Source organism: Meles meles, chromosome X, assembly GCF_922984935.1.
Source record: "Meles meles chromosome X, mMelMel3.1 paternal haplotype, whole genome shotgun sequence".
NCBI lineage: Eukaryota > Metazoa > Chordata > Mammalia > Carnivora > Mustelidae > Meles > Meles meles.
Window position 1 is genome coordinate 89104761 of NC_060087.1, and position 112234 is coordinate 89216994.

At 38.2% G+C, this 112234-nt stretch overlaps 1 protein-coding gene across 5 annotated transcripts; it reads left to right on the forward strand.

Annotated features, from left to right (window-relative positions):
• The first annotated feature begins 7516 nt into the window (after window positions 1-7516).
• Window positions 7517-108800, forward strand: RNF128 (ring finger protein 128). 5 transcript variants are annotated; one of them, XM_045996035.1, is made up of 8 exons: window positions 7517-8101; window positions 73033-73280; window positions 94121-94192; window positions 97149-97231; window positions 98125-98221; window positions 99294-99462; window positions 106531-106602; window positions 107394-108800. In XM_045996035.1, exons 1-8 carry the CDS (start codon window positions 7696-7698, stop codon window positions 107525-107527), a joined length of 1281 nt encoding a protein of 426 aa, XP_045851991.1. In that variant the 5' UTR covers window positions 7517-7695; the 3' UTR covers window positions 107528-108800. The 5 variants fall into 5 exon arrangements, with proteins under 5 accessions (XP_045851991.1, XP_045851992.1, XP_045851989.1 ...); XM_045996033.1 differs by lacking the exon at window positions 7517-8101 and adding an exon at window positions 44923-45635; XM_045996036.1 differs by lacking the exon at window positions 106531-106602 and having other exon boundaries at window positions 7521-8101.
• Window positions 108801-112234: the final 3434 nt, after the last annotated feature.

Genomic DNA, 112234 nt, shown 5'->3' on the forward strand with positions numbered 1-112234 from the left:
ATAATTTCCTGGAGAACCACGGTCTCTCCCTTTAGATGGTATATGAGCTATATACATTGAAATCCTTTGGTAACCTATTAAAGAAAGAATCTGAGCACCTGTTCTCCCTGATATTTTTATTTCCTTTTTTTTTAAGATTTTATTTATTTATTTGACAGAGATCACAAGTAGGGAGAGAGGCAGGCAGAGAGAGATAGAGAGGAGGAAGCAGGCTCCCTGCCAAGCAGAGAGCCTGATGCGGGGCTCGATCCCAGGACCCTGGGATCATGACCTGAGCGAAAGGCAGAGGCCTTAACCCACTGAGCCACCCAGGCGCCCGATATTTTTATTTCTTTATGGAATTATCCTGCCTTCATTTTATTCATATTAAGAAAAGGACTTCTGTGTACCTGGGTGGCTCAGTGGGTTAAAGCCTCTGCCTTCGGCTCAGGTCATGATCCCAAGGTCTTGGGATGGAGCCCCACATCGCATTGGGCTCTCTGCTCGGCAGGGAGCCTGCTTCCCTTCCTCTCTCTTGGCCTGCCTCTCTGCCTACTTGTGACCTCTGTCAAATAAATAAAATATTTTTAAAAAGAAAAAGAAAAGGACTTCTAAGAAATTAGTGTCACCTTTATTTGATGACAGTAATAACATTTGATATTTTGAGTTATATAACTTCTGCCAATATGGACCTAGATTATAACCGATTCTGTTACTCTAAAATCATTTCTGTGGTTTGTACTGGTTGCTTTTTCACTGGTTTGCTTTTTAGGTACATTTCTTTTTTTTTCTTTTTTCCTTTCTTTAACATTGCTACCCAAGAATTTGCAGGTACACTGATGGGAAGTAAAATATGTATTATTGAGTCCTGATTTCTTTTTAATTTTATTTTTTCAGTGTTCCAAAATTCATTGTTTATGTACCACACCCAGTGCTCCATGCAACATGTGCCCTCCTTAATACCCACCACCAGGATTACCCATACCCCCACCCTCCTCCCTTCCAAAACCCTCAGTTTGTTTCTATTTTTTTAAAGATTTCATTTATTTATTTATTTGAGAGAGAGGGGAGAGCACAAGTGCACAGGGGAGGGGCAGAGGGAGAGGGAGAAGCAGACTCCCCCACCCAGGGGGATGCCCAAGGAGGACTCCATCCCAGGACACCGGGATCATGACATGAGCAGAAGGCAGATGCTCAACCGACTGAACCACCCAGGCTCCCCAAGTCCTGAATATTTCAGTAATCAACTGCTTTTAGTAAAGAAATTTTAGGGGGAAAGCTTAAAAAATTAAAAAACAAAACCAGATTTGGGTATTGTCCTGAAGATTCCAGTTCTTCAAGATTATCTTCGAGTCAAGTAATATTATATTTGTCTACTGTCCAAAATAGAAACATTACATATAAACTCATCTCTTGGTCCAGGTGATACCATTCATTATGTTATCTTCACCCTTACATTACTATATTGACACCACTTCTAGCCTTCAGTTTCTGTTTTCCTTTGCACTAAAGAAATGAAAAGTAGATTTTGAAAAAACAGATTTAAAGCTAACCACAGCTCTGTCTCTAAATGCCTAAGAAATTTTATGGAAAGCCATTTAAACTGCTAGGCCTTAGTTTCCTTACTTGTAAAATTTGCAAAATAATGGTCCCAACAATTTCTATGATTCTTTGGGTCTATTAATACAGTTACTAGAACACTGAAAGTATATTTGCATTATTTTTATGTGTTTCATGAAGATGTGGTTTTCTATGAAGAACATTTTAATATGATTAGACCATTTATCAATTGTAGCAGCTCAGTGTAATAAAAAACAATTGAAATTTTTTTCATCCCAGGGTTTGTTTGCTTTTGCTTTTGTTTTTGTTTTTTTTACTGCTAGTATTCTCCCTAACTTCTTGCCTTTTCACTGATAGATATTTTTTTCTAAGACAGAAATCTGAAATATTTTAGCTTTTTGTAATGATATGCACATCTTCATTGAAAATCAAGCAATACTTTTTAAAGAATTTGAGTACCTCTGATGCTATTCTGAGATGATTACATCTGACTCCTAGTAGCTTAGGATCTAGAAGTTACCCCCAATAAGGTTCTAATATCTACTTCATAATGGGTAACAAAACAGAAAAAGACTAAATGGTTTAATGTAAAATTGTCCAAGCAATTAAATTAGAAGTTTAGGCTTATAACTCCGAAGTCTGTTTCTTTAAGCTCTAATTTGCACACAAAGTAAAATGTTTGAGTAAGAGTTTAATTTCACATAATATATCCGATCACTGTGAGATAAACTTCTCCAAATCCTGAGGCTCATAAAATAATAAGCTGAACTATTGCAACATATATCCAAGTGTTTGAATGCTCACTCTGTGACAAGTACTGGGTGAGCACTAGGAACACAACACAATACAAGCAAAAATACATGGCTCCCACTCTCATAGAGCTTACAGTGTTGTGGAGGAGAGAGACATTCAAGTAATTATACAAATAAGTGAGCTAAGTGCCACAAAGGAAAGATATGTGCTTTATATTAGAGCTTTACGACAAAGGAAGCCAGGCTGGGGTGGAGGGCACTTGTGGAAGTTTTTCTTGGGAAAGTGAATGTGTGTTTGGGGACTTGAATGAGTACTGATGAGGCTGGAGTGCAGAAAGTGGGGTACAAGAGGAGACAAGCAAAGAGACCAAGCCTCTTGCAGGCTATGCAGAGCCATGTAGGCCATGTTTGGATCTTCAGAGCACTGGGAAGCCATTATATAGTTTGTGGCCAATATGTGCCATGATTCAATTTGTTTTAGAATGGTCACAGTCTCCTGGAAGGAGAATGGTTATAAAGAGGATGCCAGAGACTGTTACTTGACCCTAATAACTATTCTCTTCTATAGTAGTAGATCTGTCAATTTTTAGCTCGGAACATAGCTACCTACAATAAATATTTTCCTCCGGTTCCTTTGTTGTTAGATATGGCCTTGTGACTAAGCTCAGAAGTAAGCATAAGTGATCTGTACAATTACTAACTAATTTCCCAAAGGCTGTAAGAGAATGCTCTCTTTCCCTTTACCCCCCTTCCCCACTGACTAAAATGTGAGCATGGTGGTGAGACATCTTTGTCTTGCAGAGGAAGAACAACATTATAGGGATGTCAACCCAACCAGCTAGTAGGAGCCTATGTCCCTGATGTTGAGCTGCCATACCAGCTTTGTACTTCTTAACTGTTCAGGCAATTACATGAGGGAAAGATAAACTATCTTGTTTATGTCACCACTATTTTGGGTCTCTGGTCAGCAGTCCAACCTGTATACTACTAATGCAGTGGGCAGAAGTAAAAACAAGAGGATTAGCTAGATATATAGTCCATATAAACTTCAGAGATAACATTAAAATATAGATTCAGGCATCTTGCCCAGTTTTAATGGTCCAGTTCTTAACAAATTCTCACTGAAAAAATTTTAACCCACAAAATTCTTCTCCTCCCCCGTCAAAATCACAAAGGCAATTTATTTCCCACGTAAGATGTAGCTTTGCTGTCATATGTTCCTAGGCATATTTGACTTTGGACATCAAGTGATTTTGTAATATCAGATCTCAGTTATTTCTTTTATTTGGCTTGAGCTAATATTAAAATTAATTTTTATTCCTTTTGAACATACACCAAGTTAGAGTTACCCAGCCCAGAACTAGAAGTTTGCTATGAATAATCAAGGGTTACCTGCATTCTATTAGAAATGCAGCTCTGTGCTTCCTCATCTTCCAATTATGGGTTTGCCATTGTGTTGTTCAATCATATGGAGAAATTTGAAATGTTCTTTGCCTAAGAGATGAATAATTCCCTTCTCTATGCCTTTATTAATATTAATTATGTACTTTTGAGAAGATATTTAATACTTATTAAGGTACTTAATATTAAGACACAAGTAATCAAAAAAGTCCAGGAATATTAAATGTTTGAAAAATACTGTATAGCAGTGGTTCTCAAACTTGGCTTCATGTTGGTATTACCTGGCAATTTGAAAAATTCCTATGCCTAAGTTTCTGGTTGGGCTGTAGCCTGGGCATCAAGGTAGTTAACAGCTGCCCAGGTGATTCTAATATGAAGACAAGTTTGAAAATCACTGCTATACAGCACTGTTTAGAGCACTTTTCAATTTTATTAAAGCTCAAGCTTTAACCAACACTTTGAATTTACCTTGGTTTTAGGTACTACGATTTCAGCTACTCTCAATGCAGTTTCATCATAAATTGTGCTGAAAGGAAGGAAAAATTAAGAATTGTTAGATTTTAAGGGCACCTCGGTGGCTCAGTTGGTTAACCATCCAATTCTTGATTTTGGCTCAGATCTTTTTTTTTTTAATATTTTATTTATTTGACAGAGAGAAATCACAACTAGGCAGAGAGGCAGGCAGAGAGAGAGGAGGAAGCAGGCTCCCTGCGGAGCAGAGACCCCGATGCGGGGCTCGATCCCAGGACCCTGGGATCATGACCCGAGCTGAAGGCAGAGGCTTTAACCCACTGAGCCACCCAGGTGCCCCTTGGCTCAGGTCTTGATCTCAGGGTCATGAGATCAAGCCCTGTGTTGGACTCCACACTCAGCGCAGAGTCTGAGATTCTCTTCTTCCTCTGCCCCTCCCACTCAGCTCCCACCTCAAATAAATTTAAAAAATCTTTTAAAAAATTGATAGTTTCTAAACAACTTTTATTTTCAGAGTTCTAGCATATCAGATCTGGAAAAGAAGTTATGGATAAATAAACTGTAATTAACCTCTTTTATGGTGTAAATGAAGAAAAAGTCCGAGAGAGGTTTTTATTTTCCTGAGGCTATAATAGGAGCAGTTGCAGAATCAGCACTTGTGCCAGCTTTGGGTTTGCAATATACTTAGAAAATGTTCAGATTACCACCTGAAGTACAAAGAAACACAAAAATATAGATCATACAATATATAGATGTACACTGTATAGATACAAATATAGATTGGAAGCTGGAGCACAATGAGGTTGAAATAAAATGACAGCACCAGATCTGTCAAAACTATGATCCTGTACTATTTTCTTCATGTACAAGTTTATGCATTCAAGTTCTTAAATTGTAAAGTGCATAAGAATTACCTGGAGAGCTCATTTAAAACGTGAATTCCTAGATATTTTCCTCAGATTCTGATTCAGGATGATTGGAGGTGGAACCCAGAAATCTTCACTTAAATAAAATTCCAAGTGAGTATAATGTAGGTGTTCCACAAACAAAACTTCAGGGGTACCTAAGTGGCTCATTCGGGTAGGCATCTGCCTTCACCTCAGGTCATGATCTCAGTGTCCTGGGATCAAGCCCTGAAACAGACTCCCTGCTCTACAGAATCTGCTTCTCCTTCTCCCTCTCCCTCTGCCCTTCCCTCCCAATTGTGCTCTCTCTCTCTCAAATATATAAAATCTTAAAAAAAAATAATAAAAACCCTGAAGAAGGACTAGACCACTCACACCCCAGCAAATTACCTTAGGAGTTAACAGAAAAATTGCATTGGCAGGTGTTTATTTTTCTGGGACTAATTTTACTTAGCTACAAATTTTCAAAAACAATCTAAGATTGTTTGTAAGGTACAACTCTCTCTGAATGTCATGAAAGGAAACATAAATGCACCTTGTACAAGATATATGATGCTGGTTACCAAAGAAATTCATGCATTTCAACCTTCAGAACAATTTTTAATAGTTTAGTAAAATCATCTTTAATATACCAGTACTGCCACAAAGTGTTACAGGGAAGTTGTCATTTTTAAGGCCTGTAATGACTTAACTTCTGCAAAAAAAAATAATCTGAAGATTTGAAACCATTAAGTTACAATGAACAAAACTTAACTTCTAATGAATTTAGCTAATTTCTCACTAATCTGTTTTTAAACTATTTCATGAGACGTTTTTCCTTGAGAAGCAATTTAATACATGGTAGGAAAAGCAAAAATTAAATTTCTAGGACTTGACTAATTATTTGCATATTGCATGCTGATGTTGCATTTATCAGAGATGTCTATCAGCAATCAGCAAACTAATGGTTTTGGCCATAGTAACACTTCCCTTTTCAATATGACAGCTTTCTTTGTCCAGTGAGGACAGGCTTTCTTATGAGTTTGAATATCGAAATCATAGTCCTAATAGCAAAATGTTCAACTTTTTGTGTTTACTCTTAAGTAGACCACAAGCTAATACACCTAGACCTTTAAACTTTCCAGTTCAATTCCATGAATAATTATTAACTGATTACTATGTGTAAGGTGCTTATAATAACAGGGGATGGGATATACAGGTGAGTAATCGACTGCTATAATAGGATAGAAAGGTTAAATCTGTAGCGTGCATCTGTTGGGATTTATTCATTAGTTTCTATTGCACATCTCCTGTACTCCTCCCTTCTGCTGAATAGTGTTACTGTTCATTCCTACCGCAGGGTCCACTCCAATGCTGTTATCTCAGATGCCTATGGACAGACAAGAAGTAGGGGAAGAAATATCTTCATTGATTATCTCACTCAACAATGTCTTCCATTTTCCTATTTTCTGTTGTCCTGTTCCCCTGGCTCTAGGAGTCTTTCTGGTTCCAGACTACTTCCCTTGGACTTCAGACTACCATTGTGCCTGCCTTCCTTTTGACCTGGTGTCCTCAGCTTCTCTGACAGCCTGATGCCTGTTTGTCTCATTTGTTGACTTTTGGCCCAGACTCCTGCTATCTCTGTCTTGTGTCCATTTATCAACTTCTTCACCAGCCCTTGGCACATATTGCAATCTCCCTAGCCCAGCCACTTGGCCAGACCAGTTGACCCTTCAGCAATACATATCAGTTGCACTCCTGATTAAAAGCAGAACTTACAATAAAGGAAGTGACGAAATAAATAAGTCTGTCTAGACATCTGAAAGCACCAGAATTAAAAATACTAAATATTCAAAATTAAACCCTGACCAATCTTTTGTTACAGTATAACACATGGGACATAAAAATTAATGGAATGCTGCAACTCAGGTATCAGGCAATCAACAAATATTTGAACTCCTACCACGGGCAAGGCACTGTACTTAAAAGGATCCCTAGCCACTGAAATATGTTGACTTTTCAACGAATAAACAAGGTGGCAGAAGTTATTCCTTGGGGAGCCTGTTAAGAAAAATTCCACAAAGAAGTAAGAGGGGGAAGGGCTATAAAATCAATTCTACTCCTACCGTAGCAGTTAAACTTCTGGGTCTTAACTCCTGGCTGGACTGGTTGATAGCATATTTCAGCAGGGCTTGGAAAACCAGTTTGTTTTAGATAGTCTGAGAGAGGTGACTTTCAGCCTTGTCACGTGGGATTCCCAAGAGTCCAGTTCCTCATTCCGATCCACTCCATGTTTATGAACGTGCATTAGCTGGCACATTAAGAAAAAAATCTCAGTGCAGGAAGTCATCCAATCCTGATAAGTTGACATGTAGAATAAAGTTTATGGTGTTATTTATTGCTAACGTAGTTCTGGTTAAAGGTTACGTGTGTACAGTTGGAGGAGGGGCAGGCAAGGGAGAATGTAGATAACTAAAGTGAAATAGAGCTGATGTATTCAGAGCTTATGTTGCTAGAGGTGAGATCAGTTACCTACTTGCAACTGAAATTTCAAACTTCTGCCTAGCGGGGACCTGAGTGGACAAATGGTGACTGATAGTTGGAAATACCAGCAGACATTTTAAGTTTTATGCTCAGATGAACAAGCAATGAACCAGGAGAATAAGTCCAGTTGTTTTCGGCTGCTTGTAATTTTTACCCTTTTATTTAAAATCACAGAGTCTTTTTCAATGAATGCCTATGTGACTGTGACTTATTACAATGAAACCAGCAACTATACTACGATAGAGAGGTGTGAATGTGGTGTTTATGGATTAGCCTCACCAGTGGCTAATGCTATGGGGGTGGTGGGCATCCCTAAGAACAATAACTACCAAGCTTGTGACTACAACACTGAGTTTACTAATACTAACAGTCCCTGGATTGCGCTGATAGAAAGAGGTAATTGTACATTTTCGGAAAAAATTCAAGCAGCAGGCAGAAGAAACGCAGATGCTGTTGTGATTTACAATGTTCCTGACACTGGCAACCAGACGATACAGATGGCAAATTTCGGTAAGTAATGACCGAGTCCCAAAGAGGGTTTGTGTCTTTGTTTATCTTAAAATGGTATTTCCATCTAGAATTACTCTAGGATCTGGCAATGACATTGTAAAAATGATTTAATTTTTTTTCTTTTTTGCCCAGCACAATTATCCCTTAATTAATATTTGTAATTAATTTGTTCCAAGGACAAAAGCAATTCATGAAGTTATCTCTATATCCCTTTCACAATTTTCTTAGTTGTATTAGCTTGCTCACTGTTTATTATATAACTGCTTTTGAAGAAAATGCACCTTACCTCTGAACATTAAAGAAAACTTAAATATTTTAATTCCATTTTCAATTTGTGCTTTTCAGTTTGATTCATTTTCTTAGGCTCTCTCTCTGCCTGTGATCTCTCTGTCAAATAAATAAATATAATCTTTTAAAAAAATAAAAATAAAAATCAATCATACATCAAGTAAAAAAAGAGAAAGAATTGTATGTTTTCAAGTATGCAGTAACTACAAAACTGATTATTATAAGTAAATAATAGCATATTTAAAGTATGCAAAGTGTTTACAGAAATGGGAATCTGACTATCTGCTGTGTGCGTATGAGATTTGAATATGTTTGTGGGACTAATACGTATAAAACTACTCTCGAAAAAGAGTATACATTGGAAAAGGCATGGTAGAAATAGGATCACACCAAAATTTACATCAAAAGTAAAAGTTTCCCTGGAAGTATTTCCTTAGGACTTCATAAGTAAGTATAACCACCTAATTTATTAACTTGCTACTGGAATTTACTTCCAAGAATTATTGTTTTTATTTTATTTGTTTTGTAAAACAATGCCACTTTCCAAATAAATGATACTTAAACTAGTAAAGAAGTAGATTTCTTACCCAAGTTTTCTATACTGTGGGTATAAATGGGTATTTTTAGCCCCAAATAAGTAAAGGGGGGGGAAGGCAATAATTTCAAACAGGGTAAGAATTGGAAGAACACAATATCAGGGTAATTGGTTATCACCACCAAACTTGATCCCTGAGGAAATTAATGTAAATTCAACACATTTCAGAATTGTAGAAGACAGAAAATCAAATTTGTGTTAAGAATAGTAGCGATTGGAACATGCAGGTTATACACATGCAATATGGCAATTTAGTACTAATGTAGGATAAACAAGCTGTTTGTTTCCCTGGGTATTAAAACACCAGGTAAAGACGATCTTTCAGCAGTACCAAGTTATCATAAATGTACAAAACTCCACTTGCTACCTTTTGTAATATATTCTGGACACTCCCAGAACTTAGGCATTCACACTTTTTTTCTTTTGAAGTTCAGAGGACTCCAGAAGCCTTTCATGCGTGTTCATACATTTTTACAGGTGACTTTTACTTTTGTAGAAATAAGGAAAGACAGCTTTCTCATGAAAATCAGAAACTAAACCTGTTCTAAGGAACCTACTTCCCTAATGTTCCAACTTAGATTCTGAGTGCTCTAGGTTTCCTTTTGCATGAACAATCGCCTTGTTTTCACCCCCTGCTATTTTTTAAGTATAAATAGTACCAAACTAAATTGTAATCCGGTTGCAAAACTTGCTTTGCAACATGCAGTAGGGGCCAACATCGAGTGGAATGTGGGTACCCAGCCCCTGATTTTAAAAGATTTACCAAAGGTCACTTACAGTAAATTTCACGAAAAGGCATGTACACAGTCATCTGAACGTTTGACTCCGAGCAGAGTATTAAAAACAAGGCAGTTACATTTAACATTCAATATGTACTTCCAGCATACTCAAGGGTATGTGATCAAAAACATTCTTTAAAACTACTGCATTGTCCCTCTTTTCAAATAAGCACATTGAAAAAGAGAGCATAATGATAGTAGTTGTAATAGTTTATATTTGTTGCCATTTACTATATGTCAGACACTGTTGTAGGGCCTTTATTTTATTTTTTCATTTTTCCTATTACCACTTTATTTTTTTATTTAAATTCAATTAGCCAAAATATAGTTTCAGAGGTAGAGTTCAGTAATTCATCAGTTGCGTATAACACCCAGTTGTCATCACATCACATGCCCTCCATAATACCCATCAGCCAGTTACCACGTCCCCCAACCCACCTTCCCTCCAGCAACCCTCAGTTTGTTCCCTAGACTTAAGAGTCTCTCATGGTTTGTCTTCCTGTCTAATTACTGGTCTTTAACATTGAATGTCCTCAACCCCAAAGAATTAAAATTGTAAGTTTAGTATTTTGCAGTTATAAGACCTGTCAACTGGTGTGTTATTGGAGTTCTCCCTTCCCTGAAATTTACCTTACATAGAAATTATTAGATGATGCAGTCAACGGTAAAGCAAGTGTGGATACAAAAACTCTATGATCAACTTCTAGGCCATTACAGATTGACTCATTATTTTGTAACATAAGCCAAAAGGGTGTGAGGTTTTGCTATCTTTTCACTAGTGTTCTTTTTTTAAACCTTTATGTTATTCTTTTTTAAAATTTTTTAACTGTTACGTTCAATTAGCCAACATATAGTACATAATTAGTTTGTTTTTTTTATATTTTATTTATTTATTTGCCAGAGAGAGAGATCACAAGTAGGCAGAGAGGCAGGCAGAGAGAGAGAGAGAGAGGGAGAAACAGGCTCCCCGCTGAGCAGATAGCCCGATGCGGGGCTCGATCCCAGGACCCCGAGATCATGACCCGAGCCGAAGGCAGCGGCCCAATCCACTGAGCCACCCAGGTGCCCCCATAATTAGTTTTTTTTGAGATTTTATTTATTTATTTGAGAGACAGAGATCACAAGTAGGCAGAGAGGCAGGCAGAGAGAGAGCAGGAAGCAGACTCCTCACCGAGCAGAGAGCCCGATGCGGGGCTTGATCCCAGGACTCTGGGATCATGACCTGGGCTGAAGGCAGAGGCTTTAACCCACTGAGCCACCCAGGCACCCCCATCATTAGTTTTTGATGTAATGTTCAATGATTATTTAAGCACGGGGGTGGGGGGGTAACAACTCCTCTTCCTCCTCCAAAAGCTCATGGCTTCATCTCCATCACCTCATCTTTTATCACCCCTAAAAACCACCTTTTCAGAAAACCACTTTGGTCCCATCAGGCCTGTAGCACCCTTGCCTTCTGGCCCTGCTCCACCTACTTCTCCATTCCTTCGATCCCATTTTTCCATGCTAGGCCTTGGGAGAATTTCCACATTGTTGTGCTTCTTTGCTTACTGATGTCGATGCCCTCCAACCACAGATCACTAGGAACAGACCTGTAGTTTAAAAAGTTGGGTTTATTATTTGCTGCAGCAAAGGGAGAATGCACACCATGGGAAACCAAGGGACATCTCAATGACAGGGTGGTAGAAGGGACTTAGAGGATTTGGACTTGCTTTAGATGATCTGCACGAGGGTTTAGGGAAGCAGGCCATTTACCAACCACCTCAGTTTGCCTGAGACTGAAGGATTTCCTGGAACGTGAGACTTTCAGTGCTTAAACCAGGAAATTCCTGAAGAAACCAGGCTGAGTTAACTACACTAGCTGGTTTTGTTCTACGTTTAAAGGTTATCAGAAAGTGGGGGGAAATTCCGTGATTGGATTCCTAAATCAATCTTACCTCTAAGTGGGGAAGACTGACCTGAAGCTAGAGCAGTAGTTGGTAAAAAAGCAACAGTCACTCATACTAGCCAGGATGGGAGATGTTTGGTCATTTTTGCTGGGTGGGACACTGTTCATATTTTGACAATGTTTGGACATGATTGTGGAGTGGTCTTATTTTTGTCCTGATCCATCATGGTCGCAGAGCAACCTTCCCTAATGTTGATGTTCTCTGAGACTATTTATGTTCAACAAGAAAACACCAAGACCCAATTAATAGTGTCAGGCTGGATTCCAGATGTCAGGGGCTGCTTGTCTCTTTGTCACTAACAACACACTATGCCCATGCCTTACTGTAGTGCAAATATATTCTCTTCCCACCGCCCACCACCACCACCATTTTATATTTCTGGGCCTCCTCATCCCCTCTAGGCTGGCTTTGAAGTCCCCAATAAACATAAAGAGAGCCTCTGCACTCCTTGCTTCTCCTAGTTTCATGATGTGGGTACAGAGTATCCTTAGTCCTGGACCCAGTCTATTTATAGCCTCCCTAGTAGCAGTCTTCTTTTTTCTGAAGCGGGTAACTTCCGTCTGAGAAGAGTTTCCACTGAGGAGGAATAATGGGTAGCCTAATGCTTGGAGGTGAATCTTTAATTGAACATTGTCCAATTTGCAGTCTGTTTTGACTTCGTCCTTTGACGGTGTTGGAAACAGGAGGACATGCTTATGGTATCCTTAAGTAATGACATAACATCTTAACAACCCTTTCCATATGTTCCAGATGTCCATCCCGTTCTGTCCCAGACATGCAAGAAAAATCAAGAGGCCCATTATTAAAGTGTAAAATTTGGAGCCTGTTAAGTAACCACTGGATAAGCAAACAGGTCCTGAAAGCGAACTATGCTGTTAATAGATAAATTGCCTTAAGAAATGCTTAAGCTTAAAAAAAGAAAGAAAGAAAGAAATGCTTAAGCTTGAGTGCAGTTTATCTCAGCCAAGTCAATAATCTGGATGGGATAAAATGGTTCTTACATTTTTATCATTTCCACTACGTTGAATGAAGGGGATTTCAGGGTAAGGTTTGAAGCATTTCAGAATCCCCCAAACTCATCAACTCCAGAGCAAGTAAGTGCAAGGAAAGAAAGGGCTTAATCAGAGCAGCAAAGGCAAATGCTAAATGTTTTGGGGAACTGTCTTCCAGAAATGAAAGATGAAATAAAAACATAGTATATAAATGGAGAAAATAATTAAAAACTTCATGAAGGTTAGACTCAGATATACACACCAAGAACTTAATTCAAGAAAAGTAATCAGTTCCACTTCAAAGGAATCTCAAATCTCTCTACCTGTATCCATATCCAAGACTTTATCCTCGGACCATAGGCAATAATTTCCTAACTGATCTTGCTTCTCTCGTCCACTTCCAAGCCTATCCCCACACAGAAGCCAAAATAAAATGCCTTTTGAGAAAAGATAAATCACACCCTGTCTAAAGTCTTTTAGTTCCCATAGCACTTAGAGTAAATTCAAACTCCTTCCCATATCCTTACCTAGTCATGAATCACCTGGTTTCTGCCTATCTCCTCTAACCTCCCTGCCTCCCCACCTCCACAGCCCCTCCCACCCTTACCACTCACTCAACTCTAGCTACACTGGCTTCCTTTCAGTCCCTCCACTCCACTAAACTCTTCCCTGCTCTTGAGCCTGAAAGTACTTGATACTTTCCTCTTCTTCACCCTTACATCTTATTAAACATAAAGCCCTGTTGCTTTGACCTCCAAGCACTACTTTTTTTAACTTTTTATTTAAATTCCATTTGGTTAACATACAGTGGAATATTAGTTTCAGGTGTACAGTAGAGTGATTCAGCAATTCTGTACATGGCCCAGTGCTCATCGCAAGTGCACTCCTTTACCCCCATCACCTATTTCACCCATTCCCCACAACCCCACCTCCGGTAATCACCAGTTTGTTCTCTATAGTTAAGAGTCTGTTTCTTGGTTTCTCTCTCACTCTCTCTCTCTTTTTCTTGGCTCGTTTGTTTTGTTTCTTAAATTCCGCATATGAGTGAAATCATATGGTATTTGTCTTTGTCTGACTTATTTTGCTTACCATTATACTCTAGCTCCATTCATGTCATTGCAAATGGCAAGATTTCATTCTGTTCATGGCCAAATAATATTCCATTGTTTATATGTGTATGTATATATATCACAACTTCTTTGTCCATTCTTCTATCAAAGCACACTTGGGATTTTTCTCTAATTTGGCTATTGTAAATATCACTGCTATAAACATCAGGATGCTTGTATCCCTCTGAATTAGTATTCTTGTATTCTTTGGGGGAAATACCCGGTACTGCAGTTGCTGGATCATACGTTAGCTCTATTTTTAACTTCTGAGAAATCTCCATACTCTTTTCCACAGTGGCTATACCAGTTTGCTTTCCCACCAAGAGTGCCTGAAGGTTCTTCTTCTCCGCATCCTCGCCAACATTTGTTGTTTCTTGGGTTGTTCATTTTAGCCAGTCTGACATGTGTGAGGTGATATCTCATTTAGTTTTGATTTGCATTTCCCTGATGATAAGTGGTGATCAGCCTCTTTTCATGCACCTGTTGGCTATCTGATGTCTTCTTGGAGAAATGTCTGTTCATGTCCTCCACCCATTTCTTAACTGGATTATTTGGTTTTGGGGTGTTGAGTTGTATAAGTGATTTATAAATTTTGGTAATAACCCTTTAATCACGTTAGTCATTTGTAAATATCTTCTCCCATTCAGTAGGTTGCCTTTTAGTTTAGTTGATTGTTTCCCTCATTGTGCAGTTTTTTACTTTGAAGCAGTCCCAGTAGCTTATTTTTGCTTTTGCTCTCCTTGCCTCAAGAGACATATCTAGTAAAAAAAAAAAAAATTGCTAGCAGTTGTCAGAGAAGTTACTGCCTGTGTTCTCATCTGGAATTTTTATAATTTTAGGTCTCACATTTAGGTCTTTAATATATTATGAATTTATTTTTCTGTATGGTGTAAGAAAGTGGTACAGTTTCATTGTTCTGCATGTGGCTGTCCAGTTTTCCCAACACCATTTGTTGAAGAGACTTTTTTTCCCATTGGATATTCTTTCCTACTTTTGTCAAATATCAGTTGAGCATATAGTTGTTGGTTCATTTCTGGGTTTTCTATTCTGTTCAATTGATCTCTATGTCTATTTTTATGCCAGTATCATTCTGTTTTGATTACTACAGCTCTTAACAGAACTTAAAGTCCAGAGTTGTGATGCCTCCAGATTTCCTTTTCTTTTTTCAAGCTTGCTTTGGCTATTCAGTGTTTTTCATGGTTTCATACAAATTTTAGGATTATTTGTTCTAGTTCTGTGAAAAATGCTGTTGGTATTTTGATAAGGATTGCATAAAATCTGTAGATTGCTTTGGGTAGTACAGACATTTTAGCAATATTTGTTCTTCCAATCCATTTCTTTGTGTTCTTCCCATTTCTTTGTGTCGTCTTCAATTTCTTGCATCAGTGTTTTAAAGTTTTCAGAGTACAGATCTTTTACCTCTTTGGGTAGGTTTATTCCTAGGAATCTTATTATTTTGCATATAATTTTAAATGAGACTGAGTCCTTGACTTTTCTTTCTGCTGCTTCATTATCGGTGTAAGAAATGGAACAGATTTCTGCATGTTGATTTTGCAACTTTACTGAATTTTTGTATCAGTTCTAGCAATTTTTTGGTGGAGTCTTCCAGGTATTCTACATATAGTATTATGTCATCTGCAAATAGTGAAAGTTTGACTTCTTCCTTACTGACCTGGATGCCTTTTATTTGTTTTTGTCGTCTGATTGCCGTGGCTGGGACTTCCAGTACATGTTGAATACAATTAGTGAGAGTGGACATCCTGACCTTAGGGGAAAAGTTCTGTTTTTTACCCCACTAAGGATGAGGTTAGCTGTGGGTTTTTCATATGGTCTTTATTATGTTGGGGTATGCTTCCTCTAAAGCTACTTTTCTGGGGTGCCTGGATAGCTCAGTTGGTTGAATGTCTGACTCTTGGTTTGGCTCAGATGGTTAGTTCATGGTCATGGGAATCGAGCCCCTCATGAGGCTCTCTGCTGAGCAGGGAATCTGCTTAAGGATTCTCTCCCTCTGCCCTTCCCCCAACTCGTGTTCTCGTATGTGCACACAAGCACTCTCTCCCTCCCTGAAACACATAAATATTTAATAGAAAATAATAAAAAATAAATCTACTGTGTTGAGGTTTTTTTTATCATATATGAATATTATATCTTATAAAATGCTATTTCTGTGTCTATTGAAATGATCAGCTCGTTCTTATCCTTTTTCTTATTGATGTGATATATCACATCAATTGATTTGCAAATATTGAACCACCCTTGCATTGCAGGAATAAATCCCACTTGATCATAGCGAATGATTTTTTTTTGTATATATGGACCATATCTTCTTTGTTTGTTTTTTATTTTATTTTAGTTTTTAAGTGTTCCAAGATTGTTTATGCACCACACCCAGGGCTCCATGCAATACATGCTCTCCTTAATACCCACTACCAGGCTCACCCATCCCCCCATCCTCCTCACTTACAAAACCCTCAGTTTGTTTCTCAGAGTCCACAGTCTCTCATGGTTCGTCTCATGGTTCGTCTCCCCCACCAATTTCCCCCAATTCACTTTTCCTTTCCTTCTCCTGATGTCCTCCATGTTCTTTGTTATGCTCCACAAGTAAGTGAAACCATATGATAATTGACTCTCTCTGCTTGACTTACTCCACTCAGCATAATCTCCTCCAGTCCTGTCCATGTTGATACAAAAGTTGGGTACTCATCCTTTCTGATGGAGGTGTACTGTGAATGATATATTTTTTTTAAAGATTTTATTTCCTTGAGAGAGAGAGAGAGAAAGGAGAAGCAGATTCTCCATGGAGCTGGGAGCCAGATGCAGGACTTGATCCTGTGACTCCAGGATCACGACCTGTGCCAAAGGCAGTCGCTTAACCAACTGAGTCACCCAGGCTCCCGTGAATAATATCTTTAATGTTATTGCTGAATTCAGTTTGCTATCATTTGGTTGAGAATTTTTGCATCTATGCTCATCAGGGATATTGGCCTGCAGTTCTCTTGTTCAGTCCTGTCTTTATCTGGCTTTGTGATCAGGGAAATGCTGGCTTCATAGAATGAATTTGGAACTTTTCTTTCCTTTTCTTTTTTTTGGAATAGTTTAAGAAGACTGGGAATTAGTTTTTCTTTAAATGTTTGATAGAATTTGCCTGTGAAACCATCTGGTCCTGGACTTTTGTTTGTTGGGAGGTTGTTTTTTTTTTTTTTATTACTGATTCAATTTCTTTGTCAGTTATCAATCTGTTCAAGTTTTCTATTTCTTCCTGTTTCAGTTTTGGTAGTATATGTTCCTAGGAATTGTCCAATTTGTTAACATATAGTTTTTCATAATACTCTCTTATTATTGTTTATGTTTCTGTGGTGTTGGTTGTTATTTCTCCTCTCTTATTTGTAATTTTATTAATTTGAGTCTTTTCTCTTTTTTCTTGGTAAGTCTGACTAGAGGTTTATCAATTTTATTGATTTTTTTCCCAAGAACCAGCTCCTGGTTTCATTGGTTTCTTTCTTTCCTTCTTTCTTCTTTTTTTTTTTAGTTTCTATATCATTTATTTCTGCTCTAATCTTTGTTATTTCTATTCTTCTGATGTTTTTAAGTTTTGTTTATTGTTCCACTTCTAGCTCCTTTAGGTGCAAGGTTAGGTTGCTTATTTGACATATTTCTTGCTTCTTAAGGTAGGCCTCTATTGCTATAAACTTCCCTCTTAGAATGGCTTTTGCTTTATCCCAGAAGTTTTGGACAGTTGTGTTTTGATCTTCATTTGTTTCCATGTATTTTTTTTTAATATTTTATTTATTTGACAGAGAGAAATCACAACTAGGCAGAGAGGCAGGCAGAGAGAGAGGAAAGGAAGCAGGCTCCCTGTGGAGCAGAGAACCCGATGTGGGGCTCGATCCCAGGACCCTGAGATCATGACCTGAGACGAAGGCAGAGGCTTTAACCCACTGAGCCACCCAGGCGCCCCTCCATGTATTTTTTTTTTTTACTTCTTCGTTGAGTTCCTGGTTGACCCATTCACTATTTAGTAGCATTTATTTAACTTCCATGTATTCGTGGTCTTTCCAGATTTTTTCTTGTCGTTAACGTCTAGTTTCATAGCATTGTGCCCATAAAAGATGCACGGCATGACTTCGATCTTCTTGAATTTGTTGAGGCTTGTTTTGTGGCCTAATATGTGATCAAAATGTTTCTTATTCTGGGCAGTCTCCCTCAACACAGTATTTTCCATCAAACCATGCTGCTCATTTCTGTTTAAATGTCTAATGATGTGTAATTATTTTGGTATTTGTTTGTTATCTGCTTCTCCCACTTGATTGTAAGTTCCAGGAGGGCAGAAATCATGTTTGTCATGCTTGCCATTGTATCCATTGTACTGAGCATAACTTGTGGTCTTCACTAGTCATTAAATGAATCGAAGTTTAAGAAACTAGAAAGCAATTTCCTTTTATATATGAAAATATGGGCAAATTTAAGTGAATTGATTAGGTGAATTCAACAAACCATTGCATTTTATAATTATTTTTATTTTTACCTACCTAAGTAGTACTTTCTCTTTAAAAGAAAAACACTAGAGATTAAAGTCTCCCTTGATTTTCACCCCCAATATCAGTCCTCTACCAAGAAATAACCATTGCTATTCATCTAGTAGGTAAGCTTTCAGACTTTTTCCATCAATTTTCATGCATATATATATTTATTCATATATATGAAATATGTATTTCATATATATATTTCAGAAAATACAGTCAACTTGTCTTTTAATTTTAAGATTGATGAAATTATTCTGCAGCTTGCTTTTATTACGCAATTGTAGGACTTGAGGCTATTTTCATGTTAATACATTTACATTTAGATCTAGTTAATTCAATTAACTAACTGCAAAATAGTCCACAGTGTGTACATGAACATAATTTTCTTAACCACTCTCCCATTAATGAATATTTGAGTTGTTTTCAACTCTGCTCTTTTACTTCAATGAGCATAATTATTGCTGATACATAAGGAAGCTATTAACATTGAACTTGCATCATTACTGAGGTACATCTTGCCTCTGACCACCTTGTTGAGCTCCCATTAATTTTAATAGACCATTGATTCTCTTGAATTTTCAAGATAAATGAAAATTTTCTCCACAAAGTTTTGCCCTGTATTTTATATTAATTATGTCTCTTAATTCTTTCCAGTGGTCTTATTCCATTGTCTAGCACTCTAGTAGTGATAATAGTGCACATCCTTGACTTGATCCTGATTTTACTAAAAAAATGGTCCTGCTGTTCCACTATTAAGTGTGTTATTTGGTAGAAGTTTCCGGGAGATGCCTCTTACCAAGTTTCAGGACTTCAGTAATGCTTCTGAATCTTGTTATTCTTATTGTCAAGCTAGGATATAAACACATATGTATATTGATACATATATGCATAGATCAATGTAGATATAGATCAGATATATTCACTATTTTAGAATATGACCCAAAGGGAAATCCAATAGTTTACAGTCAGTTTAGGGGAATTAATAAAGTGATACATTGAAATAATAGGTAAAAGAAATAGTTTTGTTTTTCCCTTTTTCTAGATTTAATTTTGTTGGTACCCTCAATAAAAGTATTGAAAACATTCTTGTTGTTTACACATATAGCTCCAAGTTGAGTGCCCAGTTGTAAAACACAAACAAAATGACAAATTAGAAAAATTGTTTATTAAAACAAGATAAAGTGAACAGTAATGAATAATAAATGTAGAAACAGGTGTAAAATAGAAAACATGGGCAAAAAAAGACAGGCTTATTAACAATATATTTCACAATCACATATACCACGAGTTAAATAAAGAATGACACAGTTAGGGGCACCTGAGTGGTGTAGTCAGTGACTGACTCTTGGTTTCAACTTAGGTCATGACCTCAGGGTTATGAGATCAAGATCCGCGTCAGGCTCACACCCAGAGGGGAGTTCTCTTGGGATTCTCTCTCCTCTCTCCCTCTGTCTCTTTCCCTCTCCCTCTCTCAAGTAAATAAATATTTTTTAAAATGTTCTTTTAAAAAAAGAATGACTCAGTTATTTTAAAAACTGTTATGATCATGAGAGGTACTAACAAATATACAATATGTTAGGTCTGGCAAATACCTCAACTATGCTTGCAATTCATGAAACTGGAAACATCGCAAGCTTATTATAACCTAGCTTACAATAGCAGGATTTTGGTACCTCTCTTTCATATATTCCCAAGAGCCTCTATCTCTCTTTCTCTCTCTCACCTCCACAGAAGTACATACATACATAACCACATAAGAGTTTATCTTTTTATGGGGAAGTCAAGGGTACAGTACCTCTGGATGCTAGTTTCAGAAAAAAAAAATCAGTCAATTCACTATGAGCTCTTTAAAGTACATTTTATCTCCCTTTTCTCCACTTTAAAATCAAGAAATATTTTGTCAGAGTCTAAACATGTGCTTTTTGTTCATTAGCATATTCTTTGCTTAACTCTTGGCCTCTTCCTCTGAAGCTTTTAATGTTTATTTATATCATGATTTGCTGCCAGGACATTGATTTTCCCCCACATCACTGATAATTATTACATGTGCGTGTGTGTGTAAATACACACAAACAAATGCCTGAGTGGGATTGTACAAATAAGCTAGTTCCTCTCTTCTCAGCAATCCATGGTTCCTAAGTCCTCTTACCCCAGCTGCCCCTCTTCCATCACTCAAGCCTACCTTCTCTAGGCACAAGGACTTCACGTAAATCAGTCCTACCCATTTCCATCTAAACTCGCAAGTCCTATGTCCTACTCATTTAGGGAATGGTTAGATATGCAGGAACTACTTTGATCAAGTATCCAAGAGGGAACTTCACTTGTTGCCCCTGGAAACAACATGACTTACGTGAACAAACCCAATTTCCAACTGGTGATAATAACAGGACCTTTAACAGAACCATGCAACAATAAAGTTGAGGAAATTGGATGTTAGAACATTCCTCATCACATCATGTCAGCAACAACCTATTCCACCTACACTCAGAAACTGCCACCATCACATAAGTGTTTAACATTATAATAATATTAGTTATGACCTTTTGGATTTTTTGAAGTATATCGTATTTTTACCCAAATTTTTAGTAACATATATTCTCAGCATGACCTTCTAATGACTTCGCCATGCAATGATAGTGACACCATGTGGTCAAATAAACTAGTCTCTGGCAAAAATCAATAAATACCATTGGCATCTCCATGGAAAGTGCAAAGAGAGAGAGATGTACATTTGCTTAATAATTAACTTGCTTTTCATTTCTATTTTAAACTGTCTCTCAGTATCATTAATCCTAATAAGTGGATTCTTTTTTCTTTCAACATTGCACTAATTCCTATTAAGAATTTTTTCCCTTGTCCTTTATGGAGGCAATTGTTAATAGTATTTTAATAACGATGTGCTAAGCATTCTTCTAAGTATAATCATCTCGACAACTCCATGAGACACATAGTGTTAGTATCTCCATTTTATATATAAGGAAACTGAAGCATAGAGAGGTGAGTTAACTTCCCCAAGGTCATACAGTCCGTAGGTCTCAAAATGAGGGTCTGGACCCTAATATCCTCACTCTAGATTCAGTGCTATCATTTAGTACATGATACTTCCTCTCTAGTGAGCATATACTATGCAAGCCCTGTACAAAAATGGCACAAAAACATAATCATTACCCTCAAGGAGGAAAATGTAGTAGGAAGAACTGACATGTACAATTCATAGAAGGCAGCATAGGACACTACAATCAAAGAATTAAGGTCACTGGAGCTGAAGTGATTAAGAAATTATGAGGTCAGGGTTTTTTTTTTTCTCATCAGCATGGATGTTAATGTTAGAAAAAATGTTAGCAGGGAAATCAAAGATCAGTAGTGGGCATATTAAAAGGGAGAATGTTCTCTCTCAAAGAAATTAAATAAGTAAGTAAATAAGTAAATAAATAAAATCTTGTTTTAATAAAGGGAGAGCAACAGGTAGGCCATCAGAAAGTGGGGCATTTCCGTTAGAGTTTCAGAAGTTGAGCAGATCAGGATGATGATAATGTCCAGAGTATGGCCATGGCAGTAGGGTGACAGAAGTGGAATGGAGGCCAATTTTCCTGAAGTTGGATCATAATGAGTCCAGGATATTGGATGGCGGAAGGACTTAGTGTGGAGAGGATGACTGTGATTCTGATGACAGTCTTCATATATGTGGGCAAATGCCTGGGATGTTGGTCCTTGATTAAACAGGACAAGAAGACACAGAGGGTGGTCAAACCAAGTGCTATGAGTCTATTGACTATCCACAAGTCTCCAAGAAACTGGGGATTTATTCATGAGGGTGAGAGGAGAGTGGTTTGAAAACCACGTGGGAATGAGAAAACCCTTTATAGGCCTGAAATATGTGGCGTACAGAAGGATGAGCTGCCTCTACTGAAAGTAACTGAAGGAGAAGTGGTATCTTCAGGGGTAGTAAGATAGGTCAGGGACCACAGAGAAACATCATAAGCCTTCGTATAACTCTCACTGAAAAGAAATGAGGAAATTGTACCTGTGAAACATGTATCATGGAGCCAGAGATCTTGAAGACACAGTGGATAAAGAATGAGCAGTATAGAAAGGGGAGAACAGAACTGAATATGAACAGAATTAGTTTCCAACTGGGCTAATAACTAAGGATGGCAGGAAAGTGAGACCAGGAGCATATAGTGGAAAGGTTTCAAACTAAATTCTGGAATCAAGATATCTCAAAGGAGTCCAGGACTTGGGGAAGCAGTTCAGAAGGCTGGCAGTGCATATGGAAGGTAAGGGAATTATTCACAAGAGAGCAGGAGCTCTTGGAGGAGGTAAGAAGGGCAAGGTTGTATATGGTAGAAATGAAAAATATAAGAGAATTTAGGCCAGAAGGGTCCTAGAGCTGTGGCTGCAGATTATAAGGGTGTGTGGGGGAGGCATGTTCATGCTTGGGCAGGGAGGGGGAATACAGTAGAAGGTAACAGATGCTGCATGGCCTGAACGTCAAACTAACCATCTGGGAGGTTCCAAATGGAACTGCTTTAACGTCTGAAATCAGGTGCAAGTTGGGGCTTGAATTGAGTGTCACCTGAGTATCTGGAGAATGTTACATAAAAATGTGAAATTATTATAAAAAAGAAGCACACAACAGAATTCTTTCAGTCCATTTTAATCGAACAAATGTCCTGGGAAATTATCTGTTTGTTATAATTAATGCTAATTACCTATCTCTGCACTGAGGAGATTGGGATTTTAGTAAAAACTGATAGAGACCTAGTCAAGGCCTAAGGATGTCAAAATTGCAATCATTAAATGCCTGGATGCCCTGCATTCCAGAATTGAATTAAATCCGATCTGCATTTGCTTGTGTGTATTTTTAGCTTTTAAATGGAAATGTAAATTGAGTTCTTTTCCTTAAAGCAGTTGATTCAGTGGAGGAGGAGGAGGAGGAGGCCAAGGAGTGTATAATCAGTCAAATAGGATGTTTGACATTATTTTAGCTCTAAAAATGTCTACATGGACCCAATAACCATTTTTCAAAGTAATATTTCCACCAATTATTTTTTATTAGCCTCATGCAGGATATAACCAGAATCTAAATGCTCAGTAACTTATACATGGTCAGATTAGCTGCAGTTGGAGGCCACAGTGGTTGATTATGAGAAATTTAGTACCATTCCAAACATAGAGGCAAATGCTCTTACAAAAAAATTAGTCTTGTCAAAATGCCAGGAGATACAAAAAGGCCTTATTTACCAAAGGGTTCTGTGGACAATTTTTGGAACAGAACTCAGATGGAGAGAAGCGTAAGTTGCATTTGGCTGAAGGAAGATGTATAGTTTCTCTGACCATTTCACAAACACATCCTTTCTCCCCCTGAAAACTGCACCCCCCTTGAAAACTTCTTCCACAGGAGGAATTCAAGGTCTAAAGAGAAATACGAGGGCTCTAACCTGATGTATATTACTCTATGATACCTGAGGTTAAACCCTAGGGTATAAAGCCCTGGAGAGTTATTTGTTCTTGTTTATACAGCTATAGCCTGGGTTCAGGGAAGCTCTTAAGAGAGCCAACTCCGGGGGCACCTGGGTGGCTCAGTGGGTTAAAGCCTCTGCCTTCGGCTCAGGTCATGATCCCAGGATCCTGGGATCGAGCCCCACATTGGGCTCTCTGCTCCATGGGGAGCCTGCTTCCTCCTCTCTCTCTGCCTGCCTCTCTGCCTGCTTGTGATTTCTCTGTGTCAAATAAATAAAATAAAATAAAATAAAAAAAGAGAGAGAGCCAACTCCGGCTCACAAACTCTGGCTTCACAACCCAGAAAACTGGGTTTTCTAACGTGGGAATAAAATAAGACATAAAAATGTGGGGTTTTAAAAAGCAAGGGTTTACTTCTCCACTCAACAAATATTTACTGAGGGCCAACTATGTGTCCTGCCTTGCCACATTTTACATTTCATAATTCTCTCTCTGAGCCCTCAAGCATACAGCATGGGTTTAATGAGAAGCAGTGGAATGTACTAGTGATTTAGGGCATGGGCTCTGTAGGGAGATGGACCTGGGCCTAAATATGAGACCTACCATTTGTTTTCTATCAGTGTGATCTTAGACAAGTTATTTAACTTCTCTGGATTCCGGTCTTCTCAGCTCAGGCATCTCATCCCGTAAAATGAGAATACTACAGTGCAACTTTACAGGGTGGTTATAAAGACTAATGAAATAGAACACATAGGGGCGCCTGGGTGGCTCAGTCAGTAAAGCGTCTGCAAGATCCCAAGGTCCTGGGATTGAGCCCCAAGTTGGGCTCCCTGCTCTGCGGGAAGTCTCTTTCCCCCTCTGCCTCTGTCCCTCCTCCTGCACTTGTGTTCCCTCTCTCTCTCTCTCTCTCATACATAAATAAAAACTTTGAAAATAAATAAGTAAATAAAAGGAAGAAAGAGCACATGTAAAGAAAGCAGCTAGCATGGCTGTTTTCTATAGTAGACACACAAAAATGGTAGTAGTAAGATAATGCCTTTAAAGGCATCCCCCTTCTTGGTTTATTGTATCGCTTCCTCTTCACCTGTCCATGTCTCTTTCTCACTTTAAAATCTTGGACAACCTACTTCTCCCTCTGCCTACCACTCTCCCTGCTTGTACACACTCTCTCTCTCTCCGACAAATTAATAAAATCTTTACAAAAATTTTTAAAAACCAAAATCTTGGACGAAAGGTATGTCCTATTCGAAGCCTTTCTCGACTAACAGTTTACCTTGATCTCTCTCCATTCTTCCGCACCGAGCCAACGCTTAATAACATGGGTCATACTAATTTGCTTTTGGACTGTGTGTCTGCATTCTTATGTATTATTTATGTCCTTCCTGGATTCCTAATTATCTTACAGTAATAGATTCTCAGAGCAAACATAAAAGAATATAAGCCTTCCATGTACAGCACGAATCCTTTCAACTACCGGTGCATCCGGGTGCCGTCCACTTACTTAGTACTTGAGCACATTCAGCAGCAGAGATTTCACGATCTCACCAGGTGGGCAGTTCAGTTCATTGCTGGACAGCTTAAGTTTTTTCAGGAGGTTCTTTCCCAAATTGCACCAAACTGTACCTCCCTCTATCTTTTCACACAGTGTTCCTAGTTGTGCCTTCTTGAACAACATAGGACTAAATATAGGTTTAATTAGGGGTTAATATAGGATTAAACTCTTTGCTACATGAAGTTGCCTTCAATTTGCTTTATATCATCCATTCAATTCTCAGTCAGTGGTATTGACTTTTTGGCTTTTTTCTAATGGCAAAGTTGAACATAAATGTTCCTTACTACTACGATTTTTTTTTTCCTGTCGATGGGGAGGGGGCATTGCCTTTGAGTCTTGAGAATGACTTCACATTTTGAGTCTTGGAGAGGATCTGAGAGCCAGTCACCTGTGTGATGTGATCTGTTGGGTCCCAGGAGTTCCCCTGCCCAAACAAGATCCTCCTCCGGGTGATATGTGAAACTCCACCCCTCCTGAAAGCCGCATTCTTTTGGGTTTTTAAAAGCTCTAGGGTTTTTGAGGCCATGTTTAAAAGAAACATGCTCCTGGGAAGGTTAACATCTTCACCTTCACAACTGATACCCACAGCAGGGACTAAGTCATTGATACTGACTTGAGAGCAAAATATTGGATAGGATAAGGCATGACCTGGACGCAGGAGCAGACTGCTGGAGATCCAGGGCCCTCCTCTCGTTTGTTTCAGGACACACAGCTCTGAGCTCAGTGACTAATGCTGGGCCCTAGCTGATGAATGAATGAATGAATGAATGAACGAACGGGGCTGAAAAGGGGAGTATATGCCCTTCCCAATAAATATGACTGACCTCCTTAATTCTCTCTCTAGCCAATGGAGTGTGGTCACACCAGAAATATTGGGGTTCCTCGGCTTGCTGACAGCCTTCCTGGCTATTAACTGTGTTCTTTTTCAGTCAGCTCTCCCCAAGGCTATTTGGTGTCTCACCTTCAGCTGGCAGAGAGGGACATGACTTCTTTGTTAGGCTGCTTCTATATAAAGCTCTGGCAATAGGAACTGCCTAGATTACCACCAGTGATTCACACACCTACACAGACAGCTTACACCCACATGGGGTCATGGAGTGAAGCAACCAGATTCCCGTTCAGGCCCTGCGTCTCTGCAGGGTATTGTGGAATTAACATTAAGGTCTCACTTACTTGTATGTTGCAGCTGTTGCAGATGCAGTGATCTGCGTCCTACTCTGTGAATTTGGGAAGAGTGGAATAAAACCCTCATTAATTCTCGCCAGTGTTTAATCTAAGTTAAAAATCTGGAGTTGGCACTTAAAGGAGGGGGGAGACGATGAAGTGCTTTCAGAGAATAGAAACTCTTGTTAAAGCAGTACATAAAAGCAACTATTTTCCTGCAAACAGTCTTTGCCTTCATTAAAGGACATCCAGCAGTGCTTCTCTTTGGCATGAATTTAGAGGCAATTCATTTGTGTTATTGTATTGCTTGAAAATAATAAAGCTGCATTTTGTGTTTTGTTAAAACTTTCAGAGGAAGCCCTATCTGACAGGAAATCAATGAACTATGGAAGGGTATTTTTAAAAATAGCTTTTTAGACATCTGTAGTAATGTAATCAAAGCTGATGACATATAGGACTCTATTTCAAAGAACAATGTAAAGAGTTTTCATTAATAGTCCAATTGCTTTTATGTAAATTAATATTTCCTGAGACACTAGAAAAAATTGGTTTTCTCATTCAAGGTAACTGTTCCCAGTGCAGAATTTAGAGACACCATGAATTTCCTCTCATCTTGGAATGAGTACTAGCTTTCCTCCAAAATAACAAAATCTTTCTATGTTCTGTAATTCCAATTATAGGACTTGCCAACTTCAAGCAAGTCTGATTTAGTAAAGTCCTACTCTATTTGCAAAATGATTTTATAATGAAAGTAGAGTTCTAGTTTCTTTACTCTGTATTCTTGGACTGTACTTCTAGCAATGAAAACAAAGTTAAATCTAAAAGAATAGCCACATTGTTTCTGAAAGCTGTTTAAACTATTGGATATGCTGTTAATATTTCTCTGAAGAAATACTTGTCCACAGCCCTTTAATCCTCACTCTATGAATACTTAAAATGTTAGTGGTAAGTGGTAAGTACTGACAAAATGTGTCTCCTTCAAGCAGTAATACATTATAAATCTGGGACTTTAGGCTCCCGTTTAATGGCCTGTGCCCTTAGCCTGTAATTATATTTTGAAAACATGAAGTCGTGGTGTTTTGTGAGGGGCTTTGACATTTATTGGGGGCATTTTGTGGCGTAACTTCTTATGGGGATACTTCCATTTCTTTACTAAGATCTAAGATCTCAGAGAGAGTATATTCTCTAGGAATGTCTTCCAACGTCACAATATCTATTTGTACTTTAGACAAAGAAAACATTACTCAGAGTAGTAGAAGGGTGATTCAAGATTTCTTTGCTGTCTGCCAAACAAAATGGCAAAATGAGACAAATAAAAACTCTTACCCTTAATTACTGAATAGATGGTATGCTGATTTCTGAGAAACTAAACAGTAAAGTACCATGTTCTACTGAAATATGAAAAAAAATGTATAATCCCAATTCCTTTAAATATACTTGTTTTCCTGTCCTTGAGTCAACTTCACCCATCTTTGACATGGCACTAACATCCATACCAAAAGGAAAGCAGTGAGAACACAGCAAAAGGCAAATTTCTAGTGCTCCAAGCATTGGTTTTGCACCTGTTACTATTTAATAATGGTGTAAGCAACTGAGGACAATGTTTTAGAAAACTCAGAGAACAATGATTTAATTGAAGGCATTGACTGAAGTAGTCCAGAAGAATGAAGTAGTCCAGAAGAATTTTCAGTGTGATAAAATGAAAACCTTTTTAGATTCCCAGGGGTGTGAGAAGCTGATCTTTGTGCCTTAGGGAGAAATTCATAAAGAAACTAGCCAGCTATATTCTGGCCAGTTCTATTTTTTGAGTGCCAGTTGGCGCTGGGGAGAGTAGAGACAATAGTCTCTCTAGATTCTGTGTAGTTTCAGGATTTGCTTCTTTTGAAGTTATAAGCAGGCAAATGTGGTCAACTAAAATGTGGCTGTGTGTACAATTTACACAACTGAGTTGTGTACAACTCCACTGACAGTAAAGGTGGTTGTCTAGAAGACAGCTGCTGGGTATTTGTTACTTTACCACAGAGGTTGTTAAAAAATATTTTGATCGAAGAGAAAACATATAAATAACTTTTGCCAAAGAAAACACTGTGTCTAATTCCCTGATCTTCTTCATAAGCAAACTACCCACTTAATTTATAGGAATACATACTGATTTATAAGATTGGGCCTCAGGTAAAACCACGGGGGTGGGGGTAGTGGATGGAAACGCATCTTTGCAAACCCTGCAAAAAATCTTGAATTCAAATTCACCTGCTCACAAGCTGTCCTCCTGTGGCAGAATGACTGAGTTGGTTTACATAATAATGTAATTATACAATAACGTAATGATGGTAGAATTATTTAGTTGGTTTACATATTTCTGGAGAGATCACCTGACAATAAAATTATTTCATTTCATAAAACACAGGGGATTTCCTAAGCACTTAACAAAGTTTCGGTTTCTTTGCATCTAGACGGCATTTTAAATCTTCCTTTTGAAACTAAGTGAGCCAGATTTATCCACTCCAGAAAGATATGTGATTTGATATTTATGGTTTATTCATCCCATGTAGTAGTTACAGTGGAATTCCTTTCCTCAACCCACTGTACAACCAGATGACAGAGCATTTTTTTCTGTTCCAACATGAGAAAGGCCCAGCAGAGGGCACGTTGAGCATTTTTATGACTAATACAAACACCTTGGTACTTAAGCATATCTAAATAGTAACATGCTATATTGGCATCTGAATCAAAATTTCCAATGTCTTTTGACACCATATGGCAACTCTTTCAATTAAGAAAACACTAAGATACTCAGTAAGTCAAGGTCAGTGAAAAAGATTTGAATAAAACAAAAATCAATCTAATTGATTACTTTAAAACCAAGCGCCTTGAAGATGTAAATAAATTTCCAGAATGAATAAGACCCATGAGTCCATAGAAGCTCTTTAGTGGTTACTTGCTCACCAGAGTAAGGTGATATACAGAATATAAATATGCTAAGTTATGCCATTAATTTAACTATCTGAATGCAGCTAGTCCACTGGTAATGTTGAAATCTGAGGCTAACTGGCTTTGATCACTCATGCTACATCAGAGTTACCTCTTATGGGTCTGAAGGGAATGCCTGGGTGAAATATGAAAAGAAAACACACTGAAAAATGCATTTCAAAGTCAACCCCAAGTGTCTTTGGACTGTTTGTTGTTTTGTATTATCTACATCACTGTTTTCCATCTACTAGTATCTATAATTGAGATCTAACTCAATTCTTTTGTAGGAGACTAAGAAACAATGACCCTGAGAAAACTATACTTTCAATATTATAATTCTGGTGTGCACTTAGGTTTAGGTGAAAATGAATTTCAATTTAAAAAAATGATTTCAATATTTGAAGGAGAAAACCAGGAAGGTAAAGATATTGTTTACATCTTTAAGTATGCCTGAGTGGCTCAGTTGGTTAAGCATCTGGCTCTGAATTTTGGCTCACATCATGATCGGAGAGTTGTGAGGTCAAGCCCTATGTTGGGCTCCATGGTGGGCGTGGAGTCTGCTTAAGATTCTCTCTCTCTCTCCCTCTGCTCCTCCCCCACAGAAATAATATAATTCTTTTAATAAGGGAAAGATGTGCTCGCTTCAGCAGCACATATACTAAAATTTTAATAAGGGAAAGATAATCAGAGCTTTTGTAAATGACTGCCACTTTAAGCATGAATGACTTCTATTCCTAAACACTCAACAGATTACAATGAACTTGAAAGCTACTTATTGCAAGACACAAATGTCCTTGCATTTTCTCTACCTTTTTTCTGCCTACACATCTAAAAACGTGGGACAGAAATCCATTCAAAATCCTAGAGAAAAAAAATCCTAGAGAAGAACACAGGCAGTAACCTCTTCAACCTCAGCCACGGCAACCCATACTAGACATGTCTCCAGAGGCAAGGGAAACTAAAGTAAAAGTGAAATATTAGGACTTCATCAAGATAAAAACTTCTGCACAGGCAAAGAAACAATCAACAAAACTAAAAGGCAGCCTACCAAATGGGAAAACATGTTTGCAAATGACCTAGCAGACAAAGGGCGAGTATCCAAAATCTACAAAGAACTTAACAAACTCATCATCCACAAACCAAAAAATCCAATCCAGAAATGGGCAGAAGACATGAACAGACATTTCTTTGAAGAAGACATACAGATGAACAACAGACACATGAAAAGATGCTCAACATCACTCATCATCAGAGAAATACAAATGAAAACCACAATGAGATACCACCTCACACCAGTCAGAATGGCTAAAATTAACAAGTCAAGAAACAACAGATATTGGTGAGGATGTGAAGAAAGGGAAAACCTCTTGCACTGTTGGTGAAAATGCAAAGTGGTGCAGCCACTCTGGAAAACAGTATGGAGGTTCCTCAAAAAGTTAAAACTAGAACTACTCTACCCAGCATTTGCACTATAGGTATTTATCCAAAGGACACAAAAATAACAATTCAAAGTTGCATGTGTACCCCAAAGTTTATAGCAACAATGTCCACAATAGCCAAGATATGGAAAGGGCCCAGATGTCCATTAACTGATGAATGGATAAAGAAGATGTGCTACATATATACAATGGAATAATACTCAACCATCAAAAAGAATGAAATCTTGCCATTTGTAATGACATGGATGGAACTAGAGCGTATTATGCTAAGCGAATTAAGTCCATCAGAGAAAGAAAAATACCATATGATTTCACTCATTTGTGGAATTTGAAAAACAAAACTAATGAACACAGGAGAAGGGGAGGAAAAATTAAGTAAGATAAAAACAGAGAGGGAGGCAAACCATAAGAGACTCTTAACTCTAGGGAACAAATAGGGTGGATAGGTGGGTGGGGGGATGGGGTAACTGGATGACGGGCATTAAGGGGGGCATTTGTGATGTGATGAGCACTAGATGGTCTATGCAACTGATGAATCACTAAATTCTACCCCTGAAACTAATAATAGTTAAGTTACATGGGGCCCTTGGTTTCCATATAGAACAGTACAGCAGTAGACCAACATTAACATGGGGTCATTGGATAAACTTCAGGAGGCCCATAAAACTCCTTGAGATTGGGCACAAAACTGTGTGTGTTCATTTATTCTGTACATGAGTTTCATTAAATTTTCAGAAGTAGTTCGAATCTTTTTTTAAAAAGATTTTATTTATTTGACAGACAGAGATCACAGGTAAGCAGAGAGGCAGGCAGAGAGAGAGGAAGGAAAGCAGGGTCCCCGCGGAGCATAGAGCCCGATGTGGGGCTCGATCCCAGGACCCTGGGATCATGACCTGAGCCGAAGGCAGAGGCTTTAACCCACTGAGCCACCCAGGCGCCCCAGTTCTGAATCTTAAAAAAGGTTTAGAACCACTCTAGCATGAGCAGAAGTAGTTCCCCTCTTTGGGCTCCTCATTTCCTGATAACATAGCTGAAACTAGAAACATGGTGAATTTTACTATTTTTTTAATGCTATAAGAAAACATCCAAATTCCTTGGCAAAAAAAAAATAATAATAATAATTTTCTGAAGTTAATTCAAATAATGCAGCATATATTTCTTACAAACAACACATATTCCTCTCATTAAAAAACATTTTATTTTGAGAAAATTGTAGGTTCACATGAAATTGTAAGAAATAGAGATAACATAATGATTTAAAAAAAAAAACACACAAAGAAAGAAGAAATAGAGATATCCTGTATCCTTCCTCCAGATTTCCCCCAGTGCAATTACCTCAAGTAACTTGTGTACAATATTGCAACCAGGAAATTGACATGGATGCAATCCACCCACCTTCTTTGGATTTTACTAGTTTTCAGGCATTCATTTGCATGTGTTGTGCAATTTTATCACATGTGTAGTTTCATGTGACCATCACCACAGTCAAGATTCAGAATAACAGCATCACTACAGGTTCTGTTGTGTTGCCTTTTTATAACCACCCATCACACCTCCAACCCACACTCTCTCTTTAACTCTGGTACAACCACTAATCTGTTCTCCATTACTATATTCTCGTCTCAAAAACGTTATATAAATGGAATCATACTGTAGGTAGCCTTTTGGATTGACTTTTCATTTTAACTCAGCATAATTCTGGGGAGATTCATCCAGATCATTCCGTATATTCATAGTTCATTCCTTTTTATTACTGAGTAGCATTCCAGGGTATGTATGTATCCCAGTTTCATCACTCATCTATTGAAGAACATCTGGGTTGTTTCCAGTTTGGGGCAATTATGAATGAAGCTGCTATGAACATTTGTATTCAGGTTTTAGTGAGCCTAATTTTTCATTTAGCTGAGACAAAGCCTCATGACTGAAATTGCTGAGTCATGTGCGTGTGGTAGTTGCAAGTTTAGTTTTATAAGAAACTGCCAGACTTTTTCAAGAGGGGTGACTAGGTGGCTCAGTCGGTTAAGCGTCTGCCTTTGGCTCAGGTCATGATCTCAGGGTCCTGGGATCAATCCCCATGGCAGGCTCCCTGTTCAGTGGGGAGTCTGCTTCTCCCTCTTCCTCTGTTCCTCTCCCCTGCTCATGCTCTGTCTCACTTTTGCTCTTTCTCAAATAAATAAATAAGATCTTAAAAAAAGAAAGAAAGACATGGCCAGACTGCTTTCCAGATTGGCTTGCCATTTTACATTCCCATTAACAATGTATGTGTGTATGTGATCCAGTTTCTCCACATCCTCATCATCATTTGGTGTTACTACTTTTTTTAAGCCTTTCTGGGAGGCATGCTGTGATATCACATTGTGGTTTTAATTTGAATTTCCCTAATGGCTAAGGATGTTGAACATCCTCTCATGTGCTTATTTGCCATCTGCATATCCTCTTTGGTCAAATGTCTGTTCTTGACTCAGAGAAAAAGCATCCAAACTAGGAAGGATTTTTTTGTGTTTGTTTGTTTGTTTGTTTGTTTTGTCTTCTGTTTGTTTTTTTACATAGCAATTTGGGTAATATTGGTGGGATGTGGTTTACAAAAGAAATTAATGCTGTTAAGTTGGGACTTGTTTATTGGCTATCTGCTAAGATAGAAGCCCCAATGTAAATTCTTACCCCTGTGAAGATGTTTCCATGGAGAATTAAGAAAAGAGGATCCAGGAACAACAGTTGGCTTTTTGATATCTTAACTACAGAGAGAATTGAGAGACTACAAATGAATGGAGAGATCAGGGAGATTTTTGTAGGTGTTGGATTTAGTCATATCATGAATACACTTAGAAAGTACTGTTAGTGCAGATATTTTATAGCTTTGGTATATTTTTTATATATTTCAATGTGATTTGTTGCCCTGTTTTAAGAGTCACAGTTGTCTACTCACCCTGACAGAGAACAATCTACTTCAGCCCTGGTGGGGCAGCATAATTACCTGTGGGTAGAAGTATTACTCTCCCCAAAAAAGAATCTGAATCAAAAACCTGCAACGGCTGACCACTGCCTCATAAAATCAAGATCAGATTCCTCAATAGGTACTCAAGGTCAACAAAGTCCTAACCTACCTTTTTGGGCCTGTCTCCCACTACTCCTCCTCTTGAGCAGGCACCTAAGTGAAACAATGTTTTCTAAATCCATTCTGCTGTTTCTTGACTTGGGAGCTTTTGTTCCTGCTATATCCTTTCCTGATCATCCTCTCTCCTCATTCATACCTATAAAAACCCCACCTGTCCCTTAAGGTCCTACTCAGATGTTACTTTCTCCATGAAATCTCCTCTAATTCCTTGAGTTAGAAGCAAACATTCCTGTCTCTATATTCACACAAGTCTTTGTACTCCCTCACAGTACTCATCTCTTTGACAACTCTTTTGTTTAAATGTCATGCCAACGCAATAACATGGATGAATCTCAAATGCATTTTGCTAAGTGAAAGAAGTTCGACACAAAAAGCTACATACTGAATGACTCCATTTATCTGACATTCTGGAAAAAGTGAAACCATAAGGACAGAAAACAGACCAGGGGTTGCCAGGGTAAGGGTGAGGGGGCAGGGTTTTGACTATAAAAGCAAAACACAAGGGAAGTTGAGGAGTGATGAGAGTGTTCTGTGTCTTGATTGTGGTCGAGACGACACAACTGTATGTTTGTCAAAACTCGCAGAACTATACACTAAAAAGGGTAAGTTTTACAGTGTGTAAATTATACCTTGAAAACAATGGGAAAATTTCATACCAGATAGACAGCCTACGCTTCAGGTCTGGTCAGGCATTTACTCGTTCTTCAAACATACTCTAACATGCCAGGGTAGGAGCTGGGGCTACCAAGAAGAAAAATATGTGCCCCCCCCAAGGAACTCAGTCTCTGATGGAGGTGATAGGTATGTAGGGAAATAAATGTAGCAGAGTCTGGAAGATGCTACCTATATAATACTGGTCCAGTCACATACAGTGAAGGCATAAAGGAAGCAGTAGCCAGATGACCCTCGATTGTGGAGGGGCTAGCCTTTTAAGTTTAGAAATTTGTATTTTATTCAACATGCAACAAGAAGTGACAGAATCATAGCTATGTTTCAGAAAGCATAATATGGCAGTAAGATGAAGGATGACGTGGAGGGAGAGACAAAAAGCAGGGAGATCAATTAGAAGGCTATTTATAATAGTCTAAAAGAAAATTAATATCACTTCTCCATTAGTAGACATTTGAGAATGGATGAAGCTTTTAATTAAAGCTTGTATTGCTGATAATCTAGATGCATGCAGGCAAAAACAAAGAGAGAGCCCACAAAATTTTTCCTGAAATAATTTACCCCCAGTAGCCTGAGATACTTAATGGATGGACCATGTTGCTTTGATCTTTTTAATCTTCCCCGGACACTGTCATAAGACTTTGTAGACATTAAAAGCTCTAAAAAAGTTCATTATTCTTGGTTTTTTTAAAAAGATCTGTTTATTTCTTTGTGAGAGTGAGTAAGCAAGAGAGACTGCAAAGCAGGGGCAGGGGCAGAAGGAAAGGGAGAAGCAGGCTCCCCAGCTGAGCAGGGAGCCTAAGGTGTGTGAGGCTTGATCCCAGGACCCTGGGGATCATGACCTGAACTGAAGGCAGATGCTTAACTGACTGAGCCACCCAGGCGCCCCCCAAAATTTATTATTCTAATGAAAAAGTTAGAGAACAGGTGAATTTTCCTTTAAATCACTGAAACTCCAAAAGAGAAAATTATAATTCCTACAAGCCCAATGATACTACTGCTTACAATTTTGTATGTCAGAGAATCCAGAGGGTCAAGGTTAGTAAAAATGTTTTATTCCTAAATTTATATACTGACTGCAGCAATCGGGTGGAATTAATCTGGCACTTTTTCCCCAGAATGTCTGCTTCTCCTTTGCTTGTTCACTGCTACCTAACACGAATTGCAGTGGCAGGATTCTGTGAAAAAAAGAAAGCGGACATTATAAATACACTCTCTTTTCTCTCTCTCTCTCTCTCTCTCTCTTCTTTTACTATTACCTCTGTCTTGGAACTTAGAAATCTCTGCTGAAAATGCCTATGAGGGGCATAACTGATAGATGATAGCTCCCTTCTTGACATGTGTGGGATGTTTTCATACCGTCTTAAATCCAACCAAATAGCAGGTCCTGAAATCAGCAGGGTGCTCCACTATAAACACCGTGTGTAGGGTCCAAACATATGCCCTCTTGTCAGGTCTCTAAACACCTCGGCCATCCCCACCTTCAAAAAAACGAAGACATTTAATGAACTGGTGAGATTATTGAAGGTAAACTCGATGAGACTCTTCTTCAAACAAACAAGAGCTTCAGACTTTCAATTTCTGCTCTTTTTTTTCCTCACGAAGAGCAAACATTACTGAGCCACTTCATTGCCTCTGGTGAAAGGCCTTCTGTGGCTCGAGAGTTGACAACATCCAGAATATTAAGCAGTCACTGACTTCTGCGTCTGAACTAGTTTGCTATGAAGAACATGAAGTATACCGATGTTATCTGCCCCCAAAGTTACACAGAGACAACTTAGAAAAGAAGGGAACCTGTCCCCTGCTAACTGGAAGATTGTTGGCCAAGGGAGAAGGGAGTTTGTCGATTCCAGAGCGTGCTGTGGTCCATGGATCTGGGCATTTTTCCCCCTTTGGTTGTTCCCGGTTGCATTTTTCCTCGTTAAAGTTCCTACGCTTTACGCCGCATGATTTGTGATGAAGGCAAACCAAGTTTTGTAGCCACAAAATACCCTTTTGTTGAAGGCCTGTTGTCCCTTGCCTGGTTCCTGCGACCAATATAACCATAACACTTATCTAATTCTGATGTGACAGAACTTAATTACTGTGTGAATTTTGAGTGGTAAGCCAGCCGATTTCAGTTGTCTCAACTATGTGATAGCACCCCGTCACTTATTGCCAAATACTTGTTTACTACAGGTTCTTGATCAGTTTTGAGCCCTGGCCAGTTGTGGCTAATCTTAGTGCATATAGCTGGCAGCTGTGAATTTGACTTTGCCCCTTGGGATCCAAAGGCTGCTTTGCCCACATTCAGGCAGACTTGAGCTTCTAAAAAAAAAACAAGCCTTGGCCTCAGTAGGTGATTGTGATACAACATAAGTACGTTTATTCTTAAATTGCTTTTCAGAAATCCCAGGTCTACTGGGAATTACCAAATTATGTTCCTATTAAAAAATGAATCCCATTCTGTCCATAGGTTAAACAAAAGCCTCACTGCCCATGTACATGTTTAAGAATTCCCATCCTCGCTAACTTAGCAAACAGATCTATCCTTGCCTGCCAGGCCCATTCCCTTCTGTTATTTGTCCTAGGCAGTGGCAAGATCAGAGACACTTCTTTAGATAGACTATCCCATTTGTTAGGCTTTAATCTGAGGGAACATTACACAGTTCAAAATATAGCTATGTAATTTTGCAATATTATCATCCCTGTTTTATAGTTGATCAAGAAGAAAGAGAAACTTCCTCAGTGTCACATAACCAGTCAACAGCAAAGTTAAAAATAACAACAAAGGCTGGAATGGGCGAGTTCTGTGACTCTAGTCTACTACGTAGCAGGAATGGGTAGGAAGTAAAGCTCAAATATGTGTTCATAACTGTAGGGCAAATTCATTAAAAACATTTTTCTCTGGACACCTGGGTGGCTCAGTCAGTTAAGCATCTGCCTTCAGCTCAAGTCATGATCTCAGGGTGCTGGGATGGAGTCCCGCATCTGGCTCCTTGCTCAGCGGTGAGCCTGCCACTCCGCATAAGAGAGCTTGTGCTCACTCTCTCACTCTCTCCCTGACAAGTGAATAAAATCTTAAAAAAAAACACACCTATTTCTCTCCCATTTCCCCCCCAAGTAATTGTTTTCCTCTCTTTCAATAGCATATATGTAAATCTCTTATGGTCACAGATTTATTTCTTTTGAAATCTTCGTCTTACTAGAAAAACCTGAAAAGGCAAGAGAGGAGACTGCCTGAGACCAGATGAGTTTCCCAACAAGGTTGTCCTGATACTGGGAGTGGAGGGTAAGAACTACTCCCACTGGAGTCCATTGTTTCCCGCCCACCCTCTGCCCCCAGCACCAACCCTGCCTAATATTCCCCTGAAGCCCTTCCTGCCCCCACACCTTGGGCTCTTCCCTACCCTTGTTCCTCTTTAGCAATCCGAGATCCCCTCAATCATCTCTCCAAACTCAAGATAGCTGATGTGATTCCCTAGTAGCAACAAAGTTGACACAGTTTAGCACAAATTTTCTGCATTGTCCTCCATCAGTACAATTCCTTTGTGTAGCAGTTTTCATCAATGGACACAAAATGCCCTTTCTTCAGGTCACACACGTTCAGGCACTCCTCTCCATACACATGGTGCGAGTGTGCTCAGTGGAAGAGTTAGGCATTAATAAATGACAATGAAGCACTTGACTCAACGTACTTTCATAATCTCTGTTTAGGAATTTGGGGGCTGCACAGCAGGAAATCAGGGCACTCTGGTGAGGGGGTTCTTATATACTAAAACATGTCACTGGATGTGGCTATAAAAATACCCATTCCTTATTGAGGGGGGCACATGTTGTGATGAGCACTGGATATTATATGCAACTAATGAATCACTGAACACATCAAAAACTAATGATGTACTATACAGTAGCTAACTGCACGTAATTTTAAAAAAGGAAAAAAAATACCCATTCTTTCTACCCTCTAATAATAACCTTACTGTGTATGTGGAGAAGTAGTAGGGCAGAGTGAAAATGGCATAGAATTTGGAGTCATACTCCCAATGTGAGTTCCAACTCTGCCACATACTGGTTGTGTGACCTTTGGCAAGATACTGTACTTTTCTGAGCCTCATCTTCCTCATCTGAAAAAAAAAAGGGAATTATAATAATTATAATTACAATGGGATTTTATTACCTGTTGTAAGAAACAACTGATAGAATTAAGGCATGTAAATTGTCTGGTGCATAGTAGGTTCTCAGTAAATACATTGCCTTCCTGCCTCTACTTTTGAAGGCACTGTTGGATAGAGTGGCAAGAGGTGTAATGGGAAGAGTGTAGCATTGTACTAAGACGTGGCGTCAAATTCCAGTTGTGCAGCTTGGTTACCATGGATGACCTCAGCAAGTTACTAAACCTGAGCCTCAGTTTCTTCTTCTGGAACAGGTAGCACATAATACTTACCTATAGGTAGAAAGTACCTGATCTTTCTCAATGCTTCTCCATGGTAGCTATTAGTGTTATGGATATGAGAAGACTGCTTCAAATACAGCGGTGGCCCTCTTGTAAAACCCCTCTCTGAAATTCTTTGAGTGCATGAAAGCTTGGTTTCAAAAGATCCTGTTTTTTAATGGCTGTATACCCACTTGAGCTGATCGAGATGTACCTGTACTCAGAAACGATGTTATTTTAAAGTATGCTCCTCCATCTTATTTTGGACTTTTTGCTTTGTTTGGCTGCTCGCTCTCTCCACACTCCCCATCAGTTTCTTCTTGCTAGCCACAGAACAGCTGCCTAGGGCAGAAATGTGTTGCCACCCCCTCTCTAGGCATTGTCTACACCTATGTTGTGGAGCTGCGTAGCCACAACTTTGCTTAGATGCCAGGACACTATTTGTCCCAGATGGTGCCTTGCCATTTACCTAATGGTAAGAAGCCAGATGTGATGTCTCAATTCTTACAGGAATATTGAAGGCTGAACGCTGTCGTCCATCTCTGTGCCTGTGCAGAAACTCAATGTGATGGGAAACTCAATTGGCCACAGCGGTGCCCTGCTATCGCTTTTGCAGGATGCTGCTTTGCTTATTATTAGTTCATTATTAGATGGTGCGCCACTCAGGGCAGCTGTCATTTCAGTATTGCTGATACAAATATTTGGCAGGGCTAGCCTTTGTAGTAGGATTTGAGGAATTCAGAAAGGGTCCTGGCCCAAGTGTGTCTCCGTCATGGGTTATAGGGCCTGAAATGCACACAAGAAACATTTCCCTTGAACTTCCTTTAGTATAAGCTGATGTTAAAATGTGAAGCGCCTGGGTGGCTCAGTGGGTTAAAGCCTCTGCCTTCTGCTCAGGTCATGATCCCAGGGTCCTGGGATCAAGCCCTGCATCCAGCTCTCTGCTCAGCAGAGAGCCTGCTTCCTCCTTCTCTCTGCCTGCCTCTCTGCCTACTTGTGATCTCTGTCTCTCAAATAAATAAATAAAAGCTTTAAAATGTGAATGCTCCTCTCCAGAGGGAAGATCCTGAGTCATTACGCTATTAATACTTAAGAGTCAGAACTGCACTGGAATCCTTATTCTGGGACTAGTTATATGACCTTAGGCAACCTGCTAGTTTTCTCTGAGGCAGTTTCCTCTTCTGTAAAGGGGGATAATAATGAATGATTGTGAGAATTAAATGAGATAATGCATGTAAAGTACATAGTAAATGCTCAATGATAGTAGATGTTATTAATTAGCCTTAGGGATGGTAGGACCCTGAGGGAATACATCTAGGGCTAGGATATTTGGTTTGAGGATATAAGGAATATATATATATATACATATATTCATATATATGAATATATACATATACATATACATATATTCATATATATGTATATATCTACCTATTCATATATATATATACATACGTATATGTATATATATACATATATATATACATATATATGTATATATGTATATATATATACATATATATATGAATAAGGTGAGGACTGGGACTGAAGCAAAATCAAACAGCGCTTACATGAACTTTCCAGCAAGAAAAGTGTAGCACTCCTCAGGATGCAATGCTCTGGGAGGTGGTAAACTCTGACACTGGGAGTGTTCAAGCAAAGGCTGGGTGCTGGCTACACATCAGCACTACTCAAGTCTACCCCAGAGCTTCTCAGACTTACATGCGGCTTCTCAGACTTACGTGCGTGTACAAATCACCTGGGGATCTTGTTAAAACATGGGTTCTGACTCAGCAGGTCTGGGGGTGGGCCGGGAGATTCTTCATGTCTCACAAGCTCCCTGCTGATGCTGATGCTCCTGATCCACAGACCTCATTGTTAGCATCAAAGCTCTGTTGCGGTTTGAAAAGAAATCACAGCACGACCGAAGGACATGATTGGAGAAAGCCATGGAGTTACCCGGACAAGTCCCCACAGAGGGGAAGGACTTTGATGCAGTCATGATGTGCAGTCTGGCTCCTAGTTTTGTAGGCTTTGAAATTTGATTGGTAGTATAACCAGAAACCGGGCTCCTGGGGACTGATTCACAGTTCACCAAATTCACAAGAGACCAATATATACGCCAGAATGCCAACTGATTAATTTATAATGAGAAGTATAACTTCCAAGTGGACCAGATACTAGTGTTTGCTGATCAGTGCATTATCTCCCTGTAGGCATATTTACATGAGACACTAAAGGATAATAAGGTTGCTTGGTGAGAATGGACTCATAGCAAGGGGAGTTCATAGGATGATTTAATGGTACATGTCTTCAGGCTTTGATCATCTGTTATCTCCATCTCCACAGCTGGGCTAGACCTCCAGAACAGTGCTGTGGAGGTTAGCTTCCTCACCAGTTGCTCTGCCTCCTGTTTTGTCCTCGTATAACCCAGATGCTCTATTAAGCTTATGTCTGACAATAATCATTTACTTGCTCCACTGACTTCCATATAAATTCACAATTTAAAACTCATCATTGCAAAATGCTTTAAATACAGAGACAAGTTGAAAAAATAATACAGTGAGCACCTACAGACCCACCATCGAGACTCAACAGTTGTTATCATTTTGCCATATTCCCTTTATGTGTGTGTGTGTGTGTGTGTGCATGTATGCACATGCGCACTGAGTTGACACCCTCTGGCACAATTTTCCAAACCCTTCATGTTCTGGCACAACCTATTTGACCAGCCTCACTTCCTCTGGCTCTCCCTTTGCAACTTGCGTCCCAGCCATACTTGACTAATTAACGTTAGTTTCCTGAATGTTCCTGGTGTTTTCAAGTAATAGACTATTGCCTCTGCCTGAATATCCTTACTCTCTTTGCCTGATTAACTCTATTTGTTCTTAAAGACTCAGCCATACCCATGTTGCCATAGCAACCCAAGTTTTTCTCAGTCATAACATTTATTAAACTGTACTATTATTACCTGTTTACCTCTGACTTTCCTACTAAACTGTGAACTCATTGAGGGCAGAGACTTTTTTTTTCTTGGTCTCTGTATACCTACACCTCTCCAGTGGCTTTTACTTGGTGGGTGTTCAGTAATCAGAAAATCCAACTGCCCACCAGCCAGTGCTACCTAGTTACATCATAAGCACCTCAAGATCAACAGGTCTACACTGAGCTCATCTCTCTTCCTACCCTTCCTACACATTTAAAACCCTCCTCCTGACTGAATGCCATTCAGTCTTCCAAGCGAAAAACCTCAGAGCAATCCCTAATTCTTCCCTCTTTTTAGTCCTCCAAAACATGCTTCCGATCTGTCCACTTTTCTTCATCTCCTAGAATCTGGGCTGTATCACCTTCATCTCTCACCTGGAACACTGCCAAAAAAAAAATGCTCTCTGGGTTCTTTGCTTCTAGTCTTGTCCCCTCCGTTCTATTATTCGCAGAGAAGCCATAACGATCTCTCAAATTCAGATCTGATTATATTACTCCATGTGTAAACCCTGATTGTGTTACTCCTTGCTTTTGGATAAAGTCCAAACTCCCTAGTTTAAACAAAAGTACTCTCAAGAACTGACTTCTGTGTACCTGTAGAACTTTAAGTCTTGTACTCTGGGTTCCAACCATTTTGTGTTTATAGAGCCTGTAGTACTTGCTGTCTCCCAACATTGTCAGTTTCATGCCTCAGTGCATTCATTCCCTCATATTATTCAATGCCTAAGAAGGCTAACCCTCTCAGGCTTAGCACAGGTGTAACCTCCTCTGGGCACCTTTTCCTAACTTCCCAGTCTGGGTGAGGTTCTTCTTTTCTGTTACCCATTACTGCCCTGTGAACACCTCTGTCATAGCATTTACACCATATACATATGGCACCCTATACTCCAACTATCTGTTTGTTTGTGTCATAAAAGCTAGTTTATGATTTTTTTGACAGCAGAGTTAATGTCTTATTTTTTTTTCTACCCCCAACACTTAGCCCCTGGCTGGCATACAGTTGATGGACCATAAATAATTGTTTAAGAATGGATACTAAGAAACATCTCTCCAAACATTCATTTTTTTGTAGATGCCTTGTAACAGATCTCTTTAATTTTCAACATAGTGTTTCTTTAAAGTATAATAGTAAAGTAAAATAGTTGATTGCCATGCAGGCAATATTTACTGAATTTTGAGTGTTCTTCGCCAACAATTTCAGACAATTTCTGGAACTATACCATTTCTTAGAGATGACTGATTCTACCTTTTCTTTTTTCCCTTGATAATTTTTATCCCGGAGATTAACATCATCAGTAGTTGGGGGTGCTATGCTATTGGCCTCCCATACCAACCTTGACCTCTAACATAAAAATGTCCTTTTCAGTATATAGGGTTTATGTTTCACAGAACTGCCTATTTATTTGGATTCCAGGGGATGTTTTGTTATGGTGTTAATTTTCCTCCAGGTTTCTCTCAAGCCATCAGAGTATCAAGTGAAGAATTGTCCCATGCTTATTTTTTGGGAATAATACTGATTAAGTGCTGGGCCAAGGACTGAGGGGAGTGACTGATAGGGAACTGAACAAATGCTGGGCTGGATAAAGTGAACTGTATCCCTTTGTACTGAAAAAGTGGCTAAAACATCCTGAATGTCATTTTCTCTTATTATTATCTCAAAGTGACAAATTTAAAATCATTTAAAAGGTAGGGTGGGGTCCCTGACCCTGTTTAGTAATAACAGTATTTAACAAATATCTTTTTTACACTCTGCTAAGCACAGTTTTGAGTACTTTACATGTACAAACTCATTTAATTGTCTGGACAACTTTTGAGGTAGGTGATATTATTATCCCCATTTTACAGATGATGAGGAAACTGAGGCACAGAGAAGTAATTTCCCCAAGGTCAAAAGTTATCCATTCCTGTCATACAACAGGTGTATTAATTCCGTTTAATCCAATGCATATTTCTGGAGCACCTATTAAATGCAATAATTGACAGGGTAGATAAAGCTTGTACACTTAAAGAAAGGAAGAATCATAACGCAACAGTGCCATGAGTGAATCGCCAAGGTAAGCCAGGCTCCTTTCAGTTGGTGGGAAATGAGGAACGATTGTGTAGTTAAGGTCGGGAATGGTGCAGATGTATAGATTTGGTAAACCTGTTTGTGGAAGATGAAGAAAAGAGGCTCAGTTTTGAGGTGTATGGAAAGGGTAATTCTTTTCTGAGGACTAAGATGACTTTCAGAAGGGGCTTCTGATGCAGTCTATTTAGCATGAGGTAAGAGTAAGAAAATACCCAGGTAAGACGCCTGTCAGGAGCAGGAAAGGAGAAAGGTTCAAAAAAAAAAAAAAAAAAAAGTAACAACGAGATTTCCTGCCCCCCCCAGCCCCACCAAGAGAATCAATAACCAGCCTGCCCCCAGCACCACCCACCTACCCAAAAATCCCTTGACTCCAACTCTCACCTTTCAGATCTGTGCTGTTTAGAAGTACTTTCACATTCTAGCAGTCTAAGGCTGAAACGGCCTTTAGACAAATGCTCAGAGCGAAAAACCCATTCTCGAAATCCAAAACGGACTCGGAGAGCTCTTGTGGTCGCAGATTCTCTAGTTCCCGGTCTGTCCATCTTTTTTTTTTTTTTTTTTTTTTTAAAACAACACGCCAAGACACACCTGGCCCCGGCCACACAGCCTGAGATCCTACTCTAACGCCTGCCCATCCCGCTACCCTTTTAAAAGGCGGATCCCGCAGTGTCCTTTCCTCCCTCCCAGCCACCTCTACCCCCCAGTCTTCTGGGCGGAGCTTCTTGCTCAAGTGCCAGAACCCGACGCGGCCGCAGCAGTAGCGGAGAAGGACCCGAGACGCGAGGAGCTGAATCTGCCGCAACCGCTCGGCCGGACGCTACGTGCCTCTGGTCTCCCACCTCGCTCCCGCGCGCGCCGGCCCCTCCCCGGCCCCTCCCTCCCTGGCGCGCACCTGGACCAGGCCGGGGTCTACCCGAGAGCAGGAAAGGCGCGTGCCAGGGGCCCTCGGGAACCGCAGAGCGCGCGAGCCATGGGGCCGCCGCCCGGGGCCGGGGTCTTGTGCCGCGGCGGTTGCGGCTTTTCCCGATTGTTGGCGTGGTGCTTCCTGCTGGCTCTGAGCCACCATGCCCCCGGCTCCCGGGGAGCCGAGGCGGTGTGGACCGCGTACCTCAACGTGTCCTGGCGGGTTCCGCACACCGGAGTGAACCGCACAGTGTGGGAGCTGAGCGAGGAGGGCGTGTACGGCCAGGATTCGCCGCTCGAGCCTGTGGCGGGGGTCCTGGTGCCGCCCGACGGGCCGGGGGCGCTCAACGCCTGTAACCCGCACACGAATTTCACGGTGCCCACGGTCCCGGGGGACTGGGGAAGCTCCGTGCAGGTCTCTTGGTTGGCCCTGATCCAGCGCGGCGGGGGCTGCACCTTCGCCGACAAGATTCACCTGGCTTACGAGAGAGGGGCGTCTGGAGCCGTCATCTTTAACTTCCCAGGGACCCGCAATGAGGTCATCCCCATGTCTCACCCGGGTGAGTGCAGCTACTACATTGCGCCCCATCAACCCCCTATCAAGGCCAGTTTTTGTCTTTTTTTGCCCCTTATTTTCCTCAGTGCTGTCTTCCTCCTATCCCCTTGCTCTGAAGGGAAACCGAGTGCCCTTTCTGCCCCCACCGAGTGAGGTAGGGTCCTCTCCTTCCTGAGATTTCACCCTGCGGGGGAGGGGGGCGAGAAAATCCTCCAGGATTTGCCTGTCTGGTGGAAAAGGACAAGACAAACGGAGTGCGGAGGCTGGCAACTAGAGAGGACTGTTGGGGCTCTTTGCGTCCCCTTTACCTGGTGTTCCACAAGGGCTCCTTGCACTATGTGCTTTGTTGGTGGGCACTGGCTTTGCAATCATGACAGGAGAGAAGGCGACCTGGAAGTCCCTTCCTCACTCTTTTCCAGTTAAAAAGCCTCAGGCCCAAAGCAGGGTTTTCCCTCCTCTCTCCCTGTTTCTCTCTCCATGTTTTCTAGTATCAGGTACGAGATTGTGTTACTGTGCCCTGCTAACCTCATTGCAGTTTGAACAGAAACTTTGCCTAGTTCTTGGGCTCTTCTCTGCCCCCAGGGGGTCTCAGGTTCCAAGTGATTGTCGGTATCATTGCTTTCATTGGCCTTTGTAAGATCAGATTAAGGTTATTGAGTGGTGAAACAGGTGATCAATGTTACCAGAAAAAGAAGAGCTTTGTGCTTGAGGATAGCAAAGGCCTAGACTTTGGGGGGAAAAAGTAGTCCAGGTAGGTCTTCATTTTGTGGGGATGTTGTGGGTTACCGTTTTTCCCTTTTTGGTGATTCTTCCAGAAACCTTTTTGTGATTAGATAGTCTTAGCATATGTATGATCCTAAGCCCCAGAAGACAGAGAAAGAAATTGGATAGAAGGGAAGGGACACATAATAGCAGTGTATCATAGTTGTTGAGAGCTGGGGCCCAAGTCAGACCTTGGTTAAATTCCGGCTCCATTGCTAACTAGTCCTGTGACCTTGGGCAACTTATTTGAAGTCTTTTGAGTCTGTGTTCCCTCATCAATCAAAAGGGAAAGAACTAAGAACTACTCCCACAGGTTTGCCTTGAGGATGAAATGCAGTAACTCCTGTAAAGAGTTTAACACAACATCCTTCTCAATAAAAGCTAGCTGATAGGATTAGCCTTTTAGGGAATCACTGTGGAGCTGAATCTGCTTATTTAAGTGCTGGAGGTTTTGTGTGGGTTTGGCCCAGCCTAGAGAGAGCATTCCCATTGAGTGGCTGGGTGGTATAATGGAAAGAGCACTGGATTGGAACTCAGGAGATCTGAGTTCTTTTAGTTCCTTCTTTGCCTCTAGCAGCTTTGTGACCTTGCACAAATTACTTGCTAGCCAAGTGATAGTAGAGAGGTAGAAGATGGAGGCCAAACTGGCAGCGTGTGCAGAGGCAAAAGTGAACTAGATGAACTCTTAAGATTCCTTCCAGCTCTAAACTGCTGTGATTCTTAGATTTGAATATCGGTTAAAGGAGCAGCTGTATCTCTCTTAGTTGATAATTCATTGGTTTGAATGAAATTACTTTTTAAAGCCCGATAAAAATGAAGAAGAAGGATTTGACAAAATTTGAAGTCCTTATGTTTCCCTTGGCTACCTAAATGCAAAAGTTTGACTTTGTCTCCTCCAAATGAGATTCATTTGCATGGATGATTGGGAATTGAAGAGTACCCTTTAATAAGTCGCCATTTAGAGCGTTCTCATCCTAATTCTGTTAAGAATATAAGCTTATATTTGTCCAATAGTTTTAAGGGGCAATAAAATTAATTTTTGTTGAGCTCTCAGAGTGCCAGGCTCTCTACATACATCTTACTCATATGTTATTGAAAGACCATATGGTGCACTAGAAAAAGCACAGGCATTGTAGTCAAGAATCGGTATTAAATTCTGGAGGTTTTTTCCTTCTTTTTTTTTTTAATTTTATTTCTTTTCAATGTTCCAAGATTCATTGTTTATGCCCCACACCCAGTGCTCCATGCAATATGTGCCCTCCTTAATACCACCACCAGGCTCACCCAACCCCCCACACCCTTCCCTCCAAAACCCTCAGTCTGTTTCTGAGTCCACAGTCTCTCATGGTTTCTCCCCCCCTCTGATTTCCCCCAACTCACTTCTCTCCATCTCCCAATGCCCTCCATGTTCTTCCTTATGCTCCACAAGTAAATGAATTCTGGTTTTACTACATAGTAGCTTTGTGTCCTTGGTCAGGTTCTTTAACTTTACTGAGTCTCCATTTCTGCATCAGTGAGATGGAGATACTTCTACTGCCATGATTGTTAAAGATAACAAATGAAAACCACCTAGCAGATAATAATTACAATCAAGTAAAGTTAGTTATTACAATAGGTTAATGCTAACAAGATGCAAAAAACATACAAATAAATGTTCATGCAGCTGTCAGTTTGAATCTAACCATGGCTGTTTTGTTTCAGGATACTATCATATAAGAAATAAAACCATAAATATTGACCACCTAATTAAAGTACACTCAGAAAAGTGTCTTTTGGGGGGACTTTAAAAATTTCTTCCTGACATGATAACCATAGTAAATTTTACCATTAGGGCAACTAGCCATCAAAAAACTACCTAGTTACTTGAAGTATAGAATCACATTTCTTCCATAAACTCCTAGAGAAACCGCTTTTCAACACAGGGGGAAAAAATCACTTTGCATTTCATGCACGTGTGTTGTTGAACATTCATTCCAAGTTCTGTGTGTTTTGCTTTGCTTATTCCTGAGAGTAAGCTTAAGGTTCATTGTAATCTCTAGTCAGAAACAATTTATCCTGGATCTTCATGGCAAAGAGGTGGGATTGAAGTTTAAGTGTTGATTAACTCAATGTGTATTGGCTTGAATTATACAAGGGACACTAAATGTTGAAAAGCCATTGCTGTTGTCATTTATGAAAACTCTCTTTACCCACTCTCAACAAAGCTGGTGCTAAAATTGTTTGTTCTTTGAGTTTATGGTGAACATCCATACTCTCACCTATCACAGGTTTGGGAACAAGAAGACTCATTTCTTTCAAGTAACAGAACTAACTGGTTTAGAGCAGTTGCTTTAAAACTTTTGTTTATTGAATAGAAACTCCACTTTAAGAGTAATCAGTTAGGAAAATGAGGCTTTTTTAAACATTTATTTATTTGAGGGTCACCTGGGTGGCTCAGTGGGTTAAAGCCTCTGTCTTTGGATTGGGTCGTGAACCCAGGGTCCTAGGATAGAGCTCCACATCGCATCCGGCTCTCTGCTAGGCAGGGAGACTGCTTCCTCCTCGCTCTCTGCCTACTTGTGATGTCTCTCTGTCAAATAAATAAATAAAATCTTTTAAAAAAAGATTTATGTATTAGAGAGAAAGAAAGGGAGCAGCAGCTGGGGTGGAGAAGCAGGCTCCCCACTGAGCAGGGAGCCGTATGTGGGACTGGATCCTAGGACCCTGGGATCACAACCTGAGCCAAAGGCAGACGCTTCACCCACTGAGCCACCCAGGCACCCCAAGGCTGTTTTTATGTAAACCAAAATATCACAGAAGGTGGTTGTAGCCTTGCATCAAGCGATTTATTCCCATACCTCATTTTGGTTGCAAAGTGTCCAGAAAATCCTGATTCACATAGATAAATAATTGCAAATGACAGATATTTATTTAAAGTTTTTCTTGCAGTCTCTGGGTATTTTTCAGTCAAACTGATCCAGAACCCTGGAAGAAAATTAGGAGAAAATTTTGGTTTCCAAGGTTAACCACTATTCCTATATCTTAAGTACGAGAATGAAATAAGCAACCAAAAGAGTAAACACAAAAGCCATGTAAAATGTAGGATTGTCACAGTGAGACATGTTGCACATGCTATTGTGCAACTAACTGTTCTGCTTTTGCCAGGAAGATGGGTCTGAACCTTGCATGCTGTCTAATCGAGCACCGCCCATGGGTTGAAGTGGTGTAGGTACTTGCTTGTACAATTTTCATTGTGTCAACAAGCGCAGACATGAATTAATTCAAAGACCTGAGCAGAGCTACAACTTTAAAATCTATGACACATTTACAGGGACTTGAAACACATTCAAAGGCATGACAGGAGAAGCATTATTCCTGATGGCTGTGGAAAAAAAAGAGAGAATAAACCAAGCAGTTTAAGTCAGTGATTTGGTGGTCTCTGATGGAATGTATAAAACAGTTGCTTGTATATTCAGGTCGAACATAGTAAGAGGTTGGGCTCTCCACTTACTACAGAACTTCCTCAACTTATGATGGGGTTACGTCCCTGATAAAACCCATCATACGTTGAAAATATCATTAAGTCGAAAATGTGTTTAATACACCTTAACCTACTGAATATAGTTTAGCCTAACCTACCTTAAACGTGCTCAGAACACTTATTAGCTTACAGTTGGGCAAAATCTTCTAACACAAACCCAACTTTATAATAAAATGTGGGCTATCTCATGTAATCTGTTGAATCCTATACTGAAAGTGAAAAACAGAATGGTTGTATGGTACAGAAGGGATGTAAATGTACAGATTGTTTACCACCATGACCGCATGTCTGACTGGGAGTCCCAGGTGGCTACCGCTGCCCAGCATCAGGAGATCGTATCTCCTGCATATTGCTAGCACCTGAAAAGTTCAACTTTCCAAATGTGAAGTACAGTTTCTACTGAATGCACTTTTCTTTGATATGGTCATTAAGTTGAATCATTGGAAGTCAGGGACTTTCTGTATTTTTAAAATCTTAGGCTAGTCATTTTACTTTAAGTCTCTATTTTCTCCTGTTTAGGATGGGCATAATGATAATCTTGCCTCATTAGATTGCTGGGAGGGATGCCTGGGTGGCTCAGTGGGTTAAGCGTCTATCTTCTGCTCAGGTCATGATCCCAGGATTCTGGGATCAAGTCCTGTACTGATTCTTGCATTGGACTCCCTACTCAGCCGGGAGTCTGCTTCTCCCTCTCCCACTGCCTGCCACTCCCCCTGCTTGTGAGCCCACTCTCTCTCTCTCTGACAAATAAATAAACAAAATCTTAAAAAAAAAAATCCCTGGGATTAAATGAGATAATGCAAATACAGATGCCTCCTCAACTTTGAAGCTTTCTCAGTTCCTTCTTTTCCTCTTCCCAACACAGCCCACACCAAAACTAAAATAATCCTTTTGTTTTGCTCCCATGGCACTCCATGTCTTATAGTACTTTTTGCATTTTGCTGGTAGTTCTGTGTTTATACGTCTTACCTTCCTACTGGATTGTAACATTTGATTAATTTTCATATTCCTCATGGGAACCTTTCTACTGTATGTGCTCTGTTTTTTTTTTTTTTAAGATTTTATTTATTTATTTGACAGAGAGAGATCACAAGTAGACAGAGAGGCAGGCAGAGAGAGAGAGGGAAGCAGGCTCCCTGCTGAGCAGAGAGCCCGATGCAGGACTCGATACTGTATGTGCTCTGAAAATGCTTGTTCAGTTGCTCTACATACCCAAGAATGAAAAAAAAAAAATACCCAAGAACGCCAGAGGCCCGTAAGATTCACTAGAAAATTATCTAATGGGGAAGGGAATTAAAGTTCAACTCATTGAGGGGCGCCTGGGTGGCTCAGTCGGCTTGGCTAGGCCAGGCCTCTGCCTTTGGCTCAAGTCATGACCTCATGGTCCTGGGATCAGAGCTCCTTGTTTGGTGGGGGGTCTGTTTCTTTCTCTCTGCTCATGCTTTCTCCCTGGGTTTTTTTTTTTTTTCTCTTTCTCTTTCTGTCTCTCAAATAAGTAAGTAGATTAAAAAAAAAAAAAAAGTTCAATTCATCGAGCATTTATCAAGGATCTATTGTATGTATACTGTGTTTTTGTCTGAATATATGAAATAATTAAGGTAAAGTAGGGGGAGTAAGAGTGTACAAATGCTTCCAGACTACAAGCTCCCTAATTTTTATGGTGATGACCATTATAGACCAGTTTATGGAGTTTTAATAATGAAATGATCTAGGTAACAAAGAGATAGTGAGAATGAGTATTTACATCAAACTTTCCCTGTTTTTTAAATTTTGTTTTGTTTCAAAAACTTGGTTTACACCAGCACTCAATTTCTCTCTCCAGTTAAAATGCTTCCATTGAACATGTTGCTGATACGTGTAATTCCATTACATATAAACCTTTAAAAGAAATATAGCTCAATCAGTAAATTGTTTTTCTAAGCACATAAAGAACTCCACCCCCCGCCCCCAGTCTCTGGAAGATGTGTTATCTCCTACAGAATTCCATATTTAATCTCCATTCCCAGGCTTAAGTGGAGTAAACAGGGGAGTATCAAAGACATTCTCCATGTTATTTCTGACTATAAAATTAATCCTACTTCTTGCAGAAAACTTGGAAAATATAAAAAGTATAAAACTAAAAATAAAAGCTATACATAAAATTCCACAGTTCCATTAATATTTCTTCTTGTCTCCTTTTTCATGTATAGTTAGGGTTTTATATCCTGCTTTGATCATAGGGTGGTTTTTATGACTATTAATGTAGCATTAAAATACAATTTAAAGGAAAACAAAAATCCATAGATATAACCACTTTAGCATTTTGGGGTGTTTTTTGTCATTTTCTTTTGCTCTCTCTATATATTTAAAGAATTGTATACTGTATGTACAATTTTGTATCCAACTTGTTATTGTAAGCATTTCCCCATGTAATTAAAAATAGAGGATTTCCCTGTAAGTTGAAGGGGGTGGGTTTTGACTGCTGCGGGGGTAGGGATCAAGCTTCTCTTTCATTAACTGGCAGAAAGGAAGTACAAAATGGTGACAGGGAGGGGTATGAATTAGAACATTTAAAACAAAACTGATTCTCTACAGAGCTTTACCTAAATGTATACTTCTGGCCATAAAGGTCATCTGGTCTAACCCATATGCATTGCTTGTTGTGGCCTTGATCTGTTGAGAGGTTTGGTCACCATTTGTGCTTTTAGTTCCTCTTCTCCCATGATATTCCTATAGGTGATGTTTTTGTCACAAATAAGGTTTGCGCCTAGTTTCCCTGTTGATTGGTTAAGTAGCACCTCATTGGCTAAATGGCTTTTCGTTTTTATGATGGCCACTGAACTGTACACAGTAATTGGAGTTTTACCCAGAGTTTACTTGATAGGGTACCACAAATATTATCTAGGGATGAAGAATTTTTTGTATCTGCAAATTTTGTTGATGTATAACATATATACCAAAAGGGTACAGAAGTCATTAGTCTGTAGCTCAGTGGATTTTCACAGAGTCAACATACCTGTGCAGCAAACACCTAGATCAAGAAGCAGAACCATACCGGAACCCGAGAAGACTACTCATACTCCAAGATGAAGAATTTTTGAACTCTATGTCCTGAGGGAGTGACCTCTTGCAACATGTGGTGGGAACTCAGTCACCCACAGAAACTGTGGCCTTCACTGCTCTGGAGCTAGTTACCTGTGGGGGTCCTTAGCTACATACTGTAGGGGAGTTCTTTCCGAGCACAGAGGACATGTGCTTTTTGACGCAGTTAACAAGCCAGTTCAGAGTTGCCACATTTTGCTGTTAACACCCACTTTGGAGCCCTATGAGCAAAGCAGAGCACAAGGGTTCTTTGTTGTTTCTCTCTTTCCTATTCTTTTTTTTCTTTAAGCTGTATGTATGTGTTTCTATATATCATGGCACATACTTGCTGCTTGAATTTACACATTGGCTTGTTACAGTATTGATTTCTTTGGAAAAGAAAGTTTGGTGATTCATGCCTGACTTCATGGAGGCTGTTAGGTTCAGAACCTAGGCGTGATTTACTTGGTTTTAATGCTTGAATGCTCAAGTTAACTACAAATCAGTGATTTTGAGTTAACCCTATTTATTTTGGGCTTTTTGAAAGAAGATGGTCTAGAACTCACTTTTGATGTGTGTGTGTTTCTCTCAAGATACCAGTCATTATCTTTTCAGATGAACTGTTGAAGTAGCTTAGTGAAATTCTGCCTTCAATGAAAAAGTCTTCACTTTTAAAGAGAAAATACACCAAAATGTTAACCTTGGCTATTTCTGATTGGTAGAATTATGGGCGATTATTCTTTTTCATTATGTTTTTCTGTATTTTCTGAATTTCCTATATATATACTGAATATATTTTATACTTAGAAAAATCAGTTATTTTTTAAAAACCCAAAATACTCCTATAGCATTGATAAATTCTAAAGAAAGCATTAATAATGTGACTGTAGCAACAATAGGAACAAATTATATCTGATAATAGAAATGACTTACAGGCTATTATGAGAATTTAAAGAATTGCTTTGACCTTTTGAATGTATCTAACCTGTATGATTGTTAATGTGGTCCTTTCTTGTTAACACTAATTGGTTTCTTTATGTGTAAAATAACCTTGAACACTAAAGAATTTTAAAGACATTCTCCTATTTTAATATGAATTGTTTCTCTTTACCCTTTGTATCACTATTTATATATTTTTTTCTCACCCCCCGCAATACATATACATACCTCTCACCTTTATTGGTATTTTTGTTTCTTTCCCATAAGAAGCCTGTTTTCCCTCACTTGCCCCCCTTCAATATCTGTTCTTTTCTGTACTTTTAAGAATACTATTAAGTTTAACAGCTTTGTATGAAGAATCCAGTACCTTGGCAATTTTCACCTATGACACACTGGGTTCATCTGATGACAGTGGTTTTTGTCATTCAAGAAAAGAGAATTTGTTAGAGTACGTGCAGAGGAGAATCGTGGTGTTGTTATTTTACACTTTATTAATGATATGCCAAATATACAGGCTCAATCAAGATGATATTTAAGGGCGCCTGAGTGGCTCAGATGGTTAAGCATCTGTCTGCCTTCGGCTCAGGTCATGATCCCATAGTCTTGGGATTGAGCCCCACTTTGGGTTCCTGGCTTAGCAGGGAATCTTCTTTTCCCTCTCCTCTGTCTTTCCTCCTGCTCATGTTTGCTCTCTCTCTCTGTCTCAAATAAACAAAGTCCTTAAAAAATTGTTTAAAAAAAGATATTTAAGACATCATTAAAATTGAATTACTTGTTTTTAAAAATTAGCATTTCCCTTGAAGTGATAGTCCACTGGACAGATTTTGTATCCTACTTTTCCACTCTCTTCCCCTGCCATTCATAGCTTGATTAATTCTACCTTAGATAATCTTAAACACATACACACCCTCGCACACTCTTGGAGCCCTGTCTTCTTTTTTAAAAATTCTGAGCTTCCAGGGTGCCTGGGTAGCTGTCCATTAAGCATCTGATTCTTGATTTCCGCTTAAGTGGTGATCTCAGGGTCCTGAGATCAGCCCCCCCGCCGTTGGGCTCCATGCTCAGTGGGGAGTCTGCTTGACATTCTCTCTTTCCCTCTGCCCCTCGCCCAGCTCATACTCTTTTTCTCTCTCAAATAAATAAATAAATCTTTAAAAAAATCCGAGCTTCCTTCTGTGTGGGTCCACTTCTTTTGAAGTAAAATTAAACATCATAACAAATCACTGCTCTCATATCTAACAACCTTGAATGTTGTCCATAACTCACTCCTACAATCTTCACAAAAACCTCTCATGAGCCATGTAATCCCCCTGATTAAATATGTATTTTCTTATGTCCCAATATTTAAGATAAATTTGAAATGCCTTTGTTGGTTATACTTGAGGTATTCCAGTGATACTGTTTCCTGCAAAGTTTTATTACAAATATGGGTTAAATAATAGTTCATATTTGCTTTGCAGTTTTTAATTCTCAAATTCTTTCACATGCAATCATTTGTGGGCTCATTTGGGAACCCACACACTGTTTAGCAACATTGCTGTGGGAGAATGTGTTACCTCTACTTCCCAACAACTGACTTACAAATGAACTTTTGAATACAACCCATTAGACTTTCCTGTGTGACTTTTGTTCATAATGATAGCCTGGTGAGATATAGTTTATTATATTTGTCCTGATCATGCTGGTTTAGAATTTTCTCTGCAATGTCGATCGACTCTAGCTCTACCTTACCTTTTCCAGGGGTTTCACCTTAAGGATTCTGTGTTTTGTTTTCGTAACCTGTGGTCTAACCTATGGTGATCTCAGAAGTTGGCTTATTTTAATAGCATTTGTAATGTTTCTGAAATTTTTGAGAATATAACTACGATTTGTAACCTAGTTAGCTATTAATATATTTTCAAGTTGGTACATCTTTTCCATTTTAGAGGATCTCAGCAATCACTTAGATGAATGCTAGAAAACTGTGATTATATTGAGGTCTTCATTAAAACATCTATGAGCGGGGCGCCTGGGTGGCTCAGTGGTTAAGCCGCTGCCTTCGGCTCAGGTCATGATCTCAGGGTCCTGGGATCCAGCCCCGCATCGGGCTCTCTGCTCAGCAGGGAGCCTGCTTCCTTCCCCTCTCTCTGCCTGCCTCTCTGCCTACTTGTGATCTCTCTCTGTCAAATAAATAAAAAAAAAACTTTTAAAAATAAAAAAATCTATGAGCAATGTATATTTAACATTGTGCCAAATACTTTGAGTTTAGTGGTATTTCAAAGTCTTGCTTTCCGCCACCATCATTTCATTCTGGCAAGAGTACAGAATATTTAAGAGAGACTGAAACTGGCTAGTGCCAGCCCACCAGTCACCTCTCTTGCCCTAGCCACCCGCCAACCCTTTTGCCATTCCTATTTGACTGATGCCTTTTCAATGAATTGATGAAGAGGCTGTTGACTTACCTTAATTAATGTAATTAAAGACTAACAGATTATTCTTTGATGTTAAGGAAAGCTACATTATTGCTCTATTTTTTTGTATTTTTTTAATTTTTAATTTTTTATTTCTTATTTTTTTAAATAAACATATAATGTATTTTTATCCCCAGGGGTACAGGTCTGTGAATCACCAGGTTTACACACTTCACAGCACTCACCGTAGCACATACCTTCCCCAATGTCCATAACCCCCCTCCCCTCCCCGTCTCCCAACCCCCCCTCCCCCCAGTTTGTTTTGTGAGATTATTGCTCTATTTTTATTTCAGTCTAGTATATCAAGAATGAATGTGTTCTATTTAAAATTGAAAGGTAGCATATTACAGTGGAAGAATAGGTGTCATAGGGTCAGACTGTTGAGCTGGAATTCCAGTTTTACCAGTTAATAAATATGTGATCTTGGGCAGGTTGTGAACCTGGACTTTATTGATATTGTTCATAAAAAGTGGAATAGCAATGCCCAGTTTCTGTGATTTTGTAAATAAAGTGTTTGATGGGACTCCTGGGTGGGTCAGTTGGTTAAGCATCTGCCTTCAGTTCAGGTCATGATCCCAGGGTCCTGGGATCCAGCCCCATTTGGGCTCCTTGCCGGGGGCAATCTGCTTCTCCCTCTCCCTCTGCCCAACCCAGCTCCCCCGCTCCCCCACTCATGCTCTTGCTCACTCACTTTCTCAAATAAATAAATAAAATCTTAAAAAAAAAGTGCTTGACATGGAGTGGACGTTTAGCAAATGTTCTCTTGAACCTTTTGCTAACGGTTTTGTTACTAAAAGTAGCATTTCTCCTTTGGTTATTGTAGCTCTTCACTACCACATTTTGAGATATGTAATTGTTTTATATGTAAAAGTGGGGAGGAGAACCCCATGAAATCCAAATTGCTGTTTTTCTGGGACGTTTTTGAGAAATGGAGGGAGAAATCACATAATCAAGAAGCTGAAACAACTATCTTGTTCTCACTGTGCATTTCCATTTTAAGCAGCAACAACTCCTTAAAATCAAGATGTTAAGCTGTAACGAAAGCAATGGCTATGGATCTTTTGATGACACAGTGACAAAGAGAGGGGACTTAGGAATCAGATGGATTCTGATTTGAATCGCAACGCTGTCATGTAATAACTTTATAACCTTGGCCAGATTAACCTCTTTAAGGCTCGGTTTTTTTCATCTACAGAACGGGAGGTGATAATTGTACCTACCTCATAGGGCTAATGTGAGGGATAAATCAGAACACATGTGAAGCATGAAGTACTACACATCCAGGTTCTTTACAGGATATTAACAACCTCCTTACCCTAACCTGTAGCACTTTATTTTTGGAGATTGGCAATGCAGATCACTGCATGGCTTCTCAGAGCCTCTGATATTCTAAAGAAGCACTGCTCAACTTTGTTCCCTGGGTTATTTTCTAAACTCACTGATCTGTAGAACCCTTTTTCTCTTAAAACACTTACCACTTGAAATAGAATTTGGAAAACATGATATTGCTGTGCATTTGATAACCCTTCCTTGCTTCTCTCCTCTTCCCTTATTTTATTAGACTGGGCCCAGATTTTTTTTTAAAGATTTTATTTATTTATTTGACAGAGATCAAAAGTAGACAGGCAGGCAGAGAGAGAGAGAGAGAGAGAGGGAAGCAGGCTCGCCGCTGAGCAGAGAGCCCGATGCGGGACTCGATCCCAGGACCCTGAGATCATGACCTGAGCCGAAGGCAGCGGCTTAACCCACTGAGCCACCCAGGCGCCCTGGGCTCAGATTTTAACTGTATCAAAGTGTTGTCAGTGTCAAGGAGTGAATAAACTAGTTATCTCACTCTGATCATGTTTTCAACTGTGACGACAAAACATCTTAGTTATATTTCTTTATACTAATGTGGTACCTTTTATATCAAGTTAATGTAACTTCCAGGTATAATTCTCTACAGGCCAGGCTTATTTTCCTTACTTTCAGAAACAATTTACTGTGAAAGTATAAAAACATAAGTGAGATCGATTTATGTTTGTTTTTATATTTAGTGTCTGGACCTTAGTACAAAAGTTAGCTTTTGTAATACTTCATAGAGGAGGAAATTTAATATTCTCAGTTAGTAGAGTGTCCTTATTTATGAATTTTTATATGAAATAATGCCAAAATTTCTACAGGGACATATCAAATTCTCTTTTTCTCTAATCCAGAGACCTAATAGAATACTAATGGGACATCTGTGACTTTTGTACCCTTGGGTTCTTATGGCCAGGTCACAATGAGTACTGGATCTCTTCCTAATTTTAATGATTAATGAAATTTCCAATGTAATTCTCCTATCACAAAGTGTACCTGAAGAGAATGTATGCAAAAAGAAGTTCCAATTTAAACACAATTTTGAATACCCTATATGACCAGCACTCTACTGGATATTGTGGTAGAAGAGTGAGCAGGGAGTAGCTAAAGATAAATGATGACATGGTCCTTTCCTTCCAGGTAACTCCCCTTTTCAGCTCTTTTTTTTTTTTTTTAAGATTTTATTTATTTATTTAACAGAGAGAGATCATAAGTAGGCAGAGAGGCAGGCAGAGAGAGAGAGAGAGGGAAGCAGGCTCCCTGCCGAGCAGAGAGCCCGATGTGGGACTTGATCCCAGGACCCTGAGATCATGACCTGAGCCGAAGGCAGCGGCTTAAACCACTGAGCCACCCAGGCGCCCCCCTTTTCAGCTCTTATTGCATTTTTTTTGGCCAATGGTATTTTAGTCTCACATTAAAGCATCAATTTAGATGGGGCTTTTAGATCTACACAAAAATGGCACTCCCTAGAGTTGGGGAATATGTAAGGCACAGAGTGCATGTCCCTTCCATACATTCAAATGTGCAAGTGTCACCTGGTCTGAAGGGTTGAGGGTAAAGTGGCAAGTTGTGAAGACCATGTCCCAGTTTCACTGGAAATCTAGGCTGTGGTTTGGTTTTGTGCTCGTATTTTTCCCGTGGATACAGCAACAGTTTATTCACTGGAATTCTCCTTCCTGGGGTCTTATGTTACAGGGAAACAGAAATGATTAATACAAGGACAATCACCATAATTTCTTAATGCTCCTTTGTATAAATTTCCTTTGCCTAAAACCTCTAAATCTCTTGTTTGCCCTTTTTTACTGCCCGACAAAGATCTTTCTAATTATTTTTTTTAAATTTTACTTATTTGACAGAAATTACAACTAGGCAGAGAGAGAGAGGAGGAAGCCGGCTCCCTGCAGAGCAGAGAGCCCGATGCCGGGCTCGATCCCAGGACCCTGGTGGGATCATGACCTGAGCTGAAGGCAGAGGCTTTAACCCACTGAGCCACCCAGGCGCCCCTCTAATTATTTTTAACCTGTGGTGTATATGTTGCTAGTCAGTAGTTGCTTCACTTTGCACCATCACATATTCTTATCAGATTCTGATAAGAATATATTCTGGATATTGTACAATTTATTATCCCAAAGGATTGAATAAATACATTGATGCTGTAGAGTTTACCGACTAACCTTCCTCCAGAAAATATTAATAAATAGCAACAACAAATGTTGAATTTGCTTTCTAGAAACCTTACTACCCCCAAACAAAAACTATGACAATAGAACTTCAGCATAAAATTTTAACACAATTACAGAATACCCTATTAATGAAATAACATCATATACTGCAATTTCTGCATAGCCTTGCAATAGCATATCTTATTATTTTCTTCTACTTCATATCAACACAAATTTAAGGTTGTATAGACAATAAACCTCTTCCAGCTGTTTCAAGACTTCTCTTTTATGTCCTCTGAACCCCCTCCTAAGTGGCTAAGTTACCAGTCTCCCAGTGAGCCAGGATGACTGGGTTCTAACTTGAGCTGGGGAATAAAACGGCATCTGTCCTAGCTCCTGAATGTAAATGGGAAACTGAGGTATGGTCAGGCCCCAGGTTGGAGAGGGATTATTGCCACCATTATTGCTGCTCTGGCAGTATGATGATTTCAGTGGGATCAACACTGTGGCAGTAGGCATCACATAAAACCCAAAGTCTATAAAGTAGAATTAGTGTTTTAACTTTTTTTTCAAGATTTTATTTATTTATTTGACAGAGATCACAAGTAGTCAGACAAGCAGGCAGAGTGTGTGTGGGGGGGGGGGGAGAAGGCTCCTTGCTGAGCAGAGAGCCTGATGTGGGGCTCAGTCCCAGGACCCTGGGATCATAAACCTGAGCTGAAGACCGAGGCTTTAACCCACTGAGCCACCCAGGCGCTCTGGTGTTTTAACTTTTTGTCTGTGTATATATAATATGTCCTTGCTTTGACTGTAGGGAGAAGGCACACCATAGACTCTGTTCACCGCAGTTATCTTTAAGTATAAATTTGTTTTCAGATTGAATCAAGATTCAGATTATCACTACATATAGCACACTTAAAATGACATTTATCAAACACTTATTTGATATATATTATGTGCCAGGCACTCTGCTAAGTGTTGTAGATACAGTGATGAAAGACCCAGTCCCTAACCTGAAGGAGTTCAGAGTTAGCAAAAAAAAAAAAACAAATACACCCCCCAGAAACCAAATAACTTCAAGGGAAATATGCACTAGGCAGTGTAAAAGCTGAATTCCTAACCCAGATGGGTCGGGATCTTATAAAAGGAGGTTGGACTTTATTCTGTAGGTGAAATAGAGCTCTTTTAAGGGCCCTTAGCAAAGAAATAATATGAACATTTTTCCCCTTCAGAAAAATTTATCTGGTAGCTGTGGAAGAAAGAATTGGAGGCTAATACTGGTGGCTTGAAGACCAGTTAGGAAGTTGTTATAGACATTTAGGTAAGAAAAAACTGGAGAGGCAACAGAGACGTATTCTAACAGGAAAGAAATGGGCCTGTTTCTGATGTGACTACTAAGTTTCAAACGTCTCTGTATGAAGTACTTAGTGATTAAAAACAAAATAATTCTGTTGGCAGAGTTTTACTATGCAGAGTGAAGGATTAGGATTAGTGTTGATCTGGCCAGAGAGAACCACTGCCTTGAAATTTCTTGACCGTAACATCAAACTGTAATTCAAACTCCAGCCCAGAATTTCTGAAAGTATGAGCCACAGACCACATGCAGCAAAAGAACCCTGAGAACTTGTTAAACTGCAGATTTCTGAGTCTGGCCTCAGACAGACTGAATCAGGGAATGGGGCGTAGGGAATTCAGTGTTTTAACAAGTTTCTCAAAGTAATTGTCATGCATATTAAAGTTTGAGTATCATTAATCTAGCCCAACAGTTTTAAAAATCTGGGACTACTGGTCCCTTAGACTCTTTCAGGGGTCCATGAATTGAAAACTGTTTTCATAATAACACATAGACATAATTTGCCATATTCACTGTGTTGATGTTTATTACACAGGTGGTATAAAAGCAATGGTGGGAAAATACTGCTGGCACCTTAGCAGAAATTAAGACAGAGGCACCAAGCTGTATTGTATACTGTACTTTATGCATTTATAATAAAAAAAAAGTCCAGTTTCACCTAGGAATGCCCTTGATGAATCAATAAGCATAATTAATTTTATTAAATCTCTGCCTGTCATGCACAACTTTTTTGAATATTCTGTGTGATGAAATGGGAGGTAGGCATAAAACACTTCTACAGCATACCAAAGTATGAGGGTTGTCTGAAGGAAAAGCACTTATATGACTGAGTTGTGAGCTGAAGTAGCCTTTCTTTTTTTAAGATTTTTAAAATTTATTTATGTGTGTGAGAGTGAGCACAAGCAGGGGGAGGGGCAGAGGGAGAAGCAGGCTCCCCGCTGAGCAGGCAGCCTGACTCTGGGCTCAATCCCAAGACCCCCAAGATCATGACTGAGCTGAAAGCAGATGCCTAACCAACTGAGCTGTTTTAATTAAAATATTTAGTAATATTTTAAAATTACTTAGAATAAAAAAAAAAATAAAATTACTTAGAATAATAATAAGTAATAAGAAGAGTGGTATTGTCATTTGTGCAAACCTCTTTAATGTCAGACTTAATAGAAGACAGCCAGATCTTCGTATCTGCATTAGATCTATTGTGATTTGTTCTTCTGGTTTAGGTATATGAAGGAAATCTACTCGTGCAGATTTGTAATTTCAAAAATGGTATTTATCGCACTTAACAACATTTTGAAATAATTGTAGACATCTTTGGTACTGCACCAAAACTCAACAGTTTCTTAAACATTAGGTGCAAAGTAGAATTTGAAACCATATCCATGAACTCTTTGTACTAAATGAAAATGCATGGATCTAACTTACATATCAAATGGATTATTTATCCATGCATGGTTTTGTAATACCATACATTGGTCATTTAGAAAGTACTGGCTCACTTAGTTACGCAGATCTTACAGTGATTCAAGATTCAAGATTATGCTACATCAAAAAATCATGGTTATTTAATATCACCACTGATCTCATCAGAAAAGTCTAAGTACTAGGAAGTTGTCAAGTTCATATGGTGGATAAAAGTTTTCCCAAGTTCTAATTTTTGCTTGAACACTTACATTTTACCATTAGCAACAAATGCTGTTATTTTTTTTCCTTGAAATGACAGGTTCACTTCATTCCATTTTTAGAGAAGGTGGTCCAAATACCCAAGTCTTAATCATCTATTTGTCAGTAGTACTTCTAAGATAAAAAGGAGCTGTTTAAAGAAAAGTTACTTCAGGGGCACCTCTCTCTCAAATAAATAAAATCGTTTTAAAAAAGTCTATCACAATGGGGCACCTGGGTGGCTCAGTGGGTTAAAGCCTCTGCCTTCGGCTCAGGTCATGATCCCAGCGTCCTGGAATGGAGCCTCAGCCCCACATTGGGCTCCCCTCAGCAGGGAGCCTGCTTCCCCCTCTCTCTCTGCCTGCCTCTCTGCCTACTTGTGATCCCTGTCTGTCAAATAAATAAATAAAATCTTAAAAAAAGTCTATCACATTAACATCTATTTACAACTGTGATTTTAAATGAATGAATAAATATTTAAAAATTTTTCCAGTGTTGGGGCGCCTGGGTGGCTCAGTGGGTTAAAGCCTCTGCCTTTCGCTCAGGTCATGATCCCAGGGTCCTGGGATCGAGCCCCGCATTGGGCTCCGTGCTCCGCAGGGAGCCTGCTTCCTCCTCTCTGCCTGCCTCTCTGTCTAGTTGTGATTTCTCTCTGTCAAATAAATAAAATATATTTAAAAAAAAAATTTTTTTTCCAGTGTTAAAATTTCCCAGTGTTAATTTCTAATATGGTAACTATACACAGAAATAATGCACATAAGCAGCTGTTCTTTGGATTCCTCAATAACTTTAAAGAGTATAAAGGAGTCCTGAGACTAAAAACTTGGAGAAATGCGAATCTAGCCCTCTGGTTCTTAATAATATGCTAAACATAACCTAATGAAAATCAGAATAGTCCAGACAGGACTAGGTTTTTAAATAATAATTCTAAGAATTGTTTACCTGTGAACATGACCTGTCATCCACAATTTATGCAAATGTGACCTTTGAATAGGGTTGCTTCTAATTCCCTAGTGTCTTTAATATGCTGTTTTCTGAGGATTACCCTGTGCCAGAGATTTTTCGGTACTATATCAAATCTGAGACCTATTTCATAAGGTGGTATTGTTTTCAAAACCTATAGCAGAAGTATCTGTGGATTCAGGGCAGAAAGAAAGGCAACTTGCCGTACTATGCATGGTTGTCCACCTCAGCATCATTTTTTTTTTGGCTTAAAAGAATGATTTTAGTCCCCCATTGGGCTCCCTGCTCAGCAGAGAGCCTGCTTCTCCCTCTGCCTGCTGATCCCCCGGTTTGTGCCCACCCTGCCCCCAATAAATAAATGAATAAAATTTAAAAATTAAAAAAGAATGATAATAAAAGGTTGATTTTAGTCTTTTTCACTGTTACCATCCCTCCCTCCAAAAGGTAATTTGTTAACAATCCAGAATGTTAAGAACCATTGCTTTACCCAACAGCTAACCTGTACTAATGCCTGTTTCATATGCTGCAACAGATTAGAATTTAACTAAAAGGCTAGTTAAGAGCATAAGGACATATTTAAAGAGGTGTGCAATACCTATGTGATTCCCAGTGAACCACAGAGCTATATTTCCAATACCTATCATTTGTTTGTCTGTTGAGGTGCAATGGTAGAACTATTTTTTTTTTTTCATCAAGAGAGTTGATGTGAAGAAAGCTAAATTTGGTTCATCTGTGGCTGGCAATAATCAAAAGGGGGCAAAAAAGTCACAAAACAGGAATTTGAAGGAAGATAAGTTAGTCAGGCTAAAAAGTTGACATAACTTTTTTATTAGTTTAAAAAATTCCTCTTAGGACACCTTGGTCTTAAGACCTTCAGTGTTCCTCTTTGAAATACACTGACCTTCCCTAGTAGCCCAAAGTTGAAATATGGCGACCTACCCTAATTGCTATGGAGTGGGGGGGACGACGACTGAGCCTTTGAAAGCTACTGGTGGTCAAAATGAATACTCTGAAGTCCACATGAATTGGTTACAGATTTTCTAATGGAGGAAATGTTTGTTGGAGAATCATGTTGGAATTCTTTACACCTAGATCTTATTCATCCTATATATAAGTGAACTCAGAAGTGCTGACCTCACTATATTATCAAGATGTTGGGCAGTATTGAATATTAGCTTAGTTTGGGAAGAGCTACTTTGGCCTTCAATAGCCCTTTACTAATCTTGTAAGTCATTCACTACAAATACTCTTTTCTAATATTAAAAGTGGAATACACGTTGAAAGAGATACTAGAACAGCATACCACACCCCCTTGTAATTTGTGTTTGAAGGCCACAGTGCTATAAGTGTGCCATCATCATACTTAGAATATTTTATATACTGTAAAATTTTAGAATTTATTTTACATTTTGACACATTAATGTTTAAATGTGGGGGGAAGGTCCAGAAGCACAGAACTTACTACATAGTTTATACTTCAGAAATATTTGTTCGTTGAATTTTTCTGTGTTCACAAATAAGTAAGAGTAGGCCAAAACCATAATACCATCAACTTTTTTTGAAAGAAATGGAAGGGCTTGGCCACCAGCAGAAGCTTAGATCAAATTTCTATATATTATGAATAATAACTGGAAAATGTCTTTGACCAGTAGTGCCAAAGATCGACACACTTTATTTATATTAACATTTTAATTGAATGATATTCTGTAAGAGTACAAGAGTTGCTACAGATAATTTTATTACCTTTGTTCCCAATATAGTCATAGGCAGAAACCATCATTCACTGTCTGAACATTTGAAATTGGAGTATTTCTTCGGCTTGTTACCTATTCTTTTTTTTTTTTTTGGGGGGGTAAATTTTTTTTGGATTTATTTATTTATTTTCAGTGTAGCAATGCTCATTGTTTTTGCACCACACCCAGTGCTCCATGCAGTACGTGCCCTCTCTATTACCCTCCACCTGGTTCCCCAACCTCCCACCCCCCGCCCCTTCAAAACCCTCCGGTTGTTTTTCAGAGTCCATAGTCTCTCATGGTTCATCTCCCCTTCCAATTTCCCACAACTCCCTTCTCCTCTCCATCTCCCCATGTCCTCCATGTTCTTTGTTATGCTCCACAAATAAGTGAAACCATATGATGCTTGACTCTCTCTGCTTGACTTATTTCGCTCAGCATAATCTCTTCCAGTCCCGTCCATGTTGCTACAAAAGTTGGGTATTCATCCTTACTGATGGAGGCATAATACTCCATCGTGTATATGAACCACATCTTCCTTATCCATTCGTCCATTGAAGGGCATCTTGGTCCTTTCCACAGTTTGGCAACCATGGCCTTTGCTGCTATAAACATTGGGATACAGATGGCTCTTCTTCTCACTACATCTGTATCTTTGGGGTAAATACCCAGCAGTGCAATTGCAGGGTCATAGAAAAGCTCTATTTTTAATTTCTTGAGGAATCTCCACACTGTTCCCCAGAGTGGCTGCACCAACTTGCATTCCCACCAACAGTGTAAGAGGGTTCCCCTTTCTCCACAACCTCTCCAACACACGTTGTTTCCTGTCTTGCTAATTTTGGCCATTCTAACTGGTGTAAGGTGATATCTCAATGAGGTTTTAATTTGAATCTCCCTGATGGCTAGTGATGATGAGCATTTTTTCATGTGTCTGATAGCCATTTGTATGTCCTCATTGGAGAAGTGTCTGTTCATATCTTCTGCCCATTTTTTGATATGATTATCTGTTTTGTGTGTGTTGAGTTTGAGGAGTTCTTTATAGATGCTGGATATCAGCCTTTTGTCTGTACTGTCATTTGCAAATATCTTCTCCCATTCCATGGGTTGCCTTTTTGTTGTGTTGACTGTTTCCTTTGCTGTGCAGAAGCTTTTGATCTTGATGAAGGCCCAAAAGTTCATTTTCGCTTTTGTTTCCTTGGCCTTTGGAGACATATCTTGAAAAAGTTGCTGTGGCTGATATCGAAGAGGTTACTTCCTATGTTCTCCTCTAGGATTCTGATGGATTCCTGTCTCACGTTGAGGTCTTTTATCCATTTCAAGTTTATCTTTGTGTATGGTGTAAGAGAATGGTCGAGTTTCATTCTTCTACATATAGCTGTCCAGTTTTCCCAGTACCATTTATTGAAGAGACTTTTTTCAATTGTATAGTTTTTCCTGTTTTGTAGAAGATTATTTGACCATAAAGTTGAGGGTCCATATCTGGGCTCTCCACTCTGTTCCACTGGTCTATGTGTCTGTTTTTATGCCAGTACCACGCTGTCTTGGTGATCACAGCTTTGTAGTAAAGCTTGAAATTGGGTAACGTGATGCCACCAGTTTTGTTTTTGTTTTTCAACATTTCCTTAGCAATTCGGGGTCTCTTCTGATTCCATACAAATTTTTGGATTATTTGCTCCAGCTCTTTGAAAAATACCGGTGGAATTTTGATTGGAATGGCATTAAAAGTATAGATTGCTCTAGGCAGTATAGACATTTTAACAATGTTTATTCTTCTGATCCAAGAGCATGGAACAGTCTTCCATCTTTTTGTCTTCTTCAATTTCTTTCATGAGTGTTCTGTAGTTCGTCGAGTACAGATCCTGTACCTCTTTGGTTAGGTTTATTCCCAGGTATCTTATGGTTCTTGGTGCTATAGTAAATGGAATCGATTCTCTAATTTGCCTTTCTGTATTTTCATTGTTAGTGTATAAGAAAGCCACTGATTTCTGTACATTGACTTTGTATCCTGCCACATTACTGAATTGCTGTATGAGTTCTAGTAGTTTGGGGGTGGAGTCTTTGGGGTTTTCCATATAAAGAATCATGTCATCTGGGAAGAGAGAGAGAGTTTGACTTCTTCCTTGCCTATTTGGATACCTTTTATTTCTCTTTGTTGTCTGATTGCCGTTGCTAGGACTTCTGATACTATGTTGAACAAGAGTGGTGAGAGTGGGGATCCTTGTCGTGTTCCTGATCTCAACGGGAAGGCTGCAAGCTTTTTCCCATTGAGGATGATATTTGCTGTGGGTCTTTCATAGATAGATTTTATGAAGTTCAGGAATGTTCCCTCTATCCCTATACTTTGAAGCGTTTTAATCAGGAACGGATGCTGGATTTTGTCAAGTGCTTTTTCTGCATCCATTGAGAGGACCATGTGGTTCTTCTCTCTTCTCTTATTGATTTGTTCTATCACATGGATTGATTTGCGAATGTTGAACCATCCTTGCAACCCAGGGATGAATCCCACCTGGTCATGGTGGGTAATCTTTTTAATGTGCTGCTGGATCCTGTTTGCTAGGATCTTGTTGAGAATCTTAGCATCCATATTCATCAGTGATATTGGTCTGAAATTCTCCTTTTTGGTAGGGTCTTTGCCTGGTTTGGGGATCAGGGTAATGCTGCTTCATAAAAAGAGTCTGGATGTTTTCCTTCTGCTTCAGTTTTTTGAAACAGCTTCATGAGAATTGGTGTTATTTCTTCTTTGAAAGTTTGGTAGAATTCCCCAGGGAATCTGTCAGGTCCTGGGCTCCTGTTTTTTGGGAGGTTTATTTGTTACCTATTCTTAATCTGTCCCTTCTCCCAAAATATTTTAGGTAGCAGAGTGAAAATGTAAAAACAAACAAACCTTGAGCTAAATGGTGTTGTTAATGATTTTTAAGTAGGATTCCTGACTGAATTAAGTGAATGCTATCAAGATAATTGTACCCAGGGACTCCTGGTTTAGATTCTGACTCTTGGTTTTCCCCTCAGTTTATGATATCAGGGTCCTGAGATCCGAGGCCCCTTCATGCTCTGTGCTGAGCAGGGAGTCTGTTTCCCTTCTCCATCTGCCCCACCTGGCTCATGTAAGCTTCCTCTCTCTCAAATAAAATAAATGAATCTTTTTTTGGAAAAAAAAAAGGTAATTTTACCCATATTTTCCCAACTGTGCACTCATATGGCCAAGGAAGAATTATTTGCAGCATGGAAATTGGCATGCACTACAAATCAAGGCTTCCTCCTTGTTAAATATTTGCCGCAACACCTCCATCCTGAATGTATCTAATTTTCATTTTTACAGTAGAATAATAGCTTTAGGTTTCACTGCGACTTAGAAAGGTGGTGAAGAGACACTGGAGCCAAACTGCCTGGGTTCAGAGACCAATTCTGTACTTATTAGCTTGTGTTATCCTAGGCAAGTTAGTTGATCTTATCTTTAATGAGATAATAGCTATGCTTACCTTATAGGGTGGATATGAGGATTAAATATGTTAATGCATGTAAAGCACTTAAGACAGGGTCTAGTTTATAGATAAATCTTATCTGGCAACCTCAATTATCCAGAGCATAGCCAGGATTCAGGAAGCAAACAAAAATGTCACTGAGCAACCAATATAAATATCAGAGGGTACTGAAGCCCTCCAGCTCTCTTTGGAAGCCTGTTTTACTTTTCCCTTAGACCAAAGCTTCATTGACTTTTCAGAGTTGAAAGCAGATTGGAAATATAAAATTAGAAAGAGGGAGAGACGCTGTTAGTGAGAACCTACCCCCCCAAAAAAGAAATTACCCAAATGAGAACTCAAAAATGAGTCAGCCTGGATGACTTCTTAAGGTCCATTCTAGCTCCAAAAATCTATGACTTTGGTGAAAAACTGTAACAGTTTGGGGACAAATAAGCTTACCAGTACCATATAAAATAATGGCTCACAAAGATGATCCACTCTCAATAATAAATCATAATCAGTAAATCCTAGTTAGGAAAATAGGACAGTATCGATTATTTTTTTAAATGTTGTAAAAATTATTTGTGTAAAACTTTTTGTTACTTGGAACTTTTACTTTTAGAGGATACCCAATTCCCTGACAATACCAGTAAAAGGAAAGCATTACTGTAATTTATTAAAAGACAGCCTCTGTCCTTAAAATGCTATTAATTTAGAGAGGGACTACAACATGCCAATTGAAACACAAAGCAAAATGAAGTACTAGATAAAGGTTAAAAACCAAGTGACAACGGAACAAAGAGGGAACATTTATGTTCTCTCTTGGAACTTGGGAAAAGATTATAGGAGGCTGCATTTGAGCTGGGATTTGAGTAATGCACAGGCAGAGATGGAGGGGGGAGTGTCAGCAGATGTAGGAAATTTTAGTCTTAGGGAACAGAATGAACAAAAAGGAGAATTATAAAAAGCAAATAACAGTATCCGATACCATGTGCCTGGATGTGAGTGTTCATGAGATGGGGTTGTAGTGGAGATATATCAAACTGAAAAGATCAGTTGGGACCAGTATGGGACCCTCATAAAAGGCTTTCAGTGCTAGGCCAAAGGGTCAGGAGAGACTTTAGAGCCAGAAAAGAGGCATGATGCAACCAAGTGATGGCAAAAGTCAACCAGGAAGGTAAACTCTGATGAAACTTTAAAGTACAGGGAAATATTGGATATAGAGTGACAAGTTAGGAGATTACTGAAGGAGTTCTGGCAAGGAAATTATGAGGATGTATATTAAATAGGCAGCAGGAATGGAAGGAAGGATCTGATAATTAGACACCAAGAAAATCACATCTACGTGACTTCTTAGGTTAGCAGTGAGTATTCAGACAGGATTCTGAGAATTCATACCAGATGACCAGAGAGCTCTGATACCATAACAGAGGGTTGTGATTGGGAAGGGAAGGAGGAAGCAATTTTTAAATAGTTGCAAAGGTGTAGGGAGGAGGAGATGTATAAGAATGTTTCAAAATAGGTCTTGTATATGATTAGAAAACTGATTCAATAGATGGTTGGACTATATATAGCCTGTATGAATGTGAATTTGGGGCAATTGAAGCACAGCATTGTTCCCTATGTGTGGACAAAGTACATTTCTTGACTGTCCTTGTTTTTTAATCTCCATCTGACCACAATGGTCTGTATGTTCCTTAGCATCCACCCCTGCCACCCACCTCATATCTTCCAAAAGAATGAAAACTTACTTCTATTAGTCAAAAAGTTTAGAACACATCTGTGATTTAAAAAGAAATCTTTAAAATTATATTCTAAAGCTTGAGTTTTAGAATTATCTCTACTTTCAAGGATTATACAGGTTACATATTAGAAATGCATGCTGGGTTGAATAATCTTTAAAACCAGAAATTTTCCTGAATTATCTCTACTTTCAAGGATTATAAAGGTTACACTATCAGAAATAAATGCTGGGTTAAATAATCTTCATAAAAAAATTTCCTGGGGCGCCTGGGTGGCTCAGTGGATTAAGCCGCAGCCTTCGGCTCAGGTCATGATCTCAGGGTCCTGGGATCGAGCCCCGCATCGGGCTCCCTGCTCCGCAGGGAGCCTGCTTCCTCCTCTCTCTCTGCCTGCCTCTCTGCCTACTTGTGATCTCTCTCTCTGTCAAATAAATAAAATAAAATCTTTAAAAAAGAAAAAAAGATTGTCTCTCTCCCTCTGTGCCCTGCTCATGCACATACTCTTTAAAAAAAAAAAAATTTCCTGACAGGTGGCTTGTAGAGAAAAGACAAATAATGACAAAAGAGAATTGAAATAATATCTGTGCTTTTAGTGCCAAAGCTAGAAATGTAAAGCTCCCAAATAAATAGAAAAATGAGCTGCTCTCTTGTAAAATAGCCAATTCTCTATATCTGTAAGGGATATTTGGGTCATATATTAATAGAGGAGAAAAATACAGCAAAAGGCATTCCAGATTCCTCCACTTCCCATTGTTTTCAAGATTTTCTTCATGTAAATGAGAAGAGTAAGTCATCAGTGTCTACCAAACTAAGTATCAGCAAATTAGTAAAGTTGTAAAAGGTTTTAACTGAATGACTATCATATATTTTTAAAAGTGTCTTTAGAACTTTAAGGATCTATAATAATACCCTATGAATCTGTTCTTTTAATTAGTAACTTCAAGTAAGATCATCTTGATCTTTTGAAGACTTTGGCCACCAGGAACCATAAACTTAAGGGATTACTCGGGTAGTAATTCTGCTATGTACCTTGTCATCTTAGGTTTGTACTCTTAACTTGACCATTGAAAGTATGAATATTGTTTTAGTAGTACACTTTTGTGTTTAAATTCTAAAGTCTATTGCCTTACAAATTGAAAAAATGACGTAGTTAAGTCTAGTTAAAGAGATAAAGCCTTTTAGAGTCCTGTGCCCATGAGCTTGCGCGTGTGTGGGTGGGTATGGGGTTGTGTTTATTCCATACTGGAGTTTGATCATTAACCAAGATTAGTACCTTAACCTAGTATCAGTGGGAGGTTTCTCTGGTTGGTAATCTCTTAACATTCAAAGAGCTCTATTCTTTTGCTGAAGATTATTGGTCTCAGGTCTTACATATACTAGAAAGAATATAAACCTTGTTAAGCATTGGAATGGCATGAGTAACCTGACATTCTCACAACACCAGGAAAGATAATGTTTGTCCTTTACTTTTTTCTCAAGATTTACATAGTTGGGGGTAGAGAGGAAGGTGTTAAAGAGATTAAGCCTCTAGACTAAGATTTAGATTATTAGACTATTAGTCTAATTTCAGGCCTGACTTTCGTTGGTGTTGAACCATACATTACTATTAATTTTACATGTTCTATTCATTGCTAACATGATTACGTATGTACAAAACCTTAGAGTACCTTGGACAAATTTTATATTGCTTTAGAGGATATGGAAAAATGGCACACACACGTGTGTGTGTGTAGTATGTTTGGGCTCATAAACATTTATCTCCGATTACTACTTCCTGATATGTAAATTCTTGTACATTTTAGTAGTGAGCTCATGAGCCAGCCTATCACCTTATAAAATGGGAAAATATGTAGTTAAGTATTTCTTTCCCAAATCTTAGATTCCCTCGGATGTAAACCCTCTTCTTTACCATCTGGGGGACTATTTATCTTTAAGAAAGCCCTCGTGTAAGAGGTGAATTTGACCCTAAACTCAATACTGTTGAATTATAGGTAGTTAACCTAAAGAGAGGGGAGTTATTTGTTACATGTTGTAGCTTCCTTACTAAACTCTGAGTTCCTTAGGATCAGTAACCAAGGCTCAGCATGTTTATATCCCCTATAACGTATGCATAGTAAGTGCCTAATAAACGTTAATTGAGTGAATGAGTATCCTTCCATTGTCTCACTGGGAATACTGTAAAGTCACTTTAGCAATTAGATTTTTATACTCAGAATGCTTACCAAAACTAAAACTGAATTTCTTTTCTTTTACAGGTGCAGGAGACATTGTTGCAATCATGATTGGCAATCTGAAAGGCACAAAAATTCTACAATCTATTCAAAGAGGCATACAAGTAACAATGGTCATCGAAGTAGGGAAAAAACATGGCCCTTGGGTGAATCACTATTCAATTTTCTTCGTTTCTGTGTCCTTTTTTATTATTACGGCAGCAACTGTGGGCTATTTTATCTTTTATTCTGCTCGAAGATTACGGAATGCAAGAGCTCAAAGCAGGAAACAGGTTTGTAGTGGTTCTTTCTTCCAATCTAAAAATACTTTTATTTTATTTTATTTATTTAACAGAGAGAAATCACAACTAGGCAGAGAGGCAGGCAGAGAGAGAGGAGGAAGCAGGCTCCCCGCGGAGCAGAGAGCCCGATGTGGGGCTCGATCCCAGGACCCTGGGATCATGACCTGAGCCGAAGGCAGAGGCTTTAACCCACTGAGCCACCCAGGCGCCCTAAAAATACTTTTTAAAAAAGATTTTATTTTTAAGTAATCTCTGCACCCAATGTGGGGCTCAAACTCACAACCCCAGGATCAAGACTCACATGCTCCACTGACTGAGCCAGCCAGGAACCCTAAAATACTCTTTTAATTGTAATTTCAGTCATGCATTTTAATGTATTTCACTTGCTAGACAGTGATCCATGCATGTTTTATGAAAAGTGATAGTTTTTAAAGCATACTAGCGTCCATCCTCTCAAAAGTTTTATTTTCTGTAATTTGTCCATGGCCTTAATCCTGCTTAATTAAATCTTCTGACACCTCATTACAGAGCACAGCCAGCATTTAATTATATATGGGTGTAAATACATACGTTCTTTTAAATTTTTTTCTAAATTATCAAAGCATTTCATGCTCAGTATAGAAAATTTAGAAATCAGAAAATAAAAGGGAGAAAACCTTCACCCAAACCCCATATAACAAAATACTGCAGTTAACACCACTGTTGTTTTACATGTATGTGTGTGTCTGTGCTTGCATGTATTTGCATGTGGGATCAGGGCTGGGAAGAGACTAGGCTGAATGTCATGAGGAGGTGGGTTTAAAGATCTGATGGTGCATGATATAGTGCCAGGCTCCAGTCACATATTCATAATTTCTATCATATCATGTTTTAACAACTGATGTATAAATAGGCACGAAATACAGAATTAATAGAGCAAAAACACAGAAGCATCACTGAACCAGGGAATTACCTGTGGTTTTGTGCCATTGATCCTAGCACTTTTAAATTGTCTTGCATCCCCTTGATACCCTAATTTCCCATGTCCCATGGATACATCTTCAGTTCCTTTGGCCCTTCTCTTTGTTTGTTATACTTGCTGTCAAAATCCAATCCTGGTTTAATCCTGCTTCCTCCCTGCTCTGTGTCTGCACTTTCAAGTAGCAGAAAAACACCTCAGCACAGACTGATCTCACTTTAAATTTATGACCACAAACTCTGAGTGAGCCCTTAATGCTGCCAGCAGTCATACTACATATTCTTAGCTACCCCACCCTCACTTTTGCAAGTAACTAATCATACATGTTCTTTTCTCCTTAAATCTCCAGCACCTCTCCCAACTTTACTCTCTCCTTGTAGTTTGGATCTCAGTCCACTGAGAAAAAAAATTTTTTTAAAGATTTTATTTATTTATTTGACATAGAGAGATCACAAGTAGGCAGAGAGGCAGGCAGAGAGAGAGAGAGGGAAACAGGCTCCCTGCTGAGCAGAGAGCCCGATGCGGGACTCGATCTCAGGACCCCGAGATCATGACCTGAGCCGAAGGCAGCGGCTTAACCCACTGAGCCACCCAGGCGCCCTCCACTGAGAAAATTGAAGTGATCCAGAGAGTACTTCTCCTTGCTTCTGCCATAGCTACTCATCTGTGTGCATCTGTATCTGTATCCAATGTCCTCTTCCCTGTCTTCTGTCACTGTGGATGTACAAACATGCTGTTATTGCTTCCCTATTCAAAAGAAAGTCTCTTGACCCCAGGCCAGAAATCTTGGGATTATCCTTTATTTCCCTTTTACCTCTCACTTCCCATGTAACCTCCATCAGCAAATGTTGTTAGTTCTGCCTTCATTAAATATCCAGAATCCAGTTACTTGTCACCACTTCCACTGCCTCCACCCTGGTCCAAGCCACCGTCATTTCCTAGCTCCTCCTCCTCTTAAGTATTCTCAACACAACAGAGCATCGTTCTGTTTCTCCAGAATGCTCAGTAAGGATTTAATGCACTCAGCTGATCATATATTGAGGGCAGGAATACATTTTTATATGTACTGAGAAGTTACTCCCAAGGCAATGAAATTCTGGCCAGTTATGTATTCTCTTTCTAAGAAGGAAAGATGAACCCAATTTTTTGGGGAGTAGGGGAGCAGTGAAGATTTCTATATTGAAGTTAATTGAATTTAGGAAAAGACTAGAAATTGAAATCTTATTATAAAACCTTCATAAAGATTAGACACCAGTATATGGTAATGAGTGATGATTATCTCAATGTTTACAGTTAATTGACTTCTGTTCCTCTCCTCAGAGAAGCAGCTTATCACATTGGTGGCAGTTATTAGCTGTGGTCAAAAGGATGTTTAAGTTTCTTAAGCCAAGCCATTCAGTAGTTTCACAGTATGTTAATATTTGACATTTATATATTGTACTTTTTTTATCTCTGAGGTTAGAGAGAAATCTGTATCCAGTATGACTATTAAAGGTTATGGATACAATGGCTAGAGTGTTTGGTTTTACATATGTTCATGATAGGATATGTATTTCTGTATTCTAAGTGCTATAATAAATCTGTTCGCATGGCATTAAACCCCATCAGAAAGTAATGGTTTATAAAGAACCAATTGCTGTCACATAATTTTCACTGAATATTTAACTCTGGTCTCATCACTCCTTTAAGTAATTCATAGTTTATAATATATTTTATGAAAAGTTGTGTAAAAATGGTTAAGAATAGCATTACAGTGTACCTGGGTGACTCAGTCAGTGACTCTTGATTTTGACCCAGGTCATCATTTCAGGGTCATGGGATCGAGCTCGAAGCGCCAGCTTCCATGCTCAGCACAGAGTTGGCTTGAGATTCTCTCCCTCTCCTCCTACCTCTCCCCCTCTTGACCTCTGCTCATGTGTGCGCTCACATGCACTCGCTCGCTCTCTCTCTCTCTCTCTCTCTTTCCCTCCCTCTCTCAAATAAATAAACCTTTAAAAATAGAACAGCATTAAAACTTCTCACCTTTTAGAGAAGGCTTTAGAAAGGGCCTCTTTCACTGCATAGTGGGCTATATCTGTGTATCCTTTGGTGACTAAAGGATTAGATATATGACTGTTAATCCCTTTTGCTTATTAATATTTGAAAGTGTCACGATGTCATTTACATGTTAAGTTTTCCTGACTTCCTACTTATTTTTAAAAGGTAGAGCTTGATATACATGATGGTTATAACTAAATACTTAACTGAATTGCTACCATTTTGCAGGTAGAAATGGTAATGAAACTGAGTTATAGAAACTTGCCTTCATTAGAATATGAGGAATTCATTAGAATATTCAGGATTGTCTTTCCTCTGAACTATTATAATGCATAGTATATAATGTCAAGCAAACTGATAAATGTATAATTATAAATTTGATGACCAAGATGCCCAAATATAATGGGTAGCACATAGTGGCCACATGCCTGATATGTCATAATACGATGTGTGAGAATATATGTCATATCTGTGTCTGTGCATAGAAATCTTTTAAACAAATGAAAAGTATCAATGGGTTGTGAATGAAGGTAACATGTTAGGCATTACATGGTGGGATTGTGTCCACACTGGGAACACCGATAACCTAAGACCAGGAAGATTATGGAAAACCGTATGGTGTGCTCTAACTTATGAATTTGGGAGTGACCACTATAACTTGACTCTGGCATGCAACACCCAGAATTTTGATGTATGGTGCATGCATCCTAATTGTACTTAAGCAGTTAATACTCAGTGGAACAAGGCATATGCTTGATTAGACATTGGCTAGTGAAATTAAAAGAGGGCTCTAGGTGAAGTACAACCTGGCCTAGGTGTAATAGAAGAAGTTGAATTAACTTTCAATGAAGAGTGACTTTCAGAAGAAGAGAATTTATTCTTTGAAATAGACATTGGAAGGAATCATCTGCCAGGAGGGGAAAAATGGGAATCTACTTGGAAAGAGGGTAATGACTTGATAATGTGGTCACACAGACCCAATACATAATGCTAGAGAGTGCTAGCACTCAACACTGGGAAAGAGCATGTTTCTGACACAACAAGTCTGTTAACTATTCTACTACAAATGGAGGCCCAAGTCCCCATGGACTAATGGCCTCCCATTTTTAGCTATGGAAGCTCAGGGAGAGCATCTTTGAGACACACGCAGATCCCTAACCTTGTGGACATTTTTTGAGTGAAGTTATAACTTACATTGCTGATCCTCTAACTTATCTTGACCAAAGGGATAGACTAAAATAAGATGAGCTAGTAAGAATAATACTGAATGATACCCATGTATTCCTCATAGGAGGGAGATGGCCCTCCTGCACAATAGTCAATAGGAACCTATAACTATATAACAGTGTGAATCGAACCAAGTAATTGGTTTTGTCCTCAGATAATATGGAACCTAGAAATGACAGAATCATCCTCACTGGTGATAACATTTGCCCATAATAATTTCTAGTGTATGGGCAAAGAACAATTCTTCTAGGAAGTTTTATAAACACTTCTGTGATACTTCCTGATTTATTTTGTAACCAAACCAAACTGTATCCTAACCATATTGCATATATGGTGTAATACTAGTATTGTTGGCAAAATTCAATTACCTTATAGAAATAAATCATGTGATAGTCGAATGTATTGGGAAACCGAACTGAAACCTCCAAAGAATATGATACCAATGGAGAGTGATTGGCCTGTGGAAGAATTAGATTTAGTTCCATTACCATATTAAATGGCTCTATACAGTTTTATCACAAAGTTCAAGCAGTCATAGAACAAGGAAGTAAACAGATAATTAAACTGGTACAACAATATAAAGATGTTTGAAATGTTCTTACAGATTGAAAGAAGCCTATTTATTCCCTTCATTGGCTTCTGCAAGTATTAGGTATGCTTATGTTTTTCTTAACTGCACCTCGCGTATAAATGCTGTACTAACTGCAGAAGTCCAAATAACTATGACTGTTTTGTTGTTAAAAAGACCTTGATCAAGATATGGAGGTGGGAGACACCCGGGTGGCTCAGTGAGTTAAGGGTCTGACTCTTGATCTCAGCTCTGGTCTTGATCTCAGGGGTCATGAGTTCAACCCCCTGTTGGGCCATGCTGGGCATGGAACCTACTTAAAAAAAAAACTAAAAGAAAAAGAGATACAGGGGATGGATTGTGAGGAAAGATAGCACAGTAGATCTAGTTGTTTACTCCTTGCTAGTCTTCAGGGGAACTCTAACTGGCCTTTGGGAATGTGGCCTCAAAGTGTTTTTTATGCTATTGATGATTTTGTTATACACACCTGGAGCAGTGGACCATGTTGTACCAGCTTGTCATGCTTGCTTGGCACTACAGTCAGATTGATGATACACCTATTTTCATTGTTGGGGTTCTGAGTTTTAGGCAGTATGGCCAGTTGCTAGCAGGATTACCTAGTGACCAGCCCTGATCTGAGCCTCAGATCCTGAGACTCAAATTGGTTTCCTGGGTAAAGATATGCCACACTTATCTTTGTAGTTTGCTGCCAAAGAGATAGCACTCCTTTGTGGTCTCACATGAGGAAGAACTAAGCTACATTAATATCTTAAAATTTGTCCTTGAACTTTAAAGCATGAATAAAAATATCTGAAATAGTTCTGGTTACATTAGGTTTTCTTCACTAGTACTTGAAATTAACTGGAAGACTTACCAGGTGTCTGCATACTGTACCACCACCAATATATACATTTGTGGTGGGGACATTCGTATGTATGTGTCTGTTCCTGTCCAAATTTGATACTTATTGGAGCCTTTTACCAAACTATTATTTTGTCTCTTAGATAAGAAGAGTAGATTAAATAAATCACTCTCTTAGTAGGACCTAGTTGTATAATCTTTCTCTGACTCTCACTCTCACTGAACAAAAGGAAGCTCTTATAATGGGTCTCAGGATTTTTTTTTATATTCACTTACTCTAATCTTATATTTACATCACTAATTCTGAAGGTTTTGATTGCCTTTTTTGAAAAATGCAATAATCTGAGTCATAACTTATCTACTGGGTCAAATTCCCCCTTCCCTTACTGCTCTTCCTTATAGTGCATTTCCTCATACTGTTCACAGTGATCACCTTCAGGCAAGTAGTCTGTACTCCTTTCTATCCCCATCTCCATAGTTCCATAGACTTATGGGAAACTGTATTATAGTCTGTATCTCTTCTTTCCTTTAGGAATGCTTCATTAAAATATCATGCATAGGTTTTTTGCTGAAAAAAAAAAGATTTCTTTCAGTTCTCATATATCTGAAAGCCACATGACTCAGACATTGATTTTGTTCACAGGAATAGATCTGAGGAAAAGAATCCTGTTACCATAAATCTTGATTCTGTTCTATAAACTCTGAAACTTGTATGAAAAAATTTTATTTTAAGAAGGGATCATTTCCCTTTTTTTAAATTTATTTGACAGAGAGAAATCACAACTAGACAGAGAGGCAGGCAGAGAGAGAGGAGGAAGCAGGCTCCCTGCGGAGCAGAGAGCCCGATGTGGGGCTCGATCCCAGGACCCTGAGATCGTGACCTGAGCCGAAGGCAGAGGCTTTAACCCACTGAGCCACCCAGGCGCCCCCCAAAAATTTTATTTTAAAAGTAGTGATGACTTCAAGCAAGAAAATCTGGTTTGCTTATCCATCCTCATTCCTTGCTTTTGCATACCCTGCCCCCCATCAAGTAATTAGGTTTGATTACATGCCTAGTGTTATTCATGTGGGTTTCAGTTATGCTAAAAGCTGAATGCCTTGGGACCCAAAACCAGGTTGACAAATCACCAGCTGGAACATTTATTTTACTTAATTAGATGTAAATACACAAATAGACTAAGTAGAATATCTCTGAGTTTATAATTTAAAAATTGAACATTGTAATATAGGATAAGAAGTGGCTTGGCTTTTCATTTTCAGCCCAAATAAAGTCTCAGAACTAAGAAAACTATGTAGCCAAGATTCTTCAGTGACTAGAATGATCACAGCTTTTCAATAGAATAATGACATTAAGCTTCTGTTAAGAAAACTGTCCGACCACCAAGCTTTTTTGAATTAGTCTTCAAGTCTCTTGCCAAATATTCTTATACCAGGTATCTCTTTGGATTGGAGAGGAGGCAGGGAGAGTCTGTTGATATAAAATACTTGCTTAAAAGAGTTCCCCAAATCACAGTAAGTAGCAAATTTAAGAAGGATCTGAAGATTGGATAGTAGCTGACTTTGAAGTTTTTGGTTTTTTTTCTTATTTCTTTCATTTATCTTCTTCACAAGGAATGTAAAGCCTTTTAAAGGCTTCTTTGCTATTACACAATGAAGGCAGTGCTGTAGTGGAGAGATCATGGACTTTAAAGCCAGATAGAACCTGGGCCTGAATTGAATCACAGCTCTGCAACTAACCAGCTGCCTGGACTTTAGTCAAGCTTCTGAACGTTTTCTTGTCTATAAAACTTGGATATTAAAATACCTATTCCATAAGGTTGTTAATGATTAAACAAGAAGACACATGTAAAAAAGCTTAGGGTTGATCCTGACCATGGTGGGGGCCAATATCTATTCCCTAAACCTTTGTCTCTCCATATTTTGTGGGGTAGAGGCTTTTAATGAGTACAACTGTGACTTGGATGAGAAAATCATGAAAATCTGTTTTGATTTCTAAATTCAGAAGCTATTCTTTGAGCAATTACTAGGCTCTATAGGAAATTTTTAAAAACTGGTTATAGCAGTCCTCCAGCTACTCACAATCTAGTAGGAGAGAAAGACATGTGAATAGTACAATTACAGAATATGATAAGATGTAGAGGAGCACCTGGGTGGCTCCATTGGTTAAGCAGCTGCTTTTGGCTCTAGTCATGATCTCAGGGTCCTGGAATTGAGCTTCACTGGCTTAGCAGGGAGTCTGTTTATCCACCACCCCCACCCCATCCCTGCTCCTCCTCCCACTTGTGTGTGCACACCCTCTTTCTCTCTCTCAAATGCTAAATACATTTTTTTAAAACGAGGTAGAAACAATGTGCTATTGGAATTTATAAGGTAGGAGGGAATTCTGAAATGGTGGCAAGGCATCGAAAAATTGTCCAATGTAATTTGTGTAACGAACTAGATATATGCTTGAAGTTCTGTTTTTAAAGACTAAAATAGAAATTACAGTTTGTGGGGCGCCTGGGTGGCTCAGTGGGTTAAGCCTCTGCCTTTGGCTCAGGTCATGATCTCAGGGTCCTTGGATCCAGCCCTTCATCAGCCTCTCTGCTCAGCGGGGAGCCTGCTTCCCCCTCTCTCTCTGCCTGCCTCTCTGCCTGCTTGTGATCTCTCTCTCTGTGTCAAATAAATAAATAAAATCTTTAAAAAAAAGTGAAAAAAAGAAATTACAGTTTGCTTTGGGACACATTTTTTTTTTTTAGAGAATCTTTTTTTTTTTTTTAAAGATTTTATTTATTGGGGCGCCTGGGTGGCTCAGTGGTTTAAGCTGCTGCCTTCGGCTCGGGTCATGATCTCAGGGTCCTGGGATCGAGTCCCACATCGGGCTCTCTGCTCGGCAGGGAGCCTGCTTCCCTCTCACTCTCTCTGCCTGCCTCTCTGCCTACTTGTGATCTCTCTCTGTCAAATAAATAAAAAAGATTTTATTTATTTGACAGAGAGAGAGATCACAAGTAGGCAGAGAGGCAGGCAGAGAGAGAGGAGGAAGCGGGCCCCCCGCGGAGCAGAGAGCCCGATGCGGGGCTCGATCCCAGGACCCTGGGATCATGACCTGAGCCGAAGGCAGCAGCTTAATCCACTGAGCCACCCAGGCACCCCAGGGACACATTTTTTTTAATGTAGAGGCATATTTGGGCACCCAGAAGTATGATTTAAGTAATATTTCCAAACATATGTATTTACTATAAACTGCTTAATCTTAATGTTTTCATATTTCAGTTTTTAGAGGAATGAATGCATCGTGGAAACTCTTTCTGTCAGTATGACGGTGAACTATTTTGAGTACTAATGGCAGCTTTGTGAGTGATCTTCATTCAAGCTCTAAAAACACAGTTTGTGCTTCTTACCAAAATCACGTGTCTCACAACCATATTTAAAGAAAATGGCTTTCCTTTTCTTTAGAAATGTTCAGTAGGAGTTATTGGAATTACCTGAATTTCCTTTTGAAGGGCTTTTTTTTTAATTCCAAAGCTGCTTTGTTAAACATTGGTTTATAGTATGATGAAACTCTTTTAGAGATCCTTCAAAATCAAGTCCCTTGCCTAGGATCGTCCGGCGTCTTGAATTTTGCCCTGTGTTTTTATATCCTCCTGGCTTTTTTTTTTTTTTTAAGCATTGGTCTTTTTTTTTTTAAACATTGGTCTTAATGTGAGTTCTGTTCTCATAATATCTTAAGCGTAGACTTGGACATTACATTTCAAGCGTGCCTTTGAGCCCAGGCCTCAAATTTGCATTAGTCTTGCATATAATTAAAGTTATATATTTCACAGTCATTCCTAATAAATTAATAAGCACTAGCACTGGAGACTCAGGCACTTATGTTGTGTTGAATATCTTGGAATGAGAAATCAGACTACGTAGACGCAAGTAAATACACTAGAGATGTATCACTTCTTGTGCGTACAGTTCCCCAACTGTGTCACAGTTTGTTTGAATCAGAAGTACTCTAAAGACAAAGTGCAAAATGATTGTCAAAGACTTCCCATCAACTGCATTTTTTTCTTTTCTTCTTTTCCTATTTTTCTTCTTGCCTCCATTTTTTCCCCTTTTTAACCATTTGCAGTTTTCACATCTAGAAATAGCTCATCTCTATGTGAAAAGAAAGTACTGATGTTAGGCCAGGGCCAGGACCCTTAGACATACTGGTTATTCACTATAAGGACTGGCCGCAGTTTCACAGATTATAGAATCCAGGGGTTGGAAAAACTTCAAAAGGTAGCCGAATTATAGATGTTTTGTCAGGGAATCTTGAAGGATGAAGAGCAGAATCCCAGTAACAACTCTGTCATTTAGAGGCTGTGTGCCCTTTGGCATGAGTTATTTAACTTATCCAAACTACCATTTGCTCATCTCTAAAATAGTAGTATTATCACCTTCAGGGTGGTGTTAGGACTAAATGAGTCCATTTTTTTTTTAAGATTTGATGTCTATTAAGACAGCAAAAACAATTTTAAATTATAAAATAACTGCGTAAATGTAAAGAAGTAGTACTAGCTTCCTGGCGCAAGCCACAGTGAAAGAAAAAAAAAAAGAAAAGATGCTACCTTGATATTAGGGGAAGGAACACAACTCCAGGTGTTGGTGGGACTGATGCTAACCAACTCTGAGGTTTTGATCAAGGCTGTCTTCCACTGTAGGCATCAGTTTTCTTTTCTTTTCTTTTTTTTCCCATTTTATTTATTTTTTCAGCGTAACAGTATTCATTGTTTTTGCACAACACCCAAATGGGGAGGGCACGTTTTTCTTTTCTTTTTAAAAAGATTTTATTTATTTATTTGACAGGCAGAGAGGCAGGCAGAGAGAAGAGGGTGGGAAGCAGGCTCCTTGCAGAGCAGAGAGGCAGGCAGAGAGAGAGGGTGGGAAGCAGGCTCCCCGCAGAGCAGAGAGCCTGATGTAGGGCTCCATCCCAGGACCCTGGGATCATGACCTGAACCGAAGGCAGAGGCCTTACCCACTGAGCCACCCAGGCGCCCCAACATCAGTTTTCTTATCTGCCAGATTAGGTATCAAGCTAGGTGAATTCTTTTTTTTTTTTTTTTAAAGATTTTTATTTATTTATTTGACAGAAAAATCACAAGTAGGCAGAGAGGCGGGGGGTGGGGTGGGGGGGCTGGGGGGAAGCAGGCTCCCTGCGGAGCAGAGAACCCGATGTGGGGCTCGATCCCAGGACCCTGAGACCATCACCTGAGCTGAAGGCAGAGGCTTAACCCACTGAGCCACCCAGGCGCCCCAGGCTAGGTGAATTCTAAGAGTTCTTCCAGCTCTAAAGATCCTAAGTGTACTTCCTTTCATTGTCCCTCTATTATTTACTTTTGATGCAAATAACAGAACAGAAAACACGTGTGCATAACATAAGGTACCATTGTTGACTTGCCCTTTTTAAAGATTTAATTTATTTGAGAGAGAGAAAGAGAGTGAACACAGAGGGAGAGTGAGAGGGAGAAGCAGACTCCCCATTGAGTGGAGAGCCGGACATGACGCTGGGCTCCATCCCAGGATCCTGAGATCATGACCTGAGCTGAAGGCAGACGCTTAACCGACTGAGCCACCCAGGTGCCCCTGAATTGCCCTTTTGAGTTAACTCATGGTTAAGTCCCAAAGTGGGAGTGAAAGGTCTCAATTAGCATCTTTTCCTTCAAAGAACTAGCTAGGCCTTCCTATTTAACTTTCTGTTAAGCTATTTCTGCTCATCAAGTAAGAATCTAAGAAGTTTCTGCTATTCCTGAGTCAGCAAAGTAATAGTTCGGTAATCTCCTTGGCATTAAGCTAAATACCTTTCACAAAATGGTATATAGGAGGCAGGTTGGGGCATTAAGGATTTTCCTCATATACTTACACACATGGATTATTCCCTTCCAAAGTATATTTGCTACAGATGTATATAAACAGGTTACAAAAACATGTTATGCTTATTGGTGAATAGTAGTTTATATTTTCATTTTTTAAAAGATTTATTAGAGGCGTGCCTGGTTGGCTCAGTGGGTTAAAGCCTCTGCCTTCGACTCAGGTCATGATCCCAGGGTCCTGGGATCGATCCCCATATCGCGCTCTCTGCTCAGCAAGGAGTCTGCTTCTCCCTCTCTCTCTCTGTCTGCTGCTCTGCCTACTTGTGATCTCTATCAAATAAATAAATAAAATCTTTAAAAAAAATAAAGATTTATTAGAGAGAGAGTGAGAGGGAGAATGAGTGGGAGAAGGTCAGAGGGAGAAGCAGACTCCCCATGGAGCTGGGAGCCTGATGCAGTACTCAATCCCAGGAGATTGAGTGGGAGAGGGAGAAGCAGGCTTCCCACTGAGCAGGCAGCTTGATGCAGAGCTTGATCCCAGGACCCCAGGATCATGACCTGAGCCAAAGGCAGATGCTTAATCGACTGAGGCACCCAAAGGCCCCTATATTTTCATTTAATAAATGTTTTATTGAGTGTCTGCTATATGCCAGGCATGATGCTAGATACTTTCCTTACATTATCTTTGATTTTCACATATTCTTAATGTCATTAGGGGATTTTCCTGCTAGGGATGGAGGTACATATTCACAGTGATCTCTGATTCTGAGTGCCTATTGTTGGCTGGATTTCTACTAAGTTCATTTTACACTACAGAATAGGAGGTTTGCTAATCATCTTGCCATGCTGCACATGCTGTGTCTCTATGCTTTAAACAGGGTCCACCCAAGCATGAAAGCTAGCCTTTGCTTCAGTTTACACATATATTATACTCACTTGAGGCATTTGTGCATGTGATATTTACTGAAAGGGAAGGAAGGATTTATTTGCAACATTACAAATAATTTTAAATCAACCCTAAATATGTCATACCACCTGGGATTTTTTTTTTTTCGTGTGGCCACTTCACCCCATAAAGAGGGCCAGTTTTTCATTGATTCCTTCTCAATTTGCCCTTACCTCTTAGATTTCCTCCTAAACCCCACCTTCACTTCCTGTATTATTATTGAGGTAAAACTGATATATAAGATTACATTTTAGACACACAACATAATTTGACATCTGTATGCACTATAAAATGATTACTACCAAAAGTCTAGTTTCAGTAGTAATCATGAATCACCATTCCTTTGACCCACTGTACCTATTTTGCCCAACCGCTTCCCCTCTGGTAACCATCAATCTGTTCTTTGTATCTGTGAGTTTGTTTCCATATTATTTTGTTTTTTTTTTTCTTCGATTCCACACATGAGCCAATCATAGGGTATCTGTCCTCTGCCTGACTTACTTCACTTATAATATTGGCAAGGTCCATCCTTCTTATCACAAGTGGCAAATTTTCATTCTTTATGGCTGGATAGTATTGCTGTGTGTGTGTGTGTGTGTGTGTGTGTGTACCACATACTCTATCCATTCGTCTACTGATAGACATTTAGATTTTTTCGATATTTTGGCTATTATAAATAATGTGGCAATGAAGATAGGGGTGTATGTATCCTTTTGAATTAGTGATTTTGTATTCTTTTGATAAATACCCAGAAGTAGAACAGCCAGATAATATGATCAATCTCTTCTTAATTTTTTAAAAGATTTTATTTTATTTTAGAGAGAGAGTGGAGGGAGGGGCATGAGGAGAGGGAGAGAGAATCTCAAACTGACTCGATGCTGAGTATGGAGCCTGATGCCCGGCTCAGTCTCAAAACCCTGATAATCCTAACCTGAGCTGAAACTAAGAGTTGGGCTTGCTCAACTGACTGAGCCATCCAGATGCCCCTATTCTTAATTTTTTGAGGAACCTTCATACTGTTTTCCTAGTGGCTGTGCCAGCTTACATTCCGACTCCTATCTAACATTAGTTATTATCTTTTTGACAATAGCCGTTATAACAGGTGTGAGGTGGTATTTCATTGTGTTTTTGATTTGTATTTTCCTAATTACTAGTGGTGTTGAATATCTTTCATGTGCCTGTTGGCCATCTATATGTTTTCTTTGGAAAAACGTCTTTTCACACTTTCTGGGCCCTCATTAAATTAGGTTGTTTGGTTTTTTTATTGTTGAAGTTTAAGAGTTTTTCCTATATTTTGTCTATTAATCCCTTATCAAATATATGATTTGCAAATATCTTCTCCCATCAAGGTTGCCTTTTCATTTTGATGGTGGTTTCCTTTGCTGTGGAGAAGGTTTCTAGTTTGATGTAGTCCTATTGGTTTATTTTTGCTTTTTTTTTCCTTGCCATTGGAGTCAGATCCACAAACCTGTCACTAAGAACCCTATCAAGGAGCTTACTGCCTATGTTTTCTTCTCATTTTTATCATTTCAGGTCTTAAATTTAAGTCTTTATTTTAATTTGTGTATGGTATAAGATAGTGGTCTAGTTTCTGTTCTTTTGCATATGGCTGTCGAGTTTTCCCCCAGCACCATTTTGAAGAGAATGTCCTTTCTCCATTGTATATTCTTGGCTCCTTTGTCATAAATTAATTGTCTGTATATGTGCAGACTTATTTCTGAGCTCTAAATTCTATTCTGTTGCTCTGTTCCTGTCTTTATGTCAATACCATACTGTTTTGATTACTATATAGCTTTGTAGTATAGTTTGAAATCTAGGAGCATGATACCTCCAGGTTTGTTCCTCTTAAGATTGCACTGGCTGTTTGGGATCTTTTGTGGTTCCATACGAATTTTTGAATTATTCTCTTTCTATGAAAAATGCCATTGGAATTTTGATAGGGATTGCATTGAATCCATACATTACTTTGAGTAGTATGGTCATTTTAGCAATATTAATTCTTCCAATCCATGAGCATGGGATAGCTTTCCTTTTATTTGTGTTGTCTTCAACTTCTTCCACCTTACAGTTTTTAGTGTACATGTTTTTCATCTGCTTAGTTAAATTTATTCCTAGATATTTTATTGTTATTGATACAATTATAAATGAGATTGCTTTCTTAATTTCTCTTTATGATGGTTGATTATTAGTGTATGGAAATATAACAGATTTCTTATATTGATTTGGTATTCTACAACTTTAATGAATTTATTTATTGTAACAGCTGTTTTGTTTTTTTTGGTGGAAACTAAAGGGTTTTTATATATATTCCAGTATCATGTCATCTGCAGTTTTACTCCTTCCTTTTCTATTTGGATGCACTTTATTCCACTTTATTACCTTATTGCTGTGGCTAGGACATCTAATTCTATGTTGAATAAAAGTGACAAAAGTGGGCATCCTTGTCTTGTTCCTGATCTAAGAGGAAAAACATTCAGTTTTTTCACCACTGAATATGATGTTAGCTGTGTGTTTGTCATATATGGCTTTATTAGGTTGAGATATATTCCTTCTATACCACTTTGTTGAGAGTTTTTATCATAAATGGATGTTCAATTTTGTCAATGCTTTTTCTGCATCTACTGAGATAATCATATGATTTCTCCTTCATTTTATTAATCTGGTATATCAGGTTGATTGATTTACAGATGTTGAACCATACTTATATCCCTGAAATAAGTCCTATTTGATTGTGCTTAAAAATCCTTTTACTGTTTTGTTGAATCTGTTTGCTAATATTTTGTTGAGGATTTTTACATCTGTGTTTCTCAAAGATAGTGACCTGTAATTTTCTTTCTATGTAGCGTCTCTGTTTTTGGTATCATTAATGCTGACCTTGTAAAATGAGTTTGAAAATGTTCCTTCCTCTTCAACTTTTGGAAGAGTTTGAGAAGCATAGGTATTAAATAGCCTTTGGATGTTTTGTCGAATTCACCAATGAAACCATCTGGTCCTGGGCTTTTGTTTGTTGCAGGTTTTTCATTACTGATTTAAACTCCTTACTAGAAACTGGTCTATTCAGATTTTCTGTTTCTTCATAATCAGACTTGGAAGGTTGTGTGTTACTTGGAATTTATCAATTTTTTCTAGATTGTCTAACTTTGTTGACATATAATTGTAGTAGTTTCTTATGATCCTTGTATTTCTGTGGTATCAGTTATAAATTCTTTTTCATTTCTGATTTTATTTACTTGAACCTGCTCTCTTTTCTTGGTTAGTTTAGCAAAAGGATTATCAATTTTGTATGTCTTTTCAGATAACCAGCTCTTAGTTTTATTGATCTTTTCTATTGTCTTTTTAGTCTCTTTTTCACTTATTTCCACTGTGATTTTTATTATTTCCTTTAGCAATTCGGGGTCTCTTCTGATTCCGTACAAATTTTAGGATTATTTGCTCCAGCTCTTTGAAAAATACCGGTGGAATTTTGATCGGAATAGCATTAAAAGTATAGATTGCTCTAGGCAGTATAGACATTTTAAAAATGTTTATTCTTTTGATCCAAGAGCATGGAACGGTCTTCCATCTTTTGTGTCTTCTTCAATTTCTTTCATGAATGTTCTGTAGTTCCTCGAGTACAGATTCTTTACCTCTTTGGTTAGGTTTATTCCCAGGTATCTTATGGTTCTTGGTGCTATAGTAAATGGGATCGATTCTCTAATTTGCCTTTCTGTATTTTCATTGTTAGTGTATAAGAAAGCCACTGATTTCTATACATTGACTTTGCATCCTGCCACGTTACTGAATTGCTGTATGAGTTCTAGTAGTTTGGGGGTGGAGTCTTTGGGGTTTTCCATATAAAGAATCATGTCATCAGTGAAGAGAGAGAGTTTGACTTCTTCATTGCCAATTTGGATATCTTTTATTTCTCTTTGTTGTCTGATTTCTGTAGCTAGGACTTCTGATACTATGTTGAACAAGAGTGGTGAGAGTGGGGATCCTTGTCTTGTTCCTGATCTCAACGGGAAGGCTGCAAGCTTTTTCCCATTGAGGATGATATTTGCTGTGGGCTTTTCATAGATAGATTTTATGAAGTTCAGCAATGTTCCCTCTGTCCCTATACTTTGAAGCGTTTTAATAAGGAACAGATGCTGGATTTTTGTCAAATGCTTTTTCTGCATCCATTGAGAGGACCATGTGGTTCTTCTCTCTTCTCTTATTGATGTGTTCTGTCACATTGATTGATTTGCCAATGTTGAACCATCCTTGTAACCCAGGGATGAATCCCCACCTGGTCATGGTGGATAATCTTTTTAATGTGCTGCTGGATCCTGTTTGCTAGGATCTTGTTGAGAATCTTAGCATCCATATTCATCAGTGATATTGGTCTGAAATTCTCCTTTTTGGTGGGGTCTTTGCCTGGTTTGGGGATCAGGGTAATGCTGGCTTCATAAAAAGAGTCTGGATGTTTTCCCTCTGCTTCAATTTTTTGAAACATCTTTAGGAGAATAGGTGATATTTCTTCTTTGAAAGTTTGGTAGAATTCCCCAGGGAATCCATCAGGTCCTGGGCTCTTGTGTTTTGGGAGGTTTTTGATCACTGCTTCAATCACGTTACTAGATATCTGTCTATTCAGGTTGTCAATTTCTTCCTGGTTCAATTTTGGGAGTTTATAGTTTTCCAGGAATGCATCCATTTCATCTAGGTTGCTTAACTTATTGGCATATAACTGTTGATAATAACTTCTGATGGTTGTTTCTACTCCTTGGTGTTAGTTGTGATCTCTCCCTTTTCATTCATAATTTTATTAATTTAAGCTTTTTCTCTTTTCTTTTGGATTAGTGTGGCCAATGGTTTATCGATCTTATTGATTCTTTAAAAAAACCAGCTTCTAGTTTCATTGATATGTTCTCCTGTGTCTCTGGTTTCTACGTCATTGATCTCTGCTGTAATCTTGATTATTTCCCTTCTTATGTGTGGAGTTGGTTTAATTTGTTGTTGATTCTCCAGTTCTTTAAGGTGTAGAGACAGCTGGTGTAAAGTTACTTGTTTGAGATTTTTCTTGTTTCTTGAGGTAGGCCTATATTACTATGAATTTCCCTCTTAGAGCTGCTTTTATTACATCACATAGGTTTTTGGTACGTTGTATTTCTGTTTTCATTTGTCTCTAGGTATTTTTTTATTTTTTTGATTTTTTTTTTCAGTGACTCACTGGTTGTTCAGTAGCATGTTTCATTTCTACATTTTTAGGGCTTTTTTCCACTTTTCTTTAACGGATTTGTAGTTTTCTGCCATCATGGTTGGAAAAGATACATGATGTGATTTCAATCTTATTGAATTTGAGACTTATTTTGTGCCATAACATGTGACCTCTCCTGGAGACTATTTCATGTGTACTTGAAAAGAATGTGCGTTCTGCTGTGTGAATGGAATGTTATATATATTACCTCCCATCTGATCTGATGTGTTGTTTAAGGCTGATGTTTTCTTACTGATTTTCAGTCCAGATGATCTATCCAAAGATGTAAATGGGGTGTTAAAGTTCCCTAACATTATTGTATTGCTGCCAATTTCTCCCTGTAGGTCTGTTAATATTTGCTTTATATATACTGGTGCTTCTGTGATAGGTGCATGTATATTTATAAATGTTATATCTTCTAGCTGGATTGACTCCTTTGTTATGTAATTCCCTTCTTTATTACAATCCTTATTACAATCCTTTATTATGATTTTGTTTTCAAATCTGATCTGGTACGAGTATAGCTAGACCACCTTTCTTTTTGTTTCCATTTGCATGGAATATCTTTATCCCTTCACTTTTAGATGCTGTATCTTTACTTCTGAAGTGAGTCTCTTGTAGACAGCATAAAGTTGGGTCTTTTTTTTTAAATCCATTCACCCATTCTGTGCCTTTTGATTGAAGAATCTAGTCCATTTACATTTAAAGTGATTATTGATAGGTATGTACTTACTACCATTTTGTTACTTGTTTTCTGGCACTTTTGGAAGAAACTACCAAAGAAACTACTTTCTTCCTTCCTCTCTTTCTCTTCCCTTGTGGTTTAATGGCTTTCTTTGTGTTACATTTAGATTTCTTTCTTATTTTGTGTATTTACTAAAGTTTTTTCCTTGTGGTTATCATGATGTTTATATGTAACATAGTATGTATATAATGATTGGCTTTAAGTTGATAGGAACTTAAATTTGAACACATTCCGAAACATTTTAGTCCCCTCATCACATTTCATATCTTTGATATCACATTTTGCAATTTTTTGTTTTTTGCAACCCTTAAATAATTACTGTAGTCATAGTTAAATTTACTAATAATGACTATTGATTTTATATTTGCTATATAAATGATTAATCCACTCTTTTTACTATATATTTACCTTTTCCAGTGAAATTTTTACTTTTGTAAATTTTCTTGTTATTTGATTAGTGCTATTTCTTTTTAGCTTAAAGAAGTCCCTTTAACATTTCTTGTAAAGCTGAACTAATGGTCATGAACTTGTTCAGTTTTTTCTTATCTGAAAACGTCTTAATCTTCCCTTCAATTCCGAATGATGACATTGCTGGGTAAGAATTCTTGTTGGACTTTTTTTTTTTTTTTAACTTCCAGCATTTAAATATGTCATACTACTCCCTTCTTACCTGAAAGATTCTTGTGAAAAATCTGCTGGTAGACTTATGGGGTTTCCTCTATAGGTAACAGGTTTTTTTTTCTCTTGCTGCTTTAAAAATTCTCTCTTTATCTTTAACTTTTACCATTTTAATTATAGTGTTTCTTGGTGTGGATGTCTTTGGGTTCTTCTTGTTGAAATTCTCTGGAGTTTCTAGACCTTGTTCTTTCATTTGAAACATATTCCTCTCATTTTGCCTGATGCTCTGTGTTTATTTCTGTGAATTAAGAAAATCAGCTATCTCTCCCAGCCTTGAAGGAGTGGCCTTGTGTAAAAGATATCCCATAGAGCTCAGAAGTGCTATGCCCCTGGCCATCTGCACCAGACCCTCAAGGGATGACCCCTTTGTGAACCGTGCATTAATGCCTGCTTTGGTGAGGCCACAGCTCTGGCATGGGGATGGGTGAGGCCCTCAGTGGGGTATACTCTCTAACACCAACAGGCTAGAGGAAGAGTTCCAAATTGTCACTGCCATTACCAGTGTCAGCAAGTTAGGATGAGTTATCAAAAAAATGGCACTTGCCAGTGTCTCCATCCCCCAGTAGAATCCCAGCAAGTTTCTGGCTCTCTGGTGGACACTTCAAACTGGTGTTTTTACATTGGGTCTGGTGGTGACTGAATCTGTGCATGAGCCTTTTGAGAGGGTATTCTCTGTTCCCTATATTTCTGGAACTAATCCCCATTAGTTTTCAAAGCCAGGCATTTTGGGGGCTTATCTCATCTGTGCAAGATGTAGGGGCTGAGGTGCCTAATGTGAAGCACAGACCCGTTGCTTCTTAGGGAAAAGTTCCATATTTGTGAGATCCCTCTCAATTGTGGATCACTGTATCTGGGTGGGTTTGTTTGTTTTGTTTGTCTGGTTTTGGTGAGAACATGTCTCTGCCTCTCTCACCCATATTGACGCTATTCTTTTATCTGTTATGGAGGTTCTGTTTATCAAGTTTTCAGCTCTTTTTCAGAGGAAATTATTCCATATATTGTACAAGTAATTTGTTGTGTCTGTGGGAGGAAGTGAGTTCAGGATCGTCCTATATCACCATCTTGAATCCCCCAACTTCTGATCTAGTTATGCATATTTTAGTCCTTATTCTCAAAATGAGCCCTGGACTTGCTTTTTTGTAACTGGAATGGTGTATGTATATGTTCAGTGAAACAAGAAAGGCTTATTACTTTCAGAATCCACCCTCCTTATAATAAGGCAGTAGTGGTTATAAACAACAGTTTTCCCCCTAATGTGAAATAGCACTGTATGGATTAGTATTATCCTCATCTTATAGGTGAGTAAAGAAGTTCAACAATTTAATTACCTGTTCAGGATTATTCACTTAGTAAATGACAAACAGAAATTTTGAATCTAGGTCCATTTAAATCCAAATCCTGTGTACTTTCTACCAAACAAGACACGATTCAAAAAAGAAATGGGAAAAGATGCATTTTAAGATACTCAAAGGCTGAAAACAGGAAAATTGCTTTGAAAATTCAAAGCATCTGAATCCATTTGGAATAGCAGATTTGTCATTGTAGCTCAAAGGTGCTATTTAAGAATGTAGGGAAACATAAGCGAAAAGTTTTAGTAATTTGAAAATTCTGCCTGATAGCACATAAATGGGACAGTTATTATGGTAAATTAAATTATATCTTTAAAAATTTGCTACATTTACTTGTACCTGATAGATATTTATTAATCCTCTCTACCTTTTTCATCCTATTCCTTTAAAAAAATTTTTTTTTCTAATACGTGCTGTTTCTATTACAGAGACAATTAAAGGCGGATGCTAAAAAAGCTATTGGAAGGCTTCAACTACGTACGCTGAAACAAGGAGACAAGGTACATATTTGACTTTTAAATGCTGTTTGTTTTCAAGCAATGCTACCAAGTTATTGTTAAAACTAAATGTTCTTTCAAAATATGCTTTTCGTGGAATTTATAAATCTTACTTTTTAAATCTTTTTGATGCTGGAGGTAGGTATCCTGAATAATGGCCATTGGCCCCCATAGTTATCTAGGTTTTAATCCCTGGAACCTGTAAATATTACCTTTTATGGCAGAAACCCAACTTTGCAGATGAAATTAAGTTAAGGATCTTGAGATGGGGAGATTATCCTGGATTATCCAGGTGGGTCCTAAATGTAATCACATTTGATTGTTGTTATAAGAAGGAGGAAAAGGGAGAATTGACTCCATTGCAATAGAATATTTGGCAATGGAAGTAAGAGGTTATAGTGATGCAAGAAAGGGGCCATGAGCCAAGGAATACAGACAGCCTTTAGAAGCTAGAAAAGACAAGGAAATGGATTCTCCCATGAAGCTTCCAGAAGGAATATAGCACTGCCAACATATTGACTTTTAGACTTCTGATTTCTAGAACAACAAAAAAATACACTAGTGTTATTTTAAGCCACAAAGTTGTCATTTTTTACCACAAAAACAGAAAACTAAACAATGCCAGCTAACAGTTGCACTTTATTTGAACATCCATTTTTAGATTTACAGCACTTAAGAACTACCTTTGGTGTGGAAAACAGCTATAGAATGTATTGAATTAAAAATTACCATTTATAATAGCACCTAAACCATTCTGTACTTGGGTATAAATCTTGCAAAATATGAACACGATCTGTGTGCTGAAAACTGGAAAACACGAATGAAAGAAATCAAAGAAGACCCAAATAAATGGAGAGATATGCCATGGGTTCATGGGTCAGAAGACTCACTGTTGTCAAGATGTCAGACCCCCCAACTAACCCATCGATGCAGTGCAGTTCCAATTAAAATCCTAGCGGGATCTTTTGTATTCATTGGCAGGTTGATGCTAAGTTTATATGGAAAAACAAAAGAACTAGAGTAACCAAAACAATTTTTTTTAATGAAGAACAAATTGGATGACTCATATTGCCTAATTTGCAACATTATTTTAAAGATATAGTAGTCAATATAGTGTAGTATTAGAGAAGGGATAGACCTTTAGATCAATGGAACAGAAGAGAGTCTAGATATAGACCCACACATATACGGTCAATTGATTTTTAACAAAGGTACACAGGCAATTAAATGGAAAATTATAGTCAGTTATTGGCTCTCCATATGCAATGATTGGCTATCCTTATGCCAAAAACATGAACCTCAATCCGTACTTCATACTGTCTGTAAAATTTAAGTCAAAATATGTCACAGACCTAAATATAAAACCTAGAACTATGAAATTCTTAGAAGAAAGCTGTGGATAGAAATATCTTCAAGACTTGGGTTAGGCACAGATTACTTAGATATGACAGCAAAAACAAGCCCATTGACAAAAGCAACAGAAATCTGACTTTGTCAAAATTAAGAGCTTTTATTTTTTTAACATAGTTAAAAGAATGAAAAGACAAGCCACAGACTGGGAGAAAATATTTGCAAATCACATACCTGACAAGGGACTATATCTAGACTATATAAAGAGCTCTCAAACTCAGTAGTAAGAAAACAAACAGCATAGGGAAAAGGGGGCGAAACAGGCATTTACCAAAGAAAATATATGGATAGCAAATAAGCACATAAAAAAGATGCTCAATAGCATTGGTCATTAGGGAAGTATAAATTAAAACCACAGGGAGATGCCACAGCACATTCATCAAAATGGCTTAAACCAGTACAACTGACAATACCCAAGAGCTGGCCAGATGTGGAACAACTGGAACTGTTATGCATTTTCCTGGTGAGAATGCAATGTACAGCCAGTTTCGAAAACAATTTGGCAGTTCTTTAGGAAGCCAAAAATAACACCTTCCAAAGAACCCAGAAACCTCAACTACTAGTATTTAACCTAGAAGGAAAAAAAAAACCATGTTCACATAAAAACCTATACATAATTGTTCATGGAAGCTTTACTCATAATCACCAAAAATGGAAAGAACCCAAATGTTCTTCTAATGGTGAGTGAGTGAACGAACTGTAGCACACCCACATCATAGAATACCATTTAGCAATACAAAAGGGTGTGTGGAGACCCTCATGATACGCTTACTATCCGAGATGAGTTTTAAATGTATTATGTTAAGTGAAAGAAGCCAAACTCATAAGGCAATATAATACACGATTCCATTTATATGACATTTGAGAAAAGCAAAAACTATAGGATCTGAAAACAGATTAGTGGTTGCCAGAGGATGGGAGTGGGAGTAGAGGTTAACTGCAAAGGAGTATAGAGGAGTTCATTGGGGTCATAGAACTATCCTATATCTTAATTGGAGTGAGGATGGAGTGACTGCATATTTGTTCACACTTGTAAAACTGCATACTAAAAACAGTGAATTTTACCCCATGTGAATTATGCCTTAATTTTTCCTTAAATGGGAAAACATGGCTATAGAACTTGTACAAATGGCATTTTAAATAAATGCTACCTATTCCTCTTTGCATTGTCCCTCTTTTGGTTGACTTTATTCTCTTACCTTTTTAAGTCTAAATGATCTTCAAATTTCAGTTGTAAAGAGTGTTATCAGTTGTGGTCACAATGTTTTCCATTAGAGCCTCAGACCTTATTCATATTATTTCTGAAAGTTTGTACATTTCGACCACCTACTTTGTATTTCCCCCATCCTCCAGCTTCTGGCAACCACTTTTCTACTCTTTGTTTCCAGAAGTTTGAACTTTTTTTTAGATTACAGTTAAAGTTTAAGTAATTTTACATTGCTTATTGAAAGAATCTATGCAATTTAAGTGCATATATATCCTGATCTTGCTTTGTAGTTTAATCTATCTTTTCTTATCCATCAGAGTAACAATAACTGTTTGCTCATAGGAAATTGGCCCTGATGGAGATAGTTGTGCTGTGTGTATTGAACTATATAAACCAAATGATTTGGTGCGCATCTTAACTTGCAAGTAAGTTTGATTTTCTTTTATATCATCGATAAGAATATCTGGCTTATTGAAATGATTGGAATGAAGGAAACTACTTTGAATGTTTCCAAATTGATGTAAAGAAAGTATTTATTTTCATTTAAATATAAGTGAATGCTTTATATATTAACATCATTGAAATTGGTATAAGGCTAATTATATAGCATTCCCATAATCTGGTACAATTTGGAAACTATTTCCATATAAAACTAGAAACCTAGCCAGCACCGTAATTTATACACACACACACACACACACACACACACACACACACCTGTATTATTTAATTTAAAATCATTTTAACAATCCTAATGAGGGAAGAAAGTAAAATCAACTCAGTGAGCACTTATTTGTTAAGTCTTCATTCTTTAGTTTTCTCTTACGCATCTCCTGGAAGTTGTTAACACTCTTGGTTTTAGCTATTAAATAGTGGTGTTCTTAGAACTTATCACATGACCTAAAGTATCAGCATTATCTTGTACTCTGTACTATATTGTACTGTATTATTGAGAATGACTAACTGTGCTATTTTTAGAGTTGGGGGATGACAAGATAATAAAGATCTGAAATACTGAACAAAGTCTTAGGTTGGGTAACAGCCATTTTTGAAGTAGTAAGTATTGAAAATAGTTTTTTTTTTTAAAGCTAAGGTAATGAAGCTTTTATATTTTAAAAGTAGCGTGTCGTGTAACTTCCAAATTTTGTTTCTGTGGCTCCTTTGTAGTGTTTATGCTGTAATGGTGTATTTAAAAAGAAAAAAGACATCTATTAAAATACGAAACAAAAACATAGGGTAGCCTTTTAGTATATTAAGCCAAGTGTTGTTGCTATTTCACAACTGATAACCAAATTATGTGTTTTTTTTCTTTTATTAGCCATATTTTCCATAAGACATGTGTTGACCCATGGCTATTAGAACACAGGACTTGCCCCATGTGCAAATGTGACATACTCAAAGCTCTGGGAATTGAGGTAAACATTGCTAAACAATTTATATGAATGAACTTAAGTTATTTATGTAGCTGGGCCTTCAGGAGAGTAACATCCTTAGTTTTTAACGTAATATGCTAGTCTTGTGATTTATATCAAAAATTGGATCTACTTACATCATAATGACAGTAAGGTGCCATGTTGGACTACCTCCATTTTCCTTCTTCTTTCTTCTTATTATTTGGTCAGAATTTTAAGTGATGACCATAGAAACTACCAACTGGTTTCTGGTAGATCTTGCATTTTTGGTCTTACTACTGCACAGCAACTGAACTTGTAGTTATAGATGAGCATCTGTATTTTGAAAAAGTATAATAAATATTAAATTATAATTGTATTTCATAAATGAAATAAAACTTGCCTATTTTACAATACACCAACAACAGAAAGTCAAGCTCAACAAAATCTTCCTGATTTCAGGAGATACAGAGGGGATACTGATTCTCAAATCCCATAGGGGACAGCATGAGACGTTGTTGTTAAATAAATATTTTATTTATGAATAATTTTAGATTTACAGAAAAATTACAAAGACAATGCAGAGAATTCCCCCATACACCTCACCCAGTTTTTACTATTGTTAATATTTTGCATTACTGTGTTATGTTTGTCAAAAGTAAGAAACTGACATTGTGTCATTACTATTAACTAAACTTCAGACTTCGTTTGAGTTTTGCCAGAAACTGCCTTTTGAAAACTGCTGGAGGTGAACTTGATTCAGGGTAGAGGGTTTTTTTTGTGTGTGTTTTTGGTTTGTGTTGAGTGCCTACCCTATAGCAGGCATTGTATTGTGAAGCACTGGGATCACCCAGATGAACGTCAGTTGTGGAAGCAATCTGCCTATAATATTTTCCACCCCATTTTGGACCCAGTTACCCCAACTGCTCTGGCTGGGACCAGCAAGAGATTTGTGTGATCGCCAAAAGGGATTATAGGTTTAAAAGATTAAGAAGCATTGCTGTAATAAGTTACCTATGAAGAAACTTTGTAATGACACGTCAGGGGGAAACATGTACTCTGAGAGTCTTTTAATTTGTTCCAATGCTTTCCAAAGGTGGATGTTGAAGATGGATCGGTGTCTTTACAAGTCCCCGTTTCCAATGAAACATCAAATAGCGCATCTCCTCATGAAGAGGATAATCGCAGTGAGACTGCATCGTCTGGCTATGCTTCTGTTCAGGGAGCAGATGAACCGCCTTTAGAAGAACATGTGCAGTCTGCAAGTAAGCACCATGCTGAGGGGCGGTGAGTGCCCCACAAATGATCCATTGTGGAGCATCTGCCTGGCAGAGTGCTCCTGCTTTTTATTGTTTCTTACTTTCATTCATTAAATGAAAGTAAAAAACATTCTAGGTTTTTTCTAGTGACAATGATGCAGTACAGGACACATCTATACCTTAACTTAATATGCACACATTCAAGTGCATGTGAAATAGATGAAATGTATCAGGAGTGGGCATTATTCACAGACTAAAAACATTTTTTTATAGGAAAGCTTCTCTCTGATGCATTTAGTATTGGTTATTAACTTACAGATGCTGAGGAGGAACTTTAAATTTTAGAAGCCATTGTTTATTGTAGAGCAATCAGAAACTAAGATAAATGAGTCCTGAAATGATAAAATTGAATTCAGTTTACAAAAGCTTGATTTATACACAACTTCTTAGGAACCCATTTTTGCACAGATCAGAAACTGTGTAAGAATATATGCTGCCACCTGTTGATTATTTACCACGAAGTGAACAAACTGTGTAAACTAAAATTGAACATATTATTTTCAAACTTCTTGTGAATCAGTGTTGTGACTTAGTAATGTTGTACCAGTGGAGAAATTTCAGGGAATTGTATTACTTTTTTTTTCCTTAGGAAGAGAAAACCCTCATACAGAAATTGGTTTCCTTTTCTTCAACTCCCACATTTTTCATGGATTTTGTTAGTTTGATGGTTTTCTCAATACTTATCTTGAAGTAACCTAATCCTAGCATAGATGTAGAAGAAAACTAAATGTTTAGATGACTTGTGAGAGTTTCAGCTTCCTAGTAATATAAACCTTTATCCTTAGTAGACTTAGCAATACAATACATATCATTGCTGAAGATGTCATGGGGAATACTGTCATGCAAATGTATACTTCATATTTCTTGTAATCTAATCTTCATACGTTTCCTGGAGTACAAAGTACTCATGAGAATCTTAATAATCTGTGGATTATTCTACCTACAATAGAGAATCATTGTCTGTTTGCTCCAGGGGATTTGTTTCCATAACTGTATGGTAATAGAATTCAGTGATGATAAAGGAGAGCGTACAGGATAATTCAGTTTATGGCCAGGTTTTTTTTTAAGTTCCAATCTACTTTTTTTATGTGTTCTGTTCTTCTTGTGAGGCTGGGTGGTATACAGAACAGTTTTTGCAGAGAATTTGACAAGCAAATGAAATGATGATCCACATTCCTCCTCCTATATTCTTTATCTGGGTGAATAACATCCACATTTCTCCCCCATATTCTTTATCTGGATGTAGTAACACCCATTCAGGTCCCTCAAACCAGAAACTAGGGAGATCTTAGTTTCTTCCCTCTCTTTCTTATTGATTCAGTATCCCTTTTCTTTAATCCATCTCCTAATTCCCAACTTTAGTTCCACAGTCATAGTTTGAGCCACTGTTTTCTCTCTGCTCATTCCTTCCACTCTTCTTCCCCCCTAAGAAATTGCAGAAGACTGGTCTAATTCCCCCTTTAAAACTTACCCTCCTTTGAAAAGCCTCTCTTGACTCACTTGTGCAGCCCTACTGTCAGCTTCCATAGACCTTCTATCATTGCATTTATTGTACTGAATTGTATTAAAACTTTTAAATGTTCCTTTGGATAGGAACAGTATCTTATTAGTCACTTGTATATCCAGCACTGAGAGCAGCCCACCACATAGTAAATACTCAAATAAATGCTGAATGAATTACCATATAGAGTAGACTTTAATTTTATCTATGATTATGCATTGCTAGTTTGGATATCTTGCTTATTAGCTATTGATTATTGTGGTGATAGTTGTTTTAAATGAGTTTGGAAACAGAGTTGATTAGTTAGTGTCTGTTTGTCCCAACATTGCAGTAAGTTCTGTTAGAGCACTGGTTTTAAAACGTAGGCATGCATCAAGTCACCTGGAGGGCTTGTTAAAACAGATGGGCTACCACCTCTTTCTGACTCAGGAGGTTCAGAGTAGGGCCCGAGAATTTTTGTTTCTAATAAGTTCCTAGGTGATACTGATGCTGTGGGTCCTGGGACCACACTTTGAGAACCACTAATTTAAGGGCCCTAGTTCTTAACCCTAGCTGCACATTAAAATCACTCAAGAGAAACTTTAAACATTACTGATGCCTGGGCTCTTCCCCAGAATGTTTAAATCAGCTCCATGAGAGGTGGGGCCCAAGCACAGTTTTTTTTTTATTTTAATTTTGATATAATTTCAGGCTGATTAAAAATTTCAAAAATAGTATACATAATGCTCATATATCCTTCACTGAACTTCTCCAAATGTTAACATATTATATAATCATATACAATTATTAAAACCAGGAAATTAACTGATAAAATGTTATTAACCAAATGTCAGATCTTCTTCAGATTTCACCAGTTGACCCACTAATGTCCTTTTTTCTGTTCCAGGATCCCACATGGCATTTCCCTTTTACTCTTCCACCCACCCCCCAGATTTATCAAGATATATTTGACATTAAATTGTGTAGTTTAAGGTGTACAACATGATTTGATACACCTATATTTGCAAAATGATTACCACAGTAAGGTTAGTTAACAAATTCACCACATAATTACAAATTTTTGTGTGTATGTAGTGGAATATTTAAGATCTACTTTCTTAGAAACCTTTTTTTTAAAGATTTTATGTATTTGACAGAGAGAGACACAGCGAGAAAGGGAACACAAGCAAGGGGAGCAGCCTGGAGTGGGAGAAGCAGGCTTTCTGCTGAGCAGGGAGGACAACGTGGGTTCCATCCCAGGACGCTGGAATCATGACCTGCGCTGAAGGCAGTTGCTTAACAACTGAGCCACTCAGGCACCCCCTTAGCAACTTTTAAGTATATCCAAAATTCCACTACTATGTATTTACCCAAAGAAAGTGAAAACAGTAATTCAAAAAGATATATGCACCCTTATGTTTTATTGAAGCATTATTTCCAATAGCCAAGATATGGAAGCAACCTAAGTGTCCATCAGTAGACAAAAGGATAAGAAAGATGTGGTCTATATAATACAGTGGAATATTACACAGCTATAAAAAGGGATGAGACCATGCAATTTGCATCAACACGAATGGGCCTAGTAGTTATCATGCTAAGTGAAAGCAGTCAGACTGAAAAAGACAAATACCATATTATTTCAATCATGTGGAATCTAAATAAAAAGAGGAATAAACAAACAAAAAGCATAGTCAGGTCTATAAATACAGAAAACTAAGTGATGGTTGCCAGAGGGGAGAGAGATAGGTAAAATGGGGGAAGGGGAAGGGGAATTACAGGCTTCCAGTTATGGAATGAGTAAGTCATGGGAGTAAAGGCACAGCAAAAAGACATAGTCAATGATGTTGTAATAACACATTAAAAAGGTAAGTATAGCAAAATGTATAAACTTTAAGAAGTCTATAATACAGTATTGTTAACTATAGTCACCATGCTATACATTAGATCTCCAGAACTTAATCATCTTATAACTGAGAGTTAATGCCCTTTGATCAACATTTCCCCATCCCCTCTACCTCTAGCCCCCAACAACCACCATTCTACTCTCTGCTTCTGAATTTGGCTTTTTTTTTTTTTAAGACTCCACAGATAAGTGAGATCATGTAGTATTTGTCTTTTTTCTGTCTTATTTCATGTAGCACATATGCTCTCCATGTCATTACAAATGGCAAGATTTCCTTCCTTCTCATAGCTGAATAATATTCGTGTGTGTGTGTGTGTGTGTGTGTGTGTGTGTGTGTGTGTGACGTTTTCTTTATCTACTCATCTGTCAACAGATATTTAGGATGTTTCCATATCTTGGCTATTGTGAATAATGCTGCTGTGAACATGGAAGTGCAGAAATCTCTTCAAAGATTGTGACTTCATTTCCTTTGCATATATACCCCAAACTGGAATTGCTGGATCATATGGTACTTGTACTTTTAATTTTTTTGAGGAACCTCCATACTATCTTTCATAGTGGCTAGGCCCGTTTACATTCCCAACAATGCACTGGGGATCCCTTTTTCCACATCCGCACCAACACTTACCTCTTGTCTTTTTTATGGTAGCTGTTCTAACAAGTATGAGGTGATTAGCCCATTGTGGGGGTTTTGTGGGTTTTTTTTTTTTTTTTAATCATGCAACTCTTTTTTTTTAAAGGATTTTATTTATTTATTTGACAGACAGAGATCACAAGTAGGCAGAGGCAGGCAGAGAGAGAGAGAGAGAGAGAGAGAGGGAGGCAGGCTCCCTGCTGAGCAGAGAGCCTGATGCTGGGTTCCATCCCAGGACTCTGGGATCATGACCTGAGCCGAAGACAGAGACTTTAACCCACTGAGCCACCCAGACGCCCCAGCATTTGCATTTGCATTTTGATTTGCATTTCCCTGATGATTAGTCATGTTGATCATCTTTTCATGTACCTGTTGGCCATTTGTATGTATTCTCTGAAAATATTCATTCAGTTCTTATGCCTATTTTTAATTAGATTATTTCGTTTTTCGCTGCTGAGTTGTAGGGGTTTCTTCTGTATTTTGGATATTAATCCTGTATTTGATAAGTAAATATTGTCTCCCATTCTGTAGCTTGCCTCTTCTTTCTGTTGACTATTTCTTCTGCTGTGCAAAACGTTTCAGTTTGATGTAGTCCTATTTGCTGATTTGTGCTTTTGTTGTCCTATACAAAAATTGTTGCCTAGGCCAATGTCAAAGAGCTCCCCCCCTATGTTTTCTTATAGGAATTTTATAGTTCAGGTATTACATTTAAGTCCTTAATACATTTAGAGTTCATTTTTGTGACTGATGTAAGATAGGGGTCCATTTTCATTCTACGATATGTGAATATCCAGTTTACCCAACACCAGTTATTGAAAATACTCTTTTCCCCATTGAGTGTTCTTGGCTCCCTTGTCAAATATTGGGTGACTGCATGTATATGGGTTTATTTCTGGGCCTCAGTTCTGATCCATTGGTCTATGTATCTGTTTCTATACCAGTATACTGGTTACAATAGTATATTGGTTATGATAGCTTTGTAATATAATTTGAAATCAGGAAGTATGATGCCTCCAATTTTGTTCTTTCTCAAGATTGCTTTGGCTATCCAGAGTCTATGTGGTTCCATATAAATTTTAGGATTGTTATTTCTGTGAAAAATGCCATTGGAATTTTGATAGGGAATGCATTGAATCTATAGATGGTTTGGGGGTATATGAACTTTTATTTTAAAATAGTATTCTTGTAATTCAAGAACGTAGGATATCTTAAATTTTTTTTTGTATTTTCTTCAATATCTTTCATCTGTGTCTTACAGTTTTCAGTACATATCTTTTACCTCCTTGGTTAAATTTATTCATAAGTATTTTATTGTTTTGATGCCATTATAAATGGAATCATTTTCCTTATTTCTCTTTCAAATATTTCATTGTTACTATACAGGAATGTGACTGGTGTTTGTATGTTGACTGTGTATCCTGCAATTTTACTGAATTCATATATTAGCTCCAACAGTCCTACTGGTGGAATCTAATCATTTTCTTCATATAAGGTCATGTCATATAGAAATAATTTTACTTTTTCCTTTCCATTTTGATGTCTTTTAATTATTTTTCTTGACTAATTGCTCTGGCTATAATTTCTAGTACTATGTTGAATAGAAGTGGTAAGAGTGAGTACCCTTATCTTGTTTCTGGTTTCAGAGGAAAAGCTTTCAGCCTTTCACTGTTGGGCATGATGTTAGCTGTGAGCTTGTCATAAATGGCCTTTATTATGTTTGGATATATTTGTTGAGAAGTCCACATTGCATTTAATGGTCATGTCTCTTTCATCTCCAATTTGATTGTTCCTTAGTCTTTCATGACACTGATTCTTTGAAAATTACTGGTCAGTTATTTCGTAGAATGTCCCTCACTTTGAACTTGTCTGCTGTTTCCCAATGATTAAATTCACTATCCATTGTGTATTTCTGATAAGAATACCACAGAAATGGTATTGTGCCCTTCTTTGCCTCCTGTCATATAATGAGGCACATGATGTTCATGTCTTATTACTGATGGTTTTTAATTTTGCTTACTTGGTTAAAATAGTGTCTGCCAAGCTTCTCCTTTTAAAGTTACTATTTTTCCCTTTGTAAGTATTATCTTATAGAGAGATACTTGGAGGCTATGCATATGTTCTGTTTCTCATGCTTTTAGCCACTAATTTTAGCAATCAGTATCTTTTCCTTGCAATAATTATTACTGAAATGTGAGCCAAATGGTAATTTTCTATTTCCATCCTTCTTTCTATGTTAATTAAGCTTCTATTTTAAGGAAAAGCTATCCTTTCTCTATTTATTCAATTATTCATATAAAATAGTATGGACTCATAAATATTTCTTTTATTCTGTAATGTTATTCTCATGATTTATTCATGGAGTCATTGGGAACTCCCTCAAAGTAGTTTCTATGTTCTTTCAACATGCTTCTTTATTTTTTTGAGCACTTTCTGGTACCACAAGATGTTCTAAGCCAGGGATTGGCAAAATTTTCTGTAAAGGTTCTGATAGTAAATATTTTAGGCGTTGAAGGCCTTAAGTCTCTGCTGCATTGGGGGGGGCATGTTTGACTTAAAACCTTTTAAAAATGGGAGAGGGGGAGGGGGTTATGGACCTTGGGGAGGGTATGTGCTATCGTGAGTGCTGTGGAGTGTGTAAACCTGGCGATTCACAGACCTGTACCCCTGGGGATAAAAATACATTATATGTTTTTAAAAAAAATTTGAAGGGGAGGCGAACCATAAGAGACTATGGACTCTGAAAAACAACCTGAGGGTTTTGAAGGGTCAGGAGTGGGAGGTTGGGGGAACAGGTGGTGGGTAATAGGGAGGTCACATATTGCATGGAGCACTGGGTGTTGTGCAAAAACAATGAATACTGTTAACGCTGAAAAAATAAATTAAAAAAAAAGTTTAAAAAAATGTGAAAACCAATCTTAACTATTGATTTGACTTGCAAGCTGTAGTTTGCTGACACCTAGGCTACAGGATGTTAATCTTATATTCTCCTTGCTCTAGCCCTAGAATCATCCAGGGTGGTCAGTAGCTTTTTAGAGAACAGTACTTCAAAACCAGGATCCTGGGCACTAGGTATGATCATTGCTATGGGAATGTCATTGCTATTAGCCCTTTCAGTGAACAAAGCTAGGAAATATGTGTACGTACTCAGACAAATATACACACACATCTATGTACATTTATCTATTTGAAAAACAGTGAGCTCGATACTGATACATCTAATTGTACTCAAACACCACAGAGTTTATTCTAGCCTTCCCCTTTCCTTATTTGCAACTCACAATTTCATTAACAAGTGTCTTTTTGTCTTTAGCCTTATAGGGTATAGTCTAAATATTGTTTTCCAAAGTTAGTTAGGTTAAGTTCTTTTCTTCCCCACTGTTTCCAGGGTGGTTCTATATTTCTTCTGTTATGTAATTATGTTCCTCTGTTACTGTTTGTACTCCATTTGAGGAACTCCCTCTACCTTTCTATTTGTTTGTTTGTTTGTTTGTTTTAAAGTCTGTGTACCTATCTATGCATATGAAAAACCATAGGTAATTTTTTAAAGCACTCAGGTGATTGAAATGTGAAGCCATGTTTAAGGATGGAAAAGCAGCAGAAGACGTAACTTTTGCTTTTAAGGAGGCTATAATCTAAGTGGAAGTAAGCACACATCTGAATAAAAGAGTAATAATAAATCAGTTTAATAAGGTCATATATGCCTTATGTAAGACATAGCCTAATCATATAATTATTAAAGGAATAGGGAATGAGCATAATAATCAGAGTATGATAGACAAGAAAGGCTTCTTAGATGTGAGTGTTGAATTTTGTCTTAAGAGAGGGGTGAAATCATCCTAAAATTGCCATTCTTTTTAAAGATGAGAATCTCCAGCTGGTAAACCATGAGGCAAGTTCTGTGGCAGTGGATGTTGTTCCTCATGTTGACAATCCAACCTTTGAAGAAGATGAAACTCCTGATCAAGAGACTGCTGTTCGGGAAATTAAATCCTAAAATCTGTGTCAATAGAAAACTTGAAACCTTAGTAACAACAGAACTGCCAATCAGGGCCTAGTTTACTATTAATGAACTGGATAAACTTAATTAAATAAGAATGATACTGAAAGTGCTGAGATGACTAATATTATGCTATAGTTAAATTACTTAAAATATTTAATCTATTAACTTTTTCCACAAACTCATAATGTTTTTCATAGGCAAGTTTCCTCTCAGTGGTGATCGCAACATTTTTAAACATTTAAAACTCTCTTCAAGTAGTCATGTTTTTCATTTATAACAATTTTCTTATAAAACACATTGCTTTTAAAATGTAGCTGTAATCACTTTATTTTATGATAGTATCTTAATTAAAAATGCTACTATTTTAGCTTGGGCTATATGTGTCAGGGTTTTTCTCCAGGTGCTCATATTGATCTGGAATTGTAATGTAAAAAGCAATGCAAACTTAGGCTAGTACTTCATGAAATGTCTCTTTATGCTACATTAAGTTGATAGAACAAGAATAAAGCAAAATATTCATTTTAACAATTTCTTTTTAAAATTAGGCTAAATGTACTTCATGTGAGTATTGAGCAGTTTATCAGAGAATATGGACTGGACTGGATTGATTGGTATATTAATGACACCGATTTGATATAAGATTATAGATAAAAATTTCCTTATAAAAATGCTATATAACTATTTCTCAATTATGGGATTTTCAAAAGCAGAATATATAAATTACCATACTATTTAAAAATGATAATGAGTAAGTCACACAAAAATTGGTAATTGATCTTTGTGTATGAATAGTCTGCAGAAATTAGTCTGTAGAAAATGTTTTCCAAACAATGTCAACTTTGAAAATTGAGTTTACATTTTACCTAAATGAGCTAAAATTACATTAGGCAAACTAAAATTCTCTCCATATAGCTATAAATTTTGTGAACACATTTTCTTGGTGTTTGAAAAAGAATTGGGGGGGAGGGGAATTCCAGGTGCCTTAATATAAAGTTTGAAGCTTTCATCCACCAAAGTGAAATAAAGCTACTTAAAAATGCACTTTATTTGTATTCTGTGTGGCTTATCTTGGTTTTAAAGTTGTGTTTCCAGTACAAATCCCAGCAGAATTTAGGCAAAAGCTGAACAGACATGTATTTTTGTTTGCTAAATGTAGAATGGACAAAACCATTGCATTCTTGTACACTGATTTGAAATGCTGTAAATATTTCCCGATTTGTATTGATTCTCTTTAAATATAAAATGTAAATAAAATATTCCAATAAAAGTTTGTGTCTGGTGTTTAGTTCAGTTAGCCTATACTATTCATATGTGATTGGATTTGGGAGGAAAAATTGGTTGATATAAATGGTCATTGATATCTTTGATGAATAAAACCTAAAACTTTAGTATGATATTTATTTACACATTTCATTACATAGAGAGGAATTGATGTCATTGTAATATAATTGAACTACCACAAATTATTTTTCAATGTCAGTAAGGTAAATAATGAGCTTGACCACTGCTAATACAAGTTTAGAGAAACATATTGATGCCCGTCCATCTTTATACTACCCAAGACGAAAACCCATTTTATTACTTTAAAGTTTTCTTCTCCTTCAGCATTCTCTTTGGCAATATGGTTGTTGGGATGCTGTTAATCAGTTAAGTGTATCTCTTTTGTCAAACATAGGAAGAGTGAACATGCTTGGGACACCTCAGAGCCATGATTATCAAACCAGGATACACATAGTCTTGGAGGCATTTATGTCTTATGAGGCAATACGCCAGGTTTATTTATGTGATGCCACATGATAAACTTGACCTATATTCTTATTTCTTGTTCTGTGGGGGGGTTCTTTTTGGGGTGGAATTTATAATTTTTAACCTTTCAACATCTGTACTGAAGTATAATTAACATACAAAAAATTGCCCATTATAAATGTAGAGTTCCACAGTGCTTGTCAAATGTATAGAGTAGTGCAACTGTCCCTGCAATCCAGTTTTAGAACTTTCCATCACTGCAAAAAGTTCCCTCATACCTATTTTCAGTTAATTTCTGCTCCCATTCTAAGCCTCAGGCAACCACCAGTCTGCTTTCTATCTGTAGATTTGTTTATTCTGGACATTTCACACAAATGGAACCATACAGTAGGTGTGTGCTCTTTTGTGACTGGTGTCTTCCATTAAGAATAATATTTCCAAGGCTCATTCATGTTTAAAGCATGTATCAGCACCTCATTCCTTTTCATTGATGAATGATATTCCATTATATGGATATTCCACATTTGGTTATCCATCAGTTAATGAACACTTGGATTGTTCCCATTTTTTGTCCATTATGGATAATGCTATGAATATGTGCAAGTCTTTGTGTAGATGTATGTTGTTGATTCTCTTCAGCATATACAAAGGAGAGGAATTCCATGTCACTTGTGAATTTTCTTCCTTTTTTGATAACATAGTTTGAGCAACAGACTATTATTACTCATAATTATCAAAATATAAACTGATTAACAGTGGCAGCAGAAACATGTAGAGGGAGTCTCCAATTTGAATGGTTTTCAGAGAGTTCATTTATAGGTTTAGCAAAAGTTAATTTGTATTATATTACAAATAATCATAATGGTTCCCTGGCATTTAAAGACACAGTTGGGATGCAGGAACATTCCTTTCCCCTCACCCCCATTTAGTTTTTGTTCATTTATTAAGTATTTTAATTAAGCTCTAACATCTGGAGAAATTTTATCACCCTAGGCTGTAACAAATATTGAGGTTTTTACTCATTGCCTCTTCTGCTTGCAGTGAATTTTTAAAAAATTTTAAACATTAAAATATATAAAAGTATATTTACATACTATGTAAGAAATTTATTATGGTGGACTCTTTGACCTCCATAGATATATGTTCATTGTCCTCTACATTAGAGCTAATTTGGTTAAAAGATTGATAAATACTCCCCACTAGTTCTTTCTTTCTTCAAAAACATATCATGAATGTGAGACACTTGTGGACATACTTTGATTTTGATGGTTAGAGTGGTGTATATATAAACAGGATTTAACATGGATAGCAGCAATTTCTCCTTCAACCAATACCCTAGTTCTCAACCACTGCCTTAGAAAAATGTAATGGGAATGTCCTGGTACAAACTTTTTAAAAAAGCAATTCAGCCATCTAAAATTCTTTAACAGGGCTTATTTTTTTAAAGATGACTATGTAGGTCTTAATGGAAACATGATTAATTGCCCCAACGTTGTTGTAGAGTTTGATTTTCAAATATCTAATTTGCTTAAATTTATGAACCTAGAACTTTAATGTGCCTACAAATTACCTAGGGATCTTGTTAAAATGCACTTTCTGATTCAGCAGGTCTGGGATGGGGTTTGAGATTCTGAGTTTCTAGCAAGCTCCTGGGTGAGACAGATGTTGCTGGTCTGGGGTCCAGATTTTGAGCAGCAAACCTTTAAATGGTTCTCCCCCAGCAGTGCTCCACCTGTTTTGAATCTTACTGTTTCTAAACCTGCTACACGCAGGCTGTAAAACATCAACTAAGATTGTGAAATTCATTTCAAATAAGAATCCAGTAGAGTCTTTGGGAGCTTCAGCTTTTCCATGTCACAGGGTTTAGAATTGCTATTTAGGGTTTTATCCAATACGTATTTTATCCAGTACCTATTTCCTATTTAGGGTTTTTCACATAGGTGTTTCAGGCTATGATGTAGAAGGTTGAGTCAGCTGAAGTATTGACAGCTAGATAAATGAGGTTTTTATCCCTGCATTGTACAACATTATTTCCATAAATATGTGGCTTCGATAAATCAGAAAACAAGAATGAAAGCAGACAGATAAGGTGAGATGCTGTTAGAGTATACCCAGAAAGTGATGTGAGGCAAATCTGAAGTGGTGACAGGATGGGATGGACTTTTGAAAAAGAAGTAGAGTGGGGAGAGTAGGTGAGTGTGTGTGCGGGCAGGGCGGGCGGGCAGGATAACCACAAAATGATGGTGGTGAGATTCAGAAGTTCAAGAATATTCCAAGATTCTTAGCTTGATCATCTTGGTAGGCAGTGGTGTTCTGAACTATGAGAACCTAGAAGGATAAATAACTTCGGGCAGAGGAAACACTGGAGAATTAAGTTCAGCTTTGGACATGTATTTGAGGTATCTACATAGCATATGCACAGGTAGTATAGTGTCATGTTTTTTAGTCAGACAAATCTAGATTCAAACCCCAACTCTGTTGCTTATTTAGCTATATGATCTTAGCAAGTTATTTAACTCCTCTGAGACTCCTGTTCATCTCTAAAGTAAGGATGTAAAAATGTGCGAGTTTATTAATAAGGATTAAATCAATATTATACAGAGGAACCATCCAGTTTCGGACAGCCCTTGTCACAGTTGTAACCATTAAGGATATTGGGGGAAATGTGGTTTGATGAGGAAAGAAAATTAAAAGGAGAAGGAAAGGTAAAGAGGACACTTTACACCTCTCTGGTACATTTACCAGTCTTACCAGGAACATAAAAAATTATCTTCCTTAGTATGTATCCAAATTGGGATGGCTTTCCCCAAAGGTACATTGCAGTTTGGGCTTTGGGAAGATTGCCTCTTCCCATCTTTTCCAGAAAGCTGCCTTGGGACTGTTTACCACCTTTTAGCAGTAGAGAATCCCAAATTGATCCTTTTCTCACCCCCAAGAAAAAAATCTCTCTTGTAG

What these genes read in the sequence shown, in the direction of transcription:
- RNF128 (XM_045996033.1), top strand. Translation starts at nt 45,143, where the DNA reads ATGGGGCCGCCGCCCGGGGCCGGGGTCTTGTGCCGCGGCGGTTGCGGC. An exon ending in CATCCCCATGTCTCACCCGG is followed by an intron (nt 45,636 to 73,032) that starts GTGAGTGCAGCT and finishes TTTCTTTTACAG; the next exon opens with GTGCAGGAGACATTGTTGCA. An exon ending in GAGCTCAAAGCAGGAAACAG is followed by an intron (nt 73,281 to 94,120) that starts GTTTGTAGTGGT and finishes TTTCTATTACAG; the next exon opens with AGACAATTAAAGGCGGATGC.